The 144,179-nt window shown below is 46.7% G+C and overlaps 2 protein-coding genes across 5 annotated transcripts; both read right to left on the bottom strand.

Moving 5' to 3' along the window:
- Positions 1 to 37,299: 37,299 nt before the first annotated feature.
- Positions 37,300 to 89,651, bottom strand: LOC136588073 (zinc finger protein 585A-like). Of its 4 annotated transcripts, none has more exons than XM_066586986.1 (6): positions 89,545 to 89,644; positions 71,994 to 72,160; positions 70,501 to 70,655; positions 66,832 to 66,958; positions 43,948 to 44,061; positions 37,300 to 40,856 (listed from the first exon to the last, which is right to left on the bottom strand). In XM_066586986.1, the coding sequence occupies exons 3-6, from the start codon at positions 70,567 to 70,569 to the stop codon at positions 37,417 to 37,419; spliced, it is 3,750 nt and encodes a 1,249-aa protein (XP_066443083.1). In that variant the 5' UTR covers positions 70,570 to 70,655; positions 71,994 to 72,160; positions 89,545 to 89,644; the 3' UTR covers positions 37,300 to 37,416. The 4 variants fall into 4 exon arrangements, with proteins under 4 accessions (XP_066443083.1, XP_066443084.1, XP_066443085.1 ...); XM_066586987.1 differs by lacking the exon at positions 89,545 to 89,644 and adding an exon at positions 89,295 to 89,335; XM_066586988.1 differs by lacking the exon at positions 71,994 to 72,160 and having other exon boundaries at positions 70,501 to 70,650; positions 89,545 to 89,651.
- Positions 79,811 to 80,467, bottom strand: LOC136587443 (uncharacterized). The gene has a single exon (XM_066586012.1). The coding sequence runs from the start codon at positions 80,465 to 80,467 to the stop codon at positions 79,811 to 79,813; it is 657 nt and encodes a 218-aa protein (XP_066442109.1).
- Positions 89,652 to 144,179: the final 54,528 nt, after the last annotated feature.

Raw genomic sequence — 144,179 nt, 5'->3', positions numbered from 1 at the left:
CGACTGTCAGTCACAGCCGGCATCCCGCTGCAACAGCGGGGGGGCATCGGAGATGCGCCCCCCGCTGTTAACCCCTTCCCTGCCGCGATCTAAGTAGATCGCGGCAGGGTAAGAGAGCCTGGCCTGTCACCATGGCAACAGGACGCCAGACACTGGCGTCCTGTATTGCCTATGCCTATGATCGCTGTATAAGCGATAAGGCATGGCAGAGCAGTAGCTCTGCCATGCCTTATGACAGCAATCATAGGTATAGTGTTGTAAGTCCCTCAGAGGGACTCAAATAGTGAAAAAAAAAGAAAAAAATGTAAAAAAAGAAAAATGTAAAAAAAAACCTTTTTTTATGCTTTTTCTAATATTAGTATAAAAAAAAGGTAAAAAAAAAATTAAAACCCCACATATTGGGTATTGACGCATCCGTAACGACGTGTACAAAAAGTTGAACACGCTTTTTATTTTGTACGGCAAAAAGCGTAAAAAATAAAGCTAAAAAACAGAGGCAAAATGCTAATTTTTAGCATTTTGCCTCCCAAAAAAATGCAATAAAAGTGATCAAAAAAGCCGTACATTCCCCAAAATGGTACCTAAAAAAACTACAACTCGTCTCACAAAAAATAAGCCCTCATAGAGCTCCGTACATAGAAAAAGAAAAAAGTTACAGGACTTTGAATGCAGCTATAGAGAAAAAAAAAAGATTTCCAAAAAAAAGGGGTTTTATTGCAAAAAAGTGTAAAAACCTAAAAAAAAATAAGAATTTTGGTATACTTGTAATCGTACCGACCCACAGAAAAAATGTATTGTGTCATTTATGCTGCATGATTAACGCTGTAAAAAAAAAATCTATGGCAGAATTGTTGCGTTTTCTCTCCCTGTTATCATAAAAAAATAATAAAACTTTTACGATATAGTCTATGTACCCAAAAGTGGCACCGATAAAAACTACAGCTCGCCACGCAAAAAACAAGCCCTTATATGGCCGCGTCAACGGAAAAATAAAAAAGTTATGGCTTTTGAAAAATGGAGATGGAAAAATACCAAAAATCGCTTGGTCCTCAATGCCAAAATAGGCCGTGTCATTAAGGGGTTTAACCACTTTTACTTGATTTTTCTGGGAAGGGCTTATATTTAAAGCCCTTCCCTGAAATCAATTGCCGGCAGCAGAATCCTCTACTGCAGCTAAGCCCCGGCAGCTGAAGGGAGGTGTGTATTTTTTTTTTAATACACTTTTTTAAATGGCTTTTCAGGGAAGGGCTTGTGAAGCCCTTCCCTGAAAAGCCATTGATGGGATGCCGGCAGCAGCATTCTCTACCGCAGCTGTCATGTGTGACAGCTGCGGTTGAGAATTGAAGAATTCCCTTTGCTGCATCTGTCACAGATGTGGCAGATGTAGCAGCAGGGAATTCTTTTAACTAGTGGGGATCAAGGAAACATCTGCCATATGCGGCAGATGTGTTTTTCATCCCCACGGCGCAGCGGCGGACAGGTAAGTAATTTTTTTTTTTTTTTTACACTAAAATTTTTCTTTTTCAGGGAAGAGCTTCTATGTAAAGCCCCTCCCTGAAAAAGAATGCAGGGAACCGGCAGACTATTGTTTTCAATGGAGCCGCTGGGAGCAGCTGAAAACAATGCGTGCATTCCCTATGGTGCACGCATGTCCTATCTTTGCAGGCACGCAACCTGCAAAGTACGGACATGTGCACACACCATAGGAAATGCATTGTTGCAAATAGAAGCGTGTTTTTGTTCGTGCGTATGTACGCACAAAACACGCTTGTGTGAACGCACCCTACATGGGAGTTTCATGTAATTTTTTTTTTTTTTTATATTTCTTAATTGAAATTATTTTGAAATAATTAACATAACAAAAAAACTTGACCAGCAACAGCCGGGACCTGAAACAAAGATGCGGTAGTAATATCACTATATAGGAACAACGGGTGCTAAAGAGAGTGTGTACATTTTACATAATTTCATGAGTGTAGAAAAAGATAGAGTAAAGATTAGGAGTAAAGTGTCCCCCATCACCAAGTGCCATAGAAAGGAGAAAGAAGAACAAGGAATTTAGCAAGGATGTAATTAATATTTTGACTTCACAGGTGTTTCCCAAAAACCTTTATATCCAATGGAAGGTGTAAAGTCAAAATTGCCATTTTTCCACAGATATGCCATTTATTTGCCCAGCTGGTGCCACTGTAAAAAGTAAGCTCTCTAATTCTTCTGCTGTGCTTCCTGAATTTACCGCCCCTTCCAGCCCCTCTACATGTGTTCTGTAATACAACAGGGCTCAGACGCACGAGGCACATGTGAAGTCTATCCTGGTGATTCACACAGCATTGGCAGATAATTGCAGTGACTCTGAGGTGCAAGATAAAATGTAAACCTTTACAAGGGACCCCATTTTGGAACTTCAACCCTCAAGGAATTCATTAACGCTTTAGTGACGAAGCATGTTTCCACCTAATTTGTCAGGTTTTTTTTCATCATCCTATTCCTAGAGCCATAACCTTTTAATTTTTCCATTGATATACCAATATAAGGGCTTGCTTTTTGTGTGACAAGTTGTATTTTTTAATGCCATCATTTTTGGGTGCCTATAATGTGATTTAGAACTTTTATTATTTTTTACGGGGGTTGGGGAAAAATCAATAAATTCTGTCATTTGCTTTTCGGATTTGATTTTTACTGCATTGAGTAAGCAAGATAAGCAATGTGGTGATATTATTCTGTGGGTCAGCATGATTCTGGTGATACCAAGTTTATACAGTTTGTTTGTTTTTTATGTATTGCTACTTTTGTGCACTTTTCTTTTTTAAAGATTTGCTTCTGTGTTGGTGCATTCCAAGAAGCATAACATTTTTATTTTCAATCAATGCCCCTCTATAAGGACTTTTTCTTTTGATGAACTCTAGTCTTCAGTTACCCAATTTTGTGAACATACAACATTTTGATTGCTTTTTATTCCATTTTTATAGAGGCAAGACTAATAAAAGCTGCAATTTTGGCATGTTTTTTGTTTTTATTTTTAATGGCATTTACCATGCAGTATAAATAATATGCTAAATTGGTAGAGCGGCAGATATGCAGAGAGAAAGCTTGGTTAAAGGCATAAATCACAATAAACACGCAAGGGAGAAGGGAGCAAGGCCAGGTTTATATAGGAGACTAATTGGGGAAGGTACAAGAGATTGGGTGGACTAGAGAGGAAAAACACGTAGCCAAGAACGTGGAACAGAAGACAAGGAGAAGGGACTTGGACTCAGGGGAGCTATGCAATTAGTAGGGCTACTGCCTTGAGTGCAGAACGTCGTAGGTTCAAATCTTGACAGTAGCCTTCCTCAGGGCTGGATTTCCTCAGTACCTTTGGTGAAATTCCCTGATGAGCCCTGGAGAGTGAATTCTCCTGAGCCATACCCCTTCTATTGTACGAGGTACCCCTCTCCACATTCTGACTTCTACTGGTTGAGGAAGTGAGTCCATCCTAAAAAAGCGTTCTCTTTAAATGGCTTCAGGAAGATTACATGGAACACAGATGAAATGCCTGTGACTGAAAAAAGGTCTCAGAAATTTTGGCCCGAGCTTGGGGGACATGGCTCTTTAGGTAGACAGCCATACCTTGTCCCCTATCTGAAAGGCTGGGAGGCCCTGCAATAGTGATCCACTTGTAGCTTCCTTGCGCCTCCTGCAGAACTTCCTTCAACTTTTCTTGCATTTGTTGTAATGTTGCAAGTCTGTGGTTGACAGTGGGGACTGGGGTCTCCATGGGGAGGCCCAAAATGAAGGCAGGATAAAAGCCATAGTCCCAAGTCTTTTTCACATGTGCTGCTGCTTAGCCAAATTCCTCCTATTCTGTATGTGTTTTTTTCATTTCTCTTGCCCAGATGTAGGACTTTGCATTTCTGCTTTTTAAATACCATTCTGTTAGTCACTGCCCTCTGTTCAAGCTTTTCTAGATCTTTTTGAATACTCTCTCTCTTCCCTACTGTTAGCTATTCCTCCTAGCTTTGTGTTGTCGGCAAATTTGATCAGTTTCCCTCCTCGAGATCAATTCCGTCCTCCACTGGGCCTAGGATAAAGCCTTGCAGTACCCGACTTGTGACAGTCTTCCACATGGGTAGCCATTTATGACCACTCTTTGAGTATGATCACTCAGCCAGTTGTGAATCCATTTAACAGTTGCTTTGTCGATCCCATGTTTGGTCATGTTTTCAATAAGGATGTTATGAGACGCTTTGTCAAATGCTTTACTAAGGTCAAGATATACTATATGTACCATATTTCCCTGATCAACTTAGGCAGTGATTCTGTCATTGAAGGAAATTATGTTTGTCTTGCATGACTTGTTTGTTACAAACCCATGCTGGCTCTGGTTAATTACTCCCCTTTCATCCAAGTACTTGCATACATGCTGTTCAATAATTTGTTCAAAGATCTTTACCGGAATAGAAGTCAGGCTCACAGGCCTGTAGTTTCCTGGATCCACCTTCTTCCCTTTTTTGAAGATAGGGACAACATTTGCCCTTTTCCAATCTTTTGGGACTTCTCGTGTTCTCCAGGAATTCTCAAAGATTCTGGCGAGTGTTTCAGCAATTACATCCACTGCTTCCTTTAGTATCCTAGGATGTAATTTATCTGGACCTTGAGACTTGAATTCTTTAAAGTTACCTATGTGTTCCCTCACCATCTCTCTGCTTACAGACAGTCTGCATTCTTTTATTCCCCCAATAGCACAGGGAAGATCAGCTGATTTCCCATCTACTTTCTGAGAGAAAACAAATACAAAAAAGAAATTTAAAAATTTGGCCTTACTCTTCTACCTTTTTGGAAGATAAAGTTGTCAGCAAGAGCAGATAAGAATTTGTTGGATCCATTACTTTTATTTTTTTTTACCTGGGAGAGATTCCCATGTCTGGGACTCCTGTATTTTAGGACAAATACTAATGATGCCCTCTATATTAAGATAAATACAAAAGGGTGCCCTGTTAAATTAACCAAAAATTAGGTACAATTGCTAAACAATGCAAAAATACTCTACTGTATTATTATGAAAACACAAAATGGATCCACACATAGAGCTTAGAATAATTAAAATGGATAAACTTTATTACAAAACAAGATAGTAGTTAAAAACATATATAGTGGGAGAAAATGAGTATCTGGATTGCAGGAACAGGAGTTAAACAATAGAATAAAAATATATTCATGGTGTAAATAGAATAGCAATGAATACAATAGTGGATCTACTGAGTCATATATAATACAAGCCAGACAAGCAAGGCAATAAATTAAGACGGTCAGATCACACAAAATAGAAATGCAAAGCTGTTACCACATCCTAGTCAAGAACTGTATCCTGAGCCCCAACGCACATTTCATATCTGCTTTCTCAAGGGAAGTAAAACCACCACATGGGTAAAATCCCAAATTATATGCTTCCTCAAGGGAAGCAGATGCGAAACGTGCGTTGGGGCTCAGGATTTTTTAATATCTTTTTCACTGCCTTTTTTCCCGTTTTTTTTTTTGTTTTCTTGGGGGTAAAAAGCTAAAAATATATAAATTTTGTAAACATTTTTAGGTTTTTTTTAAAAATATTTTTACGCTAAAATAAAGTATAGGAATGGATTCCTCATTTTGTTTCAGACATTTTGATATCCGGATAGCCGGAGGTAGCCGACAACCTGGAGCTGTCATGGGGGGCTGCAATATGTGACTCCTGATCGATCACACAATTGCCATTATCAAATCGATAACCTAAAACGTCAGGCGCATGCATAGACGGCCAGGAAACCCTGAGATTTAAATCTCCCTGCTCCAGGCTAGCATGAATAGCCGAGCATAGGGAGATATCACCGGGAATAGCTGTATGATGTAAAGTAGAAAAAACTGAATTTTTAAAAAAACTTTTTTTCATCTCCCCACATAGATCATATGAAATAATCTATCTAAGGCCCTTGCATTTATTCGCAGACCTTACCCCAGGTTCTGCGCATGGGCCTGTCGTCAAAATGGCGAATGCATGCGCAAAAGCCGTGGATTGCTGGAGTAATTTAAATTCTCTCTGCTACTCGCTACCAAATGTAGCCGAGAGCCTGGAGATTTCACAGGAGGCTGCGGTATGCGGTCCTTGATTACGTGATCACCGTTATCCAATGGATAACTGCGGTCATGAAAAAGTTTTTTAAAAAGTTAAAGTTTCACCTCTCATCATGGATCTGAACAGTGGAGGAAGGTGAAATTACTTACCTAAGGCCTCCGGCAATGTCTCCCGATGGGATCTTTATCAGCAGACCTTTCCCCAGCTTCGGCGCATGCGCCTATCGGCAAAATGGCGGACTCAAGCGTAGAAGCTGGGGAGGGCCCCGTAAATTTAAAATCTCCTTGCTCCTGGCTACTAAAAGTAGCCAGGAGCCTGGAGCAGTGACTGAGGGCCGCAGTGAGCAGTCCCTGGTCACATGATCGCCATTATCCAATGGATATTGGTGATCACGTAAAAGTTTTTAAAAAGTTGAAGTTTAATCTCCCATCACCGATGTGATTGGTGAGAGGAGATGAAGCTGCTTACCAAATGCCTCAACTTTGAGCCCCAACGCAATCTTCCTTTATGGACCTTCCCGAGTTTCTGCACACATGCCTGCTGGCAAAACGCCGGACACATGCGCAGGAGCCAGGGAGGAGCCAGGGAGCACCCAGGAAATTTAAACTCTCCTTGCTCCGGGCTACCAAAAGTATCTAAGAGCCCTGAACAGTGACCGGTGGACTTGTTGAGTGGTCATCGGTCACGTGATAAAAAGGTAGCGATCTACCATAGGCCGGTCTCACACGACTGGATAGAAATTGCGAATTCCACATGCATTTGATCCATGGTAATATGTGGATCAATCGAATGCATGAGATTACACAATTCCTCTCACATTAGCAGGTCATCCACTCAAAGAAAACAGAATACAGCATGTTCTATTTTACAGTGAATATCCACAACATAAAGCCCACTGTGCTCTATGGTCACGGATATACCCGCAGCCCATACGCAACTACATTGTGTGCAGGCTACGAGAACTTACGTCATTGCTAAGGGACGATGTGGGAAATATAAACAAAAAAGGTGTACTGCACATGACCGCCTATGTGAGTACACAGTTATGTGCAGTACGTTACGTGGCAGTAGACAGGGCCATGGCTGGGCTTACAGCTAGGAGCTGTAAGCCCGGCATTATTCAGATCGCTACCTATAATACGTCATTTACAAGAGGCCCTAGGTTCCAGGAGGAGCTTGTTGAACGCCTTCTGTTTCAGACTGCTGCACCTCAGCAAGCTTACGAAGCCTCACAGAGCGGCACTTTTTACACCTCATCCCTGCTGCTGATGTCAAAAGAGACCCCACAAAAAGTGTCGGGTTTGCAGCAAGCATGGGAGGAGGAGGGATACTCGGTTTTATTGCCCCATGTGCTGATCCCAACCAGGCCTCCGTAATTACTCCTGTTTTCAGGCATACCACACAATATTTAAATTATTACTTTTATCTAAGATTTAGGGAATGCCAAAAAGGGAGGGAGGGGGGGGGGGGTATTATTTTTAGGGAGTCAATTGTTTTTCTGCACAAGTGAGCAATTTGGCTTGGAATTTATTCAGTTGTGTCCTGAAATCCAATGGATGTTCCCTGCATTACATGCCGAGCCATGTGCCCTATAAGTAGATTGGGGCTACAATGGATATGTTTTTGAACACAGGACAAACAAGGGATCCATTTTGGGGTGAAAATCTTCATTCATATGTGTGCTGTACAAAAAAAAATATTTTTTAAATGACACAATTGCCAAAAAATGAAGATCGTCTTTTTCCCTTCTACTTTGCTTAGATTTATTCAAAAACTGTGGGGTCAAAATACACAGCACACCCCCTAGATGATTTTGTTAATGGGTCTAGTTTTCAAAATGGGGCCATTTCTGGGGGTTCTCCTTTGTTTTGGCTTTTCAGGGGTCTACATGTGTGCAATGGGGCTAAAACACCTTGAAGCAAAATGTCTGTTCTGAAAGCCATCGGCTGCTCCTTTTGGTTTGGGCCCCGTAGTGCATACGGACAGAAAATTAGAGCCTCAATACTCCTGACACCCCTCAATGAATACATTACCCTTTCCAATCCACTGTCTGACCTCCGAAGACATTATGATTTAAGGATGTACAGCTCCAATGTTGGAAGACATCCATCGGGGCTCTTTTACTGTATATTGCCATCCTCTCCGCTGTCGGAGCCTATCCAATGTGTCACCTCATGCAGTACTGGCTTTAGCCAGCATATAGCGCCGTTATATAACAGCAGAAAAAGAGTAAGCCCCCTAGAAAAACCAGGATAGAAATTGGATTGAAAAGGGTTAAAATATGTATTTTTTAAAATTAGGTCATTTGTGGGGGTATCTATCATTCTGATAACCATGAGCCTTTGTAATCTTAGCTTGGTGTAGGAAAACAAAAAGTTCCTCAAAATAATAATTAATGTTAAATTTGTACGCCTCCCAAATCGGTGTAAAAACTGAAGTTTTTCCAATGTGCTTCCAGGATAAAGTAAACAGATGGCAATATATATTTCATCAAAAATGTTTACAGCATGTTTGCACATATTTGCAGATGAAATGTGAAAAAATAATTTTTTCAAAATCTTCCCAATTTTGGCATTTTTAATAAATATAAATTGGTCTATTTTTACCACCTAAATGAAGTACAATATGTGGCGAAATAATTACTTTGATATGCAAAACCTTTACAGAGTTATTCTATGTTAAAGTGACACATGTCAGATTTCCAAAATTTGGCTTCGTCATTAAGGTGGAAACAGGCTTTGTCATGAATGGGTTAACAATTGGGCAGAGCGTTCATAAAGAGCTCTGCCTGATCTTACAAATAACTGTGAGCTGATCTATATGATCAGTGCAGATAGCTCAGCAGGAGAAGCTGAAAGAAAACCTGTTCAGATTCTCTCTCTCACAACCTGGCAATTATCTGTAAGGTCACTGCAGGAGCAGAAAAAAAGCTGAATTGGTGTAGTAGTCTGGCTTATGTTTGGAGCCTTAGTATTGTAACCAATGCAGGCAGACCGTGGTCAGGGGAAGCTAGAGATCGGTACACGGGTAGTATTGTGGTGCAGGGACTTAGAAAAGTAATATTGTAACAATTTCTATTGCTTTCTGTTATTGGCCAGAAAGCTTAAGTATATTATAGTATTTTCTGCTATTTCTAAATGTTTCTATGCACATAGGATGTAGCTACTGCATACTAACTTTTGGTTTATTAAAGGAGATGTCTCGAGGAAGCAGTGAATTTTTTTTTTGCCCAGTGCCCCTAATTAAGCACACATTACTAAGCCCTCCTGTAAATGACTTTTCTAGCTGGTTTCTACTTACAGTTCCAGCGTTTCAGCAACTTATAAAAATTTTCCCAAGATGGCCGCCAGCTCTTTTTCCTTCGCTTGCTGTAGCCCGACGTGCGCGCTCCCGAGACGCTACCAGCTGTGTCTCCCTGACAACCAGACGCCCCCCGCAGCCGCCGACCGGACCCCTGGATTCAACGCGGCCGACCACGGCACACAGTCACCCACCGCCAGGCAGTAGGTAACCGGCGCAGCCCCCCCGGCCCAGCGACAGCCCCCCCCCCGGCCCAGCGACAGTTCCCCCCCCGGCCCAGCGACAGTTCCCCCGGCCCAGCGACAGCCCCCCCCGGCCCAGCGACAGTTCCCCCGGCCCAGCGACAGCCCCCCCCCCGGCCCAGCGACAGTTCCCCCGGCCTAGCGACAGCCCCCCCCCCCCGGCCCAGCGACAGTTCCCCCGGCCTAGCGACAGCCCCCCCCCGGCCCAGCGACAGCCCCCCCCCCCCGGCCTAACGACAGCCCCCCCCCAGCCCATCACTTACCTGGACGGCTGGGCGGCTTCTCGGCTGGGCTGCTGGGCTGGGCGGCTCTGCACCTTCCTCTAACAGAGGATGGTACAGAATGGCCGCTCCAGCGCGCTCCCGAGCAGTGACAGCTCGTCTGCGCATGCGCAGAAGAGCTGTAGCGGCGAGCACACTGAAGCGGCTCATGCTGAAAGGAGAAGACCAGACTGCGCAAGCGCGTCTAAAAAAGCAAGCTGCCAGCGAATTTAGACGGAACCATGGAGACGAGGACGCTAGCAATGGAGCAGGTAAGTGAATAACTTCTGTATGGCTCATAATTAATGCACGATGTATATTACAAAGTGCATTAATATGGCCATACAGAAGTGTATAACCCCACTTGCTGCCGCGAGACAACCCCTTTAACTTCTCTTCCCGATATGTAAAATGTAGTTAACTAAAATGTTTTCTTCTATAAATAATATATACTACTGTTAGCTGTGTGTAAACTGTATATTATTGTACCAGACACTATTGTAATTTGATGCAGAGAAAGCCCTAAGTTACATTCCTCCCCGGTTCTTTGTTTAAAGTAAAGTATATTTTCTCCTCCTGGTCTTTGTTAAACGTGATTGTAGATTTTAACCAATAGCCATGAGGCTATGAATAAGCCAGCCTACTTGGTATAAAGCCATATGAACCTCTCTGTTATACTCACTCAGAGCTTTAGAGCTGAATTCCCTCTGGGTCTGTGTATGCACAAATAAACTTATCCACTTCTTGGAGAGAGATCCTGGCATGTCTTGTCTAATCTTGTGCTACAATATAATTTGTAGTACAGAGAAGCAGGCAGGCAGTGTAGTCAGAGGAAACCAAAGGTTAGTACATGGATAGTATCAGTTGCAATTCAGAGAAGCAGACAGGTGGCAAAGCTTAACTGTAGACTTGCACAATAATCACACAAAGAAAAAAGTGGAAGGGCCAGGCTTTTATATGATGCCCAATCAGGCAGAACAGGGTGGAGCAAAACAGGAAAATAGATCAGGAGCAGGAAACAAGGACAAGGTCATGCAGGGGAGCTATCCAAAGGGCTGGATAGCTAAGCAGGTAGATACGCCACCTGGAATACAGGAGCTCCTGGGTTTGAGTCCTGACAACAGGATTTATATAGTGGGCAGATGTAGCAACCCCTGAATGCCATTATACTGGTGTACAAAAGTTGCAACCTGTTGAAACTGTGACTTTTGGGGCTTGTACGCCACACAATCTTTAGGGGGCATGGATGTACACAGCTAGTCTTTTACTGTAATCTACACCAGAAAGAGGCAAAGATTGCACCACGAACCTAAATATACAGTAAACAACCAGCTCACCGGTAATGTAAGGATGCACAAACAGAAGTAAGGAACATTGATCCAGCATCCATTAAAAGCATGGCCTTTATTAACCTATTAGTGCCTATGGTAGTCATTGGACAACATTTTTGGTTTTGAAGTCCGTTCTCCACATGCCCGTGGTTGGCAAGTGATAACTGGCTTATAAAACAAATTTGCAAAGTCTTAAAAAAAAATGAGAGCTGCCTGTTTTACATTTGCAACATTTTTCACAATGTTAAAAAAAATTGAGAAAAAAAGTGTGAGCACTACTGAGTTAAAGCAGGAATGACTCACGTACTCCTCGCATATTTCAGGCTAGCATATAACCTTTAACCCCCATACCGCTATACAACGTAAGTTACGTCCTGCAGGGTCGGGGTATGTATGAAGAGAGATCGCGCGGCTCTCCTCATACATTGCGGGTGTAGGCTGTTTATTACAGCCAATGCCCGGTGGCAACAGCTGCAATCGGATGTTTGGCCGATCATGGCTGTTAACCATTTAAATGCCCCAAACAATGTTTGGGGGTCCTAAATCCCCCCCCCCTGCAATGAGATTATAGTGAGCTGTGTGGGTGTTATGGCAGCTGGTGCTGGCTTAGCAGTGTGCCTATCAAGCCATCCCCGTGGGGTGGCTTAATAGACTGCCTGCCCGATTGCATTATGATGTAATGCCATGGCATCATATCATACTGCAGGAGCAATCAAAGCATCGCATGTTGTGGTCCCCTCTGGGGACTAAAGAAGAAAGTAAAAGTAAGAACAATAAAGTTTTACTAATTGTTAAAAAAAAGTAAAAGTTAAAAAAATAAACTTTTTGCCATATTTACAATAAAAGAATTGAACAACTGAGGAAACGCGTAGATGAGGAAATAGATGGGGAAATAAATATCAATGTTAAGGACAGGAGCAATTTAGGGATATTTAAGGATAAGAAATGGGAAAGAAATCCAAAGAATAAAAGATAAGACTAGATAGCCAAGATCAGAAAAAGAGGAAACAGAATGAGAATATCTATGTAGTCTGTTTATGATAACCCAGGAAAAAATAGAAGAAGTTATCGCAGCTAGTACTCAGGAGTTGGCAGCTTATGCTGATATAGTGGGGGTGATAGAAGGAAATGAGCTAAAACAGGAGACAAAGAAATATATGAAACACTATCCTGAGTAAAGACATATATTGGCATTATTCAAATCTATGGTCTCTCAGTAGTATTGCTGCTGTGGATCGGAAAACAACTGAGACATAAAATGGTGAATGGGAATAGATCTGCTCCTGATGTGCCACTAGTCTCTATTGAACCAATCTCCCTAGTAAACTACTTTTGAAGGTTATCCACTCATCCTTTCCCAAAGATTTCTCGTATCCTGTGGAGACACTTAGAAGTCCTTATAAATTATTTACTCTATCATTAATTAAAAATATCAGGTGTTTCTGTATATTAATAACCACCCTGATATTCATATAAGAGACTAGTGTCTGCTACATTAATCTTTTGTGCCAAAGCGGTAGTATGAGAAGGACCGCCTAGGTAGACATTACCTGCGGTTCTGGTCTCGCCATCTAAGACTATGTACATCAATGTCTGTGGATGTGTAAAATATAGTAAAGAATTGCAGATATATTTCTGTGTACATATTATTACATCTAAGACCAATACTATTTTCTCTAAGGGAGACATAGGACATGGTTTTCCTTTTCAATCATCTATGTCCTTCATTTTTAATCCTTCCTATATAGGATTGATAGGTAGGAATATCATTAGTCTTTATGGAGAGAAAGGGACTCTGATAGTAAGAAAGAATACAAGATAAATACTGGGTAGTTAGGTTTCAATTCCTGGTTTTCTAGGATCTTGTGTAGGCAGCTCTGGGTAATCCGTTCACAATTTTATGGTTCAAAGAGTATTTTATTTTCTTTGACAGAAAGAAATTTACACAACAAGCCAGTGGCGTCCATATTATCACCACACTCTTATCTGAACAATAAAACCAATTTACTTAAACCCGTCTCCTTTTCGTTATACATAAAATATAAACATTTAACATATTGGAAACTGTTTAGCCCCCTTTATGTGTGGGAGATCATTAAAAAAAAACACCGGACTGGCCTGTTCAAACACTGAATATACCACTCATGCATATATTATACAACTATACAAAAACACATGAAAGAATGAAAGAATTAAGAGAAAACCAGAAAAAAGAAGGGGAGAAGGAGGGGGAGGTGGGGAGGGGTAGGGAAGGGTGTCCGGCCTAACCACTGTCTCACTATAATCTTCCAGTGTTTAGCCAACCTAAAATGTGCTAAGAATCATTCGGAGAGGAGGGGATGCTTCCATTAAGTACCCAAGTGATTAAGTCCGGTGTATCCCTAACCCCAGCCCAAACCTGCCTCGGTTCGTCCCTGGCACACAGCTCCTCCATATATCTTATTGTGTCGAAAGCTTCCAGCCACATTGCCCTAGAGGGAGGAGTCATAGATTTCCACTTTCTGGGGATCACCTGACACACTACCAGAATAAAGAACCTCAGTAGTGATCTCTTAGCTTGTGCCAATGAGCCTGGGAACATGGAGAGAAGCACCAATTCCAGGGTCAGACGGACTCTGTCACTGCACACCCAGGAGTAGAGGGCACCAACCTCCTTCTACAGAGGACAAATCAGGGAGCAGGAACACCAAATGTGGACATAGGTACCCCTCTCCGTCAGGCATCTCCAGGAATGGTCCGTGTACTAGGGGAAGATCCTGGCCAATCTCTCCGGGGTACTGTACCATCTCGTCAATATTTTATATTTCAGCTCCTGTAATCTACTGGAAATATTTGTTTAATTTGTCAAGATATAAGCTTTTTTCCACGACTCCTCAGGGGGCGGTCCGCTGAACTCCCTCTCCCACTCTCTCTCAATCACTCTACCACTATCTTTAGGGTCCTCCCCTATCAAGAACTTATATAGTTCAGATATTTTACCTTGAGATGTGGAGTTGATAACATGAAGGCTCTCAAAGGATGTTAGGGGCATCTCAGCCCGATAGGCACCGCCCAGAGATCTGATGTAATGACATAGCTGAAGGCATCGATACCACGCACCAGTGGGGCATCTCTCTATTCCACAAATTTCTCTTAGCATCTTAAGTTGTCCCTCTATTATCATATCTCTTGCCCTAGGTATCTCATCTGAGCAACCCGCCACCAGTTCGGACACTACCGCCGTACCCCTAAACAAGGTCAAAAGTTTGGGGTTTCGCACTAGAGGTGTCATTGGACCCGGTCTCATGATCAGTCCCCCCTTCGTGGCTGGTCCTATGCAGGCTGAGAATATAGTCCCTGGGTTCTCCCCTTCTTCATGCCAACTTGCGTGGGTCGTTATGGATGCTTCTTTGGGGCCTCAGGGTGGTAAGGTGTGGGAGCTCTTTCAATGTGCAACCTGCCCCTCCATTAACCAAGCCACGCCCCGTTTACAATTTTAAATGGTGTGCTGGCCATATAATTAATCAGGCCCACCTTATGGTTTATACACTCACAAACTTACAGTATGTGAACTGCCTTTGATGTAGTAGGAACCATTCAAAAAAGACATGGCCTATGATATGACTCCTCAATGTGGGTGGCAGCCTTTCATTACTCCAAAGCAGAGATATATATGTGGAGATATACTGCATGGGTGATTAAGTTTGCTTTTTTATGAAAATGAACAAAAACATCATATCTACCTCTCTCCAATGATTAATATCGAGTATATTTTCTCCAAGACTCCACTTGGAATTTTGTTTTAATTTTTCAGTACATTATATAGTACCAATGAAAAATACAACTCACCCCCCCCCCAAAAAAAAAGGCGGCATCATTAAGGGGTTAATTTAACCTCTTTCACATGGATTACAAAATCATTGCTACAAAACGCATGTATGTGAAGCTGATGGTTTTCAATAGGTCATAGCATGCATGTATCAGCGTATGCCTCATTTAAAAGGAATTGGCAACCAATCAAGAGGAGTGGAGAAAACACATGACCAGACGTATTACAGAACGAATGTCTCCTATATCGGGATGAGCGAGTATACTCGCTAAAGCACTACTCGTCCGAGTAATGTGCTTTAGACGAGTATCTCCCCGCTCGTCCATAAAGATTCGGGGGCCGCCGTGGGGCGGGGAGCTGTGGGGGAGAGCGGGGAGGAACGGAGGGGAGATCTCTCTCTCCCTCTCTCCCGCCCGCTCCCCCCTGCTCCCCGCCGCAACTCACCTGTCAGCTGCGGCGGCTCCCGAATCTTCAGGGACGAGCAGGGAGATACTCGGCTAAGGCACATTACTCGAGCGAGTAGTGCTTTAGCGAGTATACTCGCTCATCCTTACTCCTATATACATTAATAATTCAAAGTCAAGTCAAATTTGCAGATTTAACCAATAAGTGAACATCCAATAACCTTCTCTGTTCAGTGATTTGTGATAATGCTTCCTTCCGCACAGAGGAGGATAGACCCTTTTGATTCCTGATGCCTATAAAGAGGAGTAAGCCCTATTATTTACAGACTGCTACTGTAGACACATTTCCTATTGCACCATTAGGTATATCTGAAATATGTTGTCTAATACAAACTGCGAGCTTTACAAGTAGTGCAGGAGACACGTGATCAGGTGACCTACATACGTCGTATAAAACAGTATATAATTGTAATGTCATAATTGTTACCATTAACAGGATGAAAAGAATTGCGTAATAGAAGAACAGCAGATACATTTATCATGTCCACATTTAAAGGGAACCTGTCGGCAACTGGCAGCACCATGAACTTGTAGTTTAGGTGACTGTGCATCTGGGGTGTCTCATACTCACCCGGTCCCTCGTACCTGTGGTGTCCCCACGCAAAGTCAGTGCACCAGAAGCTTGACTCTTTCTGCGGGCACATCTCCTATTCATCTCTAGAGCATGCACAGAAAGAGTCAAAATGCTGATGCGTGCGGACTTTGCCAGAAACATCCCAGGTATGAGGGACTGGGTATGAGACGCCCCAGATGCACAATCACCTAAACTATAAGCCCCATAACTGTGCCTTTTAAAGCTAATTACAGTGGTTTATATTTTCATCTCGTTTTTTGGTTTTCTCCTATCCCACGTAGGGTCAGCTAGCGGCCAAAGTATGTGGTCAGGTTCGTCCTTGTCAGGGTGGGTTACCTGCATTTAGGCAGGTCCCTTCCCCGTGTTAGGTTATTTAGGGACAGTGTTTTCCATATTGCGGTTGTCTGTATTGTTTGACACTATTTAGTTCGCATTTGTGTGAGATCTGGAGGTTACGGTTCCAGCACACCCAGGCTGGACGTGACAAGGGGGGTGCTTCTAATATATTTGTCACTTGTAGCCAAGGGCAGGGCTTATTGAGATCGCCATATGAAACATTGGTCTAAGTTAACCCCCATTGCAGTCAGCTCCTGATAGGACTCCTTGATAGAGCCTGGTTAAAGGGGTTGTCAGACTTTTTTTTCTCAAAAAACATTCTCCATACAACATAACAAATAGGCATATATTCACTAGAGATGAGCGAGAATACTCGCTAAGGCACATTACTCGAGCGAGTAGTGCCTTAGCCGAGTATCTCCCCGCTCGTCTCTAAAGATTCGGGGGGGGGGGGGGGGAAGCGGCGGGGGAGAGCGGGCAGGAACGGAGGGGAGATCTCTCTCTCCCCCCTGCAACTCACCTGTCACCCGCGCCGGCCCCCGAATCTTTAGAGACAAGCGGGGAGATACTCGGCTAAGGCACTACTCGCTCCAGTAATGTGCCTTAGCGAGTATACTCGCTCATCTCTAATATTCACCTCTCCCAGCTCCATGCATCTCCCATGCTGCCTCCCACTCCTCTGTGCCCTGGGTTTGTTTACAGGCTGCTGCCATCAATGACAGAACTAAAGGCTGCAGCAACCTGTAAACATGATATCACAGGGTGGAGCACCCGAATGGAGTCAGAGAGGTGAGGACAGTATAAGTCTATTTGTTATGTTGCATGGGGAATTTGTTTTTGACACAAACCTGACAACTCCTTTAAGGCAAGCTCAAAGGAACAATGAAAGTTGAAGACCTCACGTAATTGAAATTTCTGCTTGCCATCACAATGAAGTAGCAGACTCATGTATACTTCAACTTACAATGCAGTTGGAAAGTCTTCAGACCCTTTCACTTTTTTACATTTTATTATGTTGTGGCCTTTTGCACATTTAAAAAAAATCTTCAAGTTTCCCCCATTATTCTGAACTCAATACACCATAAAGACAAAGTGACAACAGAATAGTAGAAGTAAGTATTCACACCCTGTACTCAGTACTTAGTTGAAGCACCTTTGGCAGTGATTACAGCCTCCCGTCTTCTTGGGTCTGATGCCACAAGGTTTGCACACTTGGATTTGGGGATTTTCTGTCATTCTTCTCTGAAGATCCTCTCAAGCTCTGTCAGGTTAGATGGGGGCCATCTGTGGACAGCCATTTTCTGGTCTCTCCAAGGATGTTCCATTTGGTTCAAGTCAGGGCTCTGGATGGACCACTCAAGGACATTTACAGAGTTGTCCCTAAGACACTCCTGTGTTGTCTTGGCTGTGATTAGGGTCATTGTCTTGTTGAAAGGTGAACCTTCTTCCCAGTCTGAGCTCCCTTGTTCTCTGGATCAGGTTTTCATTAAGAATATATCTGTACTTTGCTCCATTCAGCTTTCCATCAACCCTGACCAGTCTCTCTGTCGCAAGTAATAATAATAATCTGTATTTATATAGCACCAACATATTCTGCAGTGCTTACAACCCGGGAGAGAACAGATACAAAAACTACTGTTACATGGAGTAATCAATTGATGGAGACAGTGGGGGTGAGGGGCTCCAACGAGCTTACATACTACAAATAATGGGGCTGGAGATGTGCACTGTATGGTGGGTGGAGAGTGTGGGATGCTATACACATATACAATGGTCAGACTTAAGCCATGTAGTAGCCGAGTCAGTATGACTGCAGGGAGCGGTTGATGGCAACTGGCAGGTACTGCAGTCAGTAGAACGGGGAGCATGTTATCAGGCGGAGTTCAGAGAGGTTTGGTTTAGGAGATGTGGTACGCCTCCCTGAATAGGTACGTTTTTTGAGCATTCCTGATATTTTGTGTCAGGCAGGTGCTAAATTTCAATTGTTATACTAAAGCATTTATGTTATTACAAAAGGTTAATTTTTAATAAATGCATAGAAATGTCTCCCATTCTGTCATCACTTTGTCATTATAGGGTACTGAGTGCAGAATGATGGCAGAAAAACTGGAATTTTTATTGTTTGCACAAGACCACAACACAACAAAATCAAAAAAAGTGAAAAGCGTCGGAAGATTTTCCGAATGCAGTGAAATTTCCTTCCACCAAACATTCTGGTTTAGTCATTACTAAGCTGGAAGTAGAACATTTGGTTGCATCAAATAAAGTAGAATTACATGGCAGTAACAACACAACATACAGAAGTGCAAGGAAAATGACTAATATTAAAAAAAACAACTCTTCTACAGCTTTTATAGAGAGAACAGCTGGCAGGCTGAATTAGAGGTGTATTCTGGGACTTATTGATGATCGTTAAGGACCCGCCACTGGGATCCCCGCTGATCAACTGATTCACATGGCCGCTGTCACTGGGGTCAGCACAGCGGCACGAGTTGGTATTGGTGCGCAGCTCATGTTGAATTCAACAGGAGGTACACTATAGTCGGTGCTGGGAATGAGATGATCCGCAGGGATTTGAATGGTGGGTTTCTGCCGATCTACTAATGAGTTGTTGGTCATCAATAAAAAAAAAAATTCCCAAAATACCCATTAAAGAAGCTTAGATATGGGCTCGACTCCTCTCTAGCTGCATTTTAACATAAGGATGTAAACTTCCCATTCACTGCTGCCCTGGGATGGGACACCGCCTGCAAAATGGCTGTGACGAAATCTAAAGAGAAGGTGTATATACTGCATTTAATGCTTATCCTATATATGTATATAAGGGTTGTTTTACACAGGATGATGATCAAGTGCTGAAGCACCCAGCAGTTGTCCCAATGACTATTATCGCTGCTATGCTTTCATCCTCGAACGGGGGACCCGAACGCAGCAAAACTGAAGCCTGTATATATTTTATTAATGCAAAAATCTGTTTGCGCCTTAGTGACGGAGCCAAATTTTGTAAACCTGACATGTCACTTTAACATATCATAACTCCGTAAAGGTTTAGCATATCCAAGTGATTCTGACATTGTTTTTTCGCCACATGTTGTACTTCATTTAGGTGGTAACAATAGGCCGATAGAATTTGTGTTTATTTAGTCAAAGCGCCAAAATTGGGAACATTTTGAAAAAATTGTCATTTTTTCACATTTTCAACTGCAATATCTCAAATATGTGCAAGAATACTGTACACATCTTTGCTAAGATATATATTTCCATCTGTTTACTTTATTCTGGACGCACATTTGAAAAACTTCAGATATTTTTTTTAACCATTTAAGAGACGTACAAATTTAACATTGATTTTTAACATTTTGAGGAACATTTTCTTTTCTTACAATAAGCCAAGATTGCAAAGGCTCATAGGTGTCAGAATGATAGATCCCCCCACAAATCACCCCATTTTAAAAACGTCACCCCTTAATGTATTCACTGAAGCGGGTCATGAGTATTTTTACCCCACAGTTTTTTTTAGTAATTAATGTAATTTAGAGGAGAAAAAATAACATTTTATATTTTTGCAAATACGTCATTTAAAAGACAGGATTTTTTTTCTATAGTGCACATGAAAATGAGGATTTGCATCCAAAATGGACCCCTCTGTTTGTCCTATGTTCAAAAACATACCCATTGTGGCCCTAATCTTGTGTCCGTATGCACAATGGGGCCCAAACCGAAAGAAGCAGCCGGTGTCTTTCAGAACAGACATTTTGCTTGAATGCGTTTTTAGGCCCCATTGCCCACTTGTAGAGCCCTTAAGTGGCCAAAACCCATTTTGAAAACTAGACCCCTTAATGAATTCATCTAGGGGTGTACTGCGCATTTTGACCCCACAGTTTTTGAATTAATGTAAGCAAAGCGGGAAGAAAAAATTACAATTTTCATTTTTTTTGGCAATTATGTCACTTTTAAAACAGTTTTTTTTGTACAGCATACATAGGAATGAAGGCTTGTACCACAAATGGATCACCCTGTTTGTTCTGTGTTCAGAACCATATTTCTTGTAGCCCTAATATTATATCTGTATGCACAACGGGGTCCAAACGAAAGGAGCAGCCGGTGGCTTTTAGAACAGACATTTTGCTTGATGGTGTTTCAGACCCCATTGCCCACTTGTAGAACCCCTGATCTGCCAAAATGATTGAGAACCCACACAAATGACCCCATTTTGAAAACTAGACCCCTTAATGAATTCATCTAGGGGTGAACTGCATATTTTTACCCCACAGTTTTTGAATGAATCTGAGCAAAGCACAGCACACGCAGGAATGAAGAAATAGGTACCATACAGCTATGGCCAGAGAAGAGTTAACTCCAGATAGCATATAGACTAATTAAACAACGACCCAGAGGAAGGTGCTGCTTTCAGACCAATGTCACTGCACAAACTGAGGTTTAACCTCTTAGTGACCGAGCCCGTTTGTGCCTTAATGACCAAGCCAAATTTTGGAAATCTGATATTTTTCTATAGTGCACATGAAAATTAGGATTTACACCCAAAAATAGATACCCTTGTTTGTCCTGTGTTCAGAAACCTTTTGTGGCCCTAATCTTATGTCCATATGCACAACGGGGCCCCAAATGAAAGGAGCAGCTGGTGCCTTTCAGAACAGACATTTTGCTTGAAGGTGTTTTAGGCCTCATAGCACACTTGTAGAGCCCCTGAGTGGCTAAAATGATGGAGAACCCCCACAAATGACTCCATTTCGAAAACTAGACCCCTTAATTAATTTATCTAGGGGTGTACAGCATGTTTTAACCCCACAGTTTTTGAATGAATCTAAGCAAAGCAGAAGGAAAAAATTACGATTAGCATTTTTTGGCAATTGTGTCATTTTAAAAACAGGTTTTTTGTACAGCACATATGAATGAAGACTTTCACCCCAAAATGGATCTCCAATTTGTCCAATGTTCAGAAACATACCCCTTGTGGCCCTAATCTTATGTCTATATTCACAACGGGGGTGCAACCTAAAGGCGCATCAAACTTCAACTGTGCCTTAACTTTTATGTAATCGCCATTATCTATTGGATAATGGTGATCACATGACTGGGGACCGCTCACTGCGGTGCTCGGTTACTGCTCCAGGCTCTTAGCTACCTTTAGTAGTCAGGAGCAAGGAGACTTTAAATTTCTCGGGCCCTCCCAAGCTTCTACGCTTGCATCCGCCGGAGGCCTTAGGTAAGTGAATTCTCCTCCCCTCACAGATCGGATCTGTGATTGGAGGTAAAACTTTTACTTTTTTTACTTTTACGTGATCAACGTTTTCTATTGGAAAACGGCGATCACGTGACCAGTGGCCACGTACTGCAGGTCCCCGTGAAATCTCCAGGCTCTTGGATATGTTTGGTAGCCAGGAGCATGGAGATTTTAAATTACCCTGGAAATCTGGAGCTTTTGTACATGCATCTGCCATTTTGGCAGCGTGCGCAGAAACTATGGTGAGGTCCATGGATAAATCTGGGGCCTTAGGTACATAATTCCATCTCCCCTCACGGATATGATCGCATACAGCGGATCCCGGTGACATCTCTCTGCTCTCAGCTACACATGGGAGCCAGAAAGATTTTAAATTTCCCGGGCCGCGCGCCCTGCTGTTCACGCGCCCGACGTATGACGTCCGGGATGCATGCGCAGAAGGCGCCATCGGGACCAGGGAGGCCAGGACAGCGCAGGACATTGCAGAGGTGGGTGAGTACTTTTAGCTGCCCTGATGGATCCAATCCATCAGGGCAGCTGAATATTTAGCTTTTTATTGACTTGTATAAGATCGCCGGCATTCGGTAAATACCAGCCATCATGTGACCAGGCTGGGGGTCCCGTGGCCCAGAATGACAGCTCCAGGTTGCCGGCTACCTCCGGGAGCTGGCAGTATTGAGCTACCACGTCCTCAGCTTGCAGGGCCTTGATCCCCGCAGGGAGCATGTTTACGTCTTCAGGGATTAAGGCCCAGCAAGCTAGGACGTAAAAAGGCAATGGGCTGGTCACTAAGGGGCTAATACAATGAGCCTAATGAATATTTACTGCAAATTAATGTGACTTTTGCTGTTGCCTTTCAGAGACAAGTTCAGAAATGCGCGGCTTCACCTTGGCAAGTGCCACTCTAATATAATTTTCGCAATAAAGTCTGTTCCTTTTTTTCTTTTTTATGTCTATCATTCTCAAAATTGATTGCTCGTAACTAGAGATGAGCAAGCACCCAAATGCTCCAGTCCGTGTTATTCGAGTCGAGCTTTTCGTAAAACTCGAGAGCTCTACTCGAGTAATGAACCCCATTGACTACATTGGGAGACTCGAGCATTTTTGTATGTGGGACGCCGGGTGCCAAGCTTTTTTTTTCCCCCCTAGGTTCGTCTCTCTCTCTCTCCCCCCTGCCTGCCAGACAAAAAAACAGGCACGTCACAGCGGGGAAGAGCCAAAAACTGGGGCAGTGGTCGAACATGGCTTGATGCTGGTTTGAGTAACGAGCACCATCGAGTACGCTAATACTCGAACGAGCATCAAGCTCGGCATAGTATGTTCGCTCAACTCTAGTTGTAACATACGGTATGAGTGTCTCAAGGTCTTTCTTAGACATCAGACGCTATGCTACGATTTGATGACACCAAAATGGTGAGAGTGTTGTTCTGAGGAGTTGCCGTTGAACCAGGCTACGCGGAAGCTCAATGATTTCGTCGAGGTATTCATCATTCACATCTGCTGTCGCAGCGCTAAACATGAACGGCTGTCTCACCCATGCTGGATATGACTCTCTGGTGGGGAAGTATCCCTTGAGAGACTTTGCAAGCTCATCTAAGTGCATGGTAATTGCTTGCTTCAGTTCCAAGGGTACAGAAATGTCTCAGAGTAAGTAAGATCGAAGACGTGTCTGGAATCTGTCGTCCAGCAGGGGAAAGTTTGCGAAGTTATCACTCTCTGTTCGTCGTTTTCATAACGGTAGCTTTTTTCAAAAAGCCTTCAGGTTTTCTTGCACTTTTCCCCGCCCTGCATCTGTTGATTGAGATGATTGAGAGCATTGAAGATATTGACCATGTACGCCAAAATGAAAATGAACTCAGAATTTTTGAAGAGGTCTGCATGACAATGTTAACCAGAACAAGAGTTTCTAGTGGAGAAGATCCAGTCATTCCCCTAGCCTAGCACATGCTCAGTGGAGAGAATCACAAATCAAACGAGTGGGGTGAATGTGTGTGCCTTGACCTCTCCCGAATCCCTGAGACTGACTCACCGAACTTCTGGGGTTCGATCGAACCCAGGTTACGAACCACTGGCATAGACTCTTGTGTTTATCTGGGTGGAGTGATATGTAGTCAAATCCTGCTCTTTTTTTGCTGCAATTATCACTGCCAAATCATGGTAAAACTAAGACATTTTGTCAACAGCTTTTTAACCCCTGGCCTTTTTATGGCGGTCATTAAAGGCTTTATTCTGATGCATATGCCTTTTTACAGTGCTGCATCAGACTAATGACAGCAGAGCACCAACAGTCAATGCAACCTCAGCATGTAAAAGGCTGACAGAGTAAGGGGCCTTGTCTGGCACCCATCAGAACTCTGCAAGGTGATTGCAGGGTTCCAATGTGCAGTGTACGAGGAACGGTCCCACAGCCAAGGAGATAGCGGGGTAGATTGAGGCCTTGTCACAGGGCTCTACATCTCCTTCCCTGGGGCTAGCAGGGGACCTGTCCAAGTTACTGCTGGGGGTAACCCAAGACGTGCTTTACCTGAAGGTTCTCTTGTCACACGTGATGCCACCGTTCCATCCTCTGCGGTGAATCCAGATAATTAAATAAAGAGTCCAAACACAGGGATAGCTTTGTAGAGCAGAACCGGGAACAGTCAGTTAAGTTTTTTTACTTACAGAACTATTTATAGTCCAACTTTATGCACACCAGCAGGAAAAATGGTGCAGAACACAAAAGTAGTGTGACAGGGAGGAGTCACAGGATAACAGACGAGTCCACAGTCCAAGTTATCTGTGGGGTTCTGTCCCTGTCCACTTTCCTTCTCTCTCTCTTCAGCTCTCTACCGATCAACACCCACAATGAGAAGACGAGCACTCAGCACTGCATGGCGGTTCCTTTCACTCTCTCAGTCCTCCAGGTCAACAGCAGGAAGGCCTGGGTGAATTGGGCCCAGGGCACACACAAGGCAATCGCTCAGCCTCTTTCATCCTGGGGCTCCATAGAAGGAGGCACAGTCTCTCCTACTCAGGTCAAGAGCAAAGACCCAAGAACTACAACAACTACCACTGCTACTCCCTTAGACTCTTTCAAGCAGAAGACCCTTCCACTACACCTTGCAAATACATATAATTAACATGGTCACATGACACAGAACAAGATACATTTTCCAGACATAACCCAGACAGTAACCTATTCAGTGCTGCAGAGGTGCAATACACATAAACTTCATGCAACATAGAAGACACTGACAACATAATGGCACAAGACAAATGCATTCATACTTATGAAGGGGCCCCGTTAAATCTGGGCCAATACAAATGGGTTTCTATGGCACTCAGAGGCTTGAAGATGGCCTCCCAGGACCATATCATACACTGAAGTATTGCAGTGTATTATCCAAATGATTAAATGTAGTGACATTCAAGTCCCCTAGTGGGACAAAAATAAAAAGTTAAAAGTGTAAAAAAAGAAAAGAGAAGAAGTAATCCTGCCAGCAGCAGCAGTAGGATCATAGAGTTTCTCCCATTGCTTCCAATGGAAGACCTTGTGATGCTGCTACCGGCCCCAATTGAAAACAATGGGCACTGTAATGAGAAGGCATGCAGAAAGATAGAACATGCTGTGGTTTGTTTCCTGCATCGCATTGCAGTGCCATGCAGGAAAACATCGCTCATGTGCATGCCCCTATTCAAAAGAGAATGTGAAGGCGATCTTAGGGCTCACACCCACTGGTGTTTTTACTTCTTGTGCTGCAAGAGCGGGTAAAAACACTCGCAGCGCAAAAAAACCGCTGCAATATCACCAGTATTTTCAATGGGGCCAGCAGCAGCAGCGCTAGCCCCATTGAAAACATGCAGTATATCGCGGACTTCTGCCACAACTGTGACCGCTGTGGCAGGAGTTTCCCTCGAAGGAATCCTCTGCCACAGCGGTCACAGCTGTGGCAGAAGTCCAGGATGCTATCCCATTGTTTTCAATGGGGTCGGCGCTGCTGCTGGCCTTATTGAAAGCAGTGGGTTTTAGGCAACTCCCGCAGCATGATTTTCGGTGAAGGGCTTGAAATATAAGCCCTTCCCTGAAAAGCATCCCTAGCTGATTAAAAAAAACAAAAAAAATCTTTACTCACCTCTCTGCCGCTCAGGCGCTTCCTTCGGCTGTCTCCCCTGCACTGCTGTCCAGCACTTTCAGCAGGCGTGGATTTAAAAATCCCTGCCTCCTGAAAGGGCTGTGCTGATTGGCTGAGTGCTCAGCCAATTACGGGCAGTGCTTAGCTATTCACCAAAAACATGGTGAAAATAGCAAATTTTTAGAGATAAGCGAGCACGCTCGGATAAAGCAGTTACTCGCACGAGCAGGCTCGGGGGGTGGCAGGGGGTAGCAGGGGGGGGGGAGAGAGATATCTTTCTCACTCTCCCCCCCCCCACTACTCCCCGCCGTCCCCCCCGCTCACCCTCGCACCCGCCGCACCCCCGAGCCTGCTCAGACCAGTAAGCAGTTACTCGAGAAGAGCGATGCTCGTTCAAGTAACTGCTTTATCCGAGCGTGCTCGCTCATCTCTACTAATTTTGCATATCTTGCTTCACAAAAAAACAGAATACAAAGCAATCAAAAGATAATATGGAACACCAACTGATAACATTAAAAAGTAGAACTTATCCTGCAAAAAAAAAAACCCTCATAGCTCCAATGTGCAGAGAAAAAAATGTTATGGGATCTTTGAATGCGACAATAGAAAAAAATTAATTGTTTTTTTAAGTGTGAAAAAGTAGAAAAATATAGAAAAAATATATATATATTTGGCATAATGATATTAACCTGCAGAATTACTTTAACATATTATTTAATACACATTAACACCGATAAAAAATAAATCAAAAACATGCTAGAAATGCAGATTTTGTTAAAAGTTATCACAAAAAGGGGATCAATGAAGCTCATGCCCAAAAACAAGCAATCACAGAGCCTCGTTGACGAAAAAATATAAATGTTATATTTAAATTTTTTTAAAGGCTTTTTAATGTACAAAAATAGTGAAACACAAATAACTGTATAATCTTATCACCATAATTGTGCCGACCCAGAGAGTGATGTTGGCACATCATTTATAGCACATTATTTATTCTGCATGTTGAATGCTGAATAAGTGAAATTCCCCCAAAAATGGTGGAATTTTTTTCACTCCAATACCCAAAATTAATAAAAGTTATACAATCTAGATATATAAAGCTGAAAGCCCTCACTGACTGACTGACTCACCACTAATTCTCTAACTTCCCGATGTCGCACAAACATGAAATTTAGCAACAGCATTCGTTAGGTCCTAAATAGGAAAAGTAAAGAGGTCACAACTCGAAAATTCAATGCTAAGTGCAAAAGTATTAGCACCCCTGTGTAATGTACCAAATCTAACTCTCTAACTTTCTGATGTCATACACATTTGAAATTTGGCAGGAGCATTCTTTAGTTCTTAAATAGGAAAAGTAAAGGGGTCACAACTCGATTATTCATTGCTAAGTGCAAAAGTATTCGCACCCCTCTGCAATGTACCAAATCAAATTCTCTAGCTTCCTAGCGTCGTATAAAGATGAAATTTGGCAGGAGCATTCTTTAGGTCTTACATAGGAAAAGTAAAGAGGTCACAACTTAAAAAATTCAATCCTAAGTGCAAAAGTATTGGCACCCCTGTGCAATGTACCTAATCTATTTACCTAACTTCCTGGTGTTGTGCAAACATGAAGTTTGGCACGAACATTCTTTAGGTCCTAAATAGGAAAAGTAAAGGGATCACAACTCAAAAATTCAATGCTAAGTGCAAAAGTATCGGCACCCTTGTGTAATGTACCAAATCTAATTCTCTAATTTCCCAATGTCGTACACATATGAAATTTGGCAGGAGCATTCTTTAGGTCTTAAATAGAAAAAGTAAAGAGGTCACAACTCGAAAAATTCAATGCTAAGTGCAAAAGTATTGGCACCCCTGTGTAATGTACAAAATCTAATACTCTAACTTTCCGATGTCGTACACATATGAAATTTGGCAGGAGCATTCTTTAGGTCTTAATTAGGAAAATTAAAGGGGTCACAACTCGATTATTCAATGCTAAATGCAAAAGTATTGGCACCCTTGTGTAATGTATCAAATCTAATTCTCTAACTTCCCGATGTCGTACACATATGAAATTTGGGAGGACCATTCTTTAGGTCTTACATAGGAAAAGTAAAGAGGTCACAACTTGAAAATTCGATCCTAAGTGCAAAAGTATTGGCACCCCTGTGTAATGTACCTAATCTATTTCCCTAACTTCCTGGTGTTGTGCAAACATGAAGTTTGGCACGAACATTCTTTAGGTCCTGAATAGGAAAAGTAAAGGGGTCACAACTCGATTTTTCAATGCTAAGTGCAAAAGTAATGCCACCCCTATGTAATGTATCTTTCCAATGACATACAAACATAAAATTTGGCACAAGTAAAGGAGTCACAACTTGATTATTCAATGCTAAGTGAAAAAAGTATTGGCACCCCTATGTAATGTAACTTTACGGTGTCGTACAAACATAAAATTTGGAATAACCATTCTTAAGGTCCTAAATAGGAAAAGTAAAGGGGTCACAACTTGATTACTCAATGGTAAGTGCAAAACTATTGGCACCCCTATATAATGTACCTAATCTAATTCTCTAACTTACCATGAAATTTGGCAAGAGCATTCTTTAGGTCCTAAATAGAAAAGCAAAGGCTTCACAGCTTGACTATTCAATGCTAAGTGCAAAAGTATTGGCACCCCTATGTAATGTAACTTCCCGCTGTCGTACAAACATGAAATTTGGCACAGCCATTCTTTAGGTCCTAAATAGGAAAAGCAAAGGGGTCACAGCTCGATTATTCAATGCTAAGTGCAAAAGTATTGGCGCCCCTGTGTAATGTACCAAATTTATTTCCATAGCTTCCCAGTGTCGTACAAACAAGAAATTTGGCAGGAGCATTCTTTAGATCCTAAATAGGAAAAGTATAGGGGGCTTAACTCCATTATTCAATGCTCATTGCAAAAGTAAGTGCACCCCTATGTAATGTAACTTCCCTGTGTCGTACAAGCATAAAATTTGGTGCTGGCATTCTTTTTTAGGTCCTAAATAAGGACATTGGTACATGCAGCCTTAGGACAATCTAACACTCCTCTATGTGTATACATATTTTATTCCTCAGTTACTCTAGAGTAACCTTGACTTCATAAAATTTTCCGTGCAAACAACACGTAAACACCTGTATCAAATTAATTCGGGCGAGGTCGGGTATATCAGCTAGTATAATATGTATGTACCCCAAAATGATTCCATTAAAACAATACAACTTGCCCAGTAAACCAGTAAAAAGTTATGGCTCTAGGATTGCGGTAATAAAAAAAAAACATGAAAATTATTTGTCATTAAGGTGCAAACAGGCTTAGGTACGAAGGGGTAACAAGCCAAGAGGCCTGCTGCTTGTAAGCAAATTCTCCAGGTTTAGCAGCCACTCAACAGACTAGAGACAATTCCTAGATGCTCGTATGTAAACACCCTCCCGGGACTGTCAGAGGGGCTCTTCCCACAAAGGGATGCACCCTTCCAGGTGTAGATTTTTCTCAATGCAGTATCCACTTGTCATTAAGCCCCTCACTAGTTTGCTCCAATGCATTAGTACTTGGTGGCCTGGGTCCTAATCAGGGGCGTACCTAAAGGCTAAGGGGCCCGGGTGCAAAAGTTCAGCTGGGCCCCCCCTCCATCTGTACCCGTACCTATACCTAAACCGTGCTAATTTACAAACATGATGCAGCCCCTTGGCGTAAGCCTTCTCATTATGACTCCTTTCCTTGACTACGTAAAAACCTGTTGGTAATGTCTTCGGCTGCTTTCACACGGCCGCACAAATTGCGCGAGATTTGTGTGTTGCAAGACGTACAAATCGCACATGAATATGACCCCATTCTTTTGAATACGATCATACACAGGAGCGATGTTTTTTTGTTGTTTGTTTTTTCTCTGCATCGCACGAGAATATGATGATGTGATGTGAGCTGGTTTTAACACAACAACCCCTCACATCCGTAGGGACGGCACACATTGGCGAGTGTGATATGGGGCATAATTTCACGGCCCAATATCAGACTCACTCGTGTGAAATTAGCCTAAGGCCGGCTGCACACGGCTGGATCTGCATTCTGGAATATGGAGCGGGCGTCTGCCTACGGATTCCGCAGTATGTACCGCCCATAGCATGCTATGGAAAAGCCTTTTTTCCTCTACACGAGCGGAAAGCAATTGCAGTTTTCCACTCACAGAGGAAAAATCACGGCATGCTGTATTTTAGTGCAGATTCTGCCCGGGCGGCCTCCATTGAACTCAATGCAAGCTGTGCGACCCGCTGCCCTGACATTGCAGAAAAGTCGCAGGCACCCGCGTCATCTCCTAGCGACGGCGCTGGAAAGTCAGTGATTAAAAGAAAAAAAAACTACTGTATACCAGCTGCACATATATAATTATATACAGGAGATACACAGGTTACACCAGCATGCTCCATATCAGTATATACAGGATGTATATCCCCCTGTATATAGTGGTATGTCCTATGCTGGTGTAACCTGTGTATCTCCTCTATATAATTATATATATACAGCAGAGGTATAACTTATACCAGCTGCACATATATAATTATATACAGGAGATACACAGGTTACACCAGCATGCTCCATATCAGTATATACAGGATGTATATCCCCCTGTATATAGTGGTATGTCCTATGCTGGTGTAACCTGTGTATCTCCTCTATATAATTATATATATACAGGAGAGGTATAACTTATACCAGCTGCACATATATAATTATATACAGGAGATACACAGGTTACACCAGCATGCTCCATATCAGTATATACAGGATGTATATCCCCCTGTATATAGTGGTATGTCCTATGCTGGTGTAACCTGTGTATCTCCTGTATATAATTATATATATACAGGAGAGGTATAACTTATACCAGCTGCACATATATAATTATATACAGGAGATACACAGGTTATACCAGCATGGTACATATCACTATATGCAGGATGTATATCCCCCTGTATATAGTGGTATGTCCTATGCTGGTGTAACCTGTGTATCTCCTGTATATAATTATATATATACAGCTGGTATAACTTATACCAGCCATACATATATAATTACAATTCCTTCTCTACTCACCTCTGCAGCAGTCTCTGGGCAGCCTGTAATGGAAAGCCCCCCCCCCCCCCCCCCGTATTTTGCCTCCCGTCTCTCTCCTCTCCCTCCTCCCCTCTCAGCCATCATGCGGCCAATGGCGCCGGTCCCCTGGGACCCCTCAGCTCAAGGGCCAGGTCGCGGTTGCGACCCCTGCTTCCCCCCACTGTACGCCAGTGGTCCTAATGTCCCTGTCTGATGATATCACTGCGGAATGGATCCTCCACCTTGGTGACAATGAGGCTCTTCAACTACTCATTGCCAATAGTTCTTAGATCATGTCCTTGCTTTGCAGATTATTGTGGCTCTGGAAGAAAGGTTGTGGAAGGGGCTGGATGCAGAGTGGAGGAAGCTGGACATGATAAGGATCTGTTCACTTTTACATGGTGGGTTCTGTTTTATATCAGAAGCCCCAATGCTGATACCAGGGGTGCTCGGCAGACCTCTTTGACTTATAAGGGGGGCTGTCAGGTTCTTCTGCAGTGTCCATTTCTTTGACATTAAAACAGTGCTGTAAACAGTGCTATTTTTCCCATCAAAAACAGCAGAATCTATGACAAAGGCTTCAATGCAGATGTCATCGCAACATAAGACAACAGCAGTATAGGTTTTGCCATGGGTGCTGTCAGCTGACTTGTTATCCGCCATAACTATTTTCACCACGGAGTGGTGGCTGCTGAGGCTGATTTACTTACATTATTAGCTACAGTTCTGGCCATTACAAGGAATCACGCTGCTGTTATTCCAGTTCTTGGGTATGGCGGTGGATGCGCAGGGTACGGCGGCCTCTAGTAGACTAGTAGTGAGACCATATACCGGGAAGCTGTGTAATAACCACTGAGATCAACCAGATCAGTTACTGGTATTAGGCTTCATGTTAGAAGCAGCAAATCGTGACTGTGCTGCTTGCTTTACACAAGAAGGAGCACTAGGTCATATTTCATTGATAATTGTCAGCCGAATGCTTGATGGCCAACAGCTATTTCTCCTGCATAAACATGGACACTAGCCTTGGCGGAACATGCATGCGCTCTCAATAGGAAGAGATGAGTTGGCTCTGCCAGACTCTAAATCGGGAAACAAAAGAAGTGGGGCCATGTAGACATCCAACAGGTAATCCTTCTTTCACATCTGAAGTCGGGATATACTTATACACATTAGATGCTTGGCCAATTCTGCTGAAATCGCCAGGTTCAATCAACATCCATTTAAGGGTGGTTTCACATCTGTTTTAGCTGGAGATTCCCTCACACATGCAGCTGCAAATACCAGCAGAACCTTCCATCCTAAAACTGGGTAGCTGGGTCGGACCCCATTATAGTCAATGGGGTCCGCCTGGCGCTGTTCAGTTGAGTCCACAGAGTCGTTTGGCCACAGCGATTCCCATTTCCTGCTCCCCAAACAAAGCATGAAAGGGGAATCCCCAGCGCGGATGTGAAAGCACCCTAATGCACATGGGCACTTTTACCCTCTAGGTTTGCATCGCTTGGCTTAGAGAACCACTTTACCAGGTGAGCAGTAGGAGTTTCCGCGTCAGGTAAATTAAAAATGTTTTCCGTAGGGAATATTCAAGGTGTGCCTGAGATTCTTGTTAGGTGTTTGTATACAGAGGATTCTGGTAAATACACACATATGATGGGGAAGATCTACAATGCTCAAAATACTCATGTGGGCAAGTGGTGCCCATCACAACAATCACCCAGCAAATTAGATGGATACAGTATGGGGCAGTATGAGTGGACAGTTAAAGGAACTCTGTCACCTCCAGTCAGCCCCCTAAAGTAATGAACACACAATAGAAGAGGCAATGAGTTCCAAGGTGTAATTGTTAGGCTGGGCACACATAAACAGTAGGTAAAACACTGCATGTATCACTCAGGATTTTACCGCGGTGTGAGCCGGTGTACGACAGCGATTTTGCACTGCACATGACAAGAGTTTCTCATGCACACTGTCAGTCTGTCTGTGTAGTTTTTTAAATTTCTTACTCTGTCGCTTAGCGATGTTGGGTATGTACAGCATTTATTATATGCCCATAGAGAACAATAGGGCTGTACATGTTTAATACGTGGAAAAATAGAACATTCTGAATGCTTTTTTCTGAGCGTATTATCTATATATATAAAATTGAATGTATGTCTGTCTGTGTGTCTGCGTGTCTGTCTGTCTGTCGTTTATGCACTACTACACCATTCATCCGATCGCCATGAAACTTTGGGAAGTTGTTGAGTACACTCCTGGGAAGATTATAGGCATAGTACAATTATGCTATGATAAATGGCGCGCGTGCGAGCGTCGTCGACAGTTACGACCCCCCCCCCCCACATAGATCGTTTGATTTCCATCATTGCCACTAATTCTCTCACTTTCCGATGTCGTAGAAACATGAAATTTGGCACGGGCATTGATTATGTCATAAATAGGAAAAGCTAATGGGTCCTAACTTGATTATTTAATTCTAAGCGCAAAAGAATTAGCGTCCAAATTTTACGTACGGAATCTAATTCTCTCACTTCCTGATGTCATCTATGTATATAAAAAGGAATGTATGTACGTCTGTCTGTCTGTCCTTTTTGCGCTACCACACCATTCATCAAATCGCCATGAAACTTTGGGAAGTTGCTGAGTAAACTCCTGGGAAGATTATAGGCATAGTATAACTATCCTACGATAGCTGGCGCGCGTGCGAGCATCGTCGACAGTTATGCCCCCCAGACAAAGATCGTTTGATTTCCATCTCAAACACAAAAGCAAAAGGCATTACGAGCAACGGGATGAGTGTTCAACCACAAAATAATGCATCCGCCGAACGTTTCGCAAGACAATTGCTGGATATTGAGAATGCTGAGGTAAAATGAAAGCTGTGCTGTGATTGGTTGCAATTTCTTATACTGCTAAGGTAAAATGAAAGCTGTGCTGTGATTGGTTGCTATTTCTTATACTGCTGAGGTAACATGAAAGCTGTGCTGTGATTGGTTGCTATATATTTTACTGCTGAGGCAACATGAAAGCTGCTGTGCTGTGATTGGTTGTTATATATTATACTGCTGAGGTAACATGAAAGCTGTGCTGTGATTGGTTGTTATATATTATACCGCTGAGGTAACTTGAAAGCTGTGCTGTGATTGGTTGTTATCTAGATATATAAAAACGAATGTATGTCTGTCTGTCTGTCTGTTTGTTTGTTTGTTTGTCCTTTATGCCCTACTACATCATTCATCCGATCACCATGAAACTTTGGGAAGTTGCTGAGTACACTCCTGGGAAGATTATAGACATAGTACAACTATCCTATGATAAATGGTGCGCGTGCGAGCGTCGACAGTTACGCCCCCCCACGTAGATCGTTCGATCTCCATCATTGCCACCAATTCTCTCACTTCCCGATATCATAAAAACTTGAAATTTGGCACAAGCATTGATTATGTCATAAATAGGAAAAGCTAATGGGTCCCAACTCGATTATTCAATTCTAAGCGCAAAAGAATTAGCGTCCAAATTTTACGTATGGAATTTACTTCTCTCATTTTCCAATATCATAGAAACTTGAAATTTGGCACGGGCATTGATTATGTCATAAATAGGAAAAGCTAATAGGTCCCAACTCCATTATTTAATTCTAAGCGCAAAAGAATTAGCGTCCAAATTTTACGTACGGAATCTAATTGTCTCACTTTCCAATGTCATAGAAACTTGAAATTTGGCACGAGCATTGATTATGTCATAAATAGGTAAAGTTAATGGGTCCCAACTCGATTATTCAATTCTAAGCACAAAAAAATTAGCGTCCAAATTTTACGTACAGAATCTAATTCTCTCACTTCCCAATGTAATAGAAACGTGAAATTTGGCACGAGCATTGACTATGTCATAAATAGGAAAAGCTAATGGGTCCCAACTCGATTATTCAATTCTAAGCGCAAAAGAATTAGCGTCCAAATTTTACGTACGGAATCTAATTTTCTCACTTCCCGATGTCATAGAAACATGAAATTTGACACAAGCATTGATTATGTCATAAATAGGAAAAGCTAATGGGTTCCAACTCGATTATTCAATTCTATGCGCAAAAGAATTAGCGTCCAAATTTTACGTACGGGGTCTAATTCTCTCACTTCCTGATGTCATCTTTATATATATATAAATGAATGTATGTATGTCTGTCTGTCCTTTATGCATTACTATGCCATTCATCCAATCGCCATGAAACTTTGGGAAGTTGTTGAGTACACTCCTGGGAAGATTACTGGCATAGTACAACTATTCTACATTAGGTGGCACCCGTGCGAGCATCGTCGACAGTTATGCCCCCCAGACAAAGATCGTTTGATTTCCATCTCAAGCACGAAAGCAAAAGGCATTACGAGCAACGGGATGAGTGTTCAACTACAAAATGATGCATCCGCCGAACGTTTCGCAAGACAATTGCTGGATATTGAGAATGCTGAGGTAAAATGAAAGCTGTGCTGTGATTGGTTGCTATTTCTTATACTGCTGAGGTAACATGAAAGCTGTGCTGTGATTGGTGGCTACTTCTTATACTACTGAGGTTACATGACAGCTGCGCTGCAATTCGTTGTTATATATTATACCACTGAGGTAACATGAAAGCTGCGCTGTGATTGGTTGTTATATATTATACCGCTGAGGTAACATGAAAGCTACGCTGTGATTATTGTTATCTAGATATATAAAAACGAATGTATGTATGTCTGTCTGTCTTCGCAGCAACGCGCGACGGGTAAGCTAGTACGCAATAAACATACGCAAGTGTAAATGGGTCAATGAAAATCAATGTACTTTCATTAATTCCATTCACCATGTAATACATGATAAAATTATGCTCGTGTGAGCCTGCCCTTATACTTCCATATCCTCCGTGCCCCTGTGCACCCACATACCTGCACACAGTGGGAAGCGCATTACAATTACATCTTGAAACTCAGCGTCCCTCCTACTGTGCATCTATTAGATTAGCTTATGCGCTCATTGGAGGTGACACAGTCCCATTCAAAAGATTGCCTACCACAGAAACTGTGCATATATAGATAAGTACCCTGTTTCCCCAAAAATAAGACGCGTCTTATATTAATTTTTGCTCCCAAATATGCGCTATGTCTTATTTTCAGGGGGTGTCTTATTTTGCCGCAGCAAATCTGGCTGTGGCCGCTAATCCCTCAATTGGCCAGCTTTGTGGACGAAATTTCTCCAGAAATCTCGTCCACATGGGACAGCAAATCTGTCACGGCAAAGCTGGGAGAAGCCGGCGTTGTGGTGCAGATTCACCGGCCACAGAAACGGAAAAGCGTGCAGCCAGGTCGCTTTAAAAGAAGCGGCTGAGTGCCGTGGGTTTTGAAGCAGCGCTTTCCCAGCGGAAATCTCGCTGTTTATCGCTGTGGCCAAACTGCGAGATTTCCGCTGGAAATACACTCTGTGAGAACCCAGCCTTAAGAATCACACACAGGTTGCCTGACTCACACACAGAGCCATAAAAAAATAAGGGCTGTAAAGTAACGTACCTGTCTGCAGACAGAAGTTCCTGTACCACTTGTAAGCAGGGATGGTATTGCAGCTTCCGGCCACCAGGGGGAGCTCATCACAGAAGACATGTACAGCAGGAACAGAACGTACAGTATGGACTTTTCCAGCCAGCAAGGGGAGCTCACAACAGCACACTCGTACAGCACAGCAGGGACAGGATAACAGCAGACTGTCTGCAGATCTACCTATACATCTGGAGGTAGGAGACAACGGGGATGGCAGCAGGGGACAGGCCTCTTGACTTGCCTGCACACTTTACTATGCCTTACTATCGGGGGGGGGGGTGCCTTATATTTGGGATTTCTGCAAATTTCAGGGTTGCCTTATTTTTGGGGAAACACGGTAGTACCTCTCCCAAAATAGGCAAAAAAGCTGTGAAATCCTTGCTTCTTCAACTACCCTATGCCACTAGAAGTAGCTCCTGAAGTTCGAAGCCTTGATCTTCAAACAGAAAATCAACTGAATCTTTTTGCATTATCTCTCAGATCTGATCTCTCCAGGAAGCCTTTTGAGTGTCTCTCCCTCCTCCCCCCTCCCCTCTGGACTCATTGACTGTAATGAACAGAATGACTGCCCCCCTTCTGCTTCCTGTTCTTCTGTCTCCAGTAACACACTTCACCATAGGCAGTGGACAATAAGTTAGAGGGAAGGGAGACTCTAGTGGCCAGCACTTCAGAGGGAGTTTTCAGCACAAAACCTAATTTTAGGTAAATCAAGTAAATAGCAGTGCTGCTAGTTATCACACTAACTATAATACAAGCACGCATTGGGGGACACGTTAGTGACTATTTAAAAGCAATGCTGACCCATGCTATATTGCTGAAAGTTCAGTTTATTTTAAAGAAATAAACACGAGATACTTGAACACGCCAGAGGAACAAGGCCTACAGTAAAAGTTCTCTAGATTATTTCTCTGTTCTACTACAAAAGGTGACATAGGTGGTAACTATCGCTAAAAAGAACAAGGAACATACATTGAGGTTATATACCTTGTACATGCAGTGATCAAGTACATGCAAAAGGTTTGCCATCTATATGGACTTGCTGATGAGCAACATAAGTGTCTTTATGAGTGAAGCACATCCCGCACTCGGCACATATAAAAGGCTTCTCATCTATGTGAAGTTTCTGGTGTGCCACATATGGTGCTTTCTGTGTGAAGCATTTCCCACATTCGGAGCACTTATAGGGCTTTTTCTCTGCATGAATTAACTGATGTCTCACCAAATATACTTTAGCACTAAAACTTTTTCCGCATTCAGAACAACCAAACGGTTTCTCCCCCGTGTGGATTCTCTGGTGCACAACACAACTTGCCTTTTGAGTAAAACATTTGCCACAGTGTGTACACACAAATGGTTTTTCACCTGTGTGTACTCTCTGATGGGCCACAAAACTAGCTTTCTGAGTGAAGCACTTTCCACAGTCGGTGCATTTGAAGGGTTTCTCATCTGTGTGAATTCTCTGATGTGCATTATAACTTGCCTTCTGAGTAAAACATTTGCCGCATTCTGAACACTTAAAGGGTTTTACGTCCGTGTGAATCAGCTGGTGCCGTACTAGATAGACCTTAGAACTAAACCGCTTACCACACTGACAGCACTCAAAGGGTTTTTCTCCTGTGTGAATGCGCTGATGCACAATGCAGCTGGCCTTTTGGGTGAAACACTTCCCACAGTGCGTGCACACAAAGGGCTTCTCTCCTGTGTGGATTCTCTGGTGTGCCATGTAGCCTGCTTTCTGCGTAAACCGCTTGCCACAGTCTGAACACTCAAAAGGCTTCTGTCCTGTGTGGATGATCTGGTGTCTGACCAGGTAGATCTTGGATGTAAAACACTTTCCACATTCTGTACAGAGAAACGGCTTCTGGTCGGTGTGGATGCGCCGATGGACAATGAGGTTCGAGGCACTGGTGAAGCATTTTCCACACTGAGAACAAACAAATGGTTTTTCACCAGTGTGGGTCCTCTGATGCGACACGTAGCTAGCTTTTTGCGTAAAACATTTCCCACACACGGAGCAGGCGTAGGGCTTCTCCCCAGTGTGGATTCTTTGATGTATGATACGGTTTGCTGCATTGGTAAAGCATTTGCCGCAGTCCGAACAAGGAAACGGTTTCTCTCCTGTGTGTGTTCTCTGATGCTCATCAAAACTCTTTTTCAGTCGGAAACACTTCCCGCAAGACAAACACTCAAAGGGCTTTTCGCCGGTGTGAATTCTCTGATGCACCACACAGCTCGCCTTCTGTGTAAAACACTTACCACACTGAGTGCACACAAACGGCTTCTCCCCTGTGTGAATCCTTTCATGAGCGAGGTAGCTGGCTTTTTGGGAGAAGCACTTACCGCACTGAGCACATACAAATGGTTTCTCCCCTGTGTGGATTCTCTGGTGGGTAATATAACTAGCTTTTTGTGAAAAACATTTACCGCATTCATTACACACAAAGGGTTTGTACCCCGTGTGGATTCTCTGATGTGCAAGATAATTTGCTTTCTGGACAAAACATTTGCCGCAGTCATCACACTTAAAAGGTTTCTCATCTGTGTGAATTCGCACGTGAGCCATGTAACCTGCTTTCTGAGTAAAGCGCTTGCCACACTCCGTACACTGAAACGGCTTCTCTCCTTTATGAATTAGCTGATGCCGAACAAGATAGATTTTAGAACTAAAGCACTTTCCGCACTCCAAACACGCAAAGGGTTTCTCGCCTGTGTGGATTCTCTGGTGCACAATACAGCTGGCTTTCTGAGCAAAACACTTGCCACACTGGGAACAGACAAACGGTTTCTCACCTGTGTGAATTCGCTGGTGGACCATGCAACTTGCCTTTTGGGCAAAACATTTTCCACATTGCGAGCAGATGAATGGCTTCTCCCCAGTGTGGATTCGCTCATGAGCTAAATAGCTTGCCTTTTGTGTAAAACACTTTCCACAGAGCGTGCACATAAATGGCTTCTCCCCCGTGTGAATTCGCTGATGGGTGAGGTAACTGGCTTTCTGTGTGAAGCACTTACCACAGAGGGGGCACACAAATGGCTTTTCTCCAGTGTGAACCCGCTGATGAGTGATGTAACTTGCCTTCTGGGTAAAACATTTGCCACAATGCATGCATTTAAAGGGTTTCTCTTCAGTGTGTATTCTCTGATGGGCATTGTAGCTGGCTTTGTGACTAAAGCTCTTGCCACAGTCAAAACAAGCGAAGGGCTTCTCGCCCGTGTGGATCATTCTGTGTCGGACTAAATAGATTTTGGAGCTGAAACATTTTTCACAGTCAGAACATTCAAATGGTTTTTCTCCCGTGTGAATCCGCTGGTGCACAATGCAACTTGCCTTCTGGGAAAACCCTTTCCCGCAGTGTGAACAGATGAAGGGCTTTTCGCCCGTGTGAATTCTATGATGTGCTAAGTAGCTTGCCTTCTGTGTGAAACACTTCCCGCACTGAGAACAGGCGAACGGCTTCTCCCCCGTGTGGACCACGCGGTGTCGCATCAGATACACCTTGGAGCCGAAACATTTTCCGCACTCAAAACAAACAAATGGTTTCTCCCCCGTGTGGATTCTCTGGTGCACAATGCAGCTGGCTTTCTGAGTAAAGCGTTTTCCACAATGGAAGCACACAAATGGTTTCTCACCCGTGTGAATTCGTTGATGTGCAAGGTAACTGGCTTTTTGGGAAAAGCATTTGCCGCAGTGAGAACATACAAATGGTTTCTCACCTGTGTGGATTCTCTGGTGCACTACACGGTTTCCAGCACTGCTAAAACACTTTCCACAGTCCGAACATGGGAATGGCTTATCACTTTCATGAATTTTCATGTGTCTATTAAGGTAAAGGATAGAAATAAAACACTTTCCACATTCAGAACATACATACGGTTTCTTGTCTGTGTGAGTTTTCCTATGAATGATGAGGTCTGAGGCACTTACAAAGGATTTTCCACATTCGGCACAAGAAAAGTTACTCTCACCCTGGTGGACTTTCTGATGTTTTATGAAACCTAGCTTAGAAGTAAAGAGGTTTCCACACACTGGACATACAAATTGTTTCTGCTTTTTGTGAATTCCCTCATATTTGAATAGTTCAGATTCATAAGTCAACATTTTAACATCATCAAAACAAGCAAATATGTTTGCTTTGTGAATGAGGTTCTCGTGTTTAACAAGGTCCGTATTCATGATGGACAGGTCAAGAGGTTTATATTCTTGGTGGTTTCTTTGGTTGTAATGAGCTGTAGAATATTCGGTCCATGGGCTGAACTGATGTGAAGGCAGATGTAAAGAATGGAATCCATTTTGTACCTCCGACTTTATTCTAATGGGAATAATTGATGCCTTGCTTCTTGTAATTCTGGGAGTGCTAATGGAGGCTTCTTTTACCCAATCCAGGGGAGGAAAGCATGGGGAATTTCTCTTTGGAATGGTCTTAGTGATGGACTCACCAGCTGAAAAGATAATAAGAGATATACCAGAATGGTGAATTCCATTATCTTCAGCATGTCAAATCTTTGAATATAAATAAACAGTCAGAAAAAAAGCTGAGTTACACCCTCATTGAATTCCATGGTTTTATATATCAGGACTAGAGATGAGCGAGTATACTCGCTAAGGCACATTACTCGAGCGAGTAGTGCCTTGGCCAAGTATCTCCCCGTTTGTCTCTAAAGATTTGAGGGCCGGAGTTGGTGACAGGTGAGTTGCGGCGGGGATCGGGGGGAAGCGGGGGGGAGAGAGGGAGAGAGAGATCTCCCCTCCGTTCCTCCCCGCTCTCCCCCGCCGCTCCCCGCCCCCGAATTTTTAGAGACGAGTGGGAAGATACTCGGCTAAGGCACTACTCGCTCATCTCTAATCAGGACATCAGTCTTCAAATTAAGTAAATACAACCTCAGATAAACAACAAGACATTACAAGTTGCACCCTGCTGCCAAGAATCCTCCTCAGTATCTGCTCGGGGCAGACATCATGCCTTTAGAGAAGTCACCACAAGGCTCTCAAGTTGTGGTGATCATTGAGATTAGCTGCAACTGCTATATATATATATATATATATATATATATATATAAAAAAAAAAACCTCTATGCTTTCAAGAGTCAAACCTACATATCCCTGATAAGGATACAGTCCATATGGTCTCCTTTTCTGCACTGTTTACTGCTTCCATTGGAATTAATAAGGTAAATAGCAGCTAGGTGCTGTGAATCAAATGCCCTTAATTAGGAGATCATCAACAAATGTGACCAACTCTATAAAGTATTTAGGCATACACAACACCAAAAAGGGAGGACATCAGCAATGTTCTTAGGAAAGCAATTGTTGCTATCCATCAATCTGGGAAGGGTTCTCAGGAGATTTCCAAACAATCTGGAGTCCATCATTCTGCACAAAGGGAAAACATTCAAGACACTTGAGCATCTTCCCAGATGTGGATGCCCCAGCAAATTCACATCAGACCGCGCAATGCTCGGGGAAATTGCAAAAAACCCAAGAGCATGTTAAAAGTTCATGACAGTTCAATTAGAAGAAGACTGAAGAAGTTCGACTAGTCTGACAGGGTTGTTAGGAGAAAAAATATATTCTAAAAAGATGGCAGCACGTTTAAAGTTTGCAAAGTTGCATCTGAACAAACCACATGACTTCCGGGACTATGTGCCCTGGACAGACGACCAAAGTGGAGATGGTTAGCCACAATGCCCAGCGCTACGCTTGGTGAAAAGAACATATCAGCAAAAATGCCGCAAACCAACTGTTAACCACAGTGCTGGAGGGGCGATGATTTGGCCTTGTTTTGCAGCCACAGGACCTGTAAACCTTACGGTCATAGATTTGAGCACAAACTCTGTATACTATTTTAGAGTCACATTTGAGGCCATCTATTCAAAAGCTAAAGCTTGACCGAAACTGGATCATGCATCAGGACAATAATCCCAAGATCACCAGCAGATCTACATAAGAATGACTGGAAAAGAGAAATATCATGGTGTTGCAATGGCCCAAAGTCCAGACCTAAAACCAATTGAAATGCTGTGTCGGGACCTTAACCCCTTAAGGACGTGACCCTTTTTTTGTTTTTCCCTCCCCACTTTTAAAAATAATCAAAACTCTTCTATTTATCCATCAACATAGATGTCTGAGGGCTTGTTTTTTGTGGGACGAGTTGTATTTTATACGAGTTGAAAGCGCTGCGGAATAAGTTGGCGCTATACAAATAAAGATTATTATTATTATTTTTTAATGGTACCAAGTAACGTATCGGATTTACTGGAAAACTTTGAAAAAATTTTAGTTGATTGAAATGGGGGGGAAAAAAAGCAGTTTTTTTATATTTCAGTCGACAAAGTTGTGTAAGGGCTCATTTTTTGCTGGATGTCCTGCAGTTTCTATTTTGGAGAACAGGGTGTTAAAGACAGGGTGAGGAAAAAAAGGCACAATTCTGATGTTGAGTATTTTGTTTTTCTGACGATGCTCACCATGTGGAGTAAATAATGCGTTACTATGATAGATCGGGCTGATATGCTTTTGGATTTTCTTTTATTTAGATTCCTTGATTTTATATATATATATATATATATATATATATATATGGTACAAGTTTTTTTTAACTTGTATTACCTTTTATTTTTTTTATTAATAACTAAACTTTTTTTTAATGATTTCTACATTTTTAGTACCCACAGGGAACATGAACTTGCGATGGTTTGATCTCTCCTGCGGAATGATGCAGTATTACATTATACCACAATCTAACAGGCAATCTATCACGCCACATCACAGGCATGGCTTGCTGGGCAATCTGCAGTAACATGGCAGGCCTAGATATAGCAGCTCAGCTCAGTTATTCAGGAAGTAATGATTCCCCTTTGTTCCCAAAAGAAAATAATACTTTCTTTCTGCCTCACAATAAGGTATTGCCCTCCTTTGTGTCCCCACAAACTATTAATGTCCTGTTTGTGCCTAACATTAATAGTGCCCCTATTCCTCATGTCCTCTGACCCCTCCAAGTAAGAGTGGTCCTCCATGTCCCTGCCCCCCTCCAAGTAATAATAGTCTTCTGTGCCCATGCTCCCCTTCAAAGCCCATCTGCCATGCAGAAGAAAGAAGTTCCGGCCACGACAGAAACTCGCACCGCGTCCGGACAGATGAGTAAATGTCTTTTTTGCCCCATGTCTGCGGGCACGGGTGGAATCCTCTGGGGGATTCCACACTCAGAATCCGAGCGTGCCCGTAGACATGAGGCCTTATGGAGCTCGGAATATGGTGGCAAAAAGCATTTTTACTTTTATTTATTTATTTTTAAGTAGTAAACAAAAAAAAAAACCCGAAAATAATATTGTTGTAGTCGCACTGAGCCACAGAATGAAGATAACATTTCATTTTTACAGCAACATAAACGCCATAAAAGCCAAACCCCAGGAAAATTGGGCAATTACATTTTTTCCTTTTGACCCCAATTAAATTGGCTAATATTTAAAGGGTCTAACAGTAGTATTTATTCTTTTGTTTACTTGAGCACAGTTTATTTCTTGAAACATTACTCACTTGAAGATGAATCTTCTGGAAGCAGTTTCTGCACCGACTGCGGAGCGCCTGTCACATACGGCTCCTCTCCCTGCTCAATAATGGATACTATAGGAGGCTTCATGTGGTCCAAACCTAGAAAAAACATGTTTTCCCATGATTCTTGGCTCATATCCTCCTGCTTACTTACAGCATATATATGTTATTGGGATTCATAGAATCATAGAATGGTAGAGTTTGAAGTGACCTCCAGGGTCATCGGGTCCAACCCCCTGCTCAGTGCAGGATTCTCTAAAAGTAAAAGTAATAGAAAAAAATCACTGCTTGAAGCTGGTTCTCCACAATCATCTGATGAGTAAGCAGGCAATCATTTATTGGTTTCTCTGGGGCATAATCACATTACTGTATGATCGTACAAACTAACACAAAAGGTTCACGCTCATGCATCGACCCATGTAAAAAGGCCTTAACAGGTGATCTTCCTGGTGATTGGAGAATGGCCAATGTTATACCCACCCATAAGTAGGGTAGTAGAGAAGAAGCCAGGAACTACTGGCCAGTTAGTCTGACATCTATAGTTCTTTAAATAATGGAAACTCTCCTAAAGAGGAAGATAGCAGATCACCCAAAAACCAACAACTTGTAAGACCCTAATCAACACGGCTTTACTGAGGGTAGATCATATCAAACTAATGACATTGATTTATGTAACTAGGTGGATGAAAGTGGTGCTGTAAATATCAACGTTCTAGATTTCATACAGCTCCTCATAAACAGTTTGTAAATTATGAGAATTAGACTTAATCTATGAGGAGTCCAGTGGATTTGCAGTTTGTTGTATATCTGAGTGTTGTTAACCCTGTCCCAACACGTGCTGTACATGTATGGCACATGTCGGGTTTCTATGTATAAAACAGGCTTGGAAGTTGAGCCTGCTACATACACGGCGAGTGTCAGCCATCTTTGACAGCTAACACCTGCTAGCAATAGCCAATATCAGAGTTCACATTGATCACAGCTGTTAACCCTTTAAATGCCCTGATCAGCATTTGGGGGTTCCAAACAACACCCTCACAATGAGATCGCAAGTTGCCATTTGGTTGTCATGGCAACCTGAGGCCTTCTGAAGAATTCCAGTGATGCCATGAATTATCGTCTATCAAGGTTGGCCTGTGACACACTTTAAAAATCTGTTGAAAGACTGCCTGTTGAAATATAGTATATAAATGTGTTGAAATACAGTATAATGCAATACTATGGTATTGCAGTATACTGTTTGAGCGATCAAACAAACAAAGGAAAGTTCAAGCTGATGTGGGGACTAGAGAAAAATATCAAAATGAGTTAGGATTTTTTTATTTAAAAAATATATATAAAAATGTAATTTAAAAAAAACTCCCTTTTTCCAGTCACCTCCTAAAAAAATTAAAAAAATTGGTATTACTGCATCCACAAAAATCAAGATTTTTAAAATATCACATGACTAATCCTGTACGATGAACGCCATCAAAAAAGAAATATATGCAATGCCAGAATTGTGCTTCTTTGGTCACCTTGTATCTAAGAATAAACTGAACGAAAAATTATCAGAAAGTAATGTGGTATTAATAAAAACTACAGGTCACCCCGCAGAAAACAAGTCCTCAAACAAATTGACAAAAAAATAGAAAAATTATAGGGATTAAAAGATGGTGACTAAGAGACTTTTATAAGGAGGCAAAATGGTATTGCCATAATCATACTGACCCGCAGAATAAGATAGCATGTCATTTTTACTTCATCATGAGCCAACCCCCCCAAAAAAATTTAAAAAATAATGGCGCAATTGCATTTTTAATTCTATTTTTCCCTGCTTACAAAGTTTTAAAAGTACTCCAGCACATTATATGGCACGTTAAGTAGTACCGTTGAAAAATACAACTCATCCTGCAAAGAACGAGCACTTACAGTACGTAGCTGCGTAACCAGAAAAAAAAGCTATGCTTTTTGGGAGTTGAAGATGGGAGGAAAAAAATAGAAAATTACAAAATGACAAAGGACTGCAGCATGAAGGGGTTAAAGGAGATGTCTCGAGGAAGCAGTGATTTTTTTTTTTTGCCCAGTCCCCCCCATTAAGTACACATTACTAAGCCCCCCTGTAAATGGCATTTCTAGCTGGTTTGTACTTACCGTTCCAGCGTTTCAGCAACTTATAAAAGTTTCCCCAAGATGGCCGCCGGCTCTTTTCCCGTCGCTCGCTGCAGCCCGACGTGCGCGCTCCCGAGACGCTGCCAGCTGTGTCTCCACGGCAACACGACGCCCCGCAGCCGCCGACCGGACCCACCGCAGCCGCCGACCAGTCACCCACCGCCAGGCAGCAGGTAACCGGTGCTAGCCCCCGGCTCGCCAGCGCTACGCTCCCGGCTCCCCAGCGCTACGCTCCCGGCTCCTCAGCGCTAGAGCCTCAGCCCAGGTGAAGGCCCCAGAGCCCAGCGCTAGGCCCCGGAGCCCAGGTGAAGGCCGCGGATCCCAGCGCTAGGTTCCGGAGCCCAGGTGAAGGCTCCGGAACCCAGCGCTGGGCTCCGGGGCCTTCACCTGTCAGTGAACATCACCCCCGACCCATCACTTACCTGGGCGGCTTCTTGGGACAGCTGGACACCTGGGCGGCTTCTCAGGACGGCAGCTCCAGTTTCTGCACCTTCCTCTAACAGAGGAAGGTACAGAATGGCCGCTCCAGCGCGCTCCCGAGCAGTGACAGCTCGTCTGCGCATGCGCAGAAGAGCTGTAGCGGGGAGCACACTGAAGCGGCTCGTGCTGGAAGGAGAAGACCGGACTGCGCAAGCGCGTCTAAAAAAGCAAGCTGCCAGCGAATTTAGACGGAACCATGGAGACGAGGACGCTAGCAACGGAGCAGGTAAGTGAATAACTTCTGTATGGCTCATATTTAATGCACGATGTATATTACAAAGTGCATTAATATGGCCATACGGAAGTGTATAACCCCACTTGGTTTCGCGAGACCACCCCTTTAATGGTAAGTATTCTGGACAGGGACTGGCTACAAGTGATGTACCAGAAGGTTCACTTTGTAATGTTGTAGGTGACAAAGGAAAAAGTAGGGTTGTCTGTTTCCCAAAGACACAAAGGTGTGTAACAGGGTGGTGTCTGTAACCTTACTGCACAAATGGTCAGAACAATGGAGTTCAGCCTTCCCAAATGTAAAATAATGCAGTTGGGGAGGAGGAATCCTCTGAGTATTGTACTGCTAGCTCTCTGTAGTCAGCACTTCAGAAGAACAGGATTCAATGCTACTGATTTCTGACAGTTTCAGAGTCAACACAATGGCCTGCAGCAAGTAATCCAAGTCAAGCTGCACAGCTAGAGGTACAACCAGTAGAAAGAGGGAGATTGTAATCCCACCTGACAATGAGAAAATACAACGGATCCAAAGATGGACTACAAAAATGGTGGAAAGTATCAAACACAAAATGTATCAGGAAGATAACTTCTAGATCTTAAAGGGGTTGTCCCGCGGCAGCAAGTGGGTCTATACACTTCTGTATTACCATAGTAATGCACTTTGTAATCTACATTGTGCATTAATTATGAGCCATACAGAAGTTATAAAAAGTTTTTCACTTACCTGCTCCGCTGCTGGCGTCCTCGTCTCCATGGAGCCCGCCTAATTTTCGCCGTCTAAAATGGTCGAATGGCCAAATTAGACGCGCTTGCACAGTCCGGGTCTTCTGCTTTCTTCAATGGGGCTCCGTGTAGCTCCGCCCCGTCACGTGCCGATTCCAGCCAATCAGGAGGCTGGAATCGGCAATGGACCGCACAGAAGAGCTGCGGTCCACAGAGGAAGAGGATCCTGGCGGCCATCTTCAGCTGGTAAGTATAGAAGTCACCGGAGCGCGGGGATTAAGGTAAGCGCTGAGCGGTTTTTTTTTTATGTCCCTGCATCGGGGTTGTCTCGCGCCGAACGGGGGGGGGGTTGAAAAAAAAAAAAAACGTTTCGGCGCGGGACAACCCCTTTAAGTTGTATATCCTGGTGAAAGAAAGCGTAAAAAAGGAACATAAAACCATTAAAGTGTATCTGCACATTCAGAGGATTTTTTTGAAGAAGCTGCAATGTGTGCAAATGGGGAATAAATTTCTAGCCATTATCTATCCTGCATTTTACATCAGTATTATTCTCTGCAGGCTTCATTTTACTCTGGCAGCATGTGATTCTCCTCCCTGCGCCCATCTGCTCTCTATAGACTTCAATGAATACGTATGCAGCTTCACCCTCCTTCACTTGGTGTCCCGTCTAATTAGCTCTGTTACTATAGACTGATTTCAAATGCCAACAGGTCATGGACAGCAAATTAAAAGGAAGGGAGACTTCTAGGTAGTGGACAGCAGTTTAGATTGATTTTTTAGAATAAAAACTGTTCAAGTCTTCTTTCCCATGAGCGTACATCAGCCAGACGTTTTGACAACTGGCTAATATACGCTGTGATCTGATGCATTGGATTCCAATGCATCAGATTACATGGCCGTATTCCTGAGACGTAGAAGCTCCCGGCCAGCCAATATAACGCTGGTCATTTTTACGTCGGGACTAGAGATGAGCGAACGTGCTCGGCCACGCCCCTTTTTCGCCCAAATACCGCGATTTTCGAGTACTTCCGTACTCGAGCGAAAAAATTCGGGGGTCGCCGTGGCGGCGCGGGGGGTTGCAGTGGGGAGTGGGGGCGGGGGGAGAGGGAGAGAGGGCTCCCCCCTGTTCCCCGCTGCTACCCCCCGCGCCGCCACGCCTCTCCCCGCCCCCCGGCGCACCCGAGTACTTTTCGCCCGAGTAGTGAAGTACTCGAAAATCGCGGTGCTCGATTGCGAAATCGCCCTTACCGAGTACGTTTGCTCATCTCTAGTCGGGACCAAAAGATAGTCCTGGAACTATCTTTTGGGCTGGAATATGTTGGGAGCCCATGGCAGCGGCCGTAGGTGAAAGGGAGTTTAGCAGCATGGCTGCTAAACTCCCTCTCTCCGCTCTCCTCCTGCCGTGCAGGTTCACCTCTCCGCTCCTAAGATCCAGCCCTCTCCCCACCCCTAGTCCATAGCCATCAATGGGAGGAGGCGGGACGGGCTGGTGCTTAGCTCTGTCCCCTCCCATTGCAAAGAACGAGCAGGGAGGAAAGGAGAGGTGAGCCTGCGATGGGGAGATTTGTCAAAAATCTCATCCACGCGGGACGGCCAATCCGTCGCGGCAGAAGCCGGCGCTGCGGCGTGGATTCCCCGGCTGCAGCATGTCTATTTTTTTTCCCATAGAGAGCAGCGTGGCCGCAACAGTAAAGCATGCGGCCAAGCCATTCCAAAACCCGTGGCTAAGTGCCGCGGGTTTTGAAGCTGCACTTTCCCGGCAAAACCACAAACTTTCGAGCGGGATTCCGCCCTGTGAGAACCCAACACTAAGGGTGCATTCACACAGGTGACAGGAAGTCATACTTGACATTCTCGAGCGTGACTTGCATCGCACAGCACAGGGACACCCCATCCGTGTGCTGTGCGATAGACATGCTGCTATTATTGCAAATAGTGGGTTGCATTTTCGCGCTTCTCATAACGTATAAAACTCGCCAGTTAGATGAGATGAACCCCAGGAGATATTTATGCCGGGGTCTAAGGCGAGATTAAAATCTCCCGCTAGTAACATTGTACCCTTTATAATGAAGCAAAACTGAATTATATCAATCAGCCTACACACGGCTTTTTCTTATCGTTCATCATTCATTTTATGCAGGCAATTAAACCAACTATCAGCTCATGTAAATAGGCCGCTGATCTTCGAACGACTGCTTGTTTACTCTGAATGGAAGCGTGCAGCAGGCAGAGATCTCCAATGCACTCCGCCTCCATTACCTGAATGACTATCACGCCTGTGTGAAATGGAGATTGTTGAAGAATAAATTATCAGCACCTGGAGTCAAAAATGATAGAGGTGTCGCCAAACTCAGAGAAGCACAACTGCAACACAACGCTGAATTCTTTTTGAGTTCTGTCACAGCAGCTGACCTTTGTGGTCAGTCAGGAGTATAAGGGTCAGTTTTTCCATAACAAAGGTCTAATCTTTCCGCAAAGTAACAACGTCTTTCCCTGTTGTGTCCATTTGTGTCATAGGCAAATTTGATCAGTTTCCCATCAATTCCCTCCTCCTGATCATTTATGAAAATGTTGAACAACACTGGGCTTAGGACAGAGCCTTGTGGTCCCCCACTTGTGACAGTCTTCCAATTGGATGTGCAGCCATCATGTATGACTACTCTTTGAGTACAATCACTCAGCCAGTTGTGAATCCACCTAACAGTTGCCTTGTCAATCCCATATTTGGTCATTTTTTCAATAAGTATGGTATGAGATACTTTGTCAAATGCTTTACTTAGGTCAAGATATACTATATCCACCACATTTTCCAGATCAACCCAGTCGGTCATTCTGTCATAGAAGGAAATTAGATTAGTCTGGCATAACTTGTTTGTTACAAACCCATGCTGGCTCTGGTTAATTACTCCATTCTCATCCAAGTACTTGCATACATGCGGTTTAATAATTTGTTCAAAGATGTTTCTCGGTATAGAAGTCAGGCTCACAGGCCTGTAGTTTCCTGGGTTCACCTTCTTTTTTTTGAAGATCGAGACATTTGCCCTTCCCCAAGTTTCTCAGGAATCCACGAATCTTCATAGAGTCCGGCGACTGGTTCAGCAGTTACCTCTGCTGCTTCCTTCAGTATGCTAGGATGTAATTCATCTGGACCTTGAGACTTGAATTCATTTAAGTTAGCTAAGTGTTCCGTCACCACCTCTCTGCTTACAGATGTCCTGCATACTTTTATTCCCCCAATAGCACAGGGAAGATCAGTTGATGTTCCATCTACTTTCTGAGAGAAAACAGATACAAAATAGGAATTTTAAAGTTCAGCCTTCTCAACATCATTTTCATCCTGTAAACATCCTATAGCATCTTTCACTTTTCTTTTGATATACCCATAAAATCCTTTTTATTGCTTTTAGCCTTTGCTGCATGCCTCAATTCATTATCAGCTTTAGCTTTTCTGTCACTTGTCCTACAGTTACTGCCGTCCGCATTATATTCCTTAGATATTCCCCCCTATTTCTATTTGATTAACATATTTTACTTCTTTTTTAACATGTGTGTTCCTTTTTAAAAAGTTCTGTGTTAATCCATCCTGGTCTCAAATGCTTCCCATCTTCCTTCTATTAGGGAATGTTAATGATTGTGCTTTGAGATTCTCATTTCACAATATTTCCCAACACTCTTGGACATTTCTGTCCTTAAGAACATTCAGCCATTGGATTCTTCCTACCCTCTTTCTGAGTCCATTAAAATCCGCCTTTCTGAAAACCAACTTTGAGGTCTCAATCTTTTCAGGGCTTCCTCCCCTTGTTATCCAAAATGCAACTATAGCTTGATCACTGCCTCCTAAGGTCCCAGCCACCCTTACTTCCTCAACCATTTTCTTCCTATTGGTAAAACTTAGGTCCAAGATAGCAGATCCCCTTGTTTTCTCTTCTATCTCTTTGAAGATAAAGTTGTCAGCAAGAGCGGATAAGAATTTGTTGGACCTATTACTTTTGCCCGAGATTCCCAACGAATGACTGGATCGGTAAATTCTCCCATGATCACTATGCCGTGCTTTTTTGAGAGCTTGGCCATCTGATGTAGAAAGAGTTCATCCATATCCTCTGCTTGTCAAGGTGGCTTATAGTAAATGCCTACAATAGTGTCCTTTCTGTTGTTCTCTCCTTCTATTCTTACCGAAACAGTTTCTACAGAACTGCCATTCTCTGAAGCTTGAATCTCTGTGGACATGAATGTTTTACTAGCATACAACACAACACCTCCACCTCTTTTTTTAGGTCTATTTCTTATAAATAAGTTGTACCCTTCAAGTCTTGTATTCCAATCTTGTGTATCATGCAAACAGGTTTCTGTATTCGCCTATGACATATTTCTCTTTCTGTTTTAGGAGCTCCAATTCTCCTTGTTTGTTTCCCATGCTCTGTGCATTTGTGTCGAAACATTTTAGTTTGTGATTGGTGTCTCTTGCTCCTCTACTTTCCTTTTGAATTTTTTGGTCTTTGTTCTTTCTTTTCACTTCTAATAGCAATGTTTTCAAATGTATTAATTAGCTGTATATTGTTACCTAACCTTTTACTTCCCTTCCCATATTGTTCTAGTTTAAAGCTCTTCTGATGAGTGTAGCAAGGCACCTGCCAAATATATGCTTACCTGTTTTTGTAAAGTGCAACCCGTCTCTAACAAGCAGCCTATCATATAGGTAATTCACTCAAGGTCTAGAAATCCAAATCTTTGTTGACAGCACCATCAACGTAGCCAGTTGTTCACCTCTAGAATCCTGTTCTAGAATCTTCTTATTTCATGGCCATCCACTGGGAGGATGGATGAGAAGATTACCTGTGCTCCTGGTTCCTTCACCTTTTTTCCAAGGTCTTCAAAGTCCCTGCAGATAGATGCAACGTCCTTTTTTGCAGTGTCATTTATCCCTACATGTATTAGAATGAATGGGTAGTGTTCTGAAGGACTCTTCAGAGTCTTGATAGCCTATCAGACACATCTTTGATTTATGCACCTGGAAGACAGCAAACCCCTCCTGAAGTTATGTCAGCTATGCGGACAGACATCTTTGCTCCTCTTAATAGGGAATCTCCCATAACCACTACTGTCCTTTTCTTCACAACAACAACACTTCTTTTTCTCCATCCAAAAGGACTTTGTAGGCAAAGGCATTTCTTGATGTACCTCTTCATTGTTCTCCTGTGTGAGAACCTGGTACCGGTTCCTGAGCTGTACGGGTGCTGGCTGACTCCTGATCCTCCTGCTTCTTTGGGTCATATGCTTCCATTCCTTTGCTTCTGTAGGTACACTGAACAATTCTTTTCCTTCAACATTTTGAAGACTTTTTTCTGCTCTGTCAAAGAAATCCCCATCTTCCTTAATGAGTTTCAATGTAGCTTTCCTCTCCTAAAGACTTTGCACCTTTTTCTCCAGTAGAGACACAAGCTTGCATTTCTGGCAGGTGAAGTTTGGATTTTCCTCTGGCATGTCTGTAAACATATAGCATTTGTTGCAATTCACCATATCGCTACCCTCCTTTACCATATTGTCAGTTAATGTCCACTTCCAAACTTCTAAAAGTTAAGAATTATAGTGAAGATATATAACCTATAAGTGTACAGCAGCTCCAATCTCTGGTCTGGCGATGTCCTCCAGGCAGCTAGACCCGGGTAATCCCAGCAATCTTCCCGCTCACAATGTTTCTTCACTCTTCCGGAATATGTAAATTATCTCCCTATAACTCCAGTCTCTGGCCAAAGATGCTGGATCTTTGGGCAGTGAAATATCTGATTAGGTTAGATCTCTCTCTCACTCTCTCCTCCCCACTGCTCACTCCCGCAACTCACCGCTCTCCCCCGCCGGCACCCGAATCTTTAGAGACGAGCGGGCAGGTACTCGCATAAGGCACTACTCACTCGAGTAGTTTGCCTTAGCGAGTACGCTCGCTCATCTCTGTTAAGGAGATAAGGTATGCCTGAAGAGGTGTATTTTTAAAGTTTTCTGAGTCATATTGCCTGGATAGATTTGGGTAGCACATTCCAGAGGACTGATCCTGCTCTGGAGATGTCTTGGAGGCAAGAATGAGAGGTTAGGGTTAAAGGGGCACTTAATCTGATTTTGTTAGCGGAGTGGAGGGCAAGGGCTGGGTGGTGGATTGAATTGAGAGAAGCAATGTAGGGTGGCGCGGTGCTGTGGAGAGCTTTGTTGGATTCAACAGTTGAAGAGAAGAAGGCACCAGCAGGGTGCAGGTACTGACTGGGAGGGGTCTTGAGGGATGGCAGGCGATCTATTGTGTTTTGATCGCCTGACCTTTATCTCAGGGATAGGTTAAAAGAACAATGTCCAGGGTTAGGCTATTAGGATGGTCCTAAGACAGGGAGCATTGTATGGCACATGGTTAGAGTGTCATGCTCAGGCCATGATCTTAAAGGGGTTCTGACATTAAAAAAAAAATATTTTACTCACCTTGCCTGGCTAGGACCGATCGCCAGGCATGTCCCCTCCAGTCGGCATCTTTTTCTGTGGCTTGTAGAAGCAGAGCAGGAGCGGTCAAAATGACTGCTTCCGGCTCTGCTCCGTCCGTCAGCCACTTCCGAGGTGAACGGACGGGCCGCCCACAGCAAGCACGTCACAAGCAGTGCTTGCTCTGGGCGGCCCGTCCGTCCTGGCTGAACTCCGAGATTCTGCGCGTGCGCAATGGAGACGCGGCCCGTCCTGACTCTTGTCAGAGGGCACCTCTCCACTGCGCATGCACGCGATCCCGGAGCAGCGCGGCTCGTGGAGGAAGAAGAGGAAGAACAGTGCCTGCCGGGAGATGACCCCCCCCCGATGTCAACAACAACAGGAGACAAGGTAAGTATCATGTTTTTATGCTTTAACAGCCATTAAATCGTGGGTTCCCTGTGTCCATTAGGCAGACCAGGGAACAATGGCTGCTAAAGCACAAAAACATTATTCATGTCAGAACCCCTTTAACCTTAGTGTACGAGAATATCTCTATATATCTGCAGATATAAAATGCACATACTTCAGCCTAAAGTGTTAGCAACAAACAACAACTGCAATGTTGGAGCTGATGAAGTGGTGTGACCCCTTCCTCGGGTTAGCTGTGGTGGAAAAGGTCTCCAAGTTAAAGCCCTTCAACAATTAGCAATTGCAAGGAATCTGAATACTAATCTTTCAGTGTACATGCCGCCAGCGACTGAATGACAAACGATAATTCTTTTGTTGTTTAGTTTAGGCAGGCATAAAACTGAATGACGATCAGGCCATGTAAACAGTTTGTTGTTAATTTACGAAGGACTGCCTGTTTTCTGTGCATGGAGACTGTCGGCTGGAGCGATCTCTGGCCCGCTCAATCTCTGTTCACTGAGCAATCATCGCTCGGCCAAGTGTCAGGCCCTTTTTCCTGTGTATTAGGACCCTTATAAAGGGTTGTCAATCACAAGCAATATACTGTGAATATAACTGCTGAACATCAATATTCTATTGGTTCCCTTCATTCCTTAAGCTTGAGCCCTTTACATTGTTTTTGATACCCATTAACATAGAAATATGAACATCCCATCCATTGCAGGCAGCAGGAGGAGCCGAGTAGATTGATTTATGGGGAAAGGTTCATTTAAACCTTTATTGATTCTGACCAATGGGCGGTCCTGTAAGTGACTGACAGCTATTTGTGTATGACTGTACATAGATTAAAGGCTGTCGAATCAATGATAACTCCGCCCACTGGACCACTTTGGTCAGACTGAGCAAAGGTTTAAATGAATGCAACACAAGTTCTAATTAATCTTTCCCCATAAATCTATATATCAGTCTGCTCAGCTCCTTCGGCTCTAGAACATGGTGCCTGCAGTTTGGACAGTGTGTTCAAACCAACAGATTCCCTTTAACAATGAAGCAGAACATGGCATGCTGTTAACCCCTCTCCTTCCCACTTTGAAAAAATTGTAAGTCTTTTATTTATCCATTGACATAGATGTCTGCGCTTGTTGTTTTTTTCTGGGGTGAGTTGTATTTTTCAATGGTACTAATTAATATTTTTAAAAGTGGGGTGCATTTACAGGGTTAACACCTGCTGATTGTGGCTGTTGTTAGTAGGTGTCAGTTGTCAGAATCTGCCAGTATCCGTCATTTATGTGTTATGTCTTCCAAACGTCCAAACTTAGAAATTCAGACAGAACCCGCATGGCATAGACAGAACTCAAGAACTCAGATAGAATACGGACATGTAGAAACAGACTTCACACTTGACAAACAGCGAACTCAGGAAAACCTAAACGGAACCACAGGACAGAATAGGACTTCATACTCGCGGACAGGCATAAACTAAAGACTGCCGAGCGCACAAAACACTCACCTGCATACCTGCACACCTCGCCAGATGGAATAACTATAGAATATTTAAGGAATTCATTTGTATTTTGGCCAAGATACTTAAGCTTGTGTGCCCACTTCGCGGGTCCTCGTCTCGCGGGTCGCTACACTAACGAGACAACTAACCCCAGTAAAACCTGCCTGCATGCGGTGCGATCATCCTGAAAAGGAAAACCCCACGCTACAACCTAGGGACCTACCTCGTCCTTGATAATGAAGGATCCACAGCAAGACACACTGCACAAAAGGCAAACTGCACAGACACATGGGAACATGACACCGACCACATCAAAACACACACTGAACATGCCCGCTCACACCTCATGTCCGGCCACATGCACAGACACTCAGGAGCATAACACTGTTCACACTGAACATACTGAAAGCTCCATGCAGTAACATAACCCTGAACAAACAGAGGACAGACTACCAGCCACAGCAGAGGAGCTGGTATATATGAGCAGCAGACCTGGGGGATTGGCTGGCTGGAAAAATCCACACCCAACCAGCCCAATTCACCACGCCTATGGAGCTGAGCTACTGGGAAACCCTGTAGAACAACAGATCCCAGCAGAATGCTCTAACAGTATGGAGTGGGATCGACTCCCAATACCCCTCTATACAAATCCTGAATCACAGGACGTAACTACATCCGGTGTCATTAAGGGGTTAATGCAATCTTTCAATGCTGAGCTACCTCTAAATGCAGATGTGTGTTGGCTCTTAAAAATGGCAGGCACCAGTCATTTATACAGCAGCCACAACTCCCGAGCCCTATCCATACATCCTGATGAGCAATTATGTACATATATGCCATTATCTACTGGGGTTGAAGGGAATCTGACACCTAGATTTTTTTTTACTAATTAAAACCGACACACATTTTTTTCCAACAGATTAGAAAAAAAGTACACCAAAAAGTGGAATAACAAGTGATCAAAATAGTTCCAAAAAAACTGCAGCCTGCACCCCCATAAAAGACAAACCCTCAACATAGCTCTATCAGTGAACACAAATTGAATATGGCAATAGCATTTTTTGTAAAACAGCTTTTGATATTTATTAAAAAGGTAGTAAAACAAAAATTCTATAGACATTTAGTACAGCCATAATTGTACCAACTTACACAATAAACATGCCATGTTTACCACACAGAGACTAATAAAAATGACACCCAAGAACCAATGGTTGAGTTTGCTTTCCCCACCCCCACAAAAATGTGTCTAAATGTTTTGCATTCTTTGATATAATAAATTGTGTAATTAAAAGTACAAGTCGTCTTGCATGATAACAGACTGCTGGAATACGTCTGAAAATATGTTAATTTGGCGTCTTACAACACACCAAGATAATTGGATCAATAGGTTATGAGATTTCATGCTTCTCTCAGTAGATCTTATATACACACAATGTTTGTAGAGTAATGCAGAGTCCACAGGAGGTGGAGTCTATCTAGAAGGATGTCACAGGTGTAATTAAATCCAATCCGTTTGTCATTGAGGGATTTGTGACCTACAGCGCCCTGATATGTAAAATATTCATATAGCATCTAAGGTTCTCAGGGTTGTCTACATGTAGATAAAACACTCCATGTGTTGCATTTGATTAGAAATGTTTATGTTTTTGCTGGATGCACCTAATAGCAGACTGACACTCCTCCGCATCCTTCCTGTGCATAAATGGGGTATCTGACGATTCAAGCTTGCCAGCGTGCCGACCAGGACCATAGGCCTAGTACACCAGTTTTAGCAAGTTTCCTGAAGAAACAAGACCTGGGGATGAGGAACACTGTAGGAAATGTTGAGCATGCACTGTACCAGTCTCCTGGATGTGGTCCTTCAAGAATTAGTGTTGATTGGGGTGGTACCAGCTGTGTGTGCAGCCATGGGGAGTTCAAATCCAACAAAAAACATTTGCTTGCACATATTCCGGCCCCCCTGAAGAGCATGTGTGATACACTCCAAGTAATATCACCACAAGAGTTATGCTGAGTGACAAACTGACTAAATTGACTAATACATAAACCCAAGTAAATCACAGCTAGTCAAATTAAGATCACAGGATCACCTGAGGAGAAACAGAACAAGAGTTTCAGACAGAAAGAAGTAAAATGTGATTGTACCCAGCAAGAGAAACCAAGTAATCCTGTGTATATGATACCTTTTAATGGCTAGCAAAAATACATGATGTTAATGCGAGCTTTCGAATCTACGCAGGGTTCCGCTTCTAGCTTAAATAAAATATATCTGAAGAGGCATGCATATTCATACACACATACTTATGACAAGGCACAGACATGGATGTGATTAATTTGCACTTAAAAGAATACTACAACAGAAATACAAACATCTTCAAATAGTCACTAATACAGATGTGAAGGTTTTATGGTCCCTGCTAGGGGGTCACCAGGTCAGCAGACAAAAATAAAAAACAACCAAGGTAGTACTACCTGACTCATACACACTCACTGTCAGTAACATCCCTCTCCTAGAAGAAATAAATATATAAATATTGTAGAGATGCAGTAGCTAGAGTGGCCTGCAGAGGGCCTAGACAAACATTCTGAGACCAGATAGGAAAGGGTTAACACCTATGGGTGGAGCAGGAGCTAGATAAAAGCTCAGCTTCAAACACACTCAGAGGGGAATGCTGGCTGCTAGCCAGTGAGGCGGCAATAGAAACCGCGACAGCCTGCGGTCGGGTTTGGGGACCGTCATGCCAGTCTGAAGGAGGAGGACGCCCTCCAGACACCCCAGACGGGGTTAGTGACCGGGACCCTGTGGTTTGTGAATCCTGTCATATGGACTGTGATGTATGCTGGGCACATATGTTGCTGTGTTATGAAATAAATACTGGTAGTCGACAGATTTAAAGAAGTAGGTAAAGTCTCCTGCAGCCTATTCTACACATGTGGTGCCCTAAGGCGAGTAAACCCAATTGCCACTATATAACACAAACTCATTGTCAGTAATATCCTCCCCTAGGAGGAGTATATATACAAACCCCCATTGTAACATCCCCCCTAGAATGAGTATATATTTACACACATACATATACACACACATTCGTTGTGAGGCTCTAGTACCCTGTTGTACCACCTCCAGCTTGGATACAAGATGTGATAAGGGTATGCATAGAGGCTCTAGTTTCAGGTTGTACAGCCTGTAACTTGGATACAAGATGTGATACAGTCGGGCATGGAGGCTTTAGTATATTGTTGGACCATCTCTAGTTTGGATACAACATGTGATACAGGTAGGCATGGAGGCTCTAGTACCCTGCTGTACCGCCTCTAGCTTGGATACAAGATGTGATACAAATGGGCATGGAGGCTCTAGTACCCTGTTTGACCCCCTCTAGCTTGGATACAGGATATGAAATAGGCGGGCATGGAGGCTCTAGTACCCCGTTCTACCGACTCTAGCTTGGATGCAAGATGCGATACGGGTGGGCATGGAGGCTCTAGTATCCTGTTGGGCCACTTCTATCTTCTAGGGCTTACCGACTGTCATATGCTATGGCTTCCCAGACCATCACACCAGCAATGGGGGCAGTGTGTTGCTCCACAGCAAAGGCAGGATTGAGGCGCTCACCCTTAGGTCTTTTAAATTAAACCTGCATTCATTGCTGAAGACAACCCGATTCCACTCCACAGCAGTCCAGTTTTGTTGTTCATGACACACTGCAAACAGATGGGATGGATGGTGTGCGTTAAAGGCAGTGTTAGACAAAATACATTTCAGCCAATCTCCTGGAAATGGTTCCGATAGACACAGGGTCTGTAACAATGGCACATCTCTGGATGACGGACAATTAAACAATTTGCAGCTGCTTGCTGGTTGATCTTCTCTACTGGTTGTCTGTTGAAGGTGCTCAGAGCCTGGTGTCCTCATGCATCCACTGGTCCCTCTACCTCCTAACAGTCTGGTCAGAAAAGCAAAGGTGGAGAACAATTTGTTGGTAAGACCGTTCAGCTTATTACATCCCAGTGATGCACCCTTCCCAGACTCTGGTAACGGGGTGACATCTCTTCTCTGCGTCGTAGAGGCGTCTAGTGGCCAACAAGCTTTACAAGCGGAAGAAGACGTCACTACACACAAGGAGCCTCCGAGAGCCTCTTATAGGCCAAGGGGGGAACCAGTTTTAGGCACTCAGGGGACAAGACCGTTCATCTAATCACACCACAACTCTCATCATCTTATCTGCCTGAGAGGGAACTGCATGCCGAGTACTGCAGCAACACAACAACTTCCTCCCTACAAGACAGCCCTATTGAAATTCCAGATGACATACTGATGCATCCATATTTTAAACACTCTCCATAGACTTCAATGAGTGTTTTCATTATTAGGGGTTTGCGGGACCCTGTGTTTGACATTATATCACATACCATTTCTGCTGATATTATGCTAAATGTCTTACTTCTTTGTTACTACATGCAACAGAGGGGTAGGCATTCGCATGATGACTTGCAGCTGACTGGAGGCAGAAGACGTCGATGACACCAGTATAGGAGTACTTCAGCAGAAAGTATGCTTCCTAAGGTGTGAATGGGGGTCAAGGCTAGCTCACCTATGGGCCTAGTGGCAGAAATTAGTAGTAAGGGACTGCAATTGGGGCTGCTGTTTAAGGGGGAAATGAAGAAGCTTACCTGAGCCAGGATTAAGAAGATGGCAATAATACACTTCACTGTAGATTGCTGGTGGGCTGCAGTGTGATAAACACAAGGTTGGTGGTCCGGGATCCTAACTTGTGAGGAAACACTAGCATTACTTCATATGGGAGGGGGGAGAGAAGTGATGGCACCTAAGTATGTAGTATAGGTACCAGAAGAGAATCAGCACAGGACTCTGTTTTTGTGATTTTACAGCATTGTGAGCACTTTTTAAAAAGATTTCATGAGATTGGAAAACCCCTTTAAGGCCTCATGTCCACGGGCAAAATAATAATTAAAATCCACATGCGGATCCGCACCCCATAGGGATGCATTGACCACCCGCGGGTAGATAAATACCTGCGGATGGTCAATAAAAGTGAATTTAAAAAATATGAAGCATGAAAAAAAATGGACATGCTCCATTTTAGTGCGGGTCTCCCGCAGGCTTCTATTGAAGCCTATGGAAGCCGTCCGGATCCGCGGGAGACCTAAAATCAGAATATACTCACCTGCTCCGCATCTTCCCTTCTTCGCGGCTTGATCTTCTCTCTGTTGCGGTGGAATCTTTTTTCTTCTGGCTGGCGCATGCGCGCGGCATGCAGCCGGCGGGCCGTGCACATCCGCCGGGCCGAAGAAAGAAGATCCGGCCACGACGGAGAGAAGATCAAGCCGCGAAGAAGGGAAGATCCAGAGCGTGCGGAGAGGTGAGTAATTGCTATTTTCAGCGCTCATGTCCGCGAGGCAGGAGGGACCCGCTACGGATTCTCCATGGAGAATCCATAGCGGGCCTGATTTTCCCCGTGGACATGAGGCCTTAGACCCTAAATATTTAATATCTAATGAAGGCTTTACAGCAGCTATCTAAATGTTTTGGAGTCTCCCAAGTAATCCATCCATCAGCAGAATAAGGCCGGATCACATGGATGAGCACGATATTGTGCTTGCCATGTGTTTTCACGCGGATGCAAGGCATTTTCCATTCAAGAACACCTTGCTTCTGTGAAATTGTGATCCTCAGGCATGTGCTTCACGCTTGTCAAAGGATAGGAAGAGTTTACAATTGGAAACGATGGGCGAGACGCTCCAAAGAACGCCAAAAGCTAGAACATGCTGCGATTTCTTTCCTCGCAGCATCGTTGTGAAAGAAAATCACCCATGTGCCTAAGTCCATTCAGAAAAATGGAATGCATATTTGTGCAACGCACAAAACTCATGTGATATTCTCGCCCGTGTAAATGTAGCTTCGAATGGACGGGCATGGCTACCGTTACGGAACATTCCCATTTTGTGGATTTTGTAGCAGTTTCACAGCAACTTCGTCCCCTTGAGGGTGACTACCCACTACAGTTCTTTTTCACTGCGAAATTCGCATAGTCCCATAGACCCCTGGAGAAAAAAAAAACGCTGCGAATTTCGCAGTAAAAAAAGAATTGTAGTGGCTAGTCACCCTCAATTAGAATGAAATCCGCTGTGGATCTGCAGCAATAACCAAGTGAAAATCCACATCACATAGCGCATATTATGATAAGGATTTGCACCAAAAACGAAGGGCCTTTGAGGGCTCCTTAACACTGGCAATCGCGATATCGCAGCGTGAAAATCACAACTTTTTCCTCTGTTTTTTGAGCAACAGAGCTGCTTTTCCTCACAAATACATAGCTGCCAGGTGCGTTGTTCTTGCACGCTTTTTTCTGACGATTTTGCTGCGATTTATTTCCGTGAAAGTTAATTGGACTTTCTAATGTTAAATCTGCATTGCATCGCACGAAAATCGCAAGCTCCTGCTTTGTGATGCAATAAAAAGAAGGCTCTATAGAGAAACATGGAAGACTTTAAAAAAAACATAAAACACAGAAAGATACGGCATGACGCAACTTTTTTTTTCTCTTGCAACATCGCATGAGTGAAAACAACTCAAACGCGAAGGAAAGCAATGAAAATCATGGGTTTCATAATTCTGCGTTTTTACTCCCTCTCACGTCGCACGAAAAGTGCACGATTTTATCGCCAGTGTAAAGGACCCTCGATCCTGATTCTCAGCAGGGTCCCCTACAATCAATGATGGCTTATTCTAAAGAGAGGTCAAGTAGGCTTTAAAAGACTATTTTTGCAGAGGTTTTCATCATTTTTAAGCAATTTGTTTTTCCCTCATCTGTCTCAGAGCTTCCCCAAAGGTTAGAAAAGCCCTTGTTAATTACAAACCAGGTTACAAGCCGACACAAGTGCTAGACACCGCACAGAAGACCTTCCTCTTTCATGCACACAGTACTCATTAACCACCTGCCCCCAGGCCAGTTTTGGCTGATGTGACCAAGTCCACAGTTTTTGGAATGCTATTATTCATTCACGTGATTCTGAGATACTTTTTTCGTGACCCCTGTTAAGCTATGGTTGGTATGTTTTACATTTGTCCGCGTTACGTCACATCATTTTTTTTTACGTTTTTTGGTTTTTTTTTACGGACGTTGTAAAACTTATAAAGATAGCAGCAAATTTTCAAATTTGAAATAATATTCCCAAACTGAATTTTTCCAGCCATCACATGCCTGGAGCCACGCTGATTGTTCGCTGGATCAAGGACCATTTTACACAGAACGATTATCGTTCAAAAAAATTGTTGGATCATGCCAATTTGAAGGAAAATCGTTCAATAAAAGCCATTGTTTAGTCATTCACATTTTGAAGGATTTATCTGCCAGTATAAGCAGGCTGCATGAGCGAAATCTGTCACCGTTCGCTCGTTCAAGCGACAAACAGACCCTTACCCTGTAATCTCGGCTGTCATTAGATTCCAGAGCTCCTGCACAGTCGGGAGGCCTCTGTGGGGACTCTCGGCAGGAATAGGTCATCAAAAGCTTTTGCCCAGAAAACCCCTTTAAAGCCATTTCTGCTTCCTCTGGAGAGTGCCTGGCTGTCTTTAACAATGGCGCACCGAGCCTCCAATGCTACTTTGGTGGTTTTGAAGAAAGAAATATCATCTTTTCTGTACCAACTGATGAGACTTCAGCTATTTTCAGAATTATTCCAGAAGATTTCATCATTTGCAGCTATTTAGGTAGAACTCTGGGCAAAAACTGAAGATGTGGTTTTACCTGGTCATTTAGGCCTCTAGATCTCTAAAACAAAGGGGGGATGTTTACTAATTACTGGCGATCTAGTAGCTGGAGTAAGGTGTGCCAAATCTATTGAGAGGTGCATCCTTCTTAATACAATGTGGTGCGTCTTTGGCCAGTCCATGTGCCAGAGATAGAAACATACTATGAGCGGCCGTAGATTTGTCCTACAATTTACGCCACCTTCTTGTGTAAATTATGGTAAAGCTATCAATCTGATTTGGCCTCATCCACTATCCACAAGGCCTTGCCAATTTTTAGAAAACTGGTGAAAGTGGCAGAAAAAAGCCAAAAAGTTGCAAATTGTAGTCGAAGCACAAATTGCTTTTTTTTCAATAACAGAACTGTAGCACACGGCCATCATAAATTCCCCTCAAAGTGTTGGTTATCAAAATGCTGTCATTCTGGAGATTTGTCACCAATCGATCTCTTCTCGGCAACAACCAATGCCGACCATGGCAATATGGCAACCATGTGGCACCAACATGACTCACTTGCACAGAAAATAATACAAAACTAGTCTGTCAGTAATACTCTGTGGTCGTGGCCAGTATGGTTCAGCTGCGGACAGTGAGGATTGTCTGAAATGGAGCCAAGATATAGAGCTTCCCATGACTTGCCAAAAAGAGGAATTATGTTTTGCCTGGAGACCTTCAGCAACAACACTTCTGAGACAATTGAGATGCAGGAGGCCTTAAGTTTCTAGATAAATACTATCACAGGAATGAAGGAGAACTTTTTTAACAAACTCATTTGAAAAAAGTTTTACTTCTTTCCAACAGGATCCATTTTAACACTAACTATACGGCTCTCACAAGGAGGACGGTGGCACTTATGTCCTCTGACAATGCAACTGGGAGCGAGGGAGACTTTGCCGTGCCCACTGACCTGGTCTTGGCCCAATCATTCCAGCACCATCAGATCATGATTGGGATACTGCAACTGCCGCAATGATTACATCGCTGCACAGGTGCTGCATAGATACCTTCCAACCAAAAAGAGGGCAATAGGTGAGGGTTGTCATCACAGAAGTAATACTTAAACCTGTACTGTGGTGGCTGTGCTTCTCCTTGAGTCCATAGGTAATAACATGCAAGTTTAGGGCATCCTGGGGTGTACAGCTGATACTAGTTTCCATATTAACGCAACAGTTAATGATAGAACACATGGACAGGAAAAAACCCACACAATCTAGTCTACTTCTATGGAAAAGATCATTTTGTGCAGCTTTTGGATCTTACAAGTCAAGTTTTATTCCCAGGTTTTGATCTTTTCTAAGCTTTGATATTTAGAAGTTGGTAAATAGTAACATCCTTCTAAGTACACTAGATATATAAGACATTACACTGGAGTGAAAAAAACAAGAAAACAAAAAGATTAAATGTGTTTATTGAGTTTTTGTAAGACCTCACCAATCCCACCACACCAGTCACACAAAGACGCGACCGTTTGCCCGTTTCAAATTAAACATGGAAATGGATGAATTTTGGAAATAGACTATTTCAAGTGAACCTAGAAAAAAAGTTGAGAGAGGATGGGTTAGCCGGTTAGACAGATGCAAAGACTTCTGGTTATAGGAAAGGGTGCAGCCGCTGAATTCTAGTGGAAGTTATAGCCTTGAGGCCAACATTTGAAGCACTGAAAAAGGCAGCTTAAACGTCATGATTAGCAAGTGGCTCCATTACTCTACCAACAGCTGCATTTCCTGCTCCGCTTTTAGGTTGATTCACTTGATGTACACAATCTTTTTCAAAAAAATGTATCCAAGTTCTTGAGTTGATAGAAGAAACCAAGAAGTCATAATGTCCATTGGCCTCTTTGGACAACCCCCTTCAATTAGCTGCATAATGGCAAGTTGATGTAATAAGGACCGCTCCCACAATCATTCTAGATGACCAATGGCAAACATCCACCAATATCAATATCAATTTTCCATTAAGTAATCACTCACCAAGCAGACTTCCTGCTGAACAACATGAGGTTGTACAAGGGGTGTATTCTCTTATCAGTCTGTCTTCTAACTGGCTCTGCCATGATGCAATAATGAGGAAATTAGGGCTACAGCTCATAAAAATGGTGGTGCAACTACTAGGATGGAAGTTTTCCTGGAAAGCCAAGTGTCTTATGAAACAGATAGAAGTCCAAACCATCTCCTTGTAGGTGACAGCACTGGTAGGTGGTATCTAGTCACGTCGACCTCAACATTGAGGCCTGAAGGAATGAATTTCCACTTTCATTAAGTCTATTAAGCCAAAAATCCCTGCTGTGATTACATTCAATGAACAGACAGGCTTATTCAGGCTAACACGCAAATACCCTCACATTAACTTAAAGGGGTATTTCCACTTTGTAAATTAATGGCATATCACTAGGGTATGCCACCCCTTTTGATCACTGGGGGTCCAACCTCTGGCACCCACACCAATCCTGAGAACGAAGGGCCACAGCACTGATTCAGTGCTTCATAGTCCTTCCCTGCACAGAGGCATAGCTCATTTCAGGTGAATGGTTCCAGTTGCCATCTCCAGTACAGTCAGGTGGGGGGGGGGGGTCCATGTGAAAACAGTGAAGGGGCTGCAGCACAGATTCTCTGGATTGGTGAGGGTCCCAGAGGTAAGACCCCCAGATTCACTAAAATGTTGGCATATCCTAACTAAATGTTAGAAAAATCCAGGGCACCAAGGTTCTTCTCTCTATAGTATTATAAATGGTGGTTTGGTGGAGATACCACGCCAAGTAGCACAGAGGACCAAGTGGTGCATGGGGAACAATTCTGCTTTCTCGTTGGCATATCCTAGCAATATGCGATAAGAGGCCAGTAAATTGCATTCACATGTGATTATCATCAGTCGGCTTTTTGAGAAGGTTGAGTTCTTGATATCTACCCATGACGACAAAGAAATCTGTTTACATTCTTGTTGACAGGCTAGAAGGTCAAACAACTTCTACGACAAAATACGTATATGAAAGAGCTGAATAAAGTTTAATATATGCATTACGAAAGGTCCTACAAAATCCAACAACGGCATTTTATTTCATATCTGAAGAATAATAACGAAACAACCATAGAAGACAACATGGGAAAGCAAGGAAGACTGATTATACCGAGAAGTCAGACTGGATATGAAAGTACGGTCTTACCTAGAGACAGGAGGGTCTGATAGTTCTCCATCATCACCTCCCTGTAGAGCTCCTTTTCTTCATCATTTAAACAGTCCCACTCCTCCTTGGAGAAGTAAATTGCTACTTCATCAAATGTAGACTGTACCTGGAAAATAACAAGTCCCGCATGAAGATTTATTTTCCCACATGCCACACGCTTCTGGAGAAACCAATGTCCCACAGCTGGGGGGAGCCGGAAGGTAAAGGGCGACAGTGGAGGCTTTCGCCTGCTAAGTGCCTCACAGTCTTGTATAGCTGCATTACAGTTGTAGCACTTTTTGTGTAACTTCGAGCATTGCTATAACCACTATGACAATTGTTATCATAGTATAGCTACTACATTGTGCGAACTACCTTCGTATCAAAGTGCCTCACTACTGTGGCAAAACACTGGGGGCAACTTGTTTTGTGACAGTTGTCTGAGCAGTCCGTTTTTACACCATGATTGAAGAAAATCATATTTACCCTGGATAAAAAGGCCGTATCACCGATACAACAAGGTGGGCATAGCCGCATCACAAAAATGGTCAGGAGCCAATCAATCGTGAATGAGATTTCTATGTATGAAGTTAGAACTTCACAGCCTGCGGCGAAAGTAGTTCAAAGTGCAGATAATGTGATAGTGCTACATTAAGAAGAGCTTAAATGATGCTGAAACAGAATAAGTTCAAGTAACCCGTTTAACGAGCTCCACGGAACAGTGGCATAGGATTCTGCTGCTTGGTGGGGGCTAACATTTATCAATCTTCTGAAAACAAAACTCATAAAACTGAGATCAGTAATATAATTAGGAGGTTCTTATCTGGATATAGAGGTGAAATTCAAAGCAAAGCTCCAATGCAATATCCGTACCAGGGTCCATGTGCCATTTATAATACTGGTGTCTTATACAGCAGAGAAGCTTTTCCTTTGGGACCCCTTAGGCTCCAGGACCTGGGTAATACCTCTGTAGACCCAACAGCTCCTGTGTAACTAGTGTGCTCTGACTTGTCCAATATGGCCATGAACCTGTCACCAACTATAAGCATTATAAACCAAGTTAGGCTGCCTGTCCACGTGTGTATTTTCATTGCGTTTCCCGCGGCGATAATCCGTTGCTATGGAAAGCGGTTTCCCCCTGTCCATGAGCGGAGAATCATAGTGATTCTCTGCTCGCGGGCAGCAATTCGCAGCAGGCTGCGTATTGCCACGATTCTCCACAGTCAGCCTATCTGTCAGATAGCCTGACAGTGGAGATCCGTCAGCTGGCTCCTGCTCCCCGCAACGCCCGTGGACAGGCAGCCTTAGGGTTCTTAAAGTTCAGATGATGTGGAGTTCAGTGACCCTCTTTTCATACTCGCCCGGCTCCTCATTCCTGTGGTGTCCTCCAGCAAAGCCAGTGTGCACACAGCTAGCTTGACTCTTTTCAGAAGGCCGTTCATTCATCTCTATGGGAGTGCATGCACACAGACTTCCGAAAACAATCAAGATGGCTTTTTGCACGCTAAATTCACCGCTGCAGGTACAGGGGAACGCATGAGTATGAAATAGGCTCCCCAGACTCCATATCACCTAAACTAGAAGCACGATAACTTATTTCATGGTTCTTAAAGTTGTTAACAGGTTCCTTTTAAAGAGGCACTCTTTTCTTAAATTAATTAGAGAAATCCCTCCCAGTATCGGTGACCTCGGCTGTGAAGAATGCACTCCTGCAGCGCGTCCCCCCAGGCATGTGACCGGTCTCCAGGTCACATGACCAGTACTCGGACAACTCTGTATGTCTTGCCGTTATTGTGCAGATTTATGTTAACTGTCATTAAGAAAAACTGTCTTTTTGCACATACAGGGGTATTTTTCTGTAGCTTGACTCTTGAACTCAGCGTGCGGTCCCTCCTATCAGGGACGATAGAGTTTGAGGTCAGCGATGGACGAAAAGTGCACGATGGGCACACATTTACACAAAACGATTATCGCTCAAAAAATGGCTTTTGAGCGATAATCGTTGTGTGTAAAGGAGCCCTAACTTTCTGTGCCTGGCTATCACAATCAAGCTAAACTTTGCTGCATCTGTAGCAACCAATCACAGCACAGCCTTAATTTTCAAGAGTAGAATATAAAATGAAAGCTGCATTGAGATTGGTTGCTCTGGGCAAGAAACGGTTTTTCTTTATGATAATTGTCATAAATCTGCCCATTATTTGCAGGACACACAGAGTTGTCAGAGTGCTGGTCATGTGACCAGAAGCCAGAAGGAAAGTGCAGAATACACAGCCTGGAAGGACGAGCAGCGGGACTAGATTCTCCACAGCTGAGATCACCGATACTGGGGGAGATTTCTCAAAAACAATAAAAAAGAATGGAGTGCTTCTGTAAGGAACTTACAGGATAACCTGCCAGATCTGAGAGATTGCCTTCATAAAACCTGTCACGTACCAAACAACTCAAACAATGTGTTTAGGTTTTAATTTAAACATATTAGGACGATTCATAAAGTTACATTTTCCTGCCTCATTGTATATTTACACGGGGCGGAAATGCTGTGGAATGTCCGCAGTGGAAATTCCGAGGCAAATTCTACAACAAATTACACAGCCTTTCCACATTGAAAAGAGAGTAAAAATCTTGACCATTGGTACGGATTTTGACTTAAAATCAGCTACATACCCGCAGCTGACTTCAGAGGATAGAGCGCTCACCTCTGAGTCTTCGGCTGTCAGCACTTCCTTCACCCGGTGGCCTCTGGTGAGCGCAACACCGCTGATCACATGATATGGGAGTGACCAGCAGCGCTGCACTCAGTACAGTCTGTCTGGTGCCCGGTGAAGGAAGCGCTGACAGCCGAAAACTTCGGAGGCTAGTAGGGGGGCTGTATCGTTTGAAATTAGCTGTGGGTACGCAGCTGACTTGGGGTCAAAAACCACACCAACAGTCTGGATTTTGACTCTGTTTTCGATGCACAATTTGTTGTGGTATTTCCACTGCAGACATTCTGCAGCATTTCTGCCCCATGTAAACATACCCTCAGGTGGCAGAAATGCAACCAGAACACTGTACGATATCCAGTCTCTCTCTTACAGAAGTCATGGATTCCATAAGAAGCCTGAGACAAGTGTTTGAAAATTGCTATAGAGAGGCGTAGATGTAATACTGCATCATACTGTCACAATGCTACTCATACTGCATGTTCCACCCATTTACATACATATTGCTGTCCGCAGTCTGTACTTCCTTTGGTATAAGAAAGGCCAACCGCAGGAGGCATGATGGTTGGGGTCTTTAGAAAGTAAATGTATTGATGTCCTATTATCAGTATAGGTCATCAGTGTATAATTGCTGGGTACACGCTGCTCAGGACCCCCAGCAATCAGCTGATTGTCTGGCTCGCTGTCAGTCAACGGGTCCAGACGTTGTCATCGTGGTGGGAGGCAGAAGCATCAGAGGACTTCACTCCCATAGAAATCAATGGGAGCTGAAGCCTCCTATTACACTTCCACCTCCAGCCCTGATGACATTGTCCGACCCCACGGCACTGACAGCAGCCCAGACGATCAGCTGATCACCAGAGATCCCGAGAGATTATCTGTTGATGAACTATTCAGGATAGGTCATCAATACAATTTGCCCAGAAAACCCCTTTAATTATATGGTTCTGATAAAGTCCATTCTCACCTCTCCAGTCAGATTATATACCCCGGAGGTGCAGTTTACGAACTTGTCTGCTGCATCCATGCTTTCCATCTTCACTGTGTGATCACTTACAGAGGTACATTCTCACTGTCAGAGAAAGGTCCATGGGGTTGCTCTTCTGCTTTATCCATTCTATTCTGGAAGAAAAAGCTCTATTTTATATCTTAGCATAATCAATATATCTAAACGGACAACAGAAAGCTAATGACACCAGCAGTTGTCAACTGGTCCTTGTATAGATTGTCTAACCTAGAATGTCAGAAGACTGGAAATAACCAACTATGTAACAATTAAAGGGATTGTGCAGTTTAAACTATCAATGACCTATCCGCATGATTAGCCATAAATCAGCAGGGGTTCGCTCCCAGATCTCTCGCCAATCAGCTGTTCTCTTGGATAATAGGATTGTGCATTGTGCTGATGTCTGCAGGAAGCAAACAGTTTAGTTCTCACTGCAGTGGCCAGGCTTGGTATTGCAGTCAAATAATCCATTCATTTCAATGGCCTGCAATACCCAGCCTGGCCACTGCATAGAGAACAGAGCTGTCCGCTTCCTACAAAAATCATCTCAGTGCAAGAGCACACTAGCCCAGAGAACAACTGATCTGTGAAGGTTCCAAATAACGACTTCCACATATCTACTACTGATGAATTATCCCAAGGATAAGCCATCAGTAGTTTCCGACTGGACAACCACTGCAAATTATTTTTGGTTGCCAGGCCACAGACTTCCACCAAAACAGATGTCCTCCTGGAGCAGAGGACCCTCAAGTCATTTTAGATTTCCTTCATTGTGTTCACCAAGTATAATTTACTAATCTGGAACTTACTAGGTCCATTCTATATCGTTCACTCTCCTGCATTTGATCCAAAGGAGTTGGAGATCTTAGCAGGAGGGATCACTATATGTTTCCTTACAGAATGTCTTCCTTCTCCCTTATGATGCGATCTCAACCTCACTTGGAACACAAAAGATACACTGAGAATCTGATTTTTCAGCAGAAGTAGGCAGTGGCCCTCTAGAGGTCATATATAGGGCCCTCTAGGGGTCATATATAGGGGTGATAAATGTGATCTGGGTGACTCTACCTTGAGAATGATTGCTGGTGCCAGTTTAATGGTTAAAGTACTTCAAAAGTGCTATTTGACTCGCAAAACCAAACAAAAACCAACATATAAGCATGTGGATAATGAGCCCTACTTAAAGGGGTTTTCCTATGACTTAACATTGCTTCACAGTCACTCAGTGCTTCTTGGTTGTTGCTGACCAGGTCATGTGACTGCTGCAGCCAATCACTGGCTATAGAAGGTCACTGCTGTGACAAGTGATTGGCTGCAGAAGTCACATGTCCTGGTCAGCAGTGATCAGGAAGGACAGAGCGTATGTGAAGTAATTTTAAAGAAGATCCAACTTCCCACGGCTGCACCTGATTATCTATTACACTCTGGACTCCTCTTATGTATATTATACTCACTTCATTGCAATTTTTCCTCCTTTCTGCTTCGGAACAGACGCCGTCTTGATTTTTCGGTTTGACCCGGCTTTCTCTCCTTTTGCACTCTGCTATCAATCCCAAGACATCTCAGCACTGTATCAGTAGGGTTACATGGCGACTCTGGCTGCTACAGACTGCAGGATACCCTATGACATCACAAACCTAGGAAGGTCAATGTGGTTGCGTTGTGGCTTGCTCAAGTCACCGTGCAGCCCAAGTCTATAGTGTCGGGGAAGCTGGAGTATGATGTCCTTCATCATCACTGTATGACGGAGCTGTCACATCATCATCACTAACTGTGACAGCTGCCTTTTGTCCCCCAGTGTGGTCAAGTCCACGCACATTCCTCATATAGGCATCACAGTATCTGTATGACCGAGACAGATCCCCACAGACTCAACAAGAGTCAACAAAACCTGATTCAGACTGTAAAAGCCCCCGTCTGATATAAAGAGGCAGAAGAGAGGCTAAGTTATTCCATAATGGGACACGTGGGACATTTTAGGAGGACTTTGCCTTTAATGATGTTGAAGAACTGCCAAGATGGTCAGTACAGTAACTGCACTAACCGGCAGTGGCCAGTGGTATGTAGAAGACCACCTGTAAATGTACTCAGCAGAAGACGTGTGACAGCCAAGTACCGCCACGTGGACAACAGTGATGCTTGGTCAGACAAGTCTGGATTTCTGCAGCCTAGTGGGGTTACACTAACACAACACCTCCAATAAATGTGACCTCCTGCCCAAGACGCCGCAAACTACACTAGCAGATCTCCATAGAACACATCTGGCAGGGAACTGACAAGATGTAACAAGCAGCCGGCCTCCAGCAAGTCGCCCTTCCGTTCCTCCCCGCTCTCCCCTGCCGCTCCCTGCCCGCCGCCGAATCTTTAGACACGAGCGAGCAGATACTCGACTAAGGCACTACTCGCCCGAGTAGTTAGCCTTAGCGAGCATACTCGCTCATTTCTAGTTCACACGTAACGGGAAATATCCGCTGCATAACTGTGCTTGCAGAACCGATTTAATATTGTAGAAAAGCTGCACACAAAAAAAAAACCGCATCATGGATTTGGGGCGCTGTCGTGAAGACCTAGGAGGCATGTCCTGCTCATTACTGCCCCTGAGGCTACAGTGAATAAAGGAGCTGTGATGACATCACAGTCACATGACCATTGCAGGTCCTTTATAAATTAATTCACTGGCAGTCTGTAGTGGAGGTAAAAGAGGAGCCTGTATAGCTCCTTCCAGGGGAGTGAAGGGGGATGCATAGGGGGGGAAACGCTGCCGCCTGTGTAGGGAAGGGGGGTGTAAAATGCTGCTGCTGTTTGTGCTGGTAATCCTTTGGCGCTTCTGAGACGATACTTTACGCTTGCCCGCGGTACTTGTTTGGCGCTGTTAAGGTTAGGTTTTCATGGTCTCTCTTGGCATGTAGATAGACAAAAACCAGCAAGTCTGACTTTGTGTTTTAACCCGTTAAACATTTTAGGGATTTTACCCATGTGGTGGTTTTACTGCCCTATTTTTTTTTCTTCAGCTACTAAAATTATTATATTTTTTTTTCTGTGATATATAGGGCTATTTTTTTATATCTTTTTCACTGATTACTTTCTGTTTTTTAGTTTAATTGGGAGTAAAAAGCTACAAAATGATTTTTTTAAAATTAGTATATATACGCTAAAATAAAGTAAGGAAATAGGTTCCTCATTTAGTTTCAGATGTTTTGATATACGGTGCCGACTTTGGGTTATTCTATTTTCTATATATACATTTTTATTTTATTCTGTAATTTTGTTTAACTTATTTATGTATTTGTTTATTAGCATCTATGTCCCCCATGACGTTATATAAGACCTCTGGGGGAACTTTAAAATGTTTGTTTTTTTTTTCATTTGACACTTTTCCACTGTAGCTGGGGCATCTATAGGAGCCCCAGTAACAGGGGAAAACATCCCCCTGAAGTGACAATAGTCACTCACAGCGCTGATCAGGGTCTGCTATAAACCTGCAGCTCTGCTGTACCAGGGGATCACAGGGGACAGCCCGCTCGCGTAGTGGAAGAAACACTTCCATTTTCACTTTTTAGTACATAGCGCTCATTCAGTGCTATGTACTAGGGAAAGGAGAAGACAGAAGTGTGACAAGTTGTAGACCATTTTAGGCTACATGCGATTTTTTTATTTTATTGTGCTTTTTTGGGTGGTGGATGAATAGCAAGTCTGGCACTTTTTTTTGTCCCACAGTTCCCCATGTAGTATATTTTATGCAGTATATTTTTATAGTGCAGGTCTATATGAATGCGGCATTACCTAATGTTTTTTTTATAAATACCTACCTGTGTTTTTTTCATAAATAAGAGAGTTTTGCAGGTAAGAATGTTTTTTGTTTTGTTTTAAATCTTATTTACTTTTTTTCTTGTCTCTTGAGTGGACATGAAGATGCAATCATTCGATTGCTAGTTTACTATACTGACTACTTATGCATGTGTCCTTACTATATCAGATTTGGCCACGATTACTGTGAGGGGGTCATTGAAGGCTACTATTACAGCATAAGCAGGCATGGCTTAGTGTAAAAGAGGCATTGACATCTTAAAAATTTGCTGCTGCATACCGCTACAATTGTCCCTCTCTCCATTGCTCAAAAGTTGGGAGGTATGCTACTGTGGCTACTCACAGGCTACTCATCATCACTGGTGGTTAAGAACAGCGGAAGTGAAGATCAGCAAGGATCAGTGAAGATCAGTCCTCGCTGATCTTCACTTCCACTGTTCTTAACCACCAGTGATGATGTCCCTGACAAAAGGACCACATGACCGATGCAGCCAATCACGGTTCCCTACAGCCAGTAAATGGCTCTGGCACTCACATGACCCGGTGTCGGGTTCTCATCACTTCCTTCCAGGAAGTAAGGTTCAGGAAAGACTGGAAGCTGTGTGATGAAGACATTTTTGTCTGCATATAGTTATGACGTGGATCGCCAAGTGACGAGGGGCCATTTCTGTCTGCACACGGTCATGAGTATGAGCAATGTCTTATGAGGTGCCATTTCTGTCTACACTTGCTTATGTGGGGACAGTTCTGTCTGAACTTGGTCATGAGGGGCCATTTCTCTATGCACTGGATCATGAGGGGCCATTTCTGTTTCAACTGGGTCATGAGGAAGAGCGTTGCGTGACGAGTGGCCATTTCTCTCTCCACCGACTCAAGAGGCGGAGCGCTGTGTGATGAGCAGCAATTTCTGTTTGCACAGGTCATCAGAGGCTATTCCTGTTTGCACAGGGTCAGGAGGGGCCATTTCTCTCTGCATCGGGTCAGGAGGGGCCATTTCTCTCTGCATCGGGTCAGGAGGGGCCATTTCTCTCTGCATCGGGTCAGGAGGGGCCATTTCTCTCTGAACTGGGTCACGAGGGGCCATTTCTCTCTGAACTGGGTCACGAGGGGCCATTTCTGTCTGAACTGGGTCACGAGGGGCCATTTCTGTCTGAACTGGGTCACGAGGGACCATTTCTGTCTGAACTGGGTCACGAGGGACCATTTCTCTCTGGACTGGGTCACGAGGGACCATTTCTCTCTAGACTGGGTCACGAGGGACCATTGCTCTCTGGACTGGGTCACGAGGGGCCATTTCTTTTTGGACTGGGTCACGAGGGGCCATTTCTTTTTGGACTGGGTCGGGAGCGGCCGTTTCTCTCTGCACTGGGTCAGGAGGGGCCATTTCTTTGTCAACTGGGTCACAAAGGGCTATTTCTCTCTGGATTGGGTAACGAGGGGCCATTTCTCTCTCAACTGGTTCACGAGGGGCCATTTCTCTCTGCACCCTGTCAGGAGGGGCCATTTTTTTCTTCACCTTGTCGGTAGGGGCCATTTCTCTCTGCACCGTGTCAGGAGGGGCCATTTCTCTCTCAACTGGGTCAGGGGGGGCCATTTCTCTATGGACTGGGTCAGGGGGGCCATTTCTCTATGGACTGGGTCAGGGGGGGCCATTTCTCTATGGACTGGGTCAGGGGGGGCCATTTCTCTATGGACTGGGTCAGGGGGGGCCATTTCTCTATGGACTGGGTCAGGGGGGGCCATTTCTCTATGGACTGGGTCAGGGGGGGCCATTTCTCTGTGGACTGGGTCACGAGGGGCCATTTCTCTGTGGACTGGGTCACGAGGGGCCATTTCTCTGTGGACTGGGTCACGAGGGGCCATTTCTCTGTGGACTGGGTCACGAGGGCCCATTTCTCTGTGGACTGGGTCACGAGGGCCCATTTCTCTGTTGACTGGGTCACGAGGGCCCATTTCTCTGTGGACTGGGTCACGAGGGGCCATTTCTCTGTGGACTGGGTCACGAGGGGCCATTTCTCTGTGGACTGGGTCACGAGGGGCCATTTCTCTGTGGACTGGGTCACGAGGGGCCATTTCTCTGTGGACTGGGTCACGAGGGGCCATTTCTCTGTGGACTGGGTCACGAGGGGCCATTTCTCTGTGGACTGGGTCACAAGGGGCCATTTCTCTGTGGACTGGGTCACGAGGGGCCATTTCTCTGTGGACTGGGTCACGAGGGGCCATTTCTCTGTGGACTGGGTCACGAGGGGCCATTTCTCTGTGGACTGGGTCACGAGGGGCCGTTTCTCTGTGGACTGGGTCACGAGGGGCCATTTCTCTGTGGACTGGGTCACGAGGGGCCATTTCTCTGTGGACTGGGTCACGAGGGGCCATTTCTCTGTGGACTGGGTCACGAGGGGCCATTTCTCTGTGGACTGGGTCACGAGGGGCCATTTCTCTGTGGACTGGGTCACGAGGGGCCATTTCTCTGTGGACTGGGTCACGAGGGGCCATTTCTCTGTGGACTGGGTCACGAGGGGCCATTTCTCTGTGGACTGGGTCACGAGGGGCCATTTCTCTGTGGACTGGGTCACGAGGGAACATTTCTCTGTGGACTGGGTCACGAGGGAATATTTCTCTGTGGACTGGGTTACGAGGGAACATTTCTCTGTGGACTGGGTCACGAGGGAACATTTCTCTGTGGACTGGGTCACGAGGGAATATTTCTCTGTGGACTGGGTTACGAGGGAACATTTCTCTGTGGACTGGGTCACGAGGGAACATTTCTCTGTGGACTGGGTCACGAGGGAACATTTCTCTGTGGACTGGGTCACGAGGGAACATTTCTCTCTGGACTGGGTCACGAGGGGCCGTTTCTCTCTGCACTGGGTCAGGAGGGGCCATTTCTTTGTCAACTGGGTCACAAAGGGCTATTTCTCTCTGGATTGGGTAACGAGGGGCCATTTCTCTCTCAACTGGTTCACGAGGGGCCATTTCTCTCTGCACCCTGTCAGGAGGGGCCATTTTTTTCTTCACCGTGTCGGTAGGGGCCATTTCTCTCTGCACCGTGTCAGGAGGGGCCATTTCTCTCTCGACTAGTTCACGAGGGGCCATTTCTCTGTGGACTGTGTCGGGGGAGCCATTTCTCTATGGACTGGGTCACGAGGGGCCATTTCTCTGTGGACTGGGTCACGAGGGGCCATTTCTCTGTGGACTGGGTCACGAGGGGCCATTTCTCTCTGGACTGGGTCACGAGGGGCCATTTCTCTCTGCACTGGGTCACGAGGGGCCATTTCTCTCTGCACTGGGTCACGAGGGGCCATTTCTCTCTGGACTGGGTCACGAGGGGCCATTTCTCTCTGGACTGGGTCACGAGGGGCCATTTCTCTCTGGACTGGGTCACGAGGGGCCATTTCTCTCTGGACTGGGTCACGAGGGGCCATTTCTCTCTGGACTGGGCCACGAGGGGCCATTTCTCTCTGGACTGGGTCACGAGGGGCCATTTCTCTCTGGACTGGGTCACGAGGGGCCATTTCTCTCTGGACTGGGTCACGAGGGGCCATTTCTCTCTGGACTGGGTCACGAGGGGCCATTTCTCTCTGGACTGGGTCACGAGGGACCATTTCTCTCTGGACTGGGTCACGAGGGACCATTTCTCTCTGGACTGGGTCACGAGGGGCCATTTCTCTCTGGACTGGGTCACGAGGGGCCATTTCTCTCTGGACTGGGTCACGAGGGGCCATTTCTCTCTGGACTGGGTCACGAGGGGCCATTTCTCTCTGGACTGGGTCACGAGGGGCCATTTCTCTCTGGACTGGGTCACGAGGGGCCATTTCTCTCTGGACTGGGTCACGAGGGGCCATTTCTCTCTGGACTGGGTCACGAGGGGCCATTTCTCTCTGGACTGGGTCACGAGGGGCCATTTCTCTCTGCACCCTGTCAGGAGGGGCCATTTTTTTCTTCACCGTGTCGGTAGGGGCCATTTCTCTCTGCACCGTGTCAGGAGGGGCCATTTCTCTCTCGACTAGTTCACGAGGGGCCATTTCTCTGTGGACTGTGTCGGGGGAGCCATTTCTCTATGGACTGGGTCACGAGGGGCCATTTCTCTGTGGACTGGGTCACGAGGGGCCATTTCTCTGTGGACTGGGTCACGAGGGGCCATTTCTCTGTGGACTGGGTCACGAGGGGCCATTTCTCTGTGGACTGGGTCACGAGGGGCCATTTCTCTCTGGACTGGGTCACGAGGGGCCATTTCTCTCTGGACTGGGTCACGAGGGGCCATTTCTCTCTGGACTGGGTCACGAGGGGCCATTTCTCTCTGGACTGGGTCACGAGGGGCCATTTCTCTCTGGACTGGGTCACGAGGGGCCATTTCTCTCTGGACTGGGCCACGAGGGGCCATTTCTCTCTGGACTGGGCCACGAGGGGCCATTTCTCTCTGGACTGGGTCACGAGGGGCCATTTCTCTCTGGACTGGGTCACGAGGGGCCATTTCTCTCTGGACTGGGTCACGAGGGGCCATTTCTCTCTGGACTGGGTCACGAGGGGCCATTTCTCTCTGGACTGGGTCACGAGGGGCCATTTCTCTCTGGACTGGGTCACGAGGGACCATTTCTCTCTGGACTGGGTCACGAGGGACCATTTCTCTCTGGACTGGGTCACGAGGGGCCATTTCTCTCTGGACTGGGTCACGAGGGGCCATTTCTCTCTGGACTGGGTCACGAGGGGCCATTTCTCTCTGGACTGGGTCACGAGGGGCCATTTCTCTCTGGACTGGGTCACGAGGGGCCATTTCTCTCTGGACTGGGTCACGAGGGGCCATTTCTCTCTGGACTGGGTCACGAGGGGCCATTTCTCTCTGGACTGGGTCACGAGGGACCATTTCTCTCTGGACTGGGTCACGAGGGACCATTTCTCTCTGGACTGGGTCACGAGGGACCATTTCTCTCTGGACTGGGTCACGAGGGACCATTTCTCTCTGGACTGGGTCACGAGGGACCATTTCTCTCTGGACTGGGTCACGAGGGACCATTTCTCTCTGGACTGGGTCACGAGGGACCATTTCTCTCTGGACTGGGTCACGAGGGACCATTTCTCTCTGGACTGGGTCACGAGGGACCATTTCTCTCTGGACTGGGTCACGAGGGACCATTTCTCTCTGGACTGGGTCACGAGGGACCATTTCTCTCTGGACTGGGTCACGAGGGACCATTTCTCTCTGGACTGGGTCACGAGGGACCATTTCTCTCTGGACTGGGTCACGAGGGACCATTTCTCTCTGGACTGGGTCACGAGGGACCATTTCTCTCTGGACTGGGTCACGAGGGACCATTTCTTTCTGGACTGGGTCACGAGGGACCATTTCTCTCTGGACTGGGTCACGAGGGACCATTTCTCTCTGGACTGGGTCACGAGGGACCATTTCTCTCTGGACTGGGTCACGAGGGACCATTTCTCTCTGGACTGGGTCACGAGGGACCATTTCTCACTGGACTGGGTCACGAGGGACCATTTCTCTCTGGACTGGGTCACGAGGGACCATTTCTCTCTGGACTGGGTCACGAGGGACCACTTCTCTCTGGACTGGGTCACGAGGGACCACTTCTCTCTGGACTGAGTCACGAGGGTCCACTTCTCTATGGACTGGGTCACGAGGGACCATTTCTCTCTGGACTGGGTCACGAGGGACCATTTCTCTCTGGACTGGGTCACGAGGGACCATTTCTCTCTGGACTGGGTCACGAGGGACCATTTCTCTCTGGACTGGGTCACGAGGGACCATTTCTCTGTGGACTGGGTCACGAGGGACCATTTCTCTCTGGACTGAGTCACGAGGGACCATTTCTCTGTGGACTGGGTCACGAGGGACCATTTTTCTCTGGACTGGGTCACGAGGGACCATTTCTCTCTGGACTGGGTCACGAGGGACCATTTCTCTCTGGACTGGGTCACGAGGGAACATTTCTTTTTGGACTGGGTCGGGAGGGGCCGTTTCTCTCTGCACTGGGTCAGGAGGGGCCATTTCTTTGTCAACTGGGTCACAAAGGGCTATTTCTCTCTGGATTGGGTCAGGAGGGGCCATTTCTCTCTGCACTGGGTCAGGAGGGGCCATTTCTCTCTGCACTGGGTCAGGAGGGGCCATTTCTCTCTGCACTGGGTCAGGAGGGGCCATTTCTCTCTGGACTGGGTCACGAGGGGCCATTTCTCTCTGCATCGGGTCAGGAGGGGCCATTTCTCTCTGCACCGGGTCAGGGGGGGCCATTTCTCTCTGGACCGGGTCAGGAGGGGCCATTTCTCTCTGGACTGGGTCAGGAGGGGCCATTTCTCTCTGGACTGGGTCAGGAGGGGCCATTTCTCTCTGGACTGGGTCAGGAGGGGCCATTTCTCTCTGGACTGGGTCAGGAGGGGCCATTTCTCTCTGGACTGGGTCAGGAGGGGCCATTTCTCTCTGCACTGGGTCAGGAGGGGCCATTTCTCTCTGCACTGGGTCAGGAGGGGCCATTTCTCTCTGCACTGGGTCAGGAGGGGCCATTTCTCTCTGGACTGGGTCAGGAGGGGCCATTTCTCTCTGGACTGGGTCAGGAGGGGCCATTTCTCTCTGGACTGGGCCAGGAGGGGCCATTTCTCTCTGCATCGGGTCAGGAGGGGCCATTTCTCTCTGCACCGGGTCAGGAGGGGCCATTTCTCTCTGCACCGGGTCAGGAGGGGCCATTTCTCTCTGGACCGGGTCAGGAGGGGCCATTTCTCTCTGGACCGGGTCAGGAGGGGCCATTTCTCTCTGGACCGGGTCAGGAGGGGCCATTTCTCTCTGGACCGGGTCAGGAGGGGCCATTTCTCTCTGGACCGGGTCAGGAGGGGCCATTTCTCTCTGGACCGGGTCAGGAGGGGCCATTTCTCTCTGGACCGGGTCAGGAGGGGCCATTTCTCTCTGGACCGGGTCAGGAGGGGCCATTTCTCTCTGGATCGGGTCAGGAGGGGCCATTTCTCTCTGGACCGGGTCAGGAGGGGCCATTTCTCTCTGGACCGGGTCAGGAGGGGCCATTTCTCTCTGGACCGGGTCAGGAGGGGCCATTTCTCTCTGGACCGGGTCAGGAGGGGCCATTTCTCTCTGGACCGGGTCAGGAGGGGCCATTTCTCTCTGGACCGGGTCAGGAGGGGCCATTTCTCTCTGGACCGGGTCAGGAGGGGCCATTTCTCTCTGGACCGGGTCAGGAGGGGCCATTTCTCTCTGGACCGGGTCAGGAGGGGCCATTTCTCTCTGGACCGGGTCAGGAGGGGCCATTTCTCTCTGGACCGGGTCAGGAGGGGCCATTTCTCTCTGGACCGGGTCAGGAGGGGCCATTTCTCTCTGGACCGGGTCAGGAGGGGCCATTTCTCTCTGGACCGGGTCAGGAAGGGCCATTTCTCTCTGGACCGGGTCAGGAGGGGCCATTTCTCTCTGGACCGGGTCAGGAGGGGCCATTTCTCTCTGGACCGGGTCAGGAGGGGCCATTTCTCTCTGGACCGGGTCAGGAGGGGCCATTTCTCTGTGGACCGGGTCAGGAGGGGCCATTTCTCTCTGGACCGGGTCAGGAGGGGCCATTTCTCTCTGGAACGGGTCAGGAGGGGCCATTTCTCTCTGGACCGGGTCAGGAGGGGCCATTTCTCTCTGGACTGGGTCAGGAGGGGCCATTTCTCTCTGGACTGGGTCAGGAGGGGCCATGTCTCTCTGGACTGGGTCAGGAGGGGCCATGTCTCTCTGGACTGGGTCAGGAGGGGCCATGTCTCTCTGGACTGGGTCAGGAGGGGCCATTTTTCTCTGCACCGGGACAGGAGGCACCATTTCAGTCTACACTGGGTCATCAGGGGCTATTTCAGTCTGCACTGGGTCATCAGGGGCCATTTCTGTCTGCACTGGGTCATCAGGGGCCATTTCTGTCTGCACTCGATCATCAGGGGCCATTTCTGTCTGCACTGAATCATGAAGGGCCATTTCAGTCTGCACTGCGTCATGAGGGTCCATTTCAGTCTGCACTGCATCATGAGGGGCCATTTCAGTCTGCACTGCATCATGAGGGGCCATTTTAGTCTGCACTGCGTCATGAGGGGCCATTTCAGTCTGCACTGCGTCATGAGGGGCCATTTCAGTCTGCACTGCGTCATGAGGGGCCATTTCAGTCTGCGCTGCGTCATGAGGGGCCATTTCAGTCTGCACTGCGTCATGAGGGGCCATTCCTGTCTGCACTGCGTCATGAGGGGCCATTCCTGTCTGCACTGGGTCACGAGGGGCCATTTCTCTCTAGACTGGGTCACGAGGGGCCATTTCTCTCTAGACTGGGTCACGAGGGGCCATTTCTCTCTAGACTGGGTCACAAGGGGCCATTTCTCTCTAGACTGGGTCACAAGGGGCCATTTCTCTCTAGACTGGGTCACGAGGGGCCATTTCTCTGTAGACTGGGTCACGAGGGGCCATTTCTCTGTAGACTGGGTCACGAGGGGCCATTTCTCTGTGGACTGGGTCACAAGGGGCTAATTCTTTCTGGACTAGGTCACAAGGGGCCATTTCTGTTTGCACTGGGTCACAAGGGGCCATTTCAGTCTGCACTGGGTCACGAGGGGCCATTTCAGTCTGCACTGCGTCATGAGGGGCCATTTCAGTCTGCACTGCGTCATGAGGGGCCATTCCTGTCTGCACTGGGTCACGAGGGGCAATTTCTCTCTAGACTGGGTCACGAGGGGCCATTTCTCTGTGGACTGGGTCACGAGGGGCCATTTCTCTGTGGACTGGGTCACGAGGGGCCATTTCTCTGTGGACTAGGTCACGAGGGGCCATTTCTCTCTAGATTGGGTCACGAGGCACCATTTCTCTCTACATTGGGTCACGAGGCACCATTTCTCTCTACATTGGGTCACGAGGCACCATTTCTCTCTACATTGGGTCACGAGAGGCCATTTCTCTCTAGATTGGGTCACGAGGGGCCATTTCTCTCTGGACTGGGTCAGGAGGGGCCACTTCTCTCTGCACCGGGACAGGAGGCACCATTTCAGTCTACACTGGGTCATCAGGGGCTATTTCAGTCTGCACTGGGTCATCAGGGGCCATTTCTGTCTGCACTCGGTCAGTAGGGGCCATTTCTGTGTGCACTCGGTTAGTAGGGGCCATTTCTGTCTGCACTGAGTCATGAAGGGCCATTTCAGTCTGCACTGCGTCATAACGGGCCATTTCAGTCTGCACTGTGTCATGAGGGGCCATTTCAGTCTGCACTGCGTCATGAGGGGCCATTCCTGTCTGAACTGGGTCACGAGGGTCCATTTCTCTCTGGACTGGGTCACAAGGGGCCATTTCTTTGTGGACTGGGTCATGAGGCACCATTTCTCTTTGGACTGGGTCACGAGGGAACATTTCTCTCTCAACTGAGTCACACGGGGCCATTTCTCTCTGGACTGGATCACAAGGGGCTCATTCTTTCTGGACTGGGTCATGAGGGGCCATTTCTATTTGCACTGGGTCAGTAGGGGCCACTTCTGTCTGCACTGAATCATGAAGGGCCATTTCAGTCTGCACTGCGTCATAAGGGGCCATTTCAGTCTGCACTGTGTCATGAGGGGCCATTTCAGTCTGTACTGCGTCATGGGGGCCATTCCTGTCTGAACTGGGTCACGAGGGGCCATTTCTCTCTAGACTGGGTCACAAATGGCCATTTCTCTCTGGACTGGATCACAAGGGCCTCATTCTCTCTGGACTGGGTTACAAGGGGCCATTTCTGTTTGCACTGGGTCATGAGGGGCCATTTCTGTCTACACTGGGTCATGAGGGGTCATTTCAGTCTGCACTGCGTCATGAGGGGCTATTTCAGTCTGCACTGCATCATGAGGGGCCATTTCAGTCTGCACTGCGTCATGAGGGGCCATTTCAGTCTGCACTACGTCATGAGGGGCCATTTCTGTCTGCACTGGGTCACGAGGGGCAATTTCTCTCTAGACTGGGTCTCGAGGGGCCATTTCTCTGTGGACTGGGTCACGAGGCACCATTTCTCTGTGGACTGGGTCACGAGGGACCATTTCTCTCTCAACTGGGTCACACGGGACCATTTCTCTCTCAACTGGGTCACACGGGGCCATTTCTCTCTGGACTGGATCACAAGGAGCTAATTCTTTCTGGACTAGGTCACAAGGGGCCATTTCAGTCTGCACTGTGTCATGAGGGGCCATTTCAGTCTGCCCTGCGTCATGAGGGGCCATTCCTGTCTGAACTGGGTCACGAGGGTCCATTTCTCTCTGGACTGGGTCACAAGGGGCCATTTCTTTGTGGACTGGGTCATGAGGCACCATTTCTCTCTGGACTGGGTCACGAGGGAACATTTCTCTCTCAACTGAGTCACACGGGGCCATTTCTCTCTGGACTGGATCACAAGGGGCTCATTCTTTCTGGACTGGGTCATGAGGGGCCATTTCTATTTGCACTGGGTCAGTAGGGGCCACTTCTGTCTGCACTGAATCATGAAGGGCCATTTCAGTCTGCACTGCGTCATAAGGGGCCATTTCAGTCTGCACTGTGTCATGAGGGGCCATTTCAGTCTGTACTGCGTCATGAGGGGCCATTCCTGTCTGAACTGGGTCAGGAAGGGCCATTTCTCTCTGCACCGGGACAGGAGGCACTATTTCAGTCTACACTGGGTCATCAGCGGCTATTTAAGTCTGCACTGCGTCATGAGGGGCCATTTCTGTCTGCACTGTGTCTTGAGGGGCAATTTCAGTCTGCACTGCGTCATGAGGGGCCATTCCTGTCTGCACTGGGTCATGAGGGGCCATTTCAGTCTGCGCTGCGTCATGAGGGGCCATTTCAGTCTGCACTGCGTCATGAGGGGCCATTCCTGTCTGCACTGCGTCATGAGGGGCCATTCCTGTCTGCACTGGGTCACGAGGGGCCATTTCTCTCTAGACTGGGTCACGAGGGGCCATTTCTCTCTAGACTGGGTCACAAGGGGCCATTTCTCTCTAGACTGGGTCACAAGGGGCCATTTCTCTCTAGACTGGGTCACAAGGGGCCATTTCTCTCTAGACTGGGTCACAAGGGGCCATTTCTCTCTAGACTGGGTCACAAGGGGCCATTTCTCTCTAGACTGGGTCACGAGGGGCCATTTCTCTCTAGACTGGGTCACGAGGGGCCATTTCTCTGTAGACTGGGTCACGAGGGGCCATTTCTCTGTGGACTGGGTCACAAGGGGCTAATTCTTTCTGGACTAGGTCACAAGGGGCCATTTCTGTTTGCACTGGGTCACAAGGGGCCATTTCAGTCTGCACTGGGTCACGAGGGGCCATTTCAGTCTGCACTGCGTCATGAGGGGCCATTTCAGTCTGCACTGCGTCATGAGGGGCCATTTCAGTCTGCACTGCGTCATGAGGGGCCATTCCTGTCTGCACTGGGTCACGAGGGGCAATTTCTCTCTAGACTGGGTCACGAGGGGCCATTTCTCTGTGGACTGGGTCACGAGGGGCCATTTCTCTGTGGACTGGGTCACGAGGGGCCATTTCTCTGTGGACTAGGTCACGAGGGGCCATTTCTCTCTAGATTGGGTCACGAGGCACCATTTCTCTCTACATTGGGTCACGAGGCACCATTTCTCTCTACATTGGGTCACGAGAGGCCATTTCTCTCTAGATTGGGTCACGAGGGGCCATTTCTCTCTGGACTGGGTCAGGAGGGGCCACTTCTCTCTGCACCGGGACAGGAGGCACCATTTCAGTCTACACTGGGTCATCAGGGGCTATTTCAGTCTGCACTGGGTCATCAGGGGCCATTTCTGTCTGCACTCGGTCAGTAGGGGCCATTTCTGTGTGCACTCGGTTAGTAGGGGCCATTTCTGTCTGCACTGCGTCATAACGGGCCATTTCAGTCTGCACTGCGTCATGAGGGGCCATTTCAGTCTGCACTGCGTCATGAGGGGCCATTCCTGTCTGAACTGGGTCACGAGGGTCCATTTCTCTCTCAACTGAGTCACACGGGGCCATTTCTCTCCCGGACTGGATCACAAGGGGCTCATTCTTTCTGGACTGGGTCATGAGGGGCCATTTCTATTTGCACTGGGTCAGTAGGGGCCACTTCTGTCTGCACTGAATCATGAAGGGCCATTTCAGTCTGCACTGCGTCATAAGGGGCCATTTCAGTCTGCACTGTGTCATGAGGGGCCATTTCAGTCTGTACTGCGTCATGAGGGGCCATTCCTGTCTGAACTGGGTCACGAGGGGCCATTTCTCTCTAGACTGGGTCACAAATGGCCATTTCTCTCTGGACTGGATGACAAGGGCCTCATTCTCTCTGGACTGGGTTACAAGGGGCCATTTCTGTTTGCACTGGGTCATGAGGGGCCATTTCTGTCTACACTGGGTCATGAGGGGTCATTTCAGTCTGCACTGCGTCATGAGGGGTCATTTCAGTCTGCACTGCGTCATGAGGGGCCATTTCAGTCTGCACTGCGTCATGAGGGGCCATTTCAGTCTGCACTACGTCATGAGGGGCCATTTCTGTCTGCACTGGGTCACGAGGGGCAATTTCTCTCTAGACTGGGTCTCGAGGGGCCATTTCTCTGTGGACTGGGTCACGAGGCACCATTTCTCTGTGGACTGGGTCACGAGGGACCATTTCTCTCTCAACTGGGTCACACGGGACCATTTCTCTCTCAACTGGGTCACACGGGGCCATTTCTCTCTGGACTGGATCACAAGGAGCTAATTCTTTCTGGACTAGGTCACAAGGGGCCATTTCAGTCTGCACTGTGTCATGAGGGGCCATTTCAGTCTGCACTGCGTCATGAGGGGCCATTCCTGTCTGAACTGGGTCACGAGGGTCCATTTCTCTCTGGACTGGGTCACAAGGGGCCATTTCTTTGTGGACTGGGTCATGAGGCACCATTTCTCTCTGGACTGGGTCACGAGGGAACATTTCTCTCTCAACTGAGTCACACGGGGCCATTTCTCTCTGGACTGGATCACAAGGGGCTCATTCTTTCTGGACTGGGTCATGAGGGGCCATTTCTATTTGCACTGGGTCAGTAGGGGCCACTTCTGTCTGCACTGAATCATGAAGGGCCATTTCAGTCTGCACTGCGTCATAAGGGGCCATTTCAGTCTGCACTGTGTCATGAGGGGCCATTTCAGTCTGTACTGCGTCATGAGGGGCCATTCCTGTCTGAACTGGGTCAGGAGGGGCCATTTCTCTCTGCACCGGGACAGGAGGCACTATTTCAGTCTACACTGGGTCATCAGCGGCTATTTAAGTCTGCACTGCGTCATGAGGGGCCATTTCTGTCTGCACTGTGTCTTGAGGGGCAATTTCAGTTTGCCCTTCGTCATGAGGGGCCATTCCTGTCTGCACTGGGTCATGAAGGGCCATTCCTGTCTGCACTGCGTCATGAGGGGCCATTCCTGTCTGCACTGCGTCATGAGGGGCCATTCCTGTCTGCACTGGGTCATGAGGGGCTATTTCTGTCTGCGCTGGGTCATGAGGGGAATTTCTGTCTGCGCTGGGGCATGAGGGACCATTTTAGTCTGTACTGGGGGATTGAGGGGCCATTTCAGTCTGTACTGGGGCATGAGGGGCCATTTCAGTCTGTACTGGGGCATGAGGGGCCATTTCAGTCTGTACTGGGGCATGAGGGGCCATTTCAGTCTGTACTGGGGCATGAGGGGCCATTTCAGTCTGTACTGGGGCATGAGGGGCCATTTCAGTCTGTACTGGGGCATGAGGGGCCATTTCAGTCTGTACTGGGGCATGAGGGGCCATTTCAGTCTGTACTGGGGCATGAGGGGCCATTTCAGTCTGTACTGGGGCATGAGGGGCCATTTCAGTCTGTACTGGGGGATTGAGGGGCCATTTCAGTCTGTACTGGGGCATGAGGGGCCATTTCAGTCTGTACTGGGGCATGAGGGGCCATTTCAGTCTGTACTGGGGCATGAGGGGCCATTTCAGTCTGTACTGGGGCATGAGGGGCCATTTCAGTCTGTACTGGGGCATGAGGGGCCATTTCAGTCTGTACTGGGGCATGAGGGGCCATTTCAGTCTGTACTGGGGCATGAGGGGCCATTTCAGTCTGTACTGGGGCATGAGGGGCCATTTCAGTCTGTACTGGGGCATGAGGGGCCATTTCAGTCTGTACTGGGGGATTGAGGGGCCATTTCAGTCTGTACTGAGGGATTGAGGGGCCATTTCAGTCTGTACTGGGGGATTGAGGGGCCATTTCGGTCTGTACTGGGGGATTGAGGGGCCATTTCGGTCTGTACTGGGGGATTGAGGGGCCATTTCGGTCTGTACTGGGGGATTGAGGGGCCATTTCAGTCTGTACTGGGGCATGAGGGGCCATTTCAGTCTGTACTGGGGCATGAGGGGCCATTTCAGTCTGTACTGGGGCATGAGGGGCCATTTCAGTCTGTACTGGGGCATGAGGGGCCATTTCAGTCTGTACTGGGGCTTGAGGGACATTTCAGTCTGTACTGGGGCATGAGGGACCATTTCAGTCTGTACTGGGGCATGAAGGGCCATTTCAGTCTGTACTGGGGCATGAGGGACCATTTCAGTCTGTACTGGGGCATGAAGGGCCATTTCAGTCTGTACTGGGGCATGAAGGGCCATTTCAGTCTGTACTGGGGCATGAGGGGCCATTTCAGTCTGTACTGGGGCATGAGGGGCCATTTTAGTCTGTACTGGGGGATAGAGGGGCCATTTCGGTCTGTACTGGGGGATTGAGGGGCCATTTCGGGCTGTACTGGGGGATTGAGGGGCCATTTCGGGCTGTACTGGGGCATGAGGGGCCATTTCAGTCTGTACTGGGGCATGAGGGACCATTTCAGTCTGTACTGGGGCATGAGGGACCATTTCAGTCTGTACTGGGGCATGAGGGGCCATTTCAGTCTGTACTGGGGCATGAAGGGACGCGCTGTATGTGGTGAAGAGCTCTGAGCTCTATAGAAAACATAACAGCAAACTTTCCTACCTTCCTGACAAAGAAGTTCTACTGAAGTGACATCTTATGAATGAGGGAAACACAAGATATTACGGCGGGAGATCCAGCGAGAGGAGCGGGGAGATAAGGCACCGTCTGCCGCCGTTAGGGGAGACATCCAGGTGTAGCCCGGTGTCATAGCTGTAGGCCCTGCACATCACTGCTCCTACAGGAACGGCCGGCTGCCCGGGCCTCTCATGACTGCCCCGCCGCTCCGGGCGTCCTCCACCCCCGCACATACCTGCCTGTCCACAGCCAAGACCCGCTGCCGGTCTCCATTAACACCTCCGCAACACCCGAGAGTGGAGATGATCCTGAAAGACGCGAAGGCTCTTAGTACGCATGCGCTGAGGGACCACCAAGGGACGCACTGCGCACTGCTCACGGCTCGGCGGTTGCCCCGGCGACAGAGATGCTGGATGTGACGTTATGTGAAAGTACAAAGCGGCCATGATGGTCCAGGGAGTGAGCGTGTGAGTGAGTGTAGGACGGAGTGAGAGAGTGTAGGACGGAGTGAGAGAGTGTAGGACGGAGTGAGCGTGTGAGAGAGTACAGGACGGAGTGAGCGTGTGAGAGAGTGTAGGACAGAGTGAGAGAATGTAGGACGGAGTGAGCGTGTGAGAGAGTGTAGGACGGAGTGAGAGAGTGTAGGACGGAGTGAGCGTGTGAGAGAGTGTAGGACGGAGTGAGAGAGTGTAGGACGGAGTGAGCGTGTGAGAGAGTGTAGGACGGAGTGAGAGAGTGTAGGACGGAGTGAGCGTGTGAGAGAATGTAGGACGGAGTGAGCGTGTGAGAGAGTGTAGGACGGAGTGAGAGAGTGAGAGAATGTAGGACGGAGTGAGAGAATGTAGGACGGAGTGAGAGAGTGTAGGACGGAGTGAGAGAATGTAGGACGGAGTGAGAGAGTGAGAGAATGTAGGACGGAGTGAGAGAGTGTAGGACGGAGTGAGAGAGTGTAGGACGGAGTGAGCGTGTGAGAGAGTACAGGACGGAGTGAGAGAATGTAGGACGGAGTGAGAGAGTGTAGGACGGAGTGAGCGTGTGAGAGAATGTAGGACGGAGTGAGAGAGTACAGGACGGAGTGAGCGTGTGAGAGAGTGTAGGACGGAGTGAGAGAGTACAGGACGGAGTGAGCGTGTGAGAGAGTGTAGGACGGAGTGAGCGTGTGAGAGAGTGTAGGACGGAGTGAGCGTGTGAGAGAATGTAGGACGGAGTGAGAGAGTACAGGACGGAGTGAGCGTGTGAGAGAGTGTAGGACGGAGTGAGCGTGTGAGAGAATGTAGGACGGAGTGAGCGTGTGAGAGAGTGTAGGACGGAGTGAGAGAGTGTAGGATATAGTGAGAGCCTGTAGGACGGAGTGAGCGTGTGAGAGAATGTATGACGGAGTGTGAGAGTGTAGGATATAGTGAGAGCCTGTAGGACGGAGTGAGAGAATGTATGACGGAGTGAGAGAGTGTAGGATATAGTGAGAGCCTGTAGGACGGAGTGAGCGTGTGAGAGAATGTATGACGGAGTGTGAGAGTATAGGATATAGTGAGAGCCTGTAGGACGGAGTGAGAGACTGTAGGACGGAGTGAGAGAGTGTAGGACGGAGTGAGCGTGTGAGAGAGTGTAGGACGGAGTGAGAGAGTGTAGGACGGAGTGAGAGAGTGTAGGACGGAGTGAGAGAGTGTAGGACGGAGTGAGTGTGTGAGAGAGTGTAGGACGGAGTGAGAGAGTGTAGGACGGAGTGAGAGAGTGTAGGACGGAGTGAGTGTGTGAGAGAGTGTAGGACGGAGTGAGAGAGTGTAGGACGGAGTGAGCGTGTGAGAGAGTGTAGGACGGAGTGAGAGAGTGTAGGACGGAGTGAGAGAGTGAGTGAATGTAGGACGGAGTGAGCGTGTGAGAGAGTGTAGGACGGAGTGAGAGAGTGTAGGACAGAGTGAGAGAGTGAGAGAATGTAGGACGGAGTGAGAGAGTGAGAGAATGTAGGACGGAGTGAGAGAGTGTAGGACGGAGTGAGCGTGTGAGAGAGTGTAGGACGGAGTGAGAGAGTGTAGGACGGAGTGAGCGTGTGAGAGAGTGTAGGACGGAGTGAGAGAGTGTAGGACGGAGTGAGCGTGTGAGAGAGTGTAGGACGGAGTGAGCGTGTGAGAGAGTGTAGGACGGAGTGAGAGAGTGTAGGACGGAGTGAGAGAGTGAGAGAATGTAGGACGGAGTGAGCGTGTGAGAGAGTGTAGGACGGAGTGAGAGAGTGAGAGAATGTAGGATGGAGTGAGAGAGTGTAGGACGGAGTGAGAGAGTGAGAGAATGTAGGACGGAGTGAGAGAGTGAGAGAATGTAGGACGGAGTGAGAGAGTGTAGGACGGAGTGAGCGTGTGAGAGAGTGTAGGACGGAGTGAGAGAATGTAGGACGGAGTGAGAGAGTGTAGGACGGAGTGAGAGAGTGTAGGACGGAGTGAGCGTGTAAGAGAGTGTAGGACGGAGTGAGAGAGTGTAGGACGGAGTAAGCGTGTGAGAGAGTGTAGGAGGGAGAGAATGTAGGACGGAGTGAGAGAGTGTAGGACGGAGTGAGCGTGTGAGAGAGTGTAGGACGGAGTGAGAGAGTGTAGGACGGAGTGAGCGTGTGAGAGAGTGTAGGACGGAGTGAGAGAGTGTAGGACGGAGTGAGAGAATGTAGGACGGAGTGAGCGTGTGAGAGAGTGTGGGACGGAGTGAGAGAGTGTAGGACGGAGTGAGAGAGTGAGAGAATGTAGGACGGAGTGAGAGAGTGAGAGAATGTAGGACGGAGTGAGAGAGTGTAGGACGGAGTGAGCGTGTGAGAGAGTGTAGGACGGAGTGAGAGAGTGTAGGACGGAGTGAGCGTGTGAGAGAGTGTAGGACGGAGTGAGAGAATGTAGGACGGAGTGAGAGAGTGTAGGACGGAGTGAGAGAATGTAGGACGGAGTGAGAGAGTGTAGGACGGAGTGAGCGTGTGAGAGAGTGTAGGACAGAGTGAGAGAGTGTAGGACGGAGTGAGCGTGTGAGAGAGTGTAGGACGGAGTGAGAGAATGTAGGACGGAGTGAGAGAGTGTAGGACGGAGTGAGTGTGTGAGAGAGTGTAGGACGGAGTGAGTGTGTGAGAGAGTGTAGGACGGAGTGAGCGCGTGAGAGAGTGTAGGACGGAGTGAGAGAGTGTAGGACGGAGTGAGAGCGTGTAGGACGGAGTGAGAGAGTGTAGGACGGAGTGAGCGTGTGAGAGAGTGTAGGACGGAGTGAGAGAGTGTAGGACGGAGTGAGCGTGTGAGAGAGTGTAGGACGGAGTGAGAGAATGTAGGACGGAGTGAGAGAGTGTAGGACGGAGTGAGCGTGTGAGAGAGTGTAGGACGGAGTGAGTGTGTGAGAGAGTGTAGGACGGAGTGAGCGCGTGAGAGAGTGTAGGACGGAGTGAGCGTGTGAGAGAGTGTAGGACGGAGTGAGAGAGTGTAGGACGGAGTGAGAGAGTGTAGGACGGAGTGAGCGTGTGAGAGAATGTAGGACGGAGTGAGAGAGTGTAGGACGGAGTGAGCGTGTGAGAGAATGTAGGACGGAGTGAGAGAGTGTAGGACGGAGTGAGAGAGTGTAGGACGGAGTGAGCGTGTGAGAGAGTGTAGGACGGAGTGAGCGTGTGAGAGAGTGTAGGACGGAGTGAGCGTGTGAGAGAATGTAGGATGGAGTGAGCGTGTGAGAGAGTGTAGGACGGAGTGAGAGAGTGTAGGACGGAGTGAGAGAGTGTAGGACGGAGTGAGAGAGTGAGAGAATGAAGGACGGAGTGAGAGAGTGTAGGACGGAGTGAGAGATTGTAGGACGGAGTGAGCGTGTGAGAGAATGTAGGACGGAGTGAGAGAGTACAGGACAGAGTGAGCGTGTGAGAGAGTGTAGGACGGAGTGAGAGAGTGTAGGACGGAGTGAGTGTGTGAGAGAGTGTAGGACGGAGTGAGAGAGTGTAGGACGGAGTGAGAGAGTGTAGGACGGAGTGAGCGTGTGAGAGAGTGTAGGACGGAGTGAGCGTGTGAGAGAATGTAGGACGGAGTGAGAGAGTGTAGGACGGAGTGAGAGAGTGTAGGACGGAGTGAGCGTGTGAGAGAATGTAGGACGGAGTGAGAGAGTACAGGACGGAGTGAGCGTGTGAGAGGGTGTAGGACGGAGTGAGAGAGTGTAGGACGGAGTGAGTGTGTGAGAGAGTGTAGGACGGAGTGAGAGAGTGTAGGACGGAGTGAGCGTGTGAGAGAGTGTAGGACGGAGTGAGCGTGTGAGAGAATGTAGGACGGAGTGAGAGAGTGTAGGACGGAGTGAGCGTGTGAGAGAGTGTAGGACGGAGTGAGCGTGTGAGAGAGTGTAGGACGGAGTGAGCGTGTGAAAGAGTGTAGGACGGAGTGAGCGTGTGAGAGAGTGTAGGACGGAGTGAGAGAGTGTAGGACGGAGTGAGCGTGTGAGAGAGTGTAGGACGGAGTGAGAGAGTGTAGGACGGAGTGAGAGAGTGTAGGACGGAGTGAGCGTGTGAGAGAGTGTAGGACGGAGTGAGAGAGTGTAGGACGGAGTGAGCGTGTGAGAGAGTGTAGGACGGAGTGAGCGTGTGAGAGAATGTAGGACGGAGTGAGAGAGTGTAGGACGGAGTGAGAGAGTGTAGGGCGGAGTGAGCGTGTGAGAGAGTGTAGGACGGAGTGAGCGTGTGAGAGAGTGTAGGACGGAGTGAGCGTGTGAGACAGTGTAGGACGGAGTGAGAGAGTGTAGGACGGAGTGAGCGTGTGAGATAGTGTAGGACGGAGTGAGTGTAGGGCAGAGTGAGCGTGTGAGAGAATGTAGGACGGAGTGAGAGAGTGTAGGACGGAGTGAGCGTGTGAGAGAGTGTAGGACGGAGTGAGAGAGTGTAGGACGGAGTGAGCGTGTGAGAGAGTGTAGGACGGAGTGAGAGAGTGTAGGGCGGAGTGAGCGTGTGAGAGAATGTAGGACGGAGTGAGAGAGTGTAGGACGGAGTGAGCATGTGAGAGAGTGTAGGACGGAGTGAGAGAATGTAGGACGGAGTGAGCGTGTGAGAGAGTGTAGGACGGAGTGAGAGAGTGTAGGACGGAGTGAGCGTGTGAGAGAGTGTAGGACGGAGTGAGAGAGTGTAGGACGGAGTGAGCGTGTGAGAGAGTGTAGGTCGGAGTGAGCGTGTGAGAGAGTGTAGGATGGAGTGAGAGAGTGTAGGACGGAGTGAGAGAGTGTAGGACGGAGTGAGAGAGTGTAGGACGGAGTGAGCGTGTGAGAGAGTGTAGGACGGAGTGAGAGAGTGTAGGACGGAGTGAGCGTGTGAGAGAGTGTAGGACGGAGTGAGAGAGTGTAGGACGGAGTGAGCGTGTGAGAGAGTGTAGGACGGAGTGAGAGAGTGTAGGACGGAGTGAGCGTGTGAGAGAATGTAGGACGGAGTGAGCGTGTGAGAGAGTGTAGGACGGAGTGAGAGAGTGAGAGAATGTAGGACGGAGTGAGCGTGTGAGAGAGTGTAGAACGGAGTGAGAGAGTGAGAGAATGTAGGACGGAGTGAGAGAGTGTAGGACGGAGTGAGAGAATGTAGGACGGAGTGAGAGAGTGAGAGAATGTAGGACGGAGTGAGAGAGTGTAGGACGGAGTGAGCATGTGAGAGAGTGTAGGACGGAGTGAGAGAATGTAGGACGGAGTGAGAGAGTGTAGGACGGAGTGAGCGTGTGAGAGAGTACAGGACGGAGTGAGAGAATGTAGGACGGAGTGAGAGAGTGTAGGACGGAGTGAGCGTGTGAGAGAATGTAGGACGGAGTGAGAGAGTACAGGACGGAGTGAGCGTGTGAGAGAGTGTAGGACGGAGTGAGAGAGTACAGGACGAAGTGAGCGTGTGAGAGAGTGTAGGACGGAGTGAGCGTGTGAGAGAGTGTAGGACGGAGTGAGCGTGTGAGAGAATGTAGGACGGAGTGAGAGAGTACAGGACGGAGTGAGCGTGTGAGAGAGTGTAGGACGGAGTGAGCGTGTGAGAGAATGTAGGACGGAGTGAGCGTGTGAGAGAGTGTAGGACGGAGTGAGAGAGTGTAGGATATAGTGAGAGCCTGTAGGACGGAGTGAGCGTGTGAGAGAATGTATGACGGAGTGTGAGAGTGTAGGATATAGTGAGAGCCTGTAGGACGGAGTGAGAGAATGTATGACGGAGTGAGAGAGTGTAGGATATAGTGAGAGCCTGTAGGACGGAGTGAGCGTGTGAGAGAATGTATGACGGAGTGTGAGAGTATAGGATATAGTGAGAGCCTGTAGGACGGAGTGAGAGACTGTAGGACGGAGTGAGAGAGTGTAGGACGGAGTGAGCGTGTGAGAGAGTGTAGGACGGAGTGAGAGAGTGTAGGACGGAGTGAGAGAGTGTAGGACGGAGTGAGAGAGTGTAGGACGGAGTGAGTGTGTGAGAGAGTGTAGGACGGAGTGAGAGAGTGTAGGACGGAGTGAGAGAGTGTAGGACGGAGTGAGTGTGTGAGAGAGTGTAGGACGGAGTGAGAGAGTGTAGGACGGAGTGAGCGTGTGAGAGAGTGTAGGACGGAGTGAGAGAGTGTAGGACGGAGTGAGAGAGTGAGTGAATGTAGGACGGAGTGAGCGTGTGAGAGAGTGTAGGACGGAGTGAGAGAGTGTAGGACAGAGTGAGAGAGTGAGAGAATGTAGGACGGAGTGAGAGAGTGAGAGAATGTAGGACGGAGTGAGAGAGTGTAGGACGGAGTGAGCGTGTGAGAGAGTGTAGGACGGAGTGAGAGAGTGTAGGACGGAGTGAGCGTGTGAGAGAGTGTAGGACGGAGTGAGAGAGTGTAGGACGGAGTGAGCGTGTGAGAGAGTGTAGGACGGAGTGAGCGTGTGAGAGAGTGTAGGACGGAGTGAGAGAGTGTAGGACGGAGTGAGAGAGTGAGAGAATGTAGGACGGAGTGAGCGTGTGAGAGAGTGTAGGACGGAGTGAGAGAGTGAGAGAATGTAGGATGGAGTGAGAGAGTGTAGGACGGAGTGAGAGAGTGAGAGAATGTAGGACGGAGTGAGAGAGTGAGAGAATGTAGGACGGAGTGAGAGAGTGTAGGACGGAGTGAGCGTGTGAGAGAGTGTAGGACGGAGTGAGAGAATGTAGGACGGAGTGAGAGAGTGTAGGACGGAGTGAGAGAGTGTAGGACGGAGTGAGCGTGTAAGAGAGTGTAGGACGGAGTGAGAGAGTGTAGGACGGAGTAAGCGTGTGAGAGAGTGTAGGAGGGAGAGAATGTAGGACGGAGTGAGAGAGTGTAGGACGGAGTGAGCGTGTGAGAGAGTGTAGGACGGAGTGAGAGAGTGTAGGACGGAGTGAGCGTGTGAGAGAGTGTAGGACGGAGTGAGAGAGTGTAGGACGGAGTGAGAGAATGTAGGACGGAGTGAGCGTGTGAGAGAGTGTAGGACGGAGTGAGAGAGTGTAGGACGGAGTGAGAGAGTGAGAGAATGTAGGACGGAGTGAGAGAGTGAGAGAATGTAGGACGGAGTGAGAGAGTGTAGGACGGAGTGAGCGTGTGAGAGAGTGTAGGACGGAGTGAGAGAGTGTAGGACGGAGTGAGCGTGTGAGAGAGTGTAGGACGGAGTGAGAGAATGTAGGACGGAGTGAGAGAGTGTAGGACGGAGTGAGAGAATGTAGGACGGAGTGAGAGAGTGTAGGACGGAGTGAGCGTGTGAGAGAGTGTAGGACAGAGTGAGAGAGTGTAGGACGGAGTGAGCGTGTGAGAGAGTGTAGGACGGAGTGAGAGAATGTAGGACGGAGTGAGAGAGTGTAGGACGGAGTGAGTGTGTGAGAGAGTGTAGGACGGAGTGAGTGTGTGAGAGAGTGTAGGACGGAGTGAGCGCGTGAGAGAGTGTAGGACGGAGTGAGAGAGTGTAGGACGGAGTGAGAGCGTGTAGGACGGAGTGAGAGAGTGTAGGACGGAGTGAGCGTGTGAGAGAGTGTAGGACGGAGTGAGAGAGTGTAGGACGGAGTGAGCGTGTGAGAGGGTGTAGGACGGAGTGAGAGAATGTAGGACGGAGTGAGAGAGTGTAGGACGGAGTGAGCGTGTGAGAGAGTGTAGGACGGAGTGAGTGTGTGAGAGAGTGTAGGACGGAGTGAGCGCGTGAGAGAGTGTAGGACGGAGTGAGCGTGTGAGAGAGTGTAGGACGGAGTGAGAGAGTGTAGGACGGAGTGAGAGAGTGTAGGACGGAGTGAGCGTGTGAGAGAATGTAGGACGGAGTGAGAGAGTGTAGGACGGAGTGAGCGTGTGAGAGAATGTAGGACGGAGTGAGAGAGTGTAGGACGGAGTGAGAGAGTGTAGGACGGAGTGAGCGTGTGAGAGAGTGTAGGACGGAGTGAGCGTGTGAGAGAGTGTAGGACGGAGTGAGCGTGTGAGAGAATGTAGGATGGAGTGAGCGTGTGAGAGAGTGTAGGACGGAGTGAGAGAGTGTAGGACGGAGTGAGAGAGTGTAGGACGGAGTGAGAGAGTGAGAGAATGAAGGACGGAGTGAGAGAGTGTAGGACGGAGTGAGAGATTGTAGGACGGAGTGAGCGTGTGAGAGAATGTAGGACGGAGTGAGAGAGTACAGGACAGAGTGAGCGTGTGAGAGAGTGTAGGACGGAGTGAGAGAGTGTAGGACGGAGTGAGTGTGTGAGAGAGTGTAGGACGGAGTGAGAGAGTGTAGGACGGAGTGAGAGAGTGTAGGACGGAGTGAGCGTGTGAGAGAGTGTAGGACGGAGTGAGCGTGTGAGAGAATGTAGGACGGAGTGAGAGAGTGTAGGACGGAGTGAGAGAGTGTAGGACGGAGTGAGCGTGTGAGAGAATGTAGGACGGAGTGAGAGAGTACAGGACGGAGTGAGCGTGTGAGAGGGTGTAGGACGGAGTGAGAGAGTGTAGGACGGAGTGAGTGTGTGAGAGAGTGTAGGACGGAGTGAGAGAGTGTAGGACGGAATGAGCGTGTGAGAGAGTGTAGGACGGAGTGAGCGTGTGAGAGAATGTAGGACGGAGTGAGAGAGTGTAGGACGGAGTGAGCGTGTGAGAGAGTGTAGGACGGAGTGAGCGTGTGAGAGAGTGTAGGACGGAGTGAGCGTGTGAAAGAGTGTAGGACGGAGTGAGCGTGTGAGAGAGTGTAGGACGGAGTGAGAGAGTGTAGGACGGAGTGAGCGTGTGAGAGAGTGTAGGACGGAGTGAGAGAGTGTAGGACGGAGTGAGAGAGTGTAGGACGGAGTGAGCGTGTGAGAGAGTGTAGGACGGAGTGAGAGAGTGTAGGACGGAGTGAGCGTGTGAGAGAGTGTAGGACGGAGTGAGCGTGTGAGAGAATGTAGGACGGAGTGAGAGAGTGTAGGACGGAGTGAGAGAGTGTAGGGCGGAGTGAGCGTGTGAGAGAGTGTAGGACGGAGTGAGCGTGTGAGAGAGTGTAGGACGGAGTGAGCGTGTGAGACAGTGTAGGACGGAGTGAGAGAGTGTAGGACGGAGTGAGCGTGTGAGATAGTGTAGGACGGAGTGAGTGTAGGGCAGAGTGAGCGTGTGAGAGAATGTAGGACGGAGTGAGAGAGTGTAGGACGGAGTGAGCGTGTGAGAGAGTGTAGGACGGAGTGAGAGAGTGTAGGACGGAGTGAGCGTGTGAGAGAGTGTAGGACGGAGTGAGAGAGTGTAGGGCGGAGTGAGCGTGTGAGAGAATGTAGGACGGAGTGAGAGAGTGTAGGACGGAGTGAGCATGTGAGAGAGTGTAGGACGGAGTGAGAGAATGTAGGACGGAGTGAGCGTGTGAGAGAGTGTAGGACGGAGTGAGAGAGTGTAGGACGGAGTGAGCGTGTGAGAGAGTGTAGGACGGAGTGAGAGAGTGTAGGACGGAGTGAGCGTGTGAGAGAGTGTAGGACGGAGTGAGCGTGTAAGAGAGTGTAGGATGGAGTGAGCGTGTGAGAGAGTGTAGGACGGAGTGAGAGAGTGTAGGACGGAGTGAGCGTGTGAGAGAGTGTAGGACGGAGTGAGCGTGTAAGAGAGTGTAGGACGGAGTGAGCGTGTGAGAGAGTGTAGGACAGAGTGAGAGAGTGTAGGACGGAGTGAGCGTGTGAGAGAGTGTAGGACGGAGTGAGAGAGTACAGGACGGAGTGAGCGTGTAGTATGGAGTAAAAGAGTGTACAACGGAGTTAGAGAGTGAGGGAGAGTGTAGGATGGAGTCCAGACGGAGTGTGAGAGTATAGGATATAGTGAGAGCCGAAGACTGAGTGAGAGCCTGTAGGACGGATTGAGAGAGTGTAGGATGGAGGGAGAGTGTACAACGGAGTTAGAGAGTGTAGGACGGAGTGTGAGAGTGAGGGAGAGTGTAGGATGGAGTGTTAGACGGAGTGTGAGAGTATGGCCCCCTGCACACGGGTGGAAATTCTGCGGTGGGATTTCCCGCAAAATTTCCGCCGGTGGAAGCTGCCATAGGATTGCGTTAGAAAACACAACCCTAGGCAGACGGCCGCGATTTGTCCACGTGAAATCACACGCAGAAAACAGATGGCGACATGCCCTATTTCTGTGCGGGTCTCGCAGAGGCCCGCACAGAAATGTCAGTCCCCGACCTCCGGCTCAGGTCTGCGCATGCGCTGGCTGTCCAGCAGCCAGCACATCAAAGGGCCGGAGCCGTGGAAGAGATGAGCGCTGCACTGGTCCCTGCAGAGGCGCGGGTCAAGTCCCGCTATGAGTATTCTCGCAGGGGATCCAACCCGGCCGTCTGCAGGCGGCCTATAGGATATAGTGAGAGCCGGAGACGGAGTGAGAGACTGTTGGATGGAGTGAGACTGTAGGAGGGAGTGAGAGAGTAGGACAGAGTAAAAGTATAAGATGGAGTGAGAGAGTGTAGGATGGAGTGAGAGAGAGAGACATGTAGGACAGAGTGAGAGAGTGTACGATGGAGTGAGAGACATGTAGGACAGAGTGAAAGTATAAGATGGAGTGAGAGAGTGTAGGATGGAGTGAGAGAGAGAGACATGTAGGACAGAGTGAAAGACGTGTAGGACAGAGTGAGAGAGTGTACGATGGAGTAAGAAATTGTGGGAGACTGTAAACTGGAGTGAGAGAGTGTATGAGGGAGTGTAGGACTGAGTGAGAGAGTGTAGGATATAGCAAGAGTGTGTAGAATGAACTGCAAATGTGTAGAATGGAGTGAGAGACTACAGGATGCAGTGAAAGCGTGTAGGACAGATTGAGAGTGTGTAGGACCGAGTGAGAGAGTGTAGGAGGGAATGAGAGAGTGTAGAAGGTAGCGAGAAACTGTTGAATGGAGTGAGAGATGTGTAAGACAGAGTGAGAGATGTGTAGGATATACAGAGTGTAGAATGGAGTTAGAGTGTGTAGGATGCAGTGAGAGCATGTAGGACAGATTGAGAGAGTGTAGGAGAGAGTGATAGAGTATTGGAGGTAGTGAGAGAGTGAAGGATGGAGTGAGAGTGTAGGAAGAAGTGAGAGAGAGAGTGTGTAGGATAGTGAAAGTGTAAGATGGAGAGAGTGTGTAGGATGGAGAGAGAGACGTGTAGGACGCAGTGAGAGAGTGTATGATGGAGTAAGACATTGTGGGAGAGTGTAAACTGGAGTGAGAGAGTGCATGAGGGAGTGTCGGACCGAGTGAGAGAGTGTAGGATATAGCAGGAGAGTGTAGAATGGAGTGCAAATCTGTAGGATGGAGTGACAGCATTTGGGATGGAGTACGAGTGCTTAAGAGGGAGTGAGAGTGTGTAGGATGGAGTGAGAGCGTTCAGGATGGAGTAAGAGCATTTAGGAGGGAGTGAGAGTGTGTAGGATGGTGAGAGATTGTGCTGGACAGAGTGAGAGCACCTAGGACGAAGTGAGAGTCTACAGGACAGAGTGAGAGAGTGTAGAACGCAATGAGAGTGTGTAGAATAGATTGAGAGCCTGTAAGATGGAGTGGAAGCCTGTAGGATGGATAGGAGGGAGTGAGAGAGTGTAGGACAGAGTGAAAGTGTAAGACGGAGTGAGAGAGTGTAGGATGGAGAGAGAGGGTTTAGGATGAGTGAGATCGTGTAGGATATAGAGTGTGTAGGATGCTGTAAGAGTGTGCAGGACAGATTGAGAGCATGTAGGACCGATTGAGAGAGTGTAGGAGGGAGTGAGAGAGAGAGTGTAGGACAGTGAAAGTGTAAGATGGAGTGAGAGAGTGTAGGATGGAGAGAGAGAGACATGTAGGATGGAGTGAAAGAGTGTATGATGGAGTAAGAAAGTGTGGGAGAGTGTAAACTGGAATGAGAGAGTGTAAGAGATAGTGATAAAGTGTTGGAAGGAGTGGGAGTGAGAGAGAGTGTAGGACAATGAAAGTATGAGATGGAGTGAGAGAGTGTACGATGGAGTAAGAAATTGTGGGAGACTGTAAACTGGAGTGAGAGAGTGTATGAGGGAGTGTCAGACTGAGTGAGAGAGTGTAGGATATAGCAAGAGAGTGTAGAATGGAGTGCAAATATGTAGGATGGAGTGAGAGCATTTAGGATGGAGTAAGAGTGTTTAGGAGGGAGTGAGATTGTGGAGGATGGAGTGAGAGCGTTCAGGATGGAGTGAGAGACTGTAGAATGCAATGAGAGCATGCAGAATAGATTGAAAGCCTGTAGGACGGAATGAGAGCATGTGTATCAGGGAGTGAGAGAGTATAGGATGGAGTGAGAGTGTGTAGGATGGAGTGAGAGTGTGTAGGAGGGGGTGAGAGTGTGTAGGAGGGGGTGAGAGAGTGTAGGAGTGAGTGTAGGATGGAGTGAGTGTAGGAGGGAGTGAGTGTAGGAGGGAGTGAGAGTGTAGGAGGGAGTGAGAGAGAGAGTGTAGGACAGTGAAAGTGTAAGATGGAGTGAGAGAGTGTAGGATGGAGAGAGAGATGTGTAGGACAGAGTGATAGAGTGTACAATGGAGTAAGAAATTGTGGGAGAGTGTAAACTGGAATAAAGACGTTCACCCCCAAATGTATACCCCCATTTGTCTCGTGTTCAGAAACATACCCATTGTGGCCATTATCTTCTGTCTGGATGCACAACGGGGCCCAAACTAAACAGAGGGTCAAACTTTAACTGTCTTAACTTTTACGTGATCGCCATTATCCATTGGATAATGGCGATCACGTGACTGAAGACCGCTCACCGCGGCCCCCCGTGACATCTCCAAGCTCTTGGCTACCTTTAGTAGCCAGGAGCAAGGAGATTTTAAATGTCCTCTTGCCCTCCCAAACTTCTGCGCTTGCGTCCGCCATTTTGACGACGAGCGCACGCGCCAAAACTGGGGAAAGGTCCGCGGATAAGGATCCCATCAGGGGACCTCTCCGGTGGCCTTATTTAAGTAATTTCACTTCCCCTCACGGATCCGATCCGTGACAGGAGGTGAAAATTGTGCTTTTTTTTAACTTTTACGTGATCGCCGTTATCCACTGGATAACGGCGATCACGTGACTGGGAAAAGCGTACCATGGCACCCGATGCAATCTCCAGGCTCTTGGCTACATTCAGTAGCCAGGTGCGGGGAGATTTTAAGTTACCCCGCCAATCTGCGGCTTTTGCGCCTGCGTACGCTACTTTGGCGACGGACGCGTGCGCAGAAGTCGGGCAAGGTCTGCGGATAAATCTGGGGGCCTCAGGTACCTAATTTCATCTCCCCTCATGGATATAATGCATGATGGGAGATGAAACAACCTTTTTTTTTTTTTTTTTTTTACACTTTTTTCAACTTTTACATGATCGCTGCTATCCATTGGATAGCAGCGATCATGTGACCGGGAACCGCATACAGCAGCTCCCGGTGATAGCTCCCTGCTCTCGGCTACTCATACTAGCCGGGAGCAGGGAGTTTTTAAATTTCCTGGGCCTCCCAGCTCTCTGCGCATGCGCAGACGTCGGCGGCAGGGCCAAGGAGAAGATAGAATACGCCGGACGCTGCAGAGGACCAGGGGTGAGTACTCTCAGCTCCCCTTACGGATCGGATCCGTGAGGGGAGCTGCAACTTTACTTTTTTTAAACTGCCCATACACTTTAACACCGGCGATCGCGTGACCGGGGTGGGGTCTTGCGGCCCTGGATGACAGCTCCATGCTGTCTGCTAGCTCCGGTAACCGGCAGCATGGAGCGATCACGTCCTGAGCCTGCAGGGCTTTCATTCCTAGAGGATGCATGTTTTTACGTCCTCTAGGAATTAAGCCCAGCAGGCCAGGACGTAAAGAGGCAATGGGGCCGTCACTAAGGGGTTAAATGTCCTAACAAGGAAAACCCCTAATAATAATAATAATCTTTATTTGTATAGCGCCAACATATTCCGCAGCGCTTACATAGACAGGGGGAATACAGAAAGACAAAAGTACAAAAAATTACAGAACCACGGTTACAAAGTAATCAGTTGGTGGAAACAATAGGGGTGAGGGTCCTGCTCCAACGAGCTTACATACTACAAGTAATGGGGGGATACAGAAGGTAAAGGGGCTGGAGATGTGCACAGTATGGCGAGGTGGAGAGTGAGGGATTCTATACACATAGACAGATATTTGGCCGTGTCACGGCAGAATCGGTATGACTGCAGGGGCAGTTTGTGACAGCTAGCAGGGATTGCAGTCAGTAGGTCAGGGAGCATGTTATCAGGTGGCATACAGAGGAGTCGGTTTAGGGTATGCGGTATGCCTCCCTGAAAAGGTGCGTTTTTAGAGCACGCCTGAAGTTTTTCGAGTTCTGGATTGCCCGGGTATCCTTTGGTAGTGCGTTCCAGAGGACCGGTGCTGCTCTGGAGAAGTCTTGGAGGCGGGAATGAGAAGTTCGAATTAGAGGGGTGTGCAGTCTAGTTTCGTTTGCTGAGCGGAGAGCCCGGGCTGGGTGATGGATTGAGATGAGGGAGGCGATATAGAGGGCGCTGCACTGTGGAGGGCTTTGTGGATTAGGGTAGTAAGTTTACATTGAATTCTGTATTTAACGGGCAGCCAGTGCAGTGACCGGCACAGGGCAGAGGCGTCCGAGTAGCGGCTGGACAGGAAGATGAGCCTGGCTGCCGCATTCAGGATGGATTGGAGAGGGTAGAGTCTGGTGCAGGGGAGGCTGATCAGCAACGAGTTGCAATAATCAAGTCGTGAGTGGATGAGGGCAATAACAAGTGTTTTCAGCGTGTCCACAGTGAGAAAAGAGCGGATTCTTGCGATGTTCTTGAGGTGCAGCTGATATGTTCGGGCCCGAGATTGGATGTAGGGGGTAAAAGAGAGATCAGAATCGAATATGACCCCAAGGCAGCGGGCATGTTGTCTAGGAGTTATGGTGACGCCACACACTGAGATGGAGATGTCAGGAGGAGGGCAGTTAGTGGAGGGTGGAAATACCACTATGTCAGTTTTAGAGAGGTTTAGTTTTAGGTAGAGAGAGGACATGGTGTTAGAGACAGCGGACAGACAGTTGGTGATGTTTTGGAGTAAAGGTGCAGAGATGTCACGGGAAGAGGTGTATAGCTGGGTGTCATCAGCATACAGGTGGTATTGGAGGCCAAATCTCCTGATGGTTTGTCCAACAGGGGCTGTGTAAATAGAGAAAAGGAGGGGGCCAAGGACCGAGCCCTGGGGGACCCCAACAGCAAGGGGATAATGCGATACCAAAAATCCTACAGAAGTTGTGTTCATTTATGCACAATATAAATAGAAACTCTTAAACATATACCTCTTATATAACGCAGCTCTGAGTATGTACCCGTATACATTATATTATAGCAGACCGATCACGTCTGCAGTAAAGTCATACAAACCACCTCACAGGGAACACATAATGCCTATAAGGGAACATATACCTACCTCTAAGTGTGTACAACCAAATATTCAAATGAGTACCATATATAAATCTGTATAAGGAGAGCAGGAAATAAAACCCACTATACACAGAATGAGATCCCTATAGCCTCAACAACGATTGTTTATCACATAACTCACTAAATAGTGAGTCTAAATATCGGGAGTATAACCTGGAAAATCCAGAGATGTTGAGGGGGTTGTCTCTATGTAAACTCCACTTTATAGCCCACATTACGGGAAGACATATGGAAGGGAGATGAACACATGGAGTCTCTATGGGTGGAAATACATGGAGGGGAAAACAACAATAAAATCCTCATAGGGGTTTTCTATAGACACCAAATATAACAGAATCTACTGAAAATTAGCGATGAGCGAACATGCTCGGCCACGCCCCTTTTTCGCCCGAATACCGCGATTTTCGAGTACTTCCGTACTCGGGCGAAAAAATTCGGGGGTCACCGTGGCGGCGCGGGGGGTTGCAGCGAGGAGTGGGGGGGAGAGGGAGAGAGAGGGCTCCCCCCTGTTCCCCGCTGCTACCCCCCCACGCCGCCACGCCTCTCCCCGCCCCCCGGCACACCCGAGTACTTTTCACCCGAGTAGTGAAGTACTCGAAAATCGCGGTGCTCGATTGCGAAATCGGCCTTACCGAGTACGTTCGCTCATCTCTACTGAAAATCTATTATTGAAACAAATTGATAAAGCAGCAAATCACAATGAGATAATTATGGACGGCTTTAAAGGGGTTGTCCCGTTGGGAGAAGTGCATGTCTGCACTTCTGTATGGCCATTACAATGCACTTTGTAATATACCTTGTGCACTGTATATGAGCCATACAGAAGTTATATACTTACCTACAGGGCTGCCATCCCCCCTGTGTTGACAATTCCATTGTCCCCGGATCCGACAAATTCTTGCTGCCGGCTTCTCCACTCGTCGGGCATGCGCAGTAGAGCTTCTTGGCCTGTGGACCAGCCTGGTATAGTTTGCGCATGCGTAGTAGCTGCAGTCAGGCCATGATTGTGCTTCATCCCTTGACAGCCACGGCGTGGATCAGAAGCATCCAGCAGTGACTGTCAAGCAGCGGAGGGTAACTGTTGCTATCCCTCCGAGGGGATGCAGGGGTAAGGTGTGCTGTCAGTGTACTTTTCGGGTGGGGGGGGATTGCTGTCAGTGTACTTGTCCCGCCGGGGGGGTTGGGGTTGCTGTCAGTGTACTTTGGGGAAGAAAGCGGGTGCTGTCAGTATACTTGTGGGGGAGGTGGGGGGGACGCTGTCAGAGTACTTGTTTGTGCTGTCTGTATACTTGTCAGGGGGAGGTGCTGTCAGTGTACTTGTCGCACCGTGGGAGGGGGGTTGTGGGTGCCACCAATGTACTTGTCCGGGGAAGGGGGTGTCAGTGTACATGTCGCACCATTGGGGGATGCTGTCAGTGTATTTGTGGGGGCAGTCGTGCTGTCAGTCTACTTGTCAGGTGCTGTCAGTGTACTCGTCGGGTGGGGTGTCAGTGTACTTGTCACGTCAGGGAAGGTGTCAGCGTACTTTTCGGGGGAGTTGGGGGTGCAGTCAGTGTACTCGTCGGAGGGGTTCGGCGGGAGTCTCAGTGTACTTGTCGCGTCAGAGGGCGGTGCTGCCAGCATACTTTTCGGGGAAGTTGGGGGTGCTGTCAGTGTACTTGTCGGGGAGGGATGGGGGGTGCTGTCAGCATACTTGTTGCGCCGGGGGGGGGGGGCAGTGTGGTGTACTTAGTGTACTTGTCGGGGGTTGGGGGGTGTCACTATCACTACTGGGGGCAGTGTCAGGGGGGTCAGGGGGGCGGTTGGTGTCACTATTACTATTGGTGCAACTTTGGGAGTTACTAGTACTGCTGGGGCAATTATTGGGGGTCGCTATTACTGCTGTGCCAATTATTGGCGGTCATTACTACTGCTGGGGCAACTATTGGGGGTCACTATTTCTGCTGGGGCAATTGTTGGAGCAGTGATAGTGACCCCCAATAATTGACCCAGCAGTGATAGTGATCCCCAATAGTTGCACCAGCAGTGATAGTGACCCCCAATATTTATCACTGATGGGCCAACTATTGGGGGTCACTATCACTGCTGGGGCAATTACTGGGGGTTTCTATCAGTGCTGGGGCAATTATCGGGGGTTACTACCACTGCTGCGGCAATTACTGGGGATCACTATTATTGCTGAGGCAATAATTGTGGGGGCACTATCACTGCTGTGGCTACTTTTGTGGGGGCACTATTACTGCTGTGGCTATAATTGTTGGGGCACTTATGCTGCTGGGGCTACTATTGTGGGGGCACTATTACTGCGGTGGCTACTATTGCGGGGGCACTATTACTGCTGTTGCTATAATTGTTGGGGCACTATTACTACCGTGGCTACTATTGTGAGGGCACTGATGGTGCTGGGGCTACTATTGTGGGGGAACTATTACTGCTGTGGCTATAATTGTTTGGGCACTGATGGTGCTGTGGCTACTATTGTGGAAGCACTATTACGGCTGTGGCTATAATTGTTGGGGCACTATTACTGCTGTGGCTATAATTGTTGGGGCACTGATGGTGCTGGGGCTACTATTGTGGGGGCACTGATGGTTCTGGGGCTACTATTGTGGGGGCACCGATGGTGCTGGGATTGCTATTGTGGGGGAACTATTACTGCTGTGGCTATAATTGTTGGGGTACTGATGGTGCTGGGGCTACTATTGTGGGGGCACTATCACTGCTGTGGCTACTACTGTGGGGGCACAATTACTGTTGTGGCTATAATTGTTGGGGCACTATTACTGCTGTGGCTATAATTGTTCGGGTACTGATGCTGCTAGGGCTATAATTGTTGGGACACTGATGCTGCTGGGGCTACTATTGTGGGGGCACTATTACTGCTGTTGATATAATTGTTGGGGCACTGATGCTGCTGGGGCTACTATTGTGGGGGCACTATTACTGCTGTGGCTACTATTGTGGGGGCACTATTACTGCTGTGGCTATAATTGTTTGGGCACTGATGGTGCTGCGGCTACTATTGTGGAAGCACTATTACGGCTGTGGCTATAATTGTTGGGGCACTATTACTGCTGTGGCTATAATTGTTGGGGCACTGATGGTGCTGGGGCTACTATTGTGGGGGCACTGATGGTTCTGGGGCTACTATTGTGGGGGCACTGATGGTGCTGGGGTTGCTATTGTGGGGGAACTATTACTGCTGTGGCTATAATTGTTGGGGTACTGATGGTGCTGGGGCTACTATTGTGGGGGCACTATCACTGCTGTGGCTACTACTGTGGGGGCACAATTACTGTTTTGGCTATAATTGTTGGGGCACTATTACTGCTGTGGCTATAATTGTTTGGGTACTGATGCTGCTAGGGCTATAATTGTTGGGACACTGATGCTGCTGGGGCTACTATTGTGGGGGCACTATTACTGCTGTTGATATAATTGTTGGGGCACTGATGCTGCTGGGGCTACTATTGTGGGGGCACTATTACTGCTGTGGCTACTATTGTGGGGGCACTATTTCTGCTGGGACAATAATTGTTGGGGCACTATTTCTGCTGTGGCTACTATTGTGGGGGCAATTCTAAATCGCGGCATACCGCGATTTGCTGCGATTCTCCGCTGTGAGCCTATCAGAGACCTGACAGCTCTCCCCCCTCGGTGGAATATCGCTAATGATATTTCGCCTCGGCTGTGGGGGCACTGTGTGGGAGCACTATGTGGGGGCATTATGTTATGTGGTGGCAGTGTGTGGGGGCACTATGTTATGTGGGGTCACTGGGGGGGGGGGGCACTATGTGGGGGACTGTGGGAGCACCATGTGGGGGCACCATGTTTTGTGGGAACACTTATGTGGGGTCACTGGGGGGGGGGCACTGTGTGTGAGCACCATGTGGGGGACTGTGAGGGCACAGTGTTCTATGGGAACACCATGTTATGTGGGGTCACTGTGGGGGACACTGTGGGAGTACCATGTGGGGGCACTATTGGGAGCATTATATGGGGGACTGTGGGAGCACCATGTGGGAGCACTGTGTTATGTGGGAGCACTATGTTATGTGGGGTTACTGGGAAAACAATGTGGGGGCACTATTAGGAGCATTATATGGGGGACTGTGGGAGCACTGTGTTATGTGGGAACACTATGGTTATGTGGGGTCACTGGGAATACAATGTGGGGGCACTATTAGGAGCACTATGTGGGGACTTTGGAGCACCGTGTTATGTGGGAACACTGTTATTTGGGGTCACTGTAGGAGTACTATGTGTGGGCACTATGTGGGGGACTGTGGGAGCACTATGTTACGTGGGGTCACTGGGGGAACACTGTGGGAGTACTATGTGAGAGCACTATGTGGCGGACTATGGAAGCACCATGTGGGGGCACTATATTATGTGGGAACACTGTTATGTGCGGTTACTGGGTGGGGGTGGTCTGTGGGAGTACCATGTGGGGGCACTGTGTTATGTGGGAACACTATGTTATGTGGGGTCACTGGGTGGGCGAGCACTGTAGGAGTACCATGTGGGGGCACTATTTGGGGGACTGTGGGGGCACTGCAGTATGTGGGAGCACTGTTATGTGGGGTCACTGTGGGAGTACAATGTGGGGGCACTATGTGGCAGACTGTGGGAGCACCATGTGGGGGCACTGTATTATGTGGGAACACTTATGTCGGGTCACTGGGTGGGGGAGCACTGTGGGAGTACCATGTAGGGGCACTATGTGGGAGCACCATGTGGGGGCACTGTGTTATGTGGGGTCACTGGGTGGGAGGGCACTGTAGGAGTACCATGTAGGGGCACTGTGTTATGTGGGGTCACTGTGTTATGTGGGGTCACTGGGTGGGAGGGCACTGTAGGAGTACCATGTAGGGGCATTATGTGGGGGACTGTGGGAGCATCATGTAGGGGAAACAGTGTTATGTGGGAGCACTATGTTATGTGGGGTCACTGTGGCAATACAATGTGGGAGCACCATGTGGAGGACTGTGTTATGTAGGAACACTATGTTATGTGGGGTCAGTGGGTGGGGGAGCACTGTGGGAGTACCATGTGGGGGCAGTATGTGGGGGACTGTGGGAGCACCATGTGGGGTCACTGTGTTATGTGGGAACACTATGTTATGTGGGGTCACTGGGTGGAGCCACTATGTGGGAGCATTATGTGGTGGACTGTGGGAGCAGCATGTGGGGGCACTGTGTTATGTGGGAGCACTATGTGGGTGCACTGTGAGAGCACTATATGGGGGCACTATCTAGGTGCACCATGTGGTGCTCTGTGGAGGGCTAGTGCTCTGACAGCTGTAGCAGGAGATTTCTTGATCTCCCTGGCATGTTCCCTCATCACTGGACATTGTGACAGTGTCCAGTGATGAGGGGACATGCCGGGGAGATGAAGGAATCTCCTGTCAGAGCGGTCACAGCTCTAGCAGAAAATCGCAATGCTCTCCCATTGCTTTGAATGGGGCTGCTTGCTGTCGGCTCCATTGAAAGCAGTGAGATCATGGGACTCACAAGGAGAGAGAGCTATATCGAGCTATCACTCACAGCCCAATATTGCTCTCCCCATCACAGCGTACGTCTCTCATAATGACGCCGGTCTTCCAGTCAAGTGACTAGTGTCAAACGGGAGTGCGCACATGAGGAGAGATGTGATCTCCATCTTTAATAAGCTTCTGAACAGACCAGAAGACAGATTGATAGAACTAGATAGAGTCCACCGTCTGGCGGGACCTAGGAGATGCAATTCTAACTATTCAAGGGACGGGTTCACTTTTACAGACAAAAGGAAGACATCCTACGCTGCGCATGGGAGCAAGGCCCGCTCTTCTTTAAAGGTTTGGAGATCACCATCCTTCCAGATGTCTCCAGGCTGACTTTATATATGCGGAGGGTCGTCAAACTCCTATTGGAGGCCATTCGTGGTACAGATGCCTCATACAGATGGGGGCACCCTTTCCAAATTATCATCCGGAGACGTGAACCCATCTACACAGTGAAGTCGCCTGCTGATTTAGGGGGTGCATTCCACTTCCTGGAGATTGCAGCTATCCCTGTCCCAAATTGAACTCTACCCCCTGACTTCAACCAATCAACAGGGAAAGAATCCCCCACCGGAGTCAGGATCCAGAGAAGCAGTGTCGGGAACTTTCCCCAAGTTGAGATTTAATGCAGGACATTAGGACATTTCCTCGTCTTCGTTCACGGGTCTAGTTCACACTGTCGCTAAAGAGAGGGAGGAAGGGTTGTTTTAGAGGATATGCGGTTCTGCTCTTTCCTTGCCTCTCCTCTCTTGGGTTTCCCTGAATCTAAATCGCTTCTCAATTTCTCTCTTGCATTAGTGGGTTTCAGGGCTCCTCGATAGGCTTTTGCTTGGTTCTGGTCCTACCTTCACAGGCAGCGTTCTGCCATTCTCTGTTAACCACTTAGGGTTCCTGTTTGGGGCCAACACCCCTCGTTGAGTGGGTACAGGCTCCTTACTTAAGGATTTAAAAGTTTAGAGAATTCAGCCTGTCTTGTTGTCCTGAACTGCTCACTTAGGTGGGTGTGCGGGTCAACAAGTAGGGTCTGTAGTCCACTGCTCCCCAGTGGCTTTTCTCAACCCCCCCCCCATCCCCATCCCGTGTCTCTCTTTCCTTTGTCTGCTCAGTGTCCACTGCCTTCTCCTTCTGTGTGTGTTTTTTTTCTCTTATCGCTGGCTTGTTTCTGCCTCTCTTTTCTTCAAAATAGTAGGCCCCTACCTCTCTTCCTCTATCAGTTCTGTCCCTGCTCGATCTAGCAATGTCTTCTGTCAAACCTAACCTTAATACTGTCTCCATCAATGTACAGGGTTTGAACATTCCAGAGAAAAGGTCCTCTCTGCTCCATCTTCTTTGGCACAAAAAAGCTCATGTCGCCTTCATGCAAAAAAAACATTTCAGAGGGGATTCTATTCCTAGGCTGAAGGACGCTCATTTTCCAGATGTCTACCACAGCACTTGCCTGGTCTCCAAAACTAAAGGAGTATCCATTCTCATTGCAGGTTCCATCGCATGGGAGCACCTGGACACGTGGACAGATGGAGCACCTCTTCATCAAGGGTAGGGTGGGCGATACACCAGTCACCCTGGCTTCACTCTACCTCCCCAACTACACCCAGGTCTCTTTCCTAGAGGGGGGCTTGGAGGATCTGTAGGAATTTCAGGAGGGCATCCTGATTAGAGATGAGCGAGCACACTCGTCCGAGCTTGATGCTCGTTCAAGTATTAGGGTACTCGAGATGCTCGTTACTCGAGTCAAACACCACGCGGTACTCGAGTCAATTGCATTTCCTTCCCCACATGTTTAGCGCCATTTTCTAGCTAATAGACATGCGGGGAAGGCATTACCACTTCCTGCTGTGACGTGCCAGCCCTCTCCCCGCCCCCACAGTAGTGAGTATCTGGGCCGATCAAGTGACCGTCAAGTACTTAAAGTGGTACCACCTGCGGCTCGCCTCAGAGGCATGCTGGCAGAGGTTAGGGATAGTACTGCTGCTGATATAGGGACAGTGTTAGATTGGATCCTGTCGTCAAGAACCCCAACCGTCCTTCTTAGGGCTACTCTTCATAGTGTGCATTACTGTTGTGGCTGGCTGGGAGCAGTAGTGCATCATTTTTTTAAGCTATAGCATTCTCAGTCTGCAGTGCATAACGCAGAGTTTAGGGACAAAGCTGCTTCTAAAGGGCTACATCTGACCGTGTGCTTTACAGTTGTGGCTGGCTGGGAGCAGTAGTGCATCAATTTTTGTATTACGCATCTAGGCCTGTTCCCAGCCTTTCAGTGATAGCGTTCTCAGCCTGCAGTGCCATACAACCAGCTCTCACCATGAAACTGCACTGTAACATTTCGTAGCCTACTGCAAACTACTTCAGTTATACCGTTCTGTGTCTGCAGTGCATTAGACAGAGGTCTCACCGCTAAACAGTACTGTAATATTACCGGGGCCACTGCAAAGTATTTCAGCTCTGCCGCTGTGCAGAGCGTCTCACAATACCCTTTCCTTGGTGGGGTTGAGATTGCCGCAGTTACCAGCACTATCGACTGGCTTTAGAGTCTTCTCCCACTCCACAAAGCCTCTTTTATCTAGAAGTCTCTGCGAGCAGTAAATTACCCCTAGGTATCAGCGCAAGACAGCGGGTTAATTTTTCCAAGTCACAGCATAGAGCCTTTGCTATCTACAAGTCTCTGTGCGGTGAATTAACCAAAGTTGTCAGTGCTTTACAGTGGAGTAATTTATTTGGGCCCTGCTCTATTCTTAATTCACCATGATGAGGAGTAGGGGTAAGGGTCGAGGACGCGGGCGTCCAAGTGAGGGTGTGGGCACAGGCCAAATTCCTGGGCATAGTGAATCACAGCCGGCTGCTGCGGGATTAGGAGAGAGGCAAGTTTCTGGGCTCCCCAGCTTCATATCACAATTTACGGGTCCGCGTGGTAGACCTTTATTACAAACAGAGCAGTGCGAGCAGGTCCTGTCGTGGATGGCAGAAAACGCGTCCAGCAATGTATCGACCACCTAGTCTTCCAAGCAGTCCACTACTCCCGGCCTAGGGACTGCAACTCTGAATCCTCTGGCTGCTCCTCCTTCCTCCCAGCCTCCTCACTCCATGAAAATGACATATTCTAAGCAGGCAGACTCCCAGGAACTGTTCTCGGGTCCCTGCCATGAGTGGGAAAAAACGGTTCCTCTCTCATCTGAGGAGTTTGTTGTGACCGATGCCCAACCTTTGAAAAGTTCCCGGGTGATGAGGCTGGGGACTTCCGGCAACTGTCTCAAGAGCTTTTTGTGGATGAGGATGATGAGACACAGTTGTCTGTCAGTGAGGTAGTAGTAAGGGCAGTAAGTCCGAGGGAAGAGAGCACAGAGGATTCGGGGGAAGAGCAGCTGGACGATGAGGTGACTGACCCCACCTGGTTTGCTAAGCCTACTGAGGACAGGGCTTCAGAGGGGGAGGCAAGTGCAGCAGCAGGACAGGTTGGAAGAGGCAGTGGAGTGGCTAGGAGTAGAGGCAGGGCCAGAGTGAAGACTCCCCAACTGTTTCCCAAAGCACCCCCTCGCAGCAAGCCTCCGTGCAGAGGGCTAGGTGTTCGAAGGTGTGGATGTTTTTTAGTGAGAGAGCGGACAACCGACGAACGGGGTGTGCAACCCGTGTCGCACCAAGATCTGCCGGGACGCCACCAATAGCAGCCTCACCACCACCAGCATGTGCAGGCATATGATGGCCAAGTACCCTACAAGGTAAGACGAAGGCCATTCACCGCCTCCGGGTCACACCACTGCCTCTTCCCCTGTGCCCCAACCTGCCACACATCCAATCCCCCTCCCAGGACACAGGCATAAGCGCCTCTCAGCCTGCACCCACACACTCACCTCCACTGTCCTCCACTCCATCCAGCAATGTCTCTCAGCGCAGCATTCAGCTAACACAAGCGTTTGAGTGAAAGCGCAAATATGCCGCCACCCACCCATATGCACAAGCTTTAAACATGTACATTGCCAAATTCATCAGCCTGGAGATGCTGCCATACAGGCTTGTGGAAACGGAGCCTTTCAAAAACATGTTGGCGGCGCTCCTTGGTCCCCAGTCGCCACTATTTTTCCCAGTGTGCTGTCCCAGCCCTACACCAGCACGTCTCCCGCAACATAAATCGTGCCCTCACCAACGCGGTTACTGGGAAGGTCCACTTAACTACAGACATGTGGACAAGTACTGGCAGGCAGGGCCACTATATCTCCCTGACGGCACATTGGATGAACTTGGTGGAGGCTGGGACCGAGTCAGAGCCTGGGACCGCTCATGTCCTACCCACAACCAAGAACAGCGGGTCCTACCTCGGTGCTGGTATCTGCGGCGTTTTATGCCACCTCCTCCAAACCCTCCCCCTCTTCTGCCATCTCTACCTCTCTATTAAGAAGTGTGAGCACGTCGCCAGAAGCGCGTGGCGTGGCAGCACAGCGGTGGGCAAGCGTCAGCAAGCTGTGCTGAAACTAATCAGCTTAGGTGACAAGAGGCACATGGCCCCTGAGCTGCTGCAGTGTCTGAAAGAGCAGACCGACCTCTGGCTTTCGCCGCTGAGCCTCCAACCGGGCATGGTTGTGTGTGACAGCGGCCGTAAACTTCGGCGGCTTTGCAGCTTGGCAGCCTCACACACGTGCCATGCCTGGCTCACGTCTTCGATCTGGTGGTTCAGCAGTTTCTGAAAAACTACCCCCACTTGTCTGACCTGCTCGGCAAGGTGCGCCGCGTCTGCACACATTTCCACAAGTCCACCACGGACGCTGGCACCCTGAGGACCCTGCAACGTCAGGTTCAACTGCCAGAGCAGCGACTGCTGTGTGACGTGCCTACACGCTGGAATTCTACGCTGCACATGTGGGCCGGGCTGTACAAGCAGCGTAGAGCAATAGTGGAATACCAGCTGCAACATGGGCGGTGGAGTGGTAGTCAGCCTCCGCAATTCTTTACTGAGGAGTGGGCATGGATGGCAGATATCTGCCAGGTCCTCGGAAACTTTGAGGACTCTACCCAGATGGTGAGCGGCGATGTGGCAATCATTAGCATTACCATCCCGCTGTTTTGCCTGCTGAGAAGTTCGCTGCTAAGCATAAAGGCCGACGCTTTGCGGTTGGAACAGGAAACAGGGGATGACACTATGTCGCTTGATAGCCAGACCACCCTCATGTCTATATCTCAGTGTGTTTTGGGGGAGGAGGGAAAGGGGGAAAAGGAGGAGGGGGAAGAGACAGCTCGCCACACTGCAGAGGGTACCCATGCTGCTTGCTTCTCATCTGTTCAGCGTGTATGGGCTGAAGAGGAGGAGGAGGATCCTGAAAGTCATCTTCCTAGTGAGGACAGCGATGTGTTGCATACTGGGACCCTGGCACACATGGCTGACTTCATGTTAGGCTGCCTATCCCGTGACCCTCGCGTTAGATGCATTCTGGCCAACACGGATTACTGGATGTACACCGTTCTCGACCCACGGTATAAGGAGAACCTTTCTACTCTCATTCCCAAAGAGGAAAGGGGTACGAGAGTGATGCAATACCACAGGGCCCTGATGGACAAAGTCGTTGTCAATTACTCTCGGATATTATTACGCCTCCTACTCCTCCTCCTAAAACAGCACGTCATCACGCTGAACTGCCAATTTTTCTGCGGCCCAAAAGGCTCTGTTTAAAATTATTTTACAATTTTTCAAAGTTTCAAAAGTATTGATACTTTAACAGAAAACAAATTTTTTCACAGGGCTGCCTCCAGGCTATGTTACAAATTAAGCAACAGTGAGCTGTATCTTTAAAAACGGTTTATGCGTTTCACCTGCCCTCGTGGTTGAGCAATTTTTCAGGGGTGCACTTGTACTCTTGGTACACCAATTTTTCCGGCCCTTGCCTATACTGTTATCTAACTAATTTTTCCGGCCTTCGTTTACACTCTTGGTAACCAAATTTTTTCAGGTGTTCGCCTATACTCTTGGTACACCAATGTTTCAGGGGTTCGCCTACACTCTTGCTACAGAAATGTTACAAGTATCTGCCTATACTTTTGCTACAGAAATGTTATTGGGGTCCGCCTATACTCTTGCTACAGAAACGTTAGTGGGGTCTCCCTATACTTTTGCTAGAAAAATGTTACTGGGGTCAGCCCATACTCTTGCTATAGAAATGTTACTGTGGTCAGCCCATACTCCTGCTACAGAAATGTTACAGGGGTCCGCCCATACTCCTGCTACACAAATGTTACAGGGGTCCGCCTATACTTTTGCTACAGAAAGGTTACTGGGGTCCACCTATACTCTTGCTACAGAAATGTTACTGGGTCTGCCTATACCTTTTCTACTGAATGGTTGGAGGGGTTCGCCTATGCTCTTGCTACAGAAATGTTACAGGGGTTCGCCTATACTTTTGCTACAGAAATATTACTAGGGGCCGCCTATACTCTTGCTATAGAAATGTTACTGCCGTCCGCCTATACTCTTGCTACAGAAATGTTACTGGGGTCTCCCTATACTTTTGCTGGAGAAATATTACTGGGGTCCACCTATACTCTTGCTATAGAAATGTTACTGTGGTCAACCCATACTCATGCTACGGAAATGTTTCAGGGGTTCACCTATACTTTTGCTACAGAAATATTACTAGGGGCCACCTATACTCTTGCTATAGAATGTTACTGGGGTCCGCCTACACTTTTGCTATAGAATGTTACTGGGGTTCGCCTATACTTTTGCTACAGAAATGTTACTGGGGTCCGCCTACACTCTTGCTATAGAAATGTTACTGGGGTCTGCCTCTGCAGTTTCTACTGAATGGTTTGAGCGGTTCACCTATATTTTTGCTACAGAAATGTTACTGGGGTCTCCCTATACTTTTGCTACAGAAATGTTACTGTGGTCCACCTATACTCTTGCTATAGAAATGTTACTGGGGTCCGCCTACACTCTTGCTATACAAATGTTACTGGGGTCTGACTATACTCTTCCTACAGAAATGTTACTGGGGTCGCCTATGCAGTTTCTACTGAATGGTTTGAGGGGTTCGCCTATACTTTCGCTACAAAAATGTTACTAGGGGCCGCCTATACTTTTGCTACAGAAATGTTACTGGGGTCTGCCTATACTCTTGCTACAGAAATGCTACAGGGGTCTGCCTATACTTTTGCTACAGAAATGTTACTGGGGTCCGCCTATACTCTTGCTACAGAAATGTTACTTGGGGCTGCCTATGCAGTTTCTACTGAATGGTTTGAGGGATTCGCCTATACTTTTGCTACAGAAATGTTACTTGGGGTCCGCCTATACTCTTGCTACAGAAATGTTACTTGGGGCTGCCTATGCAGTTTCTACTGAATGGTTTAAGGGGTTTGCCTATACTTTTGCTACAGAAATGTTACTGGGGTCCGCCTATACTCTTGCTACAGAATGTTACTGGGGTCTGCCTATACTTTTGCTACAGAAATGTTACTGGGGTCCGCCTATACTCTTGCTACAGAAATGTTACTGGGGTCCGCCTATACTCTTGCTACAGAAATGTTACTGGGGTCCGCCTATACTCTTGCTACAGAAATGTTACTGGGGTCCGCCTATACTCTTGCTACAGAAATGTTACTGGGGTCCGCCTATACTCTTGCTACAGAAAGGTTACTGGGGTCCGCCTATACTCTTGCTACAGAAATGTTACTGGGTTGCGCCTATACTCTTGCTACAGAAATGTTACTGGGCTGCGCCTATACTCTTGCTACAGAAATGTTACTGGCGTCCGCCTATACTCTTGCTACAGAAATGTTACGGTGGTCAACCCATACTCATGCTACGGAAATGTTTCAGGGGTTCACCTATACTTTTGCTACAGAAATATTACTAAGGGCCGCCTATACTCTTGCTATAGAATGTTACTGGGGTCCGCCTACACTTTTGCTATAGAATGTTACTGGGGTTCGCCTATACTTTTGCTACAGAAATGTTACTGGGGTCCGCCTACACTCTTGCTATAGAAATGTTACTGGGGTCCACCTATACTCTTGCTATAGAAATGTTACTGGGGTCCGCCTATACTTTTGCTACAGAAATGTTACTGTGGTCCACCTATACTCTTGCTATAGAAATGTTACTGGGGTCCGCCTATACTCTTGCTATAGAAATGTTACTGGGGTCTGACTATACTCTTGCAATAGAAATGTTACTGTAGTCTGCCTATACTCTTCCTACAGAAATGTTACTGGGGTCGCCTATGCAGTTTCTACTGAATGGCTTGAGGGGTTCGCCTATACTTTCGCTACAAAAATGTTACTAGGGGCCGCCTATACTTTTGCTACAGAAATGTTACTGGGGTCCACCTATACTCTTGCTACAAAAATGCTACAGGGGTCTGCCTATACTTTTGCTACAGAAATGTTACTGGGGTCCGCCTATACTCTTGCTAGAGAAATGTTACTTGGGGCTGCCTATGCAGTTTCTACTGAATGGTTTGAGGGATTCGCCTATACTTTTGCTACAGAAATGTTACTTGGGGCTGCCTATGCAGTTTCTACTGAATGGTTTGAGGGGTTTGCCTATACTTTTGCTACAGAAATGTTACTGGGGTCCGCCTATACTCTTGCTACAGAATGTTACTGGGGTCCGCCTATACTTTTGCTACAGAAATGTTACTGGGGTCCGCCTATACTCTTGCTACAGAAATGTTACAGGGGTCCGCCTATACTCATGCTACAGAAATGTTACTGGGGTCCGCCTATACTCTTGCTACAGAAATGTTACTGGGGTCCGCCTATACTCTTGCTACAGAAATGTTACTGGGGCCCGCCTATACTCTTGCTACAGAAATGTTACTGGGGTCCGCCTATACTCTTGCTACAGAAAGGTTACTGGGGTCTGCCTATACTCTTGCTACAGAAATGTTACTGGGCTGCGCCTATACTCTTGCTACAGAAATGTTACTGGGCTGCGCCTATACTCTTGCTACAGAAATGTTACTGGCGTCCGCCTATACTCTTGCTACAGAAATGTTACTGGGGTCCGCCTATACTCTTGCTACAGAAAGGTTACTGGGGTCCGCCTATACTCTTGCTACAGAAATGTTACTGGGGTCCGCCTATACTCTTGCTACAGAAATGTTACTGGGCTGCGCCTATACTCTTGCTACAGAAATGTTACTGGGGTCCGCCTATACTCTTGCTACAGAAATGTTACTGGCGTCCGCCTATACTCTTGCTACAGAAATGTTACTAGGGGGCCGCTTATTCAGTTTCTACTGAATGGTTTGAGGGGTTCGCCTATACTTTTGCTACAGAAATGTAACTGCGGTCTGCCTATACTTTTGCTACAGAAATGTTAAAGGGGTCTGCCTATAGTTTTGCTATAGAAATGTTACTGGGTTCCACCTATGCAGTTTCTACTGAATGGTTTGACGGGTTTGCCTATACTTTTGCTACAGAAATGTTACTGGGGTCCACCCATACTCCTGCTACAGAAATGTTACTGCGGTCAGCTCATACTCTTGCTACAGAAATGTTACTGCGGTCAGCTCATATTCTTGCTACAGAAATGTTACAAGGGTCCGCCTATTCTCTTGCTACAAAAATGATACTGGGGTCTCTCTATACTTTTGCTACAGAAATGTTACTGGGGTCCGCCTATACTCTAGCTACAGAAATGTTACTGGGGTCCGCCTATACTCTTGCTACAGAAAGGTTACTGGGGTCTTCCTATACTCTTGCTACAGAAAGGTTACTGGGGTCCACCTATGCAGTTTCTACTGAATTGTTTGAGGGGTTTGCCTATACTCTAGCTACAGAAATGTTACTGGGGTCTGCCTATACTCTTGCTACAGAAAGGTTACTGGGGTCCACCTATGCAGTTTCTACTGAATTGTTTGAGCGGTTCGCCTATACTTCTGCTACAGAAATGTTACTGGGGTCCGTCTATACTCTTGTTATAGAAATGTTACTGGGGTCCGCCTAGACTCTTGCTATAGAAATTTTACTGGGGTGCGCTTATGCTATCGCTATAGAAATGTTACTGGGGTCTGCCTATCCTCTTGCTATAGAATGTTACTGGGGTCCGCCTATACTCTTGCTACAGAAGGGTTACTGGGGTCCGTCTATACTCTTGCTACATAAAGGTTACTGGGGTCCGCCTATACTCTTGCTACAGAAAGGTTACTGGGGTCTCCCTGTACATTTGCTGGAGAAATATTACTGGGGTCCACCTATACTCTTGCTATAGAAATGTTACAGGGGTTCACCTATACTTTTGCTACAGAAATGTTACTGGCGTCCGCCTATACTCTTGCTATAGAATGTTACTGGGGTCCGCCTATACTCTTGCTACAGACATGTTACAGGGGTCCGCCTACACTTTTGCTATAGAATGCTACTGGGGTCCGCCTATACTCTTGCGACAGAAATGTTACTGGGGTCCGCCGATGCAGTTTCTAGTGAATGGTTGGAGGGGTTCACCTACACTTTTGCTACAGAAATGTTACTGGGGTCCGCCTATACTCTTGCTACAGAAATGTTACTGGGGTCCGCCTATACTCTTGCTACAGAAATGTTACAGGGGTCCGCCTATACTCTTGCTACAGAAATGTTACAGGGGTCCGCCTATACTCTTGCTACAGAAATGTTACTGGGGTTCGCCTATACTCTTGCTACAGAAATGTTACTAGGGGCCGCCTATACTTTTGCTACAGAAATGTTACTGGGGTCCACCTATACTCTTGCTACAGAAATGTTACTGGGGTCCACCTATACTCTTGCTACAGAAATGTTACTGGGGTCCGCCTATACTCTTGCTACAGAAATGTTACTTGGGGCTGCCTATGCAGTTTCTACTGAATGGTTTGAGGGATTCGCCTATACTTTTGCTACAGAAATGTTACTTGGGGCTGCCTATGCAGTTTCTACTGAATGGTTTGAGGGGTTTGCCTATACTTTTGCTACAGAAATGTTACTGGGGTCCGCCTATACTCTTGCTACAGAATGTTACTGGGGTCCGCCTATACTTTTGCTACAAAAATGTTACTGGGGTCCGCCTATACTCTTGCTACAGAAATGTTACTGGGGTCCGCCTATACTCTTGCTACAGAAATGTTACTGGGGTCCGCCTATACTCTTGCTACAGAAATGTTACTGGGGTCCGCCTATACTCTTGCTACAGAAATGTTACTGGGGTCCGCCTATACTCTTGCTACAGAAATGTTACTGGGGTCCGCCTATACTCTTGCTACAGAAATGTTACTGGGTTGCGCCTATACTCTTGCTACAGAAATGTTACTGGGCTGCGCCTATACTCTTGCTACAGAAATGTTACAGGGGTCCGCCTATACTCTTGCTACAGAAATGTTACTGTGGTCAACCCATACTCATGCTACGGAAATGTTTCAGGGGTTCACCTATACTTTTGCTACAGAAATATTACTAAGGGCCGCCTATACTCTTGCTATAGAATGTTACTGGGGTCCGCCTACACTCTTGCTATAGAAATGTTACTGGGGTCTGCCTCTGCAGTTTCTACTGAATGGTTTGAGCGGTTCACCTATATTTTTGCTACAGAAATGTTACTGGGGTCTCCCTATACTTTTGCTACAGAAATGTTACTGGGGGCCACCTATACTCTTGCTATAGAAATGTTACTGGGGTCCGCCTATACTTTTGCTACAGAAATGTTACTGGGGTCCGCCTATACTCTTGCTATAGAAATGTTACTGGGGTCCGCCTATACTCTTGCTATAGAAATGTTACTGGGGTCCGCCTATACTCTTGCTAGAGAAATGTTACTTGGGGCTGCCTATGCAGTTTCTACTGAATGGTTTGAGGGATTCGCCTATACTTTTGCTACAGAAATGTTACTTGGGTCCGCCTATACTCTTGCTACAGAATGTTACTGGGGTCCGCCTATACTTTTGCTACAGAAATGTTACTGGGGTCCGCCTATACTCTTGCTACAGAATGTTACTGGGGTCCGCCTATACTTTTGCTACAGAAATGTTACTGGGGTCCGCCTATACTCTTGCTACAGAAATGTTACTGGGGTCCGCCTATACTCTTGCTACAGAAATGTTACTGGGGTCCGCCTATACTCTTGCTACAGAAATGTTACTGGGGCCCGCCTATACTCTTGCTACAGAAATGTTACTGGGGTCCGCCTATACTCTTGCTACAGAAAGGTTACTGGGGTCTGCCTATACTCTTGCTACAGAAATGTTACTGGGCTGCGCCTATACTCTTGCTACAGAAATGTTACTGGGCTGCGCCTATACTCTTGCTACAGAAATGTTACTGGCGTCCGCTTATACTCTTGCTACAGAAATGTTACTGGGGTCCGCCTATACTCTTGCTACAGAAAGGTTACTGGGGTCCGCCTATACTCTTGCTACAGAAATGTTACTGGGCTGCGCCTATACTCTTGCTACAGAAATGTTACTGGGCTGCGCCTATACTCTTGCTACAGAAATGTTACTGGCGTCCGCCTATACTCTTGCTACAGAAATGTTACTGGGGTCCGCCTATACTCTTGCTACAGAAAGGTTACTGGCGTCCGCCTATACTCTTGCTACAGAAATGTTACTGGCGTCCGCCTATACTCTTGCTACAGAAATGTTACTGGGGTCCGCCTATACTCTTGCTACAGAAATGTTACTGGCGTCCGCCTATACTCTTGCTACAGAAATGTTACTAGGGGGCCGCTTATTCAGTTTCTACTGAATGGTTTGAGGGGTTCGCCTATACTTTTGCTACAGAAATGTAACTGCGGTCTGCCTATACTTTTGCTACAGAAATGTTAAAGGGGTCTGCCTATAGTTTTGCTATAGAAATGTTACTGGGTTCCACCTATGCAGTTTCTACTGAATGGTTTGACGGGTTTGCCTATACTTTTGCTACAGAAATGTTACTGGGGTCCACCCATACTCCTGCTACAGAAATGTTACTGCGGTCAGCTCATACTCTTGCTACAGAAATGTTACAAGGGTCCGCCTATTCTCTTGCTACAAAAATGATACTGGGGTCTCTCTATACTTTTGCTACAGAAATGTTACTGGGGTCCGCCTATACTCTAGCTACAGAAATGTTACTGGGGTCCGCCTATACTCTTGCTACAGAAAGGTTACTGGGGTCTTCCTATACTCTTGCTACAGAAAGGTTACTGGGGTCCACCTATGCAGTTTCTACTGAATTGTTTGAGGGGTTTGCCTATACTCTAGCTACAGAAATGTTACTGGGGTCTGCCTATACTCTTGCTACAGAAAGGTTACTGGGGTCCACCTATGCAGTTTCTACTGAATTGTTTGAGCGGTTCGCCTATACTTCTGCTACAGAAATGTTACTGGGGTCCGTCTATACTCTTGTTATAGAAATGTTACTGGGGTCCGCCTAGACTCTTGCTATAGAAATTTTACTGGGGTGCGCTTATGCTATCGCTATAGAAATGTTACTGGGGTCTGCCTATCCTCTTGCTATAGAATGTTACTGGGGTCCGCCTATACTCTTGCTACAGAAGGGTTACTGGGGTCCGTCTATACTCTTGCTACATAAAGGTTACTGGGGTCCGCCTATACTCTTGCTACAGAAAGGTTACTGGGGTCTCCCTGTACATTTGCTGGAGAAATATTACTGGGGTCCACCTATACTCTTGCTATAGAAATGTTACAGGGGTTCACCTATACTTTTGCTACAGAAATGTTACTGGCGTCCGCCTATACTCTTGCTATAGAATGTTACTGGGGTCCGCCTATACTCTTGCTACAGACATGTTACAGGGGTCCGCCTACACTTTTGCTATAGAATGCTACTGGGGTCCGCCTATACTCTTGCGACAGAAATGTTACTGGGGTCCGCCGATGCAGTTTCTAGTGAATGGTTGGAGGGGTTCACCTACACTTTTGCTACAGAAATGTTACTGGGGTCCGCCTATACTCTTGCTACAGAAATGTTACTGGGGTCCGCCTATACTCTTGCTACAGAAATGTTACAGGGGTCCGCCTATACTCTTGCTACAGAAATGTTACAGGGGTCCGCCTATACTCTTGCTACAGAAATGTTACTGGGGTTCGCCTATACTCTTGCTACAGAAATGTTACTAGGGGCCGCCTATACTTTTGCTACAGAAATGTTACTGGGGTCCACCTATACTCTTGCTACAGAAATGTTACTGGGGTCCACCTATACTCTTGCTACAGAAATGTTACTGGGGTCCGCCTATACTCTTGCTACAGAAATGTTACTTGGGGCTGCCTATGCAGTTTCTACTGAATGGTTTGAGGGATTCGCCTATACTTTTGCTACAGAAATGTTACTTGGGGCTGCCTATGCAGTTTCTACTGAATGGTTTGAGGGGTTTGCCTATACTTTTGCTACAGAAATGTTACTGGGGTCCGCCTATACTCTTGCTACAGAATGTTACTGGGGTCCGCCTATACTTTTGCTACAAAAATGTTACTGGGGTCCGCCTATACTCTTGCTACAGAAATGTTACTGGGGTCCGCCTATACTCTTGCTACAGAAATGTTACTGGGGTCCGCCTATACTCTTGCTACAGAAATGTTACTGGGGTCCGCCTATACTCTTGCTACAGAAATGTTACTGGGGTCCGCCTATACTCTTGCTACAGAAATGTTACTGGGGTCCGCCTATACTCTTGCTACAGAAATGTTACTGGGTTGCGCCTATACTCTTGCTACAGAAATGTTACTGGGCTGCGCCTATACTCTTGCTACAGAAATGTTACAGGGGTCCGCCTATACTCTTGCTACAGAAATGTTACTGTGGTCAACCCATACTCATGCTACGGAAATGTTTCAGGGGTTCACCTATACTTTTGCTACAGAAATATTACTAAGGGCCGCCTATACTCTTGCTATAGAATGTTACTGGGGTCCGCCTACACTCTTGCTATAGAAATGTTACTGGGGTCTGCCTCTGCAGTTTCTACTGAATGGTTTGAGCGGTTCACCTATATTTTTGCTACAGAAATGTTACTGGGGTCTCCCTATACTTTTGCTACAGAAATGTTACTGGGGGCCACCTATACTCTTGCTATAGAAATGTTACTGGGGTCCGCCTATACTTTTGCTACAGAAATGTTACTGGGGTCCGCCTATACTCTTGCTATAGAAATGTTACTGGGGTCCGCCTATACTCTTGCTATAGAAATGTTACTGGGGTCTGACTATACTCTTGCTATAGAAATGTTACTGGGGTCTGCCTATACTCTTCCTACAGAAATGTTACTGGGGTCGCCTATGCAGTTTCTACTGAATTGTTTGAGGGGTTCGCCTATACTTTCGCTACAAAAATGTTACTAGGGGCCGCCTATACTTTTGCTACAGAAATGTTACTGGGGTCCACCTATACTCTTGCTACAGAAATGCTACAGGGGTCTGCCTATACTTTTGCTACAGAAATGTTACTGGGGTCCGCCTATACTCTTGCTAGAGAAATGTTACTTGGGGCTGCCTATGCAGTTTCTACTGAATGGTTTGAGGGATTCGCCTATACTTTTGCTACAGAAATGTTACTTGGGTCCGCCTATACTCTTGCTACAGAATGTTACTGGGGTCCGCCTATACTTTTGCTACAGAAATGTTACTGGGGTCCGCCTATACTCTTGCTACAGAATGTTACTGGGGTCCGCCTATACTTTTGCTACAGAAATGTTACTGGGGTCCGCCTATACTCTTGCTACAGAAATGTTACTGGGGTCCGCCTATACTCTTGCTACAGAAATGTTACTGGGGTCCGCCTATACTCTTGCTACAGAAATGTTACTGGGGCCCGCCTATACTCTTGCTACAGAAATGTTACTGGGGTCCGCCTATACTCTTGCTACAGAAAGGTTACTGGGGTCTGCCTATACTCTTGCTACAGAAATGTTACTGGGCTGCGCCTATACTCTTGCTACAGAAATGTTACTGGGCTGCGCCTATACTCTTGCTACAGAAATGTTACTGGCGTCCGCTTATACTCTTGCTACAGAAATGTTACTGGGGTCCGCCTATACTCTTGCTACAGAAAGGTTACTGGGGTCCGCCTATACTCTTGCTACAGAAATGTTACTGGGCTGCGCCTATACTCTTGCTACAGAAATGTTACTGGGCTGCGCCTATACTCTTGCTACAGAAATGTTACTGGCGTCCGCCTATACTCTTGCTACAGAAATGTTACTGGGGTCCGCCTATACTCTTGCTACAGAAAGGTTACTGGCGTCCGCCTATACTCTTGCTACAGAAATGTTACTGGCGTCCGCCTATACTCTTGCTACAGAAATGTTACTGGCGTCCGCCTATACTCTTGCTACAGAAATGTTACTGGCGTCCGCCTATACTCTTGCTACAGAAATGTTACTAGGGGGCCGCTTATTCAGTTTCTACTGAATGGTTTGAGGGGTTCGCTTTTACTTTTGCTACAGAAGTGTTACTTGGGGCCACCTATGCAGTTTCTACTGAATGGTTTGAGGGGTTCGCCTATACTTTTGCTACAGAAATGTAACTGCGGTCTGCCTATACTTTTGCTACAGAAATGTTAAAGGGGTCTGCCTATAGTTTTGCTATAGAAATGTTACTGGGTTCCACCTATGCAGTTTCTACTGAATGGTTTGACGGGTTTGCCTATACTTTTGCTACAGAAATGTTACTGGGGTCCACCCATACTCCTGCTACAGAAATGTTACTGCGGTCAGCTCATACTCTTGCTACAAAAATGTTACTGCGGTCAGCTCATATTCTTGCTACAGAAATGTTACAAGGGTCCGCCTATTCTCTTGCTACAAAAATGATACTGGGGTCTCTCTATACTTTTGCTACAGAATTGTTACTGGGGTCCGCCTATACTCTAGCTACAGAAATGTTACTGGGGTCCGCCTATACTCTTGCTACAGAAAGGTTACTGGGGTCTTCCTATACTCTTGCTACAGAAAGGTTACTGGGGTCCACCTATGCAGTTTCTACTGAATTGTTTGAGGGGTTTGCCTATACTTCTGCTACAGAAATGTTACTGGGGTCCGTCTATACTCTTGTTATAGAAATGTTACTGGGGTCCGCCTAGACTCTTGCTATAGAAATTTTACTGGGGTGCGCTTATGCTATCGCTATAGAAATGTTACTGGGGTCTGCCTATCCTCTTGCTATAGAATGTTACTGGGGTCCGCCTATACTCTTGCTACAGAAGGGTTACTGGGGTCCGCCTATACTCTTGCTACAGAAGGGTTACTGGGGTCCGTCTATACTCTTGCTACATAAAGGTTACTGGGGTCCGCCTATACTCTTGCTACAGAAAGGTTACTGGGGTCTCCCTGTACTTTTGCTGGAGAAATATTACTGGGGTCCACCTATACTCTTGCTATAGAAATGTTACAGGGGTTCACCTATACTTTTGCTACAGAAATGTTACTGGCGTCCGCCTATACTCTTGCTATAGAATGTTACTGGGGTCCGCCTACACTTTTGCTATAGAATGCTACTGGGGTCCGCCTATACTCTTGCGACAGAAATGTTACTGGGGTCCGCCGATGCAGTTTCTAGTGAATGGTTAGAGGGGTTCACCTACACTTTTGCTACAGAAATGTTACTGGGGTTCGCCTATACTTTTGCTACAGAAATGTTACTTGGGTCCGCCTATACTCTTGCTACAGAATGTTACTGGGGTCCGCCTATACTTTTGCTACAGAAATGTTACTGGGGTCCGCCTATACTCTTGCTACAGAATGTTACTGGGGTCCGCCTATACTTTTGCTACAGAAATGTTACTGGGGTCCGCCTATACTCTTGCTACAGAAATGTTACTGGGGTCCGCCTATACTCTTGCTACAGAAATGTTACTGGGGTCCGCCTATACTCTTGCTACAGAAATGTTACTGGGGCCCGCCTATACTCTTGCTACAGAAATGTTACTGGGGTCCGCCTATACTCTTGCTACAGAAAGGTTACTGGGGTCTGCCTATACTCTTGCTACAGAAATGTTACTGGGCTGCGCCTATACTCTTGCTACAGAAATGTTACTGGGCTGCGCCTATACTCTTGCTACAGAAATGTTACTGGCGTCCGCTTATACTCTTGCTACAGAAATGTTACTGGGGTCCGCCTATACTCTTGCTACAGAAAGGTTACTGGGGTCCGCCTATACTCTTGCTACAGAAATGTTACTGGGCTGCGCCTATACTCTTGCTACAGAAATGTTACTGGGCTGCGCCTATACTCTTGCTACAGAAATGTTACTGGCGTCCGCCTATACTCTTGCTACAGAAATGTTACTGGGGTCCGCCTATACTCTTGCTACAGAAAGGTTACTGGCGTCCGCCTATACTCTTGCTACAGAAATGTTACTGGCGTCCGCCTATACTCTTGCTACAGAAATGTTACTGGCGTCCGCCTATACTCTTGCTACAGAAATGTTACTAGGGGGCCGCTTATTCAGTTTCTACTGAATGGTTTGAGGGGTTCGCTTTTACTTTTGCTACAGAAGTGTTACTTGGGGCCACCTATGCAGTTTCTACTGAATGGTTTGAGGGGTTCGCCTATACTTTTGCTACAGAAATGTAACTGCGGTCTGCCTATACTTTTGCTACAGAAATGTTAAAGGGGTCTGCCTATAGTTTTGCTATAGAAATGTTACTGGGTTCCACCTATGCAGTTTCTACTGAATGGTTTGACGGGTTTGCCTATACTTTTGCTACAGAAATGTTACTGGGGTCCACCCATACTCCTGCTACAGAAATGTTACTGCGGTCAGCTCATACTCTTGCTACAAAAATGTTACTGCGGTCAGCTCATATTCTTGCTACAGAAATGTTACAAGGGTCCGCCTATTCTCTTGCTACAAAAATGATACTGGGGTCTCTCTATACTTTTGCTACAGAATTGTTACTGGGGTCCGCCTATACTCTAGCTACAGAAATGTTACTGGGGTCCGCCTATACTCTTGCTACAGAAAGGTTACTGGGGTCTTCCTATACTCTTGCTACAGAAAGGTTACTGGGGTCCACCTATGCAGTTTCTACTGAATTGTTTGAGGGGTTTGCCTATACTTCTGCTACAGAAATGTTACTGGGGTCCGTCTATACTCTTGTTATAGAAATGTTACTGGGGTCCGCCTAGACTCTTGCTATAGAAATTTTACTGGGGTGCGCTTATGCTATCGCTATAGAAATGTTACTGGGGTCTGCCTATCCTCTTGCTATAGAATGTTACTGGGGTCCGCCTATACTCTTGCTACAGAAGGGTTACTGGGGTCCGCCTATACTCTTGCTACAGAAGGGTTACTGGGGTCCGTCTATACTCTTGCTACATAAAGGTTACTGGGGTCCGCCTATACTCTTGCTACAGAAATGTTACAGGGGTTCGCCTATACTTTTGCTGGAGAAATATTACTGGGGTCCACCTATACTCTTGCTATAGAAATGTTACAGGGGTTCACCTATACTTTTGCTACAGAAATGTTACTGGCGTCCGCCTATACTCTTGCTATAGAATGTTACTGGGGTCCGCCTACACTTTTGCTATAGAATGCTACTGGGGTCCGCCTATACTCTTGCGACAGAAATGTTACTGGGGTCCGCCGATGCAGTTTCTAGTGAATGGTTGGAGGGGTTCACCTACACTTTTGCTACAGAAATGTTACTGGGGTTCGCCTATACTTTTGCTACAGAAATGTTACTAGGGTCCGCCTATACTCTTGCTACAGAAATGTTACAGGGGTCCGCCTATACTTTTGCTACAGAAATGTTACTAGGGTCCGCCTATACTCTTGCTACAGAAATGTTACAGGGGTCCGCCTATACTCTTGCTACAGAAATGTTACAGGGGTCCGCCTATACTCTTGCTACAGAAATGTTACAGGGGTCTGCCTATACTTTTGCGACAGAAATGTTACTGGGGTTAACTTATTTAGTTTCTACTAAATGCTTTGAGGGGTTTATTGAGGTTAACCTATGCAGTTTCTACTAAATGGTTTGAGGGGTTCGCCTATACTCTTGCTACAGAAATGTTAGTGGGGTCCGCCTATACTCTTGCTAAAGGATGTTACTGGGGTCCGCCTATACTCTTGCTACAGAAATGTTACAGTCGTCCGCCTATACTCTTGCTACAGAAAGGTTACTGGGGTCCGCCTATACTCTTGCTACAGAAAGGTTACTGGGGTCCGCCTATACTCTTGCTACAGAAATGTTACTGGGCTGCGCCTATACTCTTGCTACAGAAATGTTACTGGCGTCCGCCTATACTCTTGCTACAGAAATGTTACTGGCGTCCGCCTATACTCTTGCTACAGAAATGTTACTGGCGTCCGCCTATACTCTTGCTACAGAAATGTTACTGGCGTCCGCCTATACTCTTGCTACAGAAATGTTACTAGGGGGCCGCTTATTCAGTTTCTACTGAATGGTTTGAGGGGTTCGCTTTTACTTTTGCTACAGAAGTGTTACTTGGGGCCACCTATGCAGTTTCTACTGAATGGTTTGAGTTGTTTGCCTATACTTTTGCTACAGAAATGTAACTGCGGTCTGCCTATACTTTTGCTACAGAAATGTTAAAGGGGTCTGCCTATACTTTTGCTACAGAAATGTTACTGGGGTCTACCCATACTCCTGCTACAGAAATGTTACTGCGGTCAGCTCATACTCTTGCTACAGAAATGTTACTGCGGTCAGCTCATACTCTTGCTACAGAAATGTTACAAGGGTCCGCCTATACTCTTGCTACAAAAATGTTACTGGGGTCTCTCTATACTTTTGCTACAGAAATGTTACTGGCGTCCGCCTATACTCTAGCTACAGAAATGTTACTGGGGTCCGCCTATACTTTTGCTAGAGAAATGTTACTTGGGGCTGCCTATGCAGTTTCTACTGAATGGTTTGAGGGATTCGCCTATACTTTTGCTACAGAAATGTTACTGGGGTCCGCCTATACTCTTGCTACAGAATGTTACTGGGGTCCGCCTATACTTTTGCTACAGAAATGTTACTGGGGTCCGCCTATACTCTTGCTACAGAAATGTTACTGGGCTGCGCCTATACTCTTGCTACAGAAATGTTATTGGCGTCCGCCTATACTCTTGCTACAGAAATGTTACTGGGGCCCGCCTATACTCTTGCTACAGAAATGTTACTGGGGTCCGCCTATACTCTTGCTACAGAAAGGTTACTGGGGTCTGCCTATACTCTTGCTACAGAAATGTTACTGGGCTGCGCCTATACTCTTGCTACAGAAATGTTACTGGGCTGCGCCTATACTCTTGCTACAGAAATGTTACTGGCGTCCGCCTATACTCTTGCTACAGAAATGTTACTGGGGTCCGCCTATACTCTTGCTACAGAAAGGTTACTGGGGTCCGCCTATACTCTTGCTACAGAAATGTTACTGGGGTCCGCCTATACTCTTGCTACAGAAATGTTACTGGGCTGCGCCTATACTCTTGCTACAGAAATGTTACTGGGGTCCGCCTATACTCTTGCTACAGAAATGTTACTGGCGTCCGCCTATACTCTTGCTACAGAAATGTTACTAGGGGGCCGCTTATTCAGTTTCTACTGAATGGTTTGAGGGGTTCGCCTATACTTTTGCTACAGAAATGTAACTGCGGTCTGCCTATACTTTTGCTACAGAAATGTTAAAGGGGTCTGCCTATAGTTTTGCTATAGAAATGTTACTGGGTTCCACCTATGCAGTTTCTACTGAATGGTTTGACGGGTTTGCCTATACTTTTGCTACAGAAATGTTACTGGGGTCCACCCATACTCCTGCTACAGAAATGTTACTGCGGTCAGCTCATACTCTTGCTACAGAAATGTTACTGCGGTCAGCTCATATTCTTGCTACAGAAATGTTACAAGGGTCCGCCTATTCTCTTGCTACAAAAATGATACTGGGGTCTCTCTATACTTTTGCTACAGAAATGTTACTGGGGTCCGCCTATACTCTAGCTACAGAAATGTTACTGGGGTCCGCCTATACTCTTGCTACAGAAAGGTTACTGGGGTCTTCCTATACTCTTGCTACAGAAAGGTTACTGGGGTCCACCTATGCAGTTTCTACTGAATTGTTTGAGGGGTTTGCCTATACTCTAGCTACAGAAATGTTACTGGGGTCCGCCTATACTCTTGCTACAGAAAGGTTACTGGGGTCCACCTATGCAGTTTCTACTGAATTGTTTGAGCGGTTCGCCTATACTTCTGCTACAGAAATGTTACTGGGGTCCGTCTATACTCTTGTTATAGAAATGTTACTGGGGTCCGCCTAGACTCTTGCTATAGAAATTTTACTGGGGTGCGCTTATGCTATCGCTATAGAAATGTTACTGGGGTCTGCCTATCCTCTTGCTATAGAATGTTACTGGGGTCCGCCTATACTCTTGCTACAGAAGGGTTACTGGGGTCCGTCTATACTCTTGCTACATAAAGGTTACTGGGGTCCGCCTATACTCTTGCTACAGAAAGGTTACTGGGGTCTCCCTGTACATTTGCTGGAGAAATATTACTGGGGTCCACCTATACTCTTGCTATAGAAATGTTACAGGGGTTCACCTATACTTTTGCTACAGAAATGTTACTGGCGTCCGCCTATACTCTTGCTATAGAATGTTACTGGGGTCTGCCTATACTTTTGCTATAGAATGCTACTGGGGTCCGCCTATACTCTTGCGACAGAAATGTTACTGGGGTCCGCCGATGCAGTTTCTAGTGAATGGTTGGAGGGGTTCACCTACACTTTTGCTACAGAAATGTTACTGGGGTCCGCCTATACTCTTGCTACAGAAATGTTACTGGGGTCCGCCTATACTCTTGCTACAGAAATGTTACAGGGGTCCGCCTATACTCTTGCTACAGAAATGTTACAGGGGTCCGCCTATACTCTTGCTACAGAAATGTTACTGGGGTTCGCCTATACTCTTGCTACAGAAATGTTACTAGGGGCCGCCTATACTTTTGCTACAGAAATGTTACTGGGGTCCACCTATACTCTTGCTACAGAAATGCTACAGGGGTCTGCCTATACTTTTGCTACAGAAATGTTACTGGGGTCCGCCTATACTCTTGCTACAGAAATGTTACTTGGGGCTGCCTATGCAGTTTCTACTGAATGGTTTGAGGGATTCGCCTATACTTTTGCTACAGAAATGTTACTTGGGGCTGCCTATGCAGTTTCTACTGAATGGTTTGAGGGGTTTGCCTATACTTTTGCTACAGAAATGTTACTGGGGTCCGCCTATACTCTTGCTACAGAATGTTACTGGGGTCCGCCTATACTTTTGCTACAAAAATGTTACTGGGGTCCGCCTATACTCTTGCTACAGAAATGTTACTGGGGTCCGCCTATACTCTTGCTACAGAAATGTTACTGGGGTCTGCCTATACTCTTGCTACAGAAATGTTACTGGGGTCCGCCTATACTCTTGCTACAGAAATGTTACTGGGGTCCGCCTATACTCTTGCTACAGAAATGTTACTGGGGTCCGCCTATACTCTTGCTACAGAAATGTTACTGGGTTGCGCCTATACTCTTGCTACAGAAATGTTACTGGGCTGCGCCTATACTCTTGCTACAGAAATGTTACAGGGGTCCGCCTATACTCATGCTACGGAAATGTTTCAGGGGTTCACCTATACTTTTGCTACAGAATATTACTAAGGGCCGCCTATACTCTTGCTATAGAATGTTACTGGGGTCCGCCTACACTCTTGCTATAGAAATGTTACTGGGGTCTGCCTCTGCAGTTTCTACTGAATGGTTTGAGCGGTTCACCTATATTTTTGCTACAGAAATGTTACTGGGGTCTCCCTATACTTTTGCTACAGAAATGTTACTGGGGGCCACCTATACTCTTGCTATAGAAATGTTACTGGGGTCCGCCTATACTTTTGCTACAGAAATGTTACTGTGGTCCACCTATACTCTTGCTATAGAAATGTTACTGGGGTCCGCCTATACTCTTGCTATAGAAATGTTACTGGGGTCTGACTATACTCTTGCTATAGAAATGTTACTGGGGTCTGCCTATACTCTTCCTACAGAAATGTTACTGGGGTCGCCTATGCAGTTTCTACTGAATTGTTTGAGGGGTTCGCCTATACTTTCGCTACAAAAATGTTACTAGGGGCCGCCTATACTTTTGCTACAGAAATGTTACTGGGGTCCACCTATACTCTTGCTACAGAAATGCTACAGGGGTCTGCCTATACTTTTGCTACAGAAATGTTACTGGGGTCCGCCTATACTCTTGCTAGAGAAATGTTACTTGGGGCTGCCTATGCAGTTTCTACTGAATGGTTTGAGGGATTCGCCTATACTTTTGCTACAGAAATGTTACTTGGGTCCGCCTATACTCTTGCTACAGAATGTTACTGGGGTCCGCCTATACTTTTGCTACAGAAATGTTACTGGGGTCCGCCTATACTCTTGCTACAGAATGTTACTGGGGTCCGCCTATACTTTTGCTACAGAAATGTTACTGGGGTCCGCCTATACTCTTGCTACAGAAATGTTACTGGGGTCCGCCTATACTCTTGCTACAGAAATGTTACTGGGGTCCGCCTATACTCTTGCTACAGAAATGTTACTGGGGCCCGCCTATACTCTTGCTACAGAAATGTTACTGGGGTCCGCCTATACTCTTGCTACAGAAAGGTTACTGGGGTCTGCCTATACTCTTGCTACAGAAATGTTACTGGGCTGCGCCTATACTCTTGCTACAGAAATGTTACTGGGCTGCGCCTATACTCTTGCTACAGAAATGTTACTGGCGTCCGCTTATACTCTTGCTACAGAAATGTTACTGGGGTCCGCCTATACTCTTGCTACAGAAAGGTTACTGGGGTCCGCCTATACTCTTGCTACAGAAATGTTACTGGGCTGCGCCTATACTCTTGCTACAGAAATGTTACTGGGCTGCGCCTATACTCTTGCTACAGAAATGTTACTGGCGTCCGCCTATACTCTTGCTACAGAAATGTTACTGGGGTCCGCCTATACTCTTGCTACAGAAAGGTTACTGGCGTCCGCCTATACTCTTGCTACAGAAATGTTACTGGCGTCCGCCTATACTCTTGCTACAGAAATGTTACTGGCGTCCGCCTATACTCTTGCTACAGAAATGTTACTGGCGTCCGCCTATACTCTTGCTACAGAAATGTTACTAGGGGGCCGCTTATTCAGTTTCTACTGAATGGTTTGAGGGGTTCGCTTTTACTTTTGCTACAGAAGTGTTACTTGGGGCCACCTATGCAGTTTCTACTGAATGGTTTGAGGGGTTCGCCTATACTTTTGCTACAGAAATGTAACTGCGGTCTGCCTATACTTTTGCTACAGAAATGTTAAAGGGGTCTGCCTATAGTTTTGCTATAGAAATGTTACTGGGTTCCACCTATGCAGTTTCTACTGAATGGTTTGACGGGTTTGCCTATACTTTTGCTACAGAAATGTTACTGGGGTCCACCCATACTCCTGCTACAGAAATGTTACTGCGGTCAGCTCATACTCTTGCTACAAAAATGTTACTGCGGTCAGCTCATATTCTTGCTACAGAAATGTTACAAGGGTCCGCCTATTCTCTTGCTACAAAAATGATACTGGGGTCTCTCTATACTTTTGCTACAGAATTGTTACTGGGGTCCGCCTATACTCTAGCTACAGAAATGTTACTGGGGTCCGCCTATACTCTTGCTACAGAAAGGTTACTGGGGTCTTCCTATACTCTTGCTACAGAAAGGTTACTGGGGTCCACCTATGCAGTTTCTACTGAATTGTTTGAGGGGTTTGCCTATACTTCTGCTACAGAAATGTTACTGGGGTCCGTCTATACTCTTGTTATAGAAATGTTACTGGGGTCCGCCTAGACTCTTGCTATAGAAATTTTACTGGGGTGCGCTTATGCTATCGCTATAGAAATGTTACTGGGGTCTGCCTATCCTCTTGCTATAGAATGTTACTGGGGTCCGCCTATACTCTTGCTAGAGAAGGGTTACTGGGGTCCGCCTATACTCTTGCTACAGAAGGGTTACTGGGGTCCGTCTATACTCTTGCTACATAAAGGTTACTGGGGTCCGCCTATACTCTTGCTACAGAAAGGTTACTGGGGTCTCCCTGTACTTTTGCTGGAGAAATATTACTGGGGTCCACCTATACTCTTGCTATAGAAATGTTACAGGGGTTCACCTATACTTTTGCTACAGAAATGTTACTGGCGTCCGCCTATACTCTTGCTATAGAATGTTACTGGGGTCCGCCTACACTTTTGCTATAGAATGCTACTGGGGTCCGCCTATACTCTTGCGACAGAAATGTTACTGGGGTCCGCCGATGCAGTTTCTAGTGAATGGTTGGAGGGGTTCACCTACACTTTTGCTACAGAAATGTTACTGGGGTTCGCCTATACTTTTGCTACAGAAATGTTACTAGGGTCCGCCTATACTCTTGCTACAGAAATGTTACAGGGGTCCGCCTATACTTTTGCTACAGAAATGTTACTAGGGTCCGCCTATACTCTTGCTACAGAAATGTTACAGGGGTCCGCCTATACTCTTGCTACAGAAATGTTACAGGGGTCTGCCTATACTTTTGCGACAGAAATGTTACTGGGGTTAACTTATTTAGTTTCTACTAAATGCTTTGAGGGGTTTATTGAGGTTAACCTATGCAGTTTCTACTAAATGGTTTGAGGGGTTCGCCTATACTCTTGCTACAGAAATGTTAGTGGGGTCCGCCTATACTCTTGCTAAAGGATGTTACTGGGGTCCGCCTATACTCTTGCTACAGAAATGTTACAGTCGTCCGCCTATACTCTTGCTACAGAAAGGTTACTGGGGTCCGCCTATACTCTTGCTACAGAAAGGTTACTGGGGTCCGCCTATACTCTTGCTACAGAAATGTTACTGGGCTGCGCCTATACTCTTGCTACAGAAATGTTACTGGCGTCCGCCTATACTCTTGCTACAGAAATGTTACTGGCGTCCGCCTATACTCTTGCTACAGAAATGTTACTGGCGTCCGCCTATACTCTTGCTACAGAAATGTTACTGGCGTCCGCCTATACTCTTGCTACAGAAATGTTACTAGGGGGCCGCTTATTCAGTTTCTACTGAATGGTTTGAGGGGTTCGCTTTTACTTTTGCTACAGAAGTGTTACTTGGGGCCACCTATGCAGTTTCTACTGAATGGTTTGAGTTGTTTGCCTATACTTTTGCTACAGAAATGTAACTGCGGTCTGCCTATACTTTTGCTACAGAAATGTTAAAGGGGTCTGCCTATAGTTTTGCTATAGAAATGTTACTGGGTTCCACCTATGCAGTTTCTACTGAATGGTTTGACGGCTTTGCCTATACTTTTGCTACAGAAATGTTACTGGGGTCTACCCATACTCCTGCTACAGAAATGTTACTGCGGTCAGCTCATACTCTTGCTACAGAAATGTTACTGCGGTCAGCTCATACTCTTGCTACAGAAATGTTACAAGGGTCCGCCTATACTCTTGCTACAAAAATGTTACTGGGGTCTCTCTATACTTTTGCTACAGAAATGTTACTGGCGTCCGCCTATACTCTAGCTACAGAAATGTTACTGGGGTCCGCCTATACTTTTGCTAGAGAAATGTTACTTGGGGCTGCCTATGCAGTTTCTACTGAATGGTTTGAGGGATTCGCCTATACTTTTGCTACAGAAATGTTACTGGGGTCCGCCTATACTCTTGCTACAGAATGTTACTGGGGTCCGCCTATACTTTTGCTACAGAAATGTTACTGGGGTCCGCCTATACTCTTGCTACAGAAATGTTACTGGGCTGCGCCTATACTCTTGCTACAGAAATGTTATTGGCGTCCGCCTATACTCTTGCTACAGAAATGTTACTGGGGTCCGCCTATACTCTTGCTACAGAAATGTTACTGGCGTCCGCCTATACTCTTGCTACAGAAATGTTACTAGGGGGCCGCTTATTCAGTTTCTACTGAATGGTTTGAGGGGTTCGCTTTTACTTTTGCTACAGAAGTGTTACTTGGGGCCACCTATGCAGTTTCTACTGAATGGTTTGAGGGGTTCGCCTATACTTTTGCTACAGAAATGTAACTGCGGTCTGCCTATACTTTTGCTACAGAAATGTTAAAGGGGTCTGCCTATAGTTTTGCTATAGAAATGTTACTGGGTTCCACCTATGCAGTTTCTACTGAATGGTTTGACGGGTTTGCCTATACTTTTGCTACAGAAATGTTACTGGGGTCCACCCATACTCCTGCTACAGAAATGTTACTGCGGTCAGCTCATACTCTTGCTACAGAAATGTTACTGCGGTCAGCTCATACTCTTGCTACAGAAATGTTACTGCGGTCAGCTCATACTCTTGCTACAAAAATGTTACTGCGGTCAGCTCATATTCTTGCTACAGAAATGTTACAAGGGTCCGCCTATTCTCTTGCTACAAAAATGATACTGGGGTCTCTCTATACTTTTGCTACAGAAATGTTACTGGGGTCCGCCTATACTCTAGCTACAGAAATGTTACTGGGGTCCGCCTATACTCTTGCTACAGAAAGGTTACTGGGGTCTTCCTATACTCTTGCTACAGAAAGGTTACTGGGGTCCACCTATGCAGTTTCTACTGAATTGTTTGAGGGGTTTGCCTATACTCTAGCTACAGAAATGTTACTGGGGTCCGCCTATACTCTTGCTACAGAAAGGTTACTGGGGTCCACCTATGCAGTTTCTACTGAATTGTTTGAGCGGTTCGCCTATACTTCTGCTACAGAAATGTTACTGGGGTCCGTCTATACTCTTGTTATAGAAATGTTACTGGGGTCCGCCTAGACTCTTGCTATAGAAATTTTACTGGGGTGCGCTTATGCTATCGCTATAGAAATGTTACTGGGGTCTGCCTATCCTCTTGCTATAGAATGTTACTGGGGTCCGCCTATACTCTTGCTACAGAAGGGTTACTGGGGTCCGTCTATACTCTTGCTACATAAAGGTTACTGGGGTCCGCCTATACTCTTGCTACAGAAAGGTTACTGGGGTCTCCCTGTACTTTTGCTGGAGAAATATTACTGGGGTCCACCTATACTCTTGCTATAGAAATGTTACAGGGGTTCACCTATACTTTTGCTACAGAAATGTTACTGGCGTCCGCCTATACTCTTGCTATAGAATGTTACTGGGGTCCGCCTACACTTTTGCTATAGAATGCTACTGGGGTCCGCCTATACTCTTGCGACAGAAATGTTACTGGGGTCCGCCGTTGCAGTTTCTAGTGAATGGTTGGAGGGGTTCACCTACACTTTTGCTACAGAAATGTTACTGGGGTTCGCCTATACTTTTGCTACAGAAATGTTACTAGGGTCCGCCTATACTCTTGCTACAGAAATGTTACTGGGGTCCGCCTATACTCTTGCTACAGAAATGTTACTGGGGTCCGCCTATACTCTTGCTACAGAAATGTTACAGGGGTCCGCCTATACTCTTGCTACAGAAAGGTTACTGGGGTCCGCCTATACTCTTGCTACAGAAAGGTTACTGGGGTCCGCCTATACTCTTGCTATAGAAATGTTACTGGCGTCAGCCTATACTCTTGCTACAGAAATGTTACTGGCGTCCGCCTATACTCTTGCTACAGAAATGTTACTGGCGTCCGCCTATACTCTTGCTACAGAAATGTTACTGGCGTCCGCCTATACTCTTGCTACAGAAATGTTACTGGCGTCCGCCTATACTCTTGCTACAGAAATGTTACTAGGGGTCCACCTATGCAGTTTCTACTGAATGGTTTGAGGGGTTCGCCTATACTTTTGCTACAGAAATGTAACTGCGGTCTGCCTATACTTTTGCTACAGAAATGTTAAAGGGGTCTGCCTATAGTTTTGCTATAGAAATGTTACTGGGTTCCACCTATGCAGTTTCTACTGAATGGTTTGACGGCTTTGCCTATACTTTTGCTACAGAAATGTTACTGGGGTCCACCCATACTCCTGCTACAGAAATGTTACTGCGGTCAGCTCATACTCTTGCTACAGAAATGTTACTGCGGTCAGCTCATACTCTTGCTACAGAAATGTTACAAGGGTCCGCCTATACTCTTGCTACAAAAATGTTACTGGGGTCTCTCTATACTTTTGCTACAGAAATGTTACTGGGGTCCGCCTATACTTTTGCTACAGAAAGGTTACTGGGGTCTTCCTATACTCTTGCTACAGAAAGGTTACTGGGGTCCACCTATGCAGTTTCTACTGAATTGTTTGAGGGGTTTGCCTATACTTTTGCTACAGAAATGTTACTGGGGTCCGCCTATACTCTAGCTACAGAAATGTTACTGGGGTCCGCCTATACTCTTGCTACAGAAAGGTTACTGGGGTCTTCCTATACTCTTGCTACAGAAAGGTTACTGGGGTCCACCTATGCAGTTTCTACTGAATGGTTTGAGGGGTTTGCCTATACTTTTGCTACAGAAATGTTAGTGGGGTCCGCCTATACTCTTGCTAAAGAATGTTACTGGGGTCCGCCTATACTCTTGCTACAGAAATGTTACAGGGGTCCGCCTATACTCTTGCTACAGAAAGGTTACTGGGGTCCGCCTATACTCTTGCTACAGAAAGGTTACTGGGGTCCGCCTATACTCTTGCTACAGAAATGTTACTGGGCTGCGCCTATACTCTTGCTACAGAAATGTTACTGGCGTCCGCCTATACTCTTGCTACAGAAATGTTACTGGCGTCCGCCTATACTCTTGCTACAGAAATGTTACTGGCGTCCGCCTATACTCTTGCTACAGAAATGTTACTAGGGGGCCGCTTATTCAGTTTCTACTGAATGGTTTGAGGGGTTCGCCTATACTTTTGCTACAGAAATGTTAAAGGGGTCTGCCTATAGTTTTGCTCTAGAAATGTTACTGGGTTCCACCTATGCAGTTTCTACTGAATGGTTTGACGGCTTTGCCTATACTTTTGCTACAGAAATGTTACTGGGGTCTACCCATACTCCTGCTACAGAAATGTTACTGCGGTCAGCTCATACTCTTGCTACAGAAATGTTACAAGGGTCCGCCTATACTCTTGCTACAGAAATGTTACAGGGGTTCGCCTACACGTTTGCTACAGAAATGTTACTGGGGTCCGCCTATACTCTTGCTACAGAAATGTTACTGCGGTCAGCTCATACTCTTGCTACAGAAATGTTACTGCGGTCAGCTCATACTCTTGCTACAGAAATGTTACAAGGGTCCGCCTATACTCTTGCTACAAAAATGTTACTGGGGTCTCTCTATACTTTTGCTACAGAAATGTTACTGGCGTCCGCCTATACTCTTGCTACAGAAATGTTACAGGGGTCCGCCTATACTCTTGCTACAGAAAGGTTACTGGGGTCCGCCTATACTCTTGCTACAGAAAGGTTACTGGGGTCCGCCTATACTCTTGCTACAGAAATGTTACTGGGCTGCGCCTATACTCTTGCTACAGAAATGTTACTGGCGTCCGCCTATACTCTTGCTACAGAAATGTTACTGGCGTCCGCCTATACTCTTGCTACAGAAATGTTACTGGCGTCCGCCTATACTCTTGCTACAGAAATGTTACTGGCGTCCGCCTATACTCTTGCTACAGAAATCTTACTAGGGGGCCGCTTGTTCAGTCTCTACTGAATGGTTTGAGGGGTTCGCTTTTACTTTTGCTACAGAAGTGTTACTTGGGGCCACCTATGCAGTTTCTACTGAATGGTTTGAGGGGTTCGCCTATACTTTTGCTACAGAAATGTAACTGCGGTCTGCCTATACTTTTGCTACAGAAATGTTAAAGGGGTCTGCCTATAGTTTTGCTATAGAAATGTTACTGGGTTCCACCTATGCAGTTTCTACTGAATGGTTTGACGGCTTTGCCTATACTTTTGCTACAGAAATGTTACTGGGGTCCACCCATACTCCTGCTACAGAAATGTTACTGCGGTCAGCTCATACTCTTGCTACAGAAATGTTACTGCGGTCAGCTCATACTCTTGCTACAGAAATGTTACTGCGGTCAGCTCATACTCTTGCTACAGAAATGTTACTGCAGTCAGCTCATACTCTTGCTACAGAAATGTTACAAGGGTCCGCCTATACTCTTGCTACAAAAATGTTACTGGGGTCCGCCTATACTCTTGCTAGAAAAATGTTACTGGGGTCTCTCTATACTTTTGCTACAGAAATGTTACTGGCGTCCGCCTATACTCTAGCTACAGAAATGTTACTGGGGTCCGCCTATACTTTTGCTACAGAAAGGTTACTGGGGTCTTCCTATACTCTTGCTACAGAAAGGTTACTGGGGTCCACCTATGCAGTTTCTACTGAATTGTTTGAGGGGTTTGCCTATACTTTTGCTACAGAAATGTTACTGGGGTCCGCCTATACTCTAGCTACAGAAATGTTACTGGGGTCCGCCTATACTCTTGCTACAGAAAGGTTACTGGGGTCTTCCTATACTCTTGCTACAGAAAGGTTACTGGGGTCCACCTATGCAGTTTCTACTGAATGGTTTGAGGGGTTTGCCTATACTTTTGCTACAGAAATGTTACTGGGGTCCGCCTATACTCTAGCTACAGAAATGTTAGTGGGGTCCGCCTATACTCTTGCTAAAGAATGTTACTGGGGTCCGCCTATACTCTTGCTACAGAAATGTTACAGGGGTCCGCCTATACTCTTGCTACAGAAAGGTTACTGGGGTCCGCCTATACTCTTGCTACAGAAAGGTTACTGGGGTCCGCCTATACTCTTGCTACAGAAATGTTACTGGGCTGCGCCTATACTCTTGCTACAGAAATGTTACTGGCGTCCGCCTATACTCTTGCTACAGAAATGTTACTGGCGTCCGCCTATACTCTTGCTACAGAAATGTTACTGGCGTCCGCCTATACTCTTGCTACAGAAATGTTACTAGGGGGCCGCTTATTCAGTTTCTACTGAATGGTTTGAGGGGTTCGCTTTTACTTTTGCTACAGAAGTGTTACTTGGGGCCACCTATGCAGTTTCTACTGAATGGTTTGAGGGGTTCGCCTATACTTTTGCTACAGAAATGTTAAAGGGGTCTGCCTAGAGTTTTGCTATAGAAATGTTACTGGGTTCCACCTATGCAGTTTCTACTGAATGGTTTGACGGCTTTGCCTATACTTTTGCTACAGAAATGTTACTGGGGTCTACCCATACTCCTGCTACAGAAATGTTACTGCGGTCAGCTCATACTCTTGCTACAGAAATGTTACAAGGGTCCGCCTATACTCTTGCTACAGAAATGTTACAGGGGTTCGCCTACACGTTTGCTACAGAAATGTTACTGGGGTCCGCCTATACTCTTGCTACAGAAATGTTACTGCGGTCAGCTCATACTCTTGCTACAGAAATGTTACTGCGGTCAGCTCATACTCTTGCTACAGAAATGTTACAAGGGTCCGCCTATACTCTTGCTACAAAAATGTTACTGGGGTCTCTCTATACTTTTGCTACAGAAATGTTACTGGCGTCCGCCTATACTCTAGCTACAGAAATGTTACTGGGGTCCGCCTATACTCTAGCTACAGAAAGGTTACTGGGGTCTTCCTATACTCTTGCTACAGAAAGGTTACTGGGGTCCACCTATGCAGTTTCTACTGAATTGTTTGA

This window comes from Eleutherodactylus coqui, chromosome 13, assembly GCF_035609145.1.
Source record: "Eleutherodactylus coqui strain aEleCoq1 chromosome 13, aEleCoq1.hap1, whole genome shotgun sequence".
Taxonomy (NCBI): Eukaryota; Metazoa; Chordata; class Amphibia; order Anura; family Eleutherodactylidae; genus Eleutherodactylus; species Eleutherodactylus coqui.
The sequence above is the reverse complement of the archived record's forward strand: the minus strand, read 5'-3'. Positions and strand labels throughout refer to the sequence as shown.

Coding starts and splice junctions, on each gene's coding strand:
- LOC136587443 (XM_066586012.1), bottom strand. CDS start 80,467: ATGGCCCCTCCTGACCCAGTGCAGAGAGAAATGGCCCCTCCTGACCCA.
- LOC136588073 (XM_066586988.1), bottom strand. CDS start 70,569: ATGGAAAGCATGGATGCAGCAGACAAGTTCGTAAACTGCACCTCCGGG. Junction 66,959..70,500: donor TATATAATCTGACTGGAGAG/GTGAGAATGGAC, acceptor GTTATTTTCCAG/GTACAGTCTACATTTGATGA. Junction 40,857..43,947: donor TCCAGAAGATTCATCTTCAA/GTGAGTAATGTT, acceptor TTATCTTTTCAG/CTGGTGAGTCCATCACTAAG.